At 35.7% G+C, this 144,179-nt stretch overlaps 9 protein-coding genes, 1 long non-coding RNA gene and 1 other non-coding gene across 20 annotated transcripts; 6 read left to right on the top strand and 5 right to left on the bottom strand.

Moving 5' to 3' along the window:
* Window positions 1–4,106: 4,106 nt before the first annotated feature.
* Window positions 4,107–13,177, top strand: LOC104886764 (uncharacterized). Its single transcript, XM_010671265.4, has 5 exons — window positions 4,107–4,621; window positions 8,700–8,951; window positions 11,182–11,250; window positions 12,012–12,204; window positions 12,540–13,177. The coding sequence occupies exons 1-5, from the start codon at window positions 4,211–4,213 to the stop codon at window positions 12,962–12,964; spliced, it is 1,350 nt and encodes a 449-aa protein (XP_010669567.2). The 5' UTR covers window positions 4,107–4,210; the 3' UTR covers window positions 12,965–13,177.
* A 3,417-nt stretch (window positions 13,178–16,594) lies between these two features.
* LOC125494976 (uncharacterized) lies at window positions 16,595–17,668 on the top strand. Its single transcript, XR_007271287.2, has 2 exons — window positions 16,595–16,945; window positions 17,061–17,668. It is a non-coding gene; the product is annotated as an uncharacterized LOC125494976 (long non-coding RNA).
* A 5,330-nt stretch (window positions 17,669–22,998) lies between these two features.
* LOC104886765 (guanine nucleotide-binding protein subunit gamma 1) lies at window positions 22,999–26,027 on the top strand. 2 transcript variants are annotated; one of them, XM_010671266.4, is made up of 4 exons: window positions 23,021–23,549; window positions 23,661–23,713; window positions 25,485–25,529; window positions 25,626–26,027. In XM_010671266.4, the coding sequence occupies exons 1-4, from the start codon at window positions 23,358–23,360 to the stop codon at window positions 25,705–25,707; spliced, it is 372 nt and encodes a 123-aa protein (XP_010669568.1). In that variant the 5' UTR covers window positions 23,021–23,357; the 3' UTR covers window positions 25,708–26,027. The 2 variants fall into 2 exon arrangements, with proteins under 2 accessions (XP_010669569.1, XP_010669568.1); XM_010671267.4 differs by lacking the exon at window positions 25,485–25,529 and having other exon boundaries at window positions 22,999–23,549.
* A 6,387-nt stretch (window positions 26,028–32,414) lies between these two features.
* Window positions 32,415–50,529, bottom strand: LOC104886766 (ubiquitin carboxyl-terminal hydrolase 26). 3 transcript variants are annotated; one of them, XM_010671268.3, is made up of 15 exons: window positions 50,361–50,529; window positions 49,305–49,444; window positions 48,615–49,211; window positions 45,460–45,715; window positions 43,752–44,482; window positions 41,644–41,752; window positions 40,620–40,801; window positions 40,057–40,341; window positions 39,771–39,978; window positions 39,332–39,403; window positions 38,963–39,175; window positions 37,408–37,671; window positions 35,262–35,403; window positions 33,757–33,926; window positions 32,415–32,803 (listed from the first exon to the last, which is right to left on the bottom strand). In XM_010671268.3, exons 2-14 carry the CDS (start codon window positions 49,382–49,384, stop codon window positions 33,835–33,837), a joined length of 3,231 nt encoding a protein of 1,076 aa, XP_010669570.1. In that variant the 5' UTR covers window positions 49,385–49,444; window positions 50,361–50,529; the 3' UTR covers window positions 32,415–32,803; window positions 33,757–33,834. The 3 variants fall into 3 exon arrangements, with proteins under 3 accessions (XP_010669570.1, XP_010669571.1, XP_010669572.1); XM_010671269.3 differs by having other exon boundaries at window positions 32,415–32,719; XM_010671270.3 differs by having other exon boundaries at window positions 49,305–49,418.
* A 20,976-nt stretch (window positions 50,530–71,505) lies between these two features.
* LOC130590505 (uncharacterized) lies at window positions 71,506–77,408 on the top strand. Its single transcript, XM_057392976.1, has 3 exons — window positions 71,506–71,637; window positions 72,496–72,708; window positions 77,139–77,408. The coding sequence occupies exons 1-3, from the start codon at window positions 71,506–71,508 to the stop codon at window positions 77,406–77,408; spliced, it is 615 nt and encodes a 204-aa protein (XP_057248959.1).
* Window positions 77,409–81,419: 4,011 nt separating this feature from the next.
* On the top strand, window positions 81,420–90,852 carry LOC104886767 (pentatricopeptide repeat-containing protein At5g14770, mitochondrial). 6 transcript variants are annotated; one of them, XM_048639000.2, is made up of 6 exons: window positions 81,421–81,770; window positions 81,929–82,158; window positions 83,006–83,418; window positions 84,540–87,642; window positions 87,969–88,081; window positions 90,343–90,852. In XM_048639000.2, exons 3-4 carry the CDS (start codon window positions 83,089–83,091, stop codon window positions 87,330–87,332), a joined length of 3,123 nt encoding a protein of 1,040 aa, XP_048494957.1. In that variant the 5' UTR covers window positions 81,421–81,770; window positions 81,929–82,158; window positions 83,006–83,088; the 3' UTR covers window positions 87,333–87,642; window positions 87,969–88,081; window positions 90,343–90,852. The 6 variants fall into 6 exon arrangements, with proteins under 6 accessions (XP_048494960.1, XP_048494959.1, XP_048494957.1 ...); XM_010671273.4 differs by having other exon boundaries at window positions 81,421–81,874; window positions 81,955–82,158; XM_010671271.4 differs by having other exon boundaries at window positions 81,421–81,874; window positions 81,955–82,158; window positions 87,917–88,081.
* Window positions 90,853–91,692: 840 nt separating this feature from the next.
* On the bottom strand, window positions 91,693–95,605 carry LOC104886769 (ribosomal protein S2, mitochondrial). The gene is made up of 3 exons (XM_010671275.4): window positions 94,675–95,605; window positions 92,225–92,307; window positions 91,693–92,041 (listed from the first exon to the last, which is right to left on the bottom strand). Exons 1-2 carry the CDS (start codon window positions 95,355–95,357, stop codon window positions 92,238–92,240), a joined length of 753 nt encoding a protein of 250 aa, XP_010669577.2. The 5' UTR covers window positions 95,358–95,605; the 3' UTR covers window positions 91,693–92,041; window positions 92,225–92,237.
* A 703-nt stretch (window positions 95,606–96,308) lies between these two features.
* LOC104886770 (apyrase 2) lies at window positions 96,309–103,478 on the bottom strand. Its single transcript, XM_010671276.4, has 9 exons — window positions 102,757–103,478; window positions 101,444–101,572; window positions 101,283–101,339; window positions 101,067–101,159; window positions 99,186–99,391; window positions 98,966–99,057; window positions 97,584–97,798; window positions 96,859–97,048; window positions 96,309–96,759 (listed from the first exon to the last, which is right to left on the bottom strand). The coding sequence occupies exons 1-9, from the start codon at window positions 103,042–103,044 to the stop codon at window positions 96,644–96,646; spliced, it is 1,386 nt and encodes a 461-aa protein (XP_010669578.2). The 5' UTR covers window positions 103,045–103,478; the 3' UTR covers window positions 96,309–96,643.
* Window positions 103,479–105,916: 2,438 nt separating this feature from the next.
* Window positions 105,917–123,137, bottom strand: LOC104886771 (aquaporin SIP1-2). Of its 2 annotated transcripts, none has more exons than XM_010671277.4 (3): window positions 122,613–123,137; window positions 107,540–107,812; window positions 105,917–106,257 (listed from the first exon to the last, which is right to left on the bottom strand). In XM_010671277.4, the coding sequence occupies exons 1-3, from the start codon at window positions 122,922–122,924 to the stop codon at window positions 106,090–106,092; spliced, it is 753 nt and encodes a 250-aa protein (XP_010669579.1). In that variant the 5' UTR covers window positions 122,925–123,137; the 3' UTR covers window positions 105,917–106,089. The 2 variants fall into 2 exon arrangements, with proteins under 2 accessions (XP_010669579.1, XP_010669580.1); XM_010671278.4 differs by lacking the exon at window positions 122,613–123,137 and adding an exon at window positions 110,315–110,785.
* Window positions 123,138–136,716: 13,579 nt separating this feature from the next.
* LOC125494853 (uncharacterized) lies at window positions 136,717–138,279 on the bottom strand. Its single transcript, XM_048638692.2, has one exon. The coding sequence runs from the start codon at window positions 138,277–138,279 to the stop codon at window positions 136,717–136,719; it is 1,563 nt and encodes a 520-aa protein (XP_048494649.2).
* On the top strand, window positions 138,116–138,222 carry LOC125495296 (small nucleolar RNA R71). Its single transcript, XR_007271936.1, has one exon. It is a non-coding gene; the product is annotated as a small nucleolar RNA R71 (small nucleolar RNA).
* Window positions 138,280–144,179: the final 5,900 nt, after the last annotated feature.

Below are 144,179 nucleotides of genomic sequence, written 5' to 3'. Positions count from 1 at the left end.
TTCAGGTCAGCCAGTCCAATTATACAGGTCAACGCATGAGAGTAGGAGGAGATATAAGGGAATCCCTACTTCCAAGCACAATTAGGTAGTGGGGTTCGAATTTGTGACCTCCAAGTCACAAGGTGAGTTCCCCACCACCTCCACCAAGCAAGCTTGGTTATCGCTCTAGAATTTCTTACTATTGTCCTAAATACATATTTTTAGTTATACTTTATTTATATACCCATACACCTTATATTTCTTTTCCTACTTTCTATCCTTTCCCTCTCTTTCCCTTCCCCTTCTTCTTCCACCACCATTATAAAGTTGCACCAACTGGAGCCACCATCATAACCTCACCCCGCCTTTTCCACCATCGATTCTGGGTTTGCACACATCACTATCGAAGCCCCACAATTTGCTGAAACGGGTGACTAAAAGAAACAGATGGAATTCAAAATACTTCTTCAACCCACATCTCAAACACCTAAACTTGTGGTTGGGAGTCTATGGCAGACGCTTGAATATGTGGAGAGGCGTCTACCATAGGTGCCCAACCACAGGATCAAGCTCCAACATAGACATCCCACCACAAGTGGAGGTGTTTATGGAAGGCGCCTGAGCTGTGGTTTGGGCGTCTACCATAGACGTTTGATGCTATTTACACACTTAGCTTGCAATTCTAGGCGTCTACCATAGACGTTTGTTGCTATTTACACACTTGCAATTCTACACACATAATTTATAATATATGCAAATTTTCTAATTTTCCAATTTACAGATTTAAGATGTGTTAGTGAGAACTTGATGTCTTCAGGGTCACATTAGCCGAATTATGTCAAGGTCCATTCAATGACAGCCAGTAGGAAAAGTAATGAGAGAATGAGAGTGTGTAACACCCTCGCCGACCTGAACTCTTCTTCATTTAGTAAAAACTCGAGATGGGTGGGGGGGGGGGGGAATCCACGAGGATTCGACTCGACGGGAGGTGCAGGCTACGTTAAAGAATACTAAACTGAAATTGATTAATCCTTACAACCAAGTAAATCATTCATTAAACATTACTAATTACTTAAGTATTTCAGAGTTCCAGCGGAAGATAAATCATAATCTAATTGGATGACAACTCTAAATGATCTCCCTTTTGTTCCCCCGTCGATCACCCACGTGCACAAATACATAGAAAAGTAACAAGAGAGACAAGCTCCCAAAAATCAGAAAAAACTGAGTAATTCCAACTCCATCCCGTAAAATACTTAAGTTGAAAATACTTTGTGAAATAGCAGGTTAGTAGGTTTAGAAGTCATAGCACATATACACATAGATATACACAAAAATCAGAAATTAAGGAAGAAGAGAAAGGAATTGAAGAAAACCTTTTGAAGATTGTTTGCTTGAGCAATGAAGTTCGCATTTATAGAGGGTTTTTGTCAGAATTTTGAGCCTTGGTCAAGCTCCATTAATGGTGGAGGCGATGTGTGAGAGCTATGGTGTTTAAGGGTTAGTTTTTGAAATTTTTACCCCTAGAATATGAAATTGTGGACTAAAATTCAACTTGCACTAACAAAGGCACATATACACACATACAATCAGAATTTTGAGCCTTGGTCAAGCTCTATTAATGGTGGAGGTGAGGTGTGAGGGCTATGGTGTTTAGGGGTTATCTTTTGAAAATTTTACTCCTAGAATATGAAATTGTGGACTGAAATTCAACTTGCACTGACAAAGACACACACACGCACGCACGCACGCACGCACGCACGCACGCACGCACGCACGCACGCACGCACGCACGCACGCACGCACGCACGCACACACACACACACACACACACACACACACGCACACACACACACACACACAAACAACTTTGTTATATAAGGTAGATTTTTGAAAGAAAATTTTAAAAAGCAAGTTTTTTGAATTTTTTTATTATAAAAATGTAGTTTTATGATATTTTCCTTTATTTTTATTGTATTTCAAATAAGAAATGATTTGTGCTAGCTTTCTTTGTTGCAAGGATATGGATTGATAGGTTGTCATACACCTGTCAAAAATAATTCCTGCAAAACCTTCTAACAACGTAGTAGGGTAAGTAAGGTCGAATCCACAAAGAGATGGTCGTTTTAATCTAGTTTCTAAGGTATAGAGAAACTAAACAAGATCACAAATATTTGAATTAAAGTTCTAAACTAATTAAACTACTAAAATCAAACTAAAAAGGACCGAATGTAATGGTTCACCATATTTATAACTATAATCTATCAAAATATCATTAATAGTTCAATTAATCAGAAATCTAGAGCACAGGTTAAACCTATGGTCGGGTCTTAATGCTCTCAAATCAACATATGTTAGTACGGTCGCTCAACATAATCGGATTTGTTAATTGTAGATAGGCCTCTAAAGAGTATTTTGTCTCGATATATGACTTGATATTAGTTATATTTAATCAGACAATTGATTAAATTGTAAGATTAACAATAAAAACACTAATCAATTATATATATAAGTAACTAATCAAACCATCAATAAATCTCAATCGATAATCATATCATATAAACATGGATTCTCAAACTCTAGAAAGTAAGACTAATCAATCATGAAACAAAGAATAAAAACTATATCTATCAAGGAAAACATAATTAAAGAAATCAATGAAAGAAATAAATAGAAATCATGAATTAATGAAGAACATGAAAAGCTAGGGTTTGCAACTAAAAGAACTTGAGAGAAAAAGAAGAGAAAACTAAAACTAAAACCTAGAATACAAAAATAACGTGTAAAAAGGAAGGAGAGAGAAAGAATGAAAACCTAATATAATCAAAGTTTGTCTTGTAATAGACCGCCTACTTTTTAAATTAAAATTACGCAATAGTAAACCCAATATTAAAAAGAGAATTAGCCCAATAGTGACTAAGTTAATTTCTTTAGTTTAATCCAGGCCATTTAGTGACTATGTCTACTTTTATATTAAAATTAGACCCTTTTTTAATAATTTTTGATATAATTAATACTTCATCCATTACTAAATAAGTGCAACACTTCTTGTTTTCACGTTTGCCAATGCATTATTCTAACCATTAATATCTTCAGTTATCAATAAGTAAAAATTATAAAAAGTTGATATTAAAAATTTTCACATTCAGACAAATCTAACAAGATCCCACATGACTATATTTTTCCTCAAATGTAAATCTCCAAAGCTAATTAAAGTTTAACTGTGAATAGTAAACACTATGCAAATGTTGCACTTATTTAGAAGATACTAAGTAACCTAATATGACTAGGAAAGTAATTTACAAGATAAAGAAAGTTAAAAAAAAATATAGTCATGTGGGATCTTGTTACATTCGTCACCATGTATATTTTCATAATATCAACTTTTTATAATTTTTGTTTATTGAAAATTAGAGATATAAAAGTTTAAAATAGTGCATTGAAATGTGTGCCTAAGGAAAACATGTCAACTAAAAAATGAGGTAGTATTTTGGTACTCCATCCGTTTCATTTTGATTGTTACACTTTGATATTTTACACTATTCACAAATTTCACTTTTATCATTTATAATTTATATGCGGTTGAAAATATAATTATATGGGAACTTGTTAGATTCATCATAACATGTATTTTTTATAATTTTTACAAATACAAAACTAAAGATATATATCACTAAAGTTTTATATTGACATGCATAAAAGGTGTAAGTGTATAGATTAAAATGAAACGAGTATATTTTTACTAGGTCGTCTTTTCGTCATTAAGGCTCCGTTTGGTAGGGCGTAAAATATTTACAGTGTAAAATGATTTTCATGGAAAATAATTTACAATGAGAACATAATTTCAAAATTAGTTTTCCGTTGTTTGGTTACATGTAAGAAAAATGATGAAATGAAAGGAAAATGAAAAGGAAAATAAGGAGGTAGTGAGAGGAGTGTACAAGAGATATAAGGAAAATAGTTTTCCATTCATTTTAAAAGGAAAATGGTTTTCAATCATTGGGAGAGTAATTTTATCGGAAAATGATTTTACACTCTTTTGCCAATCAAACAATGTAAAACTAAAAATAACATTTTACGCCCTATTAAACAGAGGCTAAGAATTTATTTGGAAAATTAGAACTAAACCACTAAAAAATGGCAGAAAGTGGTAGTAGTTTGAACTCTATCATGTCCAATTAACCGAGAGTGGAGAAGAGAGAAAAAAAACAATAACAATAACAAATTAACAATGGCGCGAGCAGCAGTATCAGCTTCCCTGAAGCTTTTCTCCCTCAAATCATCTTCTCAATCTCTCTCCTCCATTTCCGCAACAGTTGCCTTCAGCACCTTTCGCACTCCTTCTCAGAAGAGGAGAGAGAAAGAGAAGAAGCGAACTCCAAGTTCCGCCATAACATTAGCTTCAACTTCATCTTCATCTTCATCTTCAAATTCGAAGCTGAAATCGGCAGCCTTAGAAGTGGTCAAGAGGAGGACGAGGTCAGAAAAGGAATTCGATGAAGATTACATCAAGAAATATGGAGATGAAGAGAGTCATATTCCAGTAATGCTCGGTGAAATTCTCGATGTTTTTCCTTCTTCTTCGTTTCGCCTTCGCTCTTTCGTCGATTGTACCCTAGGCGCCGGTGGTCACTCTTGCGCTGTCAGTTTTCTCTCTCTATTTTACTTTTGAATTGCAATGGTGGTATTACTTTTGAATTTGGTAATAATAAAAGTTCGTAATTGAAACGTCACTTAATATACAGTCGTAGTAGTCAGATATACATGTAAATATGCAGTCGTAAGTTATTGAAATGCAGTCGAAGATTTTAGATATTCTTAAGTTCTTGAATATGCAATCGAAGATTTGAGATATGTTTTCAATGTTCTGGAAGGGTCTGGAGCATGGTTGAAGTCTCGAGTATGAGTGCACATATTGTGATCCCTGAGAAACATGATTTCGCTTGATGGTATATAATAATACTTCTATATGTCAACTAATAAAGCTGATTTGAAGAAATTCCAATTAGAGTTGCAAAAAAGTGGTTGGCTCGATTAGGAGTGAGGACTACTGATTGGGGAAGGGGGGGTGTGAGGTAGTATGTGAGTTTGCTGTATTATTAACAGCTTAATCTTTTCCTGCTTCACTTTAAGGATCTGAGTTTGGATTTAGGTAGTTTTAGCTATAACTAGGGTTCACTTGAGGGTTAAGGTTCAGTCATGCATTATATCGGGTCCATTTTGGAGTCAAGTATATTCGAGCTTGTGTCCAATACTTCTATAATTAAATGAATTGGGCGCTATTTTGGTTTTTTGGACAGGATGTACCACTTAACCTTTCCCGGCTTCACTTTAAGGACCTTTGTTGGCATTTAGGTAATTAGAGGATCAAGGTCGAGTTAGGAATTCTGTTTGGCTCCTTTCGGGAGTCAGGTATGATTCAGCACTTGAGCTTGTGTCTAATATAATGCTATTATTAAATTTGGGCTCATAATAGGGCTAGGTTTTGGTTTTAGGACGTAATCATATCATACTGTTCCAGCTCTGCGGCATGATGTAAAAACTAAAAGTTGTATCTGATGCTATCCAAATTCTTATCTATCTGTCCATATGACATGTGAGGCTATCTCTAGTGATGAATGCAACTAGACCTGGTTATTGGGCGGGTCAGGTCAGGGTCAGTGCGGGTCGGAAGCGGGTCGAGTCATGAGAGGGTCGCCTCATAAAGGGTCATAGCGGGTCGCCTCATAAAGGGTCGGTAGCGGGTCGGGCCAAATGGGTAGTGGGTCGATAGCGGGTCAAAAAATGGACGGGCCGGCAAACGAGCAAGAAAAACAAGGAACAAAGATAGCAAAAGCGAGTTTAAATGAATGTGAATCCGAATATGTAATAGTTTTTACAAAACCTATTGTATTTTTCAAAATTATTAGGTTTCTTTATTGGCCCTATAATGGCCGTGTCCAATGATGACCGTATCCAATAAAGTCCTGTCCAATAAAAACCATTTAAATTTGACCCTAACCTTATCCATTGGGCTACCCTATCCGAAGGTCTAAATGCAACTATGTGAAATTTCGAATATTCACTTCCTAGTAAAGCTTCATGTAGTGTCAACTTGTTGACATTTTTAATGATATGATCAAGTTATGCAACCTGGTGGAGTGTTGAATTCCATGTCTAATGATGCTTTTACTTAGTAGAAGTATCAGTCTCTTACCAAATATCATCTATACCGGGAGATTATGGTTATGTTCACCTCTCTCTGTTTCCTTCTATTTCCTTACTCTCCATGAAGTTTATTGGGCAAACTTTAGGTATTTATGAGAAGTTTCAGAGTAGCTCCTTCACCTCAAGCAACAGTAATCTAAGGTCCATTGGATGAGTATATACTAGGTGAAGCTAGGCAATAGGTAGAAGAAAAGAATTTACCTGATCAAATGATTATTGAAACACAAGTTTCTCTTGATCACCTAGTTGGTATTTTACTTCAATTTTTTCTGATTGCTTATCTAGTAAGATACCCGATCAAGTATTAGGAAAATTAAGTAGGTTGTTTGAGGACTATCAAATATCAACAATGTAATTTCAAGAGTTATGCATAGATTAATTGTATCATCAATCTATGGTGCATGGGCTTCCTATTTCACTTCTAGTGCCTGAGCGATTTAGTTCATTTTTTGGGTTTGATTAGGACCTGATGCGTGGGGTTTAATCAGGTATGCAGGTTGGGATTTCTTCGAGAATATTGGAATTTTATGTATATAATTTAGGATTTTTTGTCCACAACTACCTTACTTACACTCTTTTTTGCGAGAAACTACCTTATTTACAAAATTTTGTACAAAACTACCTTAATTACATTATTGTTTGTTGACCACTACCTAAAAAATTTTTCCAACGTATGAATGTAGTTTTCCGGTGAATAAAACTCATGTGCAGGTCACGTGACTTGTTATTTTCCTTATTTTATTCAACCCTTATATTTTGGAATAATTGGCGCGAACAACACCAACTATTGGTTTGGTGAAGAAAACAGCAAGAACTAAACGAGGTGTGATGCACAACACAAACTTCATAAGGTGGGTGCACGAAACAACATAATTTAGGGGTTTTCCTCCCTTTTTACTCCCAACATAATGTGACCCCTCCAGATGTCCCCTAAATTATACCCTTTTTCCAATCTAAGAAAACCACCAAATGTATTTTCTCTTTAAAACCTTAGAAGTTGAAGATGAGTGTCAAATCTTCAACAAATTCAAAGAAGAAGGCAAAAGTTATGGAGGATGCTCAAGTCAAATATGTTGCAGCCATATATTCCGGGTCTACTTTATCCCAACAATGAACATTGCCCCCATTTTCATCCAATATGCCTCCATGTACCAATTTAATTGCGAATCTACCTCTCATAGCCTAATAAACAACAATTACAGCAAACAATTGAAAAAAAGATCAACAAACAAAAAATATATACCAAAATTATGACAATGAAATGTTCAATTTCCTTAATTAACGCATTAAAAAAAACCCTAATTACAAACCCTAATTACTCATTCAAAAACATACACTACACACATGATTTTGAGCATAATTAGAGGATGCGAAAACTTACAAAATTGTTGTGGTGACATTCAATCGTGCAACAATGGAGCTTGGTGACCTTGGTATTCTGACCATGGAAGATGAAAGGGTATTTTTTTGGGGGTTCAATACCATTTTTTTTTTTTTTTGAAAGGAGGGGTTTAATACTTTGAAAAGGGGTCACATGTGGGAGCAAAAAGGGAGGGAAACAAAAAAAGGGGCAAACTAATTAAGTGTGAGATATTCCCTAAATATATTAAAATATTAAAGATTATTCAGCTTAAATGGAATCTCAAGCCTAAATCTTCATTTATGTTGTTTCGTGCACCCACCTTATGAAGTTTGTGTTGTGCACCGTACCTTGTTTACTTTGTGCTGTTCTCTACACCAAACCAATAGTTGGTCCTATTCGCGCTAATTTACCTTTCTATTTTTCCCTCTCTTTTCTAAACTAACACTCTCTCTCCTAGCCTAACGAAGGATGCACATGGATTTTGTACAAAATAGAAGGGAGGAAAAATATAGAAGGGGGGAATGAAAGAAAGGAAAATAACAAGTCATATGACCTGCATATGGGTTTTACTCACCGAAAAACTACGGTCAAACGTTTGAAAAACTTTTTAGGTAGTGGTCAACAAACAATAACGTAACAAAGGTAATTTTGTACAAAATTTTGTAAATAAGGTAGTTTCTCGCAAAAAAAAAGTGTGTAACAAAGGTAATTTTGTACAAAATCTTGTAAATAAGGTAGTTTCTCGCAAAAAAGAGTGTAAGTAAGGTAGTTACGGACAAAAAATAACTTTCGGTTTAGAGTCGATCTTTTGGTGTGGAACAGATCATTATATTCCAGCTATAGCGCTATGGAGATGGGGTAGGACTGTAGGAGTTTTTGGATAATGCTATTCTTACATCTTGAACTCTATGTTTTCGCCTTGTGAAGTAAGATATAGTTGTAATGCAACTTATGCAAGTATGTAATCATTTGTTGTTTAGTGAAGACGTTGCTTCCAAGTAGAGTAGTATGTTCCTTGTATTGTTCACATATTTCAAGTTAATGTCATATACTCATATAGTTTGCCTTCTCATGAGCCTCAGTTAACTTCGAAGTTACTTAGAAAATGTCTCCTTTCTCTGATACTAATTTTTGGTAATGCAACCTACAGATAATTCAAGGTCATCCTGAACTGCAAACATATATTGGATTAGATGTTGATCCTGTAGCCCATGAGAAGGCTCAATTTCGAATCAGCAGTGTACTGAGCAGCAAGCCTTCTTGTTCAAATATCGATTTGAAAGCTCATATGCTATTGAGGAATTTTAAAGAAATTAAACAAGTCATTGGTCAGGTTGATGAGAAGCTCTTATTGTCTGGAGTTGATGGGATTTTGATGGACTTGGGAATGTCTTCCATGCAGGTAAGTGGACACTCTGCAATAGTAAATTGCAACTAATAGTTGTGTATGCACGTCCTATTTTACTGAGTCTAGACTTATACGGTAATATGAATCTAGTATTAATGATTAGCTTAAATGTCTAAGCTATCATGGCTTCTGACTTTCCTTGTAAAGTAGAATACTGTTCTCAACAGTATACTCCGAGTGTACATAGACCCTATGAAATTCGATAATACTTGAGTTTGCCCATTCTAGAAATGATTGAATTGCATGGGTGAAAGTGAAACTAAGGCCTTTCTTTTACTGTTTTTACATTTTAATCTACTTTCTCTCAAGGCCTTTTCTTTTGTCGATTTAGGAATCCAATCTTATGCCTGTCTTAGTCAATATGAACCCTAAAGGTTATTAAAAGGTGATTCCGGACATGAATTCTTTTTGAATCACTTTCTAGGAATTGAGTGAAAGGAATCATTTAGGATTGGTCATTCCTCTTGAAAGTTGATTGATCTTCTAAATCTGGTAGCCTTTTAATCATAAGATTTTGGCTCGCAATAGACCTTCCGTTTTCTTTTGATTGCTCCACTTTTTTGTTTAAGGTCAAACTTAGTAAACTATAATTGCATTTTTCTACTAATCTATGTAAATATTAGTTGCTTCTGGGATAACCTTCCAGTAAATGCAATTACACCTACCCTAGTTTGTACTCCCATGATAAGAGGAAGTTTGTGTTGCATACTTGCATTTACTCCACTTTGAAAGGTCACCAAGTATGTATTCCACTTTTAAACTACTTGTTAGCCAAGATGAAGTCATGACTGCAAAATTTAAAATGATTACTTTTCCTCCAATCATATTTTAATATCCCAAATCCCCGTGAATACTTTCAAACCATTTTGACTTGCCCTTACATTTCATTTAGATCTCCACCAATAATATATTTTGTGTGAGGGATACCTTGAACCACCTCATCTAAAGCCTTCAAAAGTTATTGTGAAAAATCTTCTTCTACATTGACTTAGGGCCAAAACTAACTGTATGTATAATCTCTCTATTGCATAGGATCTTTAGTCTCATAATCCTATCGCCTTTCCTATATAGTATATACCTTAACTACATCGTTTATATGCTTATAGTCTATAACAATACCAATTACATTCCCACTCTTATCTTATCGAAAACATCACAACTTATAAGCCCAAGGCCTAATAATTCTAAGTCATTCTTCTTCCCACTGGGTCTCTTGAAGAGATACTTTTCTGTTTTATTTAGATGCAACATTTACCTTTATGGTGAGTGGATTAAAATAATCAAATGTTGCATCTAAAAAAAACAAAGGTAGTATTATGTTTACGTTTCTTCTCTTCATCATTTTTTACGATCTCTACTCACTTTCATGTAAGATATCCAGAAATCCTATATGCATCTTACTCCAAATGTACTTCCCTAGTCTCCCTTGCCTATGACCTAGACCTAGAAGTCCTTGCTCATCTTTCACCACACTCGGGAAAGGATGTGGTGTGTTGCTTCAAGGAGACGACCGAGCAACCCTGGCATACTTATCATCATACCTGGGCCTAGGAAATGCAGTGTGTCGCTGTGAGGCAACGCCCTCACGAACATATCCTAGTGGCTCAAGCTCATGGATGTGACTGTTTATAACTGGTGCCGGCTATCGCAGCCCTCCTCCTTTATCCAGGCTTAGGACTGGTACTCACAGACTGTTTAATTTAACATATCCAATAGATTTTTATCATATAAATTATTTGTCTTCGGCTACTATGTGTAATAAAATATACTTAAGCTCTTATGTGTCATATTATATATCAATGAAACATACTGCTATTGAGAAATTCTACTGATTCCCAACATCTTTAATCTACTATCTGTTGGTCGAATCTGCTAATACAATTTGCTATGTGTGATAACCAAAGAGGGACTTAATTGATATGCATTTATGAGTATCTGTGATCGATAAAATGCATCAACCTATTTATCTTAGCAGAAAGCGTTTCCCAACTGAAAACGTAATTGAAATCCTATATTGATTCATTAACTGTAAATCACATGATGGAAGTCCTAACATTGAATCAGAACTGTTGCATGCTTACTCTGCATCGGGCTTTGGATCCCATGTGTGCTTGGCCAAAAATTTAAAATGATGATATGTTTGTTTATTTTCATTTGTCTTTATTGAGATTTCCTTCTTTGGAGAAATTTTATGGAGCACGAGGCTCACAAGTGCACTTTTCAGGTTGATGATGCTGGAAGAGGATTCAGCATGCTTAACAATGGGCCATTAGATATGCGAATGGATCCTAAGGTATGGTTGTATGAGCATGATTATGACCTTTTTACTCTTTTGGTTGTAACTTGTAATTGCTGTACCACTGTGTCTAGAATAATAATGAGCTTATGACTCTGTTAATAGAATCAAGTTTTCAGTTTCTCAATTTTGGCGCTATCATATCTAGTATATTAAGCCTTGGTATTTTTCTCTTTTCATGTTTTTAGCACCACTACCACCATACATAAACTTGCTACTTACATGATTTGAGGTGGTTTGGACAGTTGAAGATGTATGCCATTATTTGGTGAAATCTAGCAGATTGCCATTTTCTTCAACAATTCTTTGGTACATTTTTGCTTACGTAATAATCATAGACCTCATGCAACACCGGAACGGCTTAAGCATAAGTTATAAGAAGCTTTGCGTTGACGGAGTAATATTATGCATTAAATGCAATTATCATTGATTGAAAAGGTATTAGGAAGATAATCTGAGCAAATTGTTGTGACTGAGCAGAAAAGGGTTGTATTAGTCTGATACAGGACTTGCAATTTCGCATGACATGTGAATCAAGTCAATCGACACAGCTTTTGACTCTGCTTGGTAGTGTTCAAGATTTTTTCTTTTACACGAAGGTGGACAAAGAGGCTGGAAGTGATAAAAGATAATGGAAGCATGTAGCGTCTATGTGTGTTGGAATGCTTTGTTGCTTGCTGCTTTTGTAAAGCCCTTTAAATTATGGATTCAGGATGTACTTATTATGTGATTAACTGAATGAAACAGGTCTTTGACAGGGTACTTTGAAAGCAGAGGATATACTCAATTCTTGGCCACCAACTGAAGTTGGGAGAATCCTTCTGGAGTATGGAGAAGAAAGTAACTGGTATTCCCTTCAGAACAAGATTGCCAAGGCTCGTCTAGGCGGTGGGTTTCATTCAACTGGGGATTTGGTGAATCTTATTCGCAGTACAAATTCCAGAATAAAAGGTACAGTATTTTTATAGTGCTAGATGTCCATCGCAACAGATGAAAGCTTTTTTGGATACCAATCCTGAATAAGATATATTTGGACTTCAAGAAATCATTGGTCATAATTTTCCAGGACAACCGGTTCATAGCACTGTTCATAGATTTTATTCTTATATCTGCATTTGAGGATCATTACTATATCTACTTTTTCGTGGATGCCTCTGTGATGTATTGCCTTGGTTTTACTGGCTAGTGAATTCAAGTTTAAGGATTTAGATTGCAAGCTTAAACTATTGTGAGAAATTATGAGCATTTGCTTGAAGAACTGATACTCGACATGTGATCTTAAACAGGAGGCAGGCAGGGTTGGATAAAGACCGCTGCACGAGTTTTCCAAGCACTAAGGATAGCAGTTAATGATGAACTCAAAACTTTGGAAAATTCTCTTTATTCTTGCTTTGACTGCCTCAGCCCTGGTGGCAGGCTCGCAGTCATTTCCTTCCACAGTCTGGAAGACAGGATTGTAAAACAGACTTTCCTCAACATCATCAACAACATTCACAGGAAAGGAGACACAATCGAAAAAGAGGGAGGATATGGAACTGAGCCAAGAGAGTATACATTTTACCCCTCGGAAAAGGAAGCTTGGATTAAACAAGTTGTAAAAGGTTCTGCTGGGGTAATTCTCACTAAGAGACCTATAACAGCATCTACTGAGGAAGAGAAATTAAATTCCAGGTGTAGGAGTGCTAAACTCAGAGTAATCCAGAAATTTTAAGGTATTAGTCAATTTAAGTCAATTGGGAGGCGAGTTCAGTAGAGTTATCAGCTATTGTGATTAGTATTCAGGAAACTAGGACAGCTTTTCCTTTAATATTATGAATTTGACTTCTATAAAGTCGCACCAATTCCTCGTTTCTTAGTTTTTATTTGTTGTGGTATGACTAGTGAATCTGTCATATATTAAACTCCAATGGAGAAATTACCTGTCTTTGATATTGTGGATAAGAGTATACCAACTAGCAAGACAATATGAGGACTGCATATTTGCTCCAAAGATATTCAACATTTTGCAGACTTTGGGAGTTTAGGCTTTTTTCTTTATGACTCTTCTGGTAAGGTCTTGTGGCAACTCGTAATCAGCAAGCAGCACCTCTAGGCTCTACTGTACACTTGTGCATACATACGCCCAGGTGGCTCGTACAGGTATGTTTTGTGCACACGCTACCTGAAAGCTGCTGGAGGGTCTACCTTGGTCCCATATACAAGAAAGCCGCCTAGGGGTCTGCCTTCCATCAGGTATACTTGGGTGTACGTAGTGGTGTCAATTCAGTTAACCAGTTCAGTTCTGGTTTAAACCAAACAGTTCAGTTGACTTCAGTTCAGTTAATTCAGTTTACTTTTCCAAACTTAATTGATTCAGTTTAAACTTTTTCGGTTTCAGTTTCAATCCATACAGTTAATCCAATTTTCAGTTAAGTTCAGTTCAGTTTACAGTTATCTTTTGGTTTGACCCGTACAGTTTTGGTTTAAACAGTTGGCTTTTTACGGATTACTATCAGTTAAACAGTTATTTTCGGTTTGGATTCAGTTATTTTCAGTTTCTTAAGAAACTCGCATTGACTCGGGTGAAAGTTGATATCGGTTATGACGTGTGTTTCGGGTCTCGCTTCGGGTCATTCCGTTATCCATTGCAGGAAATTCCAATTTAGTTGGACTTTTATCACATAAGTTAAAGTACCGTTAAACTTGTCGAACACAACAATGGCACCAAGAGACATATATATATTTGTCTACGAAAGGGCATTTTGAAGTTGCCATATTTTCTGTAAAATTATTTTATTAAAGGTTCAACATTTGGCTGATATTGAAAAATTCAATTTCAAATTCTTCATTATTCTATAGTTTTTCAATGTGTAAATATCAATGATGAATTTGTGATTGGTTGTGGTCAAAGATCAAGATGATGATTGATAATGATGAATTACTTTATAAAACAGTTAATGTAGGTGGTTAAGCATTATAAATCAGTATAATGGAATTTGAAACAAAAACATCTACTTAAATAATCCAAGTATTTATTAGTGTACATAATGAATGTGCCAATGGTAGCCTCTAAGTTGATTTAAGATAACAATGTGATATTTAAGTTAATCGTCTTTATGTGAAATGCATTTTGAAACATAAAACATATGATTGAACTAATACGTAGTTATTGGGTTAGATGGACGATGTATATCAATATAAGTCGCTAAGTTGATTCAACATAGCTATATTCTATTTAACCAAGTCATATTTAATTTCAACTAATTTTGAAACTAAAAATATCTAATTGAAGTAGAATAAGTTGTTGTCAGACATATGAATAATCAATGTATCATTAATAAGTAACATAAAGCGATGATGAAAATAGTAATAATACAAATAATAGTAACAATAACTATGATGACACTTAGTCAGTTACTCTTAGTCAACTCGTGTGTGCGATAAATAGTTATGATGACAATGAAAACAATAACAATAATGAACATAAATTATAAGAAGTTACTATCAACTCAATGAAATTCATATAAGTTATATCGTTACACAATAAGTTCACTTAAATAAATATAATCTAACTACTAGATAATTAGGTGATAGACTAATAGTTGTATACGTACTATAACTCTATAAGAATTATAGCTTGATAAGCAAAAGTATATGTATCCTATAACACGTCAATATAATTATATTGTTATACTATAATTCATGTAAATGACTATAATCAAAACATTAATGACCTTAGAGCTAGAGTAACAACTCAACAAGTAATGAAGTAATAATGATCAACGTTAATCACTTATCACTTAATCGAATATGTCAATATGTCATATGAAAATGATACATAATCAAACACTATGTTAGTAGAGGACGATGAACATGATCGAATTTCGTTAAGTTAAGGTTCATAATATTGGCATGAATTAATTAATAAAATGATCATAAGATTGATTGTCTTCGACATTAATCAAAAGTCAAAACCATCAAATGAATATGATCATACGATTGATCATCGATGTTATTACACGGTTTGAACAATAATCAAATCATACTAGAAATCCGTCTATTTCATTACTTAAATAATCACACATTCATGTATTTCATACTTAACACTTAACAATTTATATTTTCACAGTTTCACATCAAGACATCATTATTCATTGAACATCATGATTGGTGATGATCAAGGTGATGATGATTTATAATGGTGAATGCTTATAATTTAGTGATGAGGATGATGATTAAAGTCGATAAACACAAGCTAATATAATACGAGTATAATGTGACAAAAATCAGTATAGTTGGACAATCATTAGGCTAAACTCAATTCACAACTTTAATAAACATAACTCTACAAGGAGTATAACTATACTCTATTTAAGTTAAACATCCAATGTAAGTCGAGCTATGAGCTATCGAGACTCCGGTAGAGTATCATTATGCATAGTAATAAACATAATTCTACAAGGAGTATAACTAAAATTAAGAAACTCAATTCACAACTTTAATAATAATAATAATAATAATAATAATAATAATAATAATAATAATAATAATAATAATAATAATAATAATAATAATAATAATAATAAGGGGCAATGACTAGGCTAAACTAGATTAGTATATAGATTAATGTATTGCATTTCGACTATATGTCAATGTATAGATAGTGTATATATCAATGTGTTGCATTTCTAGCCAGTATACATTAGTATAAACACAAAGTAATACAATGAATTAGTATATATATTAGTCAATGATAATCATCCTCGAGTGTAATGCGTCTCATAAACAAAAAAATATACTTGAACGATTCGAATTACATATTATACTAAATGAATGTGTCAATGGTAGTTGATAGGCTAATTAAGATAAAAAATACATCAGTACAATATTTGAGTTAAAACATCTACTTGAGCTATATGTCTTAACTTTGTATATAGTGACTATAAACAAACTATTTTATTAGTAGACTTAAATATTTTAGTATGATATAATAATATTGGAATCATTCTAACTAATACGTGATTGATTATTAATGAGTGAGTATAGACTTTTAATATGCTCTAATAGTATAACTGACGATAATAATAATGAGTATTATATATTAACTACGAATATACGATTAATTAGTGGATATGAGATTACTATTATAAATAATAATATTATTATTTGAAAATGGGGTTATAAAGTATGAGTTTGGGGTTTAGGGATGTGGGACGTGGAGATTAGTTGTTATGAATAATAATTTGGTAGGATTATTTGTTTTCTTAATGCAAAATCCAAAACCATCTAATGGACAAAATCTAAACCGTTAGATTATCATAATCAAGGGCACACAAAAAAACAACACAAAGCACACGGATCATAAATATTAACCGTTGGATACATGTCTAAAACAAAATAAACCGTTAGATCGTCTCCTACCCTATTACCTTCTCCCATCTCTCCTCCAAACTGGCAAACCTAAAAATTCTATTCATGCGCTGCTCCTTCCATTTCTCTGTGCTGCTCCTTTCCTATCTCTTCTACTTCCATTCATTCAAAACCCTTTTCATCCAGATTCTCAATTCTCCTTCAACTCAATCTTCCTTTTTTTTTCCCCTTCCAAAATTACATTTTTCTTAGTATACAAATCAACCCTTCTTCCTACATGTAACATGGCGTTGAAAACTTGAAATATACAAAGTAATACTCTACCACCCTCCTCTAGATGTAGGTACATATATAACGGATCTTTTGCACACTTTTTTAAATTTCCAATAATTTATTCTCCAATTTCAAGCAATAATATAATTGGGTTTTGATTTTTAATTGGGTTTTGATTAATTCAGCGAAAAACGAAGAACTGGGATTAATTAATTGTTGTAATTTTGTCGTGCGCAAAAACAACACCACGAAGAAAGAGAGCATTTCGTTCGTCCGTTCATCAGCGGTGGTTCCTCGGTTCCTCGGTTCGTTCGTTTTATGGTGGTGGTGGTTCCTTGTGTCGGTCGTTTGAAGGTTTAGATTAATTTTATTTTTTTTAGTTTTTCGTTTTAGATATTTACTTCATGAATGTTCATGGTTAATTTTCTTTTTTTCTTCCTCTTTACTCTTCTTTTCTTCTTTTAGTATAATTAAGTTTTCCAGATCTGAATAATATTGATGAAGAAGGAATAAATGGAATTAGTTGAGTGATTGTAACTTTTGTCTTCAGTATCCAGAAGTTTGGGAAGTTTGAATTTTTGGGAAGTTTGAAGTTTGGTGACGCTGAAATAACCAAATCAATGTACATATTTAAGAGTTAAAGTGTTATTATTTTTATTGTAATTATTTTTTTGTAACTTTTAAATCTAATTTATCATTTTCTGTAATGAGCGAATGTAATTACTAAGGATTTTGATTTTAGATCTACCCATGTTTAACTGAAAATTTTGAATTTGAGATTTTATGTTTTGTATATTTGTTGATTTATGCTTGGTTTGTGTATATATTTTCCTTAAAATTACTTCAGATTTTAAGTAAAATTTTAAATCATTTGCATCTCTTAGATTAAAGGGATGTAGCTGATTTTTTTAAAAAATTATGACTTTCATAATTAAGAACACTAGCTAGCATTCTGTATTTGGGAGAATATTATTTGAAAATGGAGAGATTGGATAATTAAATGAAAATATAAACAAGTACATGATATTCAAAGTTTATATTAAATGTTTAATTTAGTTCAGTTAAAAACAGTTTGATTTAGTTCAGTTAAAAACAGTTTGATTTAGTTCAGTTAAAAACAGTTTGATTCAGTTCAGTTAAAAACAGTTCGAAACAGTTTTCTGTTAAATTCAGTTCATTTCCAGTTCAGTTTAGTTCAGTTTAAATCGGTTTTTCGTACAGTTAATTTCAGTTTGGTATGTTTTCGGTTGATTTTCAGTTCAGTTTCAGTTCAGTTAATTGCAGTTTACTTTAATCTGATTGACTTATCAGTTTTTAACTTTTCAGTTATGGGTCAATTTAGTTCAGTTTATTCAGTTCAGTTGATCAACCATTTGCAGTTTAACCATCGGTTTTCAACCAAACTGACAGCACTAGGTGTACGATAGAATTTGTTAAGCAACAGATTCAACACACTTAGGACAGGCAACAATTATGAGTCAATGACTACTTGCAAAACCATTGAAGGGTCAAATAAACCCATATGCAAAAATGAACAAATGCACAGCCACCCTCCAGACTGCTGCTTATGGTAGTGTATTTTGGTTTTACTCCTGTTTTGTATGCAAATGCGCGTGATTTTTTTGACTAATCAGCAGGGAATAATAGTGGGTAGGTGCTTTGCGATTGGGATTGAATGTAAAGTCATCCTCTCTATGCTCATAGTAAGGGATTATGTTTCTTATCTCTCATCTTTTGTCACAGATTATGCCTTATTATTAAAAAAATAAAAAATAAGTATCATGCAAAGGTCGTAACTTATGAAAGATGAAAGTCAAACTTGTTTCAGCTGTAAATTTAAGTTAGTAGACTGTCCTGAAGTCTAACTCTGGAATCAAAACAAAAGTGATAAATCCCTGTTTTTTGGACTTGTTTTTCAATTTAGTTCAATTTTTCTACGCAATTTCAGTTTTTCTTAGTTTGGTTCAGTTCAGTCTACTTCGGTCCAAAAGAAGGGGTATAATTCATATTTGTTTGGTTGGTCAAAATCTATGAAACTTTGGGTTTCTTGTAAAAGCTTTAGACCTAGGAAGTTGCTTATTTAGAGGGGTTGGTATGTGCTATTGGGAATATGGTTCTCTTTCACTTCAACTCCTGATGAAGTTAATTATATAAGTTGAATACTATTTCCTTGGGATCCATAGTTTACTAATTTTTTCAAAACTGAGTAACGTTTTTAGGAAATTTTTATATTTTGGATCTGCACTAAAAATTGTATAAATATATATATAAGAAGTTGTGAATTTGTGATACAAACAGCCTAAGGTTTTATGAAATTTGGTCAACCATGTAGATTTTTGGTAAATACTTTCTCCTTTCAAACTTCAGATTATTCCACACTTATGCATGTGTCATTTCAACTATATGCCCAGACTAATGAGGATTTGAGAAGGTGTAAATCACGTCTATGTATAGGATTAACTAATACATAATATATCATGTATTGCTCATATGGATCAATATATATATATATATATATATATATATATATCATGTATTTCATGAACTTTACTTCACAATATAGACTTTGGCCAAATAATCTCATATAGTCTATATAGACCTAAATTGTCATCGGATAATTCATTTATTTTGATTTATTATCCAACTCATATATTAATACTTTATGAGTAAACTTATTACTTCTTTTTTGTAAAAACTGTTTGAGGCAAATTTCACACAAGGGTCAATTTGCTTGGAGAGCGGGTTGACAATCAACTCGCAATATTTGACAAAATAAATGGGCGAAATATAGTGCAGAAATAAAGAAATAACACAAGACAATTTTACGTGAAAACCCTCTAAATGGGGAGAAAACCACGGGGGAGTCGATGTTCCGCCAATCCACTATAAGAATATCAATTTGCAGTACAAGTATACTGGTTTTGCCTGATTGGCAAGGTGGACGAGCAACTCAGGTTAGAGAGAAAGAGATATGGCGAATTAAGAATATGAAAGAAAAATGATGGAGAGAGAGAGTCATTGAGCTAAAGTGTTGGTGTGATGAGATGATGTTTAAATGCTACATTAGTGAGCTATTTATAATATAATGCTATGTTGTCGTTGGAGGATTTAGCCACTTCCCCACGAGTAAGCTTCAGATCCTCTTTTCTAGGATTCCCCCATAACTTTGCTAGGTTGTTGTAACCTCCTTGCTGGTCTTCCGCATGATGTCAGTGACTTCCTTCTTCTTAGGAAGGTCAAAACTAACCTCCTGCCACATCAGCAATCCGTGTCTCCATCTTCAAACTAATAGCTCGCTGCCACATGTACACATATGTTGCCGCCATATTGTTGCCACGTGGACTGAAATTTTACCCCATAACAATAGCCCCCAATTTCCTAAATTTGGATGAAGCAAATGACGACGAACTAGGCAACTCTGCTCCGGAATGTTGCTAAGTTGCGTACGAGATTGTTGCAAGATGCATATTGAGATGACGTTTTGCAAATTCCTTATGTGACAATTTGAAAGTGAATATGCCTCAACATTTTGACAGTTCTATGTATTTGCTAGAAGCACTTTGTATATGCTCTTTGTTTGCTAGAAGCATTTTGTATATGCTTCTCGTATGTTGCTTGCTGGAAGCAATTTGTATATGTTCGTTTGAAATTTGCTTTCGTTTTGCTTGTCATTTCATTTGAAATGACGCGTTTCATTTGTGTCATGCATGCATGTTGTAGAAAACTAAAACGTCGACCCGTTTTGAAGTTGCTTTTCGTATTCTTTAGTTTTGTAATTTGCATAGGCAAGTATCCTTTCTTTTGAAAAGGCATACCAATCGTTGTTTGCACATGTTTTGTGACCAGGAGAAATTGTCATTAGATATTGATTTGTAATGGGGCGAAATTGCCATTGAATAAGAATCTCACCAAAACAAATTTAGTTAAAGGATGACTATTCGCTTGCGTAAAAATAGAAATGAAATTAAAGACAAAAATAACATGTTACTCTTTTTGTCTATGAATACTTGATTTGCTACTGGAAGATGCCTCATTTGATTTGCCATGTGAAGATGCATGTTGAGTTGCCATCTTGCTGGAATTTGACTATGAAGTTGTTTGGAAAGTTGCCAAGGAAGTTGCTTAGATAGTTGCCTAGGAAGTTGCGCGAAAGTTGCCTAGGAAGTTGTTCCCTTTCTGGTGTCAAAATCTTCCTCAAACCGAATTTGCGCAAGAGCTTTTGGCTTGGCCATCTTCAAACGTCGGACAAGGGTATGTTATCAGTTCCTTGTACAAATCTGATTAACCTATTCGGAAGGCCTCTATGATTGTTGGGGCGTCACATCTTGGGACAGAGGTTGAGGTTATCTCTTAATGGCTCACCATACCTTTGGACAACTCGGTACAAGTTACTGATTTGCTTCTCAAGGCGTCTGCTACTGGCAAATTGGAGGTTGAACATGTCCACCAAACCTGCAAAACTAGAAATAGCACCATTAGGTAGATTAATGAACCATTGAAGGGTGAGACCCGATAAAGTCGACCCAAATCCCTTGCACATGCAAGCTTCACGCATCTCACGGGGTATTGGAATGATAATCATCCTTTGTTTATATTAGGCAACATGCTCGTTTCATGACAGGGACAACAAAACGATTCGGAATTTCAACTAGAGCAATGGCATCTACAAATGGCAAATCTGCATAACTAGTCAGGGTAACTTTCTCGACGGGCCTTGGGACTCCCGAGATCTTCAATATTATCCCCGCAACGTATTTGAGTTGCTTGTACAACGGATCTGCATGGGTGGATGTACCTGCAAAAGCAGAATCAGATGCAGTTTGCCTAGGTAGAAATCCGGGACATTTGCATGACATTGCTGGTGTCATCCCTCTGATCTTGGCTTGGCTCCAACACGGGGAACTTGACTTGGCGGATTGTCAGATCTGTCATCTTCATTGACTGGAAAGAGCCCTTCCGTGTTAAGTTGCTTGGCTACGCTGCCAATATCGCTTTGGTGTTGCTTGCGAGAATTGGACGCGCTGGACATCATTTGGGATCGAAGTTCCTCGGTCACTTTCTTGAATTGGGCACCTTGCGCAGCATTCTCGTCTCTAAGAGATTGTTTCATCTTGTCAATGGCTCCCATGATTTGGTCCATGGCTTCTTGCCCTGTCATTTCAACGGGTGACTTGGGAGTTGCTGGAGTCCCGGCTTCGTTGTTGATTTCGGTCATAATGCTTGACAAGTTTATGAAATTAGCGATTTTGGCAAGATTGTTTTTTTAATTATCAGCCCCACGGTAGGCGCCAAATTGTTTAAGGCAAATTTCACCCAAGGGTCAATTTGCTTGGAGAGGGGGTTGACAATCAACTCGCAATATGAGCGAAATATAGTGCAGAAACAAAGAAATAACACAAGGCAATATTACGTGGAAACCCTCTAAATGGGAAGAAACCACGGGGGAATCGATTTTCAGCCAATCCACTATAAGAATATCAATTTACAGTACAAGTACACTGGTTTTGCCTGATTGGCAAGTTGGACGAGCAACTCCGGTCAGAGCAAATGAGATATAGCAAATTAAGAATATGAAAGAAAAATGATGGAGAGAAAGAGTCATTGGGCTAAAGTGTTGGTGTGATCAGATGATGTTTAAATGCTACATAAATGAGCTATTTATAATGTAGTGATATGTTGCCGTTGGAGGATGTAACCACTTCCCACTAGTAAGCTTCAGATCCTCTTTTCTAGGAATTCCCCCATATCTTTGCTAGGTTGTTGTAACCTCCTTGTTGGTCTTCCCCATGATGTCAATGACTTCCTTCTTCTTAGAACGATCAAAACTAACTTCTTGCCACATCAGCAATCTGTGTCTTCATCTTCAGACTAATAGCTCGTTGTCACCTGTACACATATGCTACCACTACATTGTTGTTACGTGGACTGAAATTTTACCCCATAACAACTATCAAATGATTGACTCATATATGACCGGATTCGAGATGACTCATCCCCCAACTACAATCCAATCTGAATTGATATTTCACCAAATGGGGGCCAAACAATCCCTTTGTGATCTCTAAACTCTAGCTAGGATGATATAATATTACCATATACTAAAATGTTTATCCCATAATGTGGACCCAAAAGCAAAAGTTGATACATACTCTAGAATCTAGATCAAGGAGGATGTGTTTTGATCCAGTTCCCAATTCCTTGAATAATGGCAAGTATAAGTACTTTTCCGACACAGTCGCTGTCCCATAATGTATCACCGTGTTACATCTTACTTTTCCTCCTCACTTATAAATCATAATCAACATTCTTAAAATTAAAAACTACCTCTTACTATACTAGTCTACCACTTTTTGAGTATTTGACCAAAAGAGTACAGCAAAAGAGAAAGAGAAAAACACCCATTTAATATAATCATACATCTTATTAGTATATGCTTGAAGTTGCTTACTTTTTCATAAATTCCTTAATTTTCTCTCTCAAAAATGAAGCCAGAAAATGAAGAAGAAGCAGCAACATCAAGGGAAGTTGTTGCTGTTGTTGTTGCTGCAACCGCAACAACAACAACTGTTGTTGCAAGCAGAAGTGGAAGATCAAAAACCCCATCTAATTTTATAGGCAGACATCGTTTACAAGCTGCAATTTCTCATCTTGACCAACAAATCCGGATGATTCAGGTTTATTTCTCCGTTTTCTCTTTAATGGGTTTTCTGTTATCTATTATTTCTGCTTAATTCAATCAATAATCATGTTTTTTGTATCTTCTGTCTTTTTTTGTGGGTTATTAGGATGAATTAGATGAGCTTGATTCCATTGGTGGACCTTCTACAGTGTGCGATGAGTAAGTAATTCCTCAGTATTTTAATACTAGTAGTAATTTACCTATCTTATTAATTTAATACTTCATCTTGGCAACGGTATGGGCATTGGCCTACTGGGTAGGTTACCATGCTTTATCTTGCCTTCGTCTTACCATGTTGTGTTTTGTGTAGTAAAATAGGGTTAACTTTTTACCTTGACAGAGTTAATTTTATCCCTTTTTAACTTAAAAAGTCACTCTTATAATGTACAAAGCCACAAAAGGTAAAAAAAAAATGAGGTGGTGTGACATTAATATTATACTTACACAAGAATTACTAGTGTTAGGTATCTTTAAAGGGGATATTATTATTTATGATTTTTTCTATTGACTTTGCTCTAGTTCTATTTGGATTAAATAATTAGAATATTAATTTTATGTTTTGATGAAAAATTCATTAATTTAATGTATAAGTTTATTTGGAGCGAATTACTTTTCTAATATAGTTCCCATTTTTTTTAACTTTAATTTATGCAAGTAGAATCTAAGAGAGATAATAATTTATTTTTTTATTTAAATAAATATTGTATGGGAAAAGATGATTTTAGGAGAGAGACTAGAGAATAATTGGTCAAAGAGCATTAATTGTAATTTGTAACATTTTGGTTGAATAAACAAAGGAAAAAACAAAATTCAAGAAGCAAATAAATGATGGAACACGGTTTTTCTAGACAAATTACGGAAAAATGTGGAACTAAATATGGAAATGAAAACTATATTTTGAGACACCCAAAATGAAAATGGAAACTATATTATGAAACGGGAGTACTATTAATATACTCTTTATACGATTTTTTTTCCTTAAATAATGCAAAAGTGAGTTTTAATTCCAGAAATATGCCAAAAAAAATCCCTGCGTACCATCCACGTAGGACGACACGCGAGAAACTGTTTTTTTTTTATTTTTGTTTTTGCCCACGTGAACCGCTACTCAATAAACCGCTACTGTGAGTAGTGGTTTATATATATAAACCGCTACCCTGAGTAGCGGTTTACCTGGGCAAAATGTTGCAAGCACATATCAAACTCTGCATATGTAAACCGTTATTACGAATAGCGATTTAGGTAAAAAAAAAACCCGATCAGTGCTGCTTCCCCATAACTGGCCAAAATACCAGAAACATTAATGAACCGCTACTTGAAGTAGCGGTTCATATCACTCAGCGCCAAGCTATGGACTGGGGGGGTTCAGGGACCATTAAACCACGACTTAAAGTCGCGGTCAATTAATATTAACCGGTCTTTCAAATAGCGGTTTATTTTTACAATAACCGCTACTTTGAGTAGCGGCTTATAAGGGTAAACCGCTATTCATAGTAGCGGTTTTACTTAAGTAGAAAAAAAAAATTCTCGTGTGCTGTCTACGTGGACGGTACGCAGGGAATTATTTTTTTTGGGCATATTTCTGGAATTAGAACCCACTTTTGCATTATTGAAGGAAAAAATTCCTCTCTATACCCTTTGTTTGTTGTTATGTTCTGAGTTTTTTTATAGTACTAAATGCATTAATTATTAGGTGAGGATCAATAAATGAATTGTAAGGACTCAAAAGTTATCTTTGAGAATCATACTGAATTAGCCTCTAGAATAAAAATAGTTACCCTAGTTTATAGTAACTAATCATTGTAAGTTCACCTTATGTAAAAGCTAGTTTACCCTCTATTATATTAGTTGTTTTATCTCATGTGCGCTTCATGTAGAATAAGGTTTGAAGAAAATCAATTTTAGTCTTCTAATTAATATGTTAAAACAGGTTGATTTCAGGAATTGAATCAGTTCCGGACCCTCTTCTTCAAATGTAAGAAGCCATGTAATGTAATTATTGTTTAGTATTATAGCATAATTATGATTAATTAATTGTTGGATTAGTAATGATGATGTAATTGTGATACAGGACAAAAGGGCCAATAGATGTAAACTGGGAAAGGTGGTTTGGGGGAGGCAGCAGCTCAAGGAGTCACAGGCGTTGGATCTGATTTTATTCAACAAACACAAACTGTTTCCTACTCACAAGTCACAAATTCATTCAATGTAGTAAATTTATTTATTTTTGGTTAGCTAAAGTTTATAATTTGCCATGTCGTCAGTCTTTTTCGTTTGTGGAACCCAAAAAAAAAAAAAAAATTCAGTGTACACATCAACTCATTGTTAACCTCGTTTAGCTATACAAGCTAACTTAGTAAAGCACACAAGTTTGCGATTTTTAACCGAGATTAACCTTGAATCAAAAGGTCCAAAATTTTGTAGAACTTGTGCTGCAAATGAATGACAAGAAAAGTGATAGTGTTCGTGGAAATATTTCATGAAGTTCATAGGTGCATGCTTGTAACTTTATAAGTGAATATGGAGTCCTAAATCATTACGGTACCGTTTGGTAGGGTGTTAAACATTTTCAGTGTAAAATGATTTTCATGGAAAACAATTTACAATGTAAAACACAATATCAAAATTAGTTTTTCGTTGTTTGGCTCCATGTAAGAAAAATGACGAAATGAAAGGAAAATGAAGGGGAAAGTAAGAATGTAGTGAAAGGAATGTACAAGAGAGATAAGGAAAACAGTTTTCCCTTCATTTTAAAGGGAAAATGATTTTCCATCATTGTGATTTGTGAGAGTAATTTTACCCAAAAGGGAAACTGGTTTTACATTCTTTTGCCAACCAAACAATATAAAACTGAAAATATAGGAAAACAGTTTTCCAGAAAAATGTTTTACGCCCTGCCAAACGGAGCCTAATTGATGTAAAGGCATAAAAGTATTAACTTTGCTTACGAAAAAAATATATGAATAACCTCATTAGTAGTATCCAATACAACCAAGCTTGCTTGGTGGAGGTGGTGGAGAACTCATCTTGTGACCTCCCACTACCTAATTATGTTTGGGAGTAGGGATTCCCTTATATCCTTCATACTATCAAGCGTGACCTGAGCGAAGTGCTGGTCCAGTAGGGTCTTTCTTACTCAGGGCTGGCTGACCTGAGCGAGGTGCTGGTCTAGTAGGGTCCGTCTTCTTGCCCGGAGGGCCCCAAAGTATCCAATACGTGATTTGGTGGGAAAAGATTAAGTGTTGATAATATATGTTGACCCTTGAGTTTTGAAGATGACCTAACCACAAAAGACATAGTATATTTTATTTATGTTGATTGCAAGGTAATTCATGCTCGAGCTAAGAGAATACTTGATTGAAGATTAAAGCGGAGAATTAATCAAGATCGAAGTAAAGATGTTCGAGAAATGAAGAATCAAGCATGGAATGAAGATTAGAATACATTAGGGTATTTATTAATCTTCTTGTTAAGGTTGAGTAATAGCTTTATTAAGTTCGTGGTGAATTCTCAAAGGAACTTGGTTCTGTTCCCATGAAAGGAACAGACCTGGCACTATAGGAACAAGGCTTAGGAACAAGACTTAATAATTAGGGAACAAGACTTTAAAACTAATTTAGGAACTTCTAAGTGACTAATATTGTGCGCCTAAGATAATTGTGTGCCCAATATAGTTGTTAGAGTTTTTAGGGATATTTTGACTAAGATCCATAATTTTAGGAAGTTAGTTTAAGTTTGTTAGGAAAAGATTTTAAATAGATTTTCTGATTTTAAAATAACTGATTTTCAAATCTTATCTTTTTAAAAATATATTTTTATCTTTTATATTTTATTTAAAAGATTTAGTTTTGAAAATATATTATTTCCGGTTTTCAAAATGTTTCGGATTTTTTGAAATACAAAAATGTTTTCCGGTTTTTATAAAAGATTTTGAAAAAGATATTTTTTCCTAAAAACTAGCTAAAGGATTTTTATTTATTTATTTCCTAAATTCTAGCTTACACGCCTAAAGATTTACTGCTACATGTTTATGGAGTTAGTGGATTTAGTGGCTTAAGTTAATTATCCTCCAAGTATTTAATTAAATTAAATAAGATTAATTATTCTCCAAGTTTGCAAAACCACGTAATTTGTTACTGCTTCTATGAGAGTGAAGTAGTGGATTAGTGGATGATGTACATGACATGGAATAATTAATTTAATTTAATTAATTAATTAGAAATCATGGAGAACATGTGATAATGGTCTAAGTTAGTGGAAATCATGTCTTGTCTTAATAGTCTATAAATAGGCGCCTAATTCATTTGAGTAAAAAGGTGTCTGACTTAGTTAATTTGTCTTAAGTTATCTAAAGTGTCAGTGCCTTTCCTTAAGAGAATTCATACTTACATTAATCGAGTTTTTATTACTCTTCCATTGTTTTACAAAGTGTATTTTTGAGAAAAAGGGTTTGAGTGAACTCTTGTAAGTGTGAGAAAGCTTTGAGTGAAGCAAGAGAAAGAGAAAGAGAAAGAGAAAGGAACTTCGAGTGAAGTTTAGAGAAAACGTCAGTTGTTGGGAACTGTCGTTGGGAACTTGAGTTGAGTGACTTAAGTTGAGAATCGAGAGAAAGTAATAGGTTGTAATCAGAGTTGTTTTGGCCTATTATAGTGGAAAGTTGTTTAAAATCCCTTGTGGTCGAGGTTGTTTCTTCCTACTAGGCCTAGGAAGTTTTTCCTCGTAAAATCTCTCGTGTTCCCATTGTTTGTTCCCAAGTTTACTTTTAATTCCGCAAAAAGTAGTGCTTATTCTCTCACTATAATTCACCCCCCCCCTCTTATAGTGCTCATATTATACAACAATATAGAATATTTTTTTATAGAGGCAAGGTTTTTAAAATCTTTTATCTCATACTTACTCCGTTTAGAAATAATTGCACCGTTTGCATAGTATTTACTATTTACATTTTTTTTTTTTTTTTTTTTTTTTTTTAGCCAGAAAGAAAACTAGGGAGGGGTCCAGAGAACAGGCCACCCTAAAGCATCCTTACGGATGATTGTGGAAAAAGTAGCATTTTGTGACTCAAACCAATAACAAAGATTTGCCCAAGAGTGACCTTGATTAGCCATCCAGTCAGCTGCCATATTTGCTTCACGAAACACATGCTGAATTTCATAAGAGTCAAAATTATTCAATTCTTTTTCAGCATCACCAATTAAATTATCAATTGACCACGGAATTTTCCAAATATGCTTAATAGCCTGAATAACCGACATATTATCTCCTTCAATAATAACATTTTTGCAACCTAAAAACAAAGCACCCCGAATACCTTCTCGAAGACCCCAAGCTTCTGCCACTAGCACAGAATGAACAGGAGCAATTCGACTAGCACCACTCAGCAGAAGATTACCTAAAGAATCCCGAATTACAAACCCATACGCAGTACTACCGTCATTAACCTTTGAACCATCAAAATTAATTTTAACATAATCAGTTGGTGGTAAAACCCAACTAACATTTTTCCTATGAGCTTTCCCCCCTGAAGCCAAGTTAGCTAAAGGCATAGAATTACAGACTAGATTTACCCCCTGAGTAGCCTGGTCCCAATTTTCAATAAAAGTTCCAATCATATGAGCTAAAGCACTAGGCGAAATAGAGTGTTGCCTAAAAATAATATTATTCCTAGCATACCAAATAAACCACCAAACAATAGAAATAAAGCTGATTGCCTTCATAGAAAGCACTCGTTTTAAATTACAAACATAATCGATAAAGCAAGAGGAACTCACCATAATGGGCATCTCTGAATGAGAAGGGATCCCCGAAGTCAGAGCAAAAACATCTTGACTATAAGGGCAGGAAAAGAAAAGATGACACGCATCCTCCGCATGATAATTACAAAACACACATTCTAGAGGAAGAAAAACATGACTAATCTCCAATCTTTTTTTTGTCGGAAGACCATTCTGACAGATTTTCCAAAGAAAAAACTTAATTTTAGGGGGGATATCCACTGACCAAATCCAGTCATAAGTAACCCGTCTAGATCTATCATCTTTCAAACCTTGAAGAAGAAGCGCACCAGACTTAACTGAATATTCACCATGAGCTGTTAAGCCCCAGATTACCTTATCCTCAACGATATTAGTAGGGAGAAAAATACTACTTATGTCATTAACCACATTTGTGGGGACAAAATGTGATAAAAGATCATGATTCCAACTTCCATTTTCAGAAATAAAGAAGCTAACTTTGATAGACTCAAAACCTTGCCGTATCAGAACATTCGCACTAATGGGCGTATCATAAACCCAATTGTCATTCCAGAAAGAAATAGCCTTACCATTACCAACAATCCAGCGAAGACCTCTCCTAAACGGAGCCCTAAGAGCCATAAGCTTACGCCATTGCCAAGAGACATTTGCCTTTGGTTATAAGAAAACAGAGTGTCTTGCTTTAAATATTTCTGTGTAACCAATCTTACCCATAAATTAGAAGGCATACTAATCAATTTCCAAAGTAGTTTCAGTTGTAAAGCTTGGTTGTTAACTTTAGCTTTCCTTAACCCTAGACCACCCATTTGCTTAGGCAGACAAACCTTATCCCATCCTATCAAGTTAGGGGCTTTAGACTCAGGGCTCTTATTCCATAAAAAATTTCTATATGATCTATCCAAGGAAGAAAGAATATGGGGAGGTAACGAGAAGCTCTGCATCTGAAAGCTTGCCTTTGCCGCAAGATTAGATTGAATCAAAACTGTTCTACCAGCCTGAGAAAGAGAGTTAGCACGCCACGGTTAACTGGCAGAAACCCGTTCTTGAATCAAAGAAAATGAAGCATAGTAATCTTACCACTAACTAGCGGACAACCTAAATAATTCCCTAAGGAATTTGAATTGGACATATGAAGCACTCCACTAAAGACCGAAATTAATTCCTCCGGAGTATTAGAAGTGCATTGAAAAGCTGATTTATGAAAATTTACTAACTGTCCCGACATGAGACAATATTTATCAAGAATAGATTTAATAGCACTAAACTCTCAAGTTTAGCTTTTGCAAAAATCATTGTATCATCTGCAAAAGTAAGAAACGGAATATTACACCTAGAATGACCCAGAGTGACTCCAATTAATTTAGGAGGTTGAATGCTAGCTTGAAACAAAAGTCTTGCCAGCATTTCCGCACATAAAATGAATAAATACGGAGATAAAGGATCTCCTTGGCGAATACCCCTGGAAGGGTAAAAAACTTCTCCCGGAATGCCATTAACTAACACAGAAAATGAAACAGTCGAAATACATTGATCTACCCAACTTACCCATTTTTCACTAAACCCCAGCTTCCTCAAACAAGCCAACACATAATTCCATTCTAACCTATCGTATGCTTTTTCCATATCTAATTTTATGGCCACCCATCCTACCCTTCCTTTTTTCCTAGTAAAAGAGTGGAAAACTTCATGTGCTAGAAGAATATTATCCTGAATCTATCTTTCTGGGACAAAAGCACCCTGCAGTGGGATTATTTTTCCTAGAACTGCTTTCAATCTATTAGCCATGATTTTCGAAATGATTTTATACATAGTGGAACAAAGGCTAATAGGCCTAAAGTGATTAGGATTTTCGGGGTTATCAACCTTGGAATAAGCGTGATAAAAGTATGATTTACCTCTTTAAGAAGTCGACTCGAGTGGAAGAAGGCCGAAACTGCCCTAAAAACTGAGTTACCTACTAGCGTCCAGTACTTTTGATAGAAAAAAGGGGTGAACCCATCAGGGCCAGGCGCTTTATCAGGAGCAAGATCAAAAACAGCATTCTTAACTTCTTCCAACGTAACAGACGCACATAAAAGCTCATTATCCTCCTCAGATATAATTGGGGATAACAACTCTAGATCGATCTCTGGAACAAGCCTACAACTTGCATTAGATTCGAATCTAGACTTAAAAGCAGAGGTGAAACACTCTTCAATATCTTTAGGATGAGCGAGAGAAGTATTTGAAGCATTCTTAATAGACGAAATGATATTACGGTTTCGCCTAATCGAAGCACAGGAATGATAGTATTTGGTGTTAGCGTCACCTAGCTTTAGCTGATTCGATTTGGCACGAATTTTCCAGTACATATCTTGAAATTCAAGAAGCTTACTATGTTTAGCTAGCAGTAAAAATTGATGATTACTCAAGTCGGGATTAACACCTTGTTCTTCTATACAGGATTGTAACTGACCAAGCTTTAGTTCGACTGACCGCAATTGTCGATTTATATTTCCAAATCTTGTAGTGACCCATTTCTTAGAAAGAGATTTTAATAGCTTACATTTTTGAACTACACAAAACATATTAGAGCCTTGAAATTTGTGGCACCAAGCTTTTTTAATAACACTTTAATTGTCTTTAGTGATTTATATTATAGAAAAAATATGATCATGTGAAATCTTGTTAGATACGTCTCAACAAATATATATTAATATAAACTTTTTATAACTTTTACTTATATTAAAAACATACATTGGCAAGCGTGAGAACATGAAATGGTGTAACTATTTCTAAATGAATGAAGTATATTGGTAAGCATTTATTATCACAATTTTCTAAATTTAACTTCAAGAGTCTGTTGCAATAAACATAGAAGATAGAACAGATGGAATATTAGTAAGCTTAGCCCCATACGGCCATACGGCCATACGCAGTGTATAGAGGGAGGATTAGAAAAGTGACTATAAGAGAGGTTATTGATAATGATGTTAGCATATGTTCGAAAATATTAAAGATTTGAACTATCTAATCATGAACATAGAAAGATTATGCATGCCAGAAATCCAAGTAAAACATTATCTCAATGTCAAAAAAAAAAAAAAAAAAAAGAGAGCTCTACATACCAAAACTAATAATTAGAAAAATAAATCTCCCAAAAAGGGATGTAATGGAAATTTTGATTTGAGAAGATCACAAAGCCTTTTCATTGAATAACGAGTGTGGCAAAAGTACAAGTTCATAAGTCCATAAAGCTACTATTATACAGCTCCATTCAACCATGATTAGAGAACACAACATAATACAATGAAATTCACACTGGTAACTAGATTCCGGATCGAAAGGGATTCTATGACGTCAAAATTGATCCCCTCAGCCTCTCTTCTCATATATATCACAATCCAGAAGGCATGATCACCTTGTTCCCCTGCCAAAAGTTTTGGGGAAGAGGGAAATCCCCCGCAAATTAAATCAAAGCAAAGCCGCGACATTAACCAAAATGCTAGACGATCTGAACCACCAAAAAAACAAGGGCAAAAGGTCTTGCCATCAGCAACAAAGTCCAAAAAGAGGTAGGAGAAGATATATATCAAGAAGCATAAAACTATGTAAATGAAAACTAAATAGCTAAACTCTCATTCATCAGAACCTAAGGAAATATTGAATTGAGTTTCACCCATCATATTTTTGGTCCGTCAGCTTTTAATAAGGTTAGAGATGAAATATTCCCTCAAACTTCACGGATCGCATACTAATATTTCGTGAAATATAGAACCATTGACAATTAGCAATTGTTTTAGTAAATAAAAGATTCAGTAAAAATATTTTGATAACTAGAAATTTTAGATCTATATATTGTATAAAAAGAGATAAACAAGGACATTACTTTTTTTATAACACAGTCACATAAGATAAGCACTTAATAGTCCAAAGAGGTACCAGGCAAGTATGGCTAACTGGGTAAAATCTACACAAATTTTCTAGAGGAAGGGTTTGAATCTTGTCAAGTGAGGGTTCTTGGGGATCGACACCCAGATTTAAACTGGGGAATAAGGATCTGGATTTGAGGTATGGTCAGTGTCCTCCTTACTAATTTATTTGAAAAAGGTCTAGGGAGGTACGTTAGTAGATTCACCTTTAACACCATGAACAGTGTGAGTCTAATCTACCCTTTTAACAAGCACCACCGAAGTTCTTTTTTTTTTTTTGTCACATAACGCAAGTACTTAATAGTCTAAAGAATATGTAAGCATATTGGAAAGAAGTACACGATGCTTCTCCACTAATTTTTTTCATTAGAAGTGACTCCTCTTCAAATAGAACAATAAAACTACAACAAAGAAAATCAGTTAAATAGAACTCCAGCATATAGAGCAACAACTCAATAACCAAAGGACTGAATGATATCATGGAACACCTGAATTTACAGCATTGACAAGCATGGTAAACCGGTAGATTCCTCACCTAGAAAAAGTCAAGGTAGGATATGCTCCTGGTAGGCTGGAACTATCAATAAACAAAATGTGGACTAGAAGCTGGCCCTCAGACCACTTGCGAGGTGTTCGAAGTCAACAGTGTTCCACGAAACCCTTCTTCAGCTTGTCGAACTTCAAACTTCTGCTCCGAAAGTTCATCTGAGACTCAGAAAGATCAGACACTATAGTTTCATTCCCGAAAGTGTTCTATGCAACAGTATAATAAACACAAAAACTACGCACATAAACAGTCACCAACAACCACAACAAGATCATACTGAAATCGTGATCATCAACCAGATTTCACTTGTGACTTGACAGAGCTATTGCAATACATAATTTCCAGTACTTGTATATAGAAAAGCTAGGACCTTCCTAATGCTATATATCACACACACACAATGGATAGATATCATTGCCAAAAATGCTGACCAGGAAAAGGAAAAGTAAATAACAAAGTATTGATTAAAAGGAAATGGAAAATTATATATGCGCCTGCAACATAAGCAGCCCAGATATGGCATATAAAAATCCAGCTAATTAAGTCGTACCTGACATTTAAGATTCTAATTCAACCCAAAGCTCAAGTAATTGCATGGAGTTGCTTCAATTTCCACTCTAAATCAAAAGCGGAATATGGTAAAACACTAATTTGTGAATAAGTGAAAGTTAGAAATCACCTGTCACAAGAGCTGTGACAGTGATCACCAAGTGGGCGCCACAGGTCATCAAAGGCAATCCTTGCCTCTAGGTTTGGTAAAGTGGATTGCATCCCAGCCTAACCCAGATCGCAAACGCCCTACAGTATGGACATGCAAGTATGCAAGCCACTTTCTATAATTCCTGACCAATAGGGTAACACCCATCTCATCAAGAATTTCCACTAGTTAGGCACCTATGCAGCATGGGTACTTCTTCTAGGTCACGTACTCGTACCCGCACCCGTACCCGATACGTATCTTGTATGGGTATGCGTACCCTTTCCTAAAATTTCAAAATCTTGCTGTTTTCTGTCCCCGTACCCGAATCCGCACCCGTATCCGTCTATGTGCAACCTAAGTTAGCACTAAACCTAAAATAGTTTCACCCTCCTTCCTCTGGTCCGAATCTATTGATGAACATTTTACTCCCTAGGTGGACTGTCAAGAACTATGTTTACCAGCTTAGAGTGTTTTATATAATCTATAACTAACCTAAGAAAATTCCTTTCAACAGGAAAATATATAACACACACAGAAGCAGTCAAACTAACATAACTGACGGATGAAGATGAAGTAAAAGATTACTTCAGCCAGAAAACGAGTTGGTGCATTAAAGTCACATATAAAAAGGACAAAGTGTTGACATTGACTCCCTCCCTCTAAGACTACAGATCATCAAAGAACACAATAACATTGACAATCCGTAAATCTCCATATTTAAGGGCAATGAATAAAGATTATTTTCAGTATAACGTCTAAATTCATGGTATACTGATCAGGAAGATGTCATTACCAGCTATGTCACGATATTCATGAATTTCTGAATCAGTCACCCATAGCAAGTCCCCTGGGAAAATATTGAAATCAGCCAGGGTATCAGACTCTCCGTCGATCACCTTGGATCCTTTGTGGAGTGTCTGATTTTCTTTAACCACCTGCAGGTAATAGCCATTCTTATCAAGACGTATAGATAATTTTCATCAAACAGCAAGTAAAAAAAATACAAAGGGATAAAAAAAGTCAAGGAGAAAGAACTGGCCACTACTAAATTTACATTGTGGCCCTTTTTTAAGTGCATTTGAAAGCACTCTTTCACACGTCACACTAAGGACACCTTTTTTCAATGCATTTGAAAGCTCTTTCACACATCACACTAAGGCCACAACTGATAATTCATTGACAACACAATAACATCAAGAGCACCAATAAAGGAGCTGCTTAATTAATTCACATTTTCTCTTCCTCCAAGCTGATAAGTCTTATCTTACTCCTATATTAGAGCACTTGGAAAACCAAACCTCCCCCCCCCCCCAAAAAAAAATATAAATATATGCATAGATAAAAGCCATTGCAAAAAGATGAAGGATCCACAACAGACACCAAAGATATGAATATATTTCTTGCTGTATCCCTAAGTCACAGCTTTAGCAGATAGAGCTCATCAGGAACTTTCAGCACCCTTCATTAGGTCAACTGCAGCAAAGAGCACTGTGCATCCTCCAAAGCAAAAAAACTTACTGGAGCATGGACTTTCGTCATTCTTCATTACCTATAAAAGATTATCATAGTACAGTACACCTGCCCAGCAGGTGGATCGAGCGGGTTTTAGGTTCGGTAAATACATGTAAGGTGTATTAGCAGGTCCTGTCAGATATGGGTCGGGTTATGCGGGTTAGAGTAGGAAAAGAGGTTTTTGCGGGTTAGAGTAGAAATACGGGTCAATGATGCCTCTTCATCAACTTTCTTATCAATCTAAATTTCATAAAATGAGCATTTTTTGTTAGTAAAAGTGTAAAACTATCATATCATGATTAGTAAATTAGTAGTATAACAGTCATATTAGTAACATATATAAAATTTAATCAATAACAAAAAAAAATGGTACTACAGATGATATTCTATCATAAAAAAATCAAAGCTATTGAAGTTGATGTGAAAGTAAATATTTATTTCATGTAAATACTTCCCCGCTCCCGTTTAATTGCAACACACTTCCGGTTTCAAGATTACCAATGCACAATTTACACTAAAAATATTCAGTTATGTTTTGGTAAAAATTATAAATATATTAATAAAGTACACATTGAGACGAATCCAACAAGATCTCACATGCCTATATATTTTTCATACATATGAAACACAAAAGCTAGTTATACGAGTGATTATGAATAGTAACAAAACGGAAAAACGGGCAATGTTGCAATTAAATGGGAACGCAGGAAGTATATAATTACGTTTGATTATTTATTAGTCATATTATTAAAAACATTACATTTTACATTAATAAATATATTTTAATTTTTGTTAGAATTTCAGGTCAATCGGCTCTTGGCCGCATTCAAACGTAACCCAAAATTTTCGGGCTCATCTGGTTCGTGTCATTGCGGGTTTTGGTTCAAAAAGCTTGTTCGGCCACCAAAGAAAAACAGCTCGTCTCGGGTTTTCTGATGGGTCATTTTTTGGACAGGCATATAGTTTATTATGTCCCAAAACTGTTATTTCAATCGGATAGTGACAAAGGACTCTCACCAAACACCTTCAATATCAAACATCAAGACTTGAATATACTCCTGTCGTCCACAAATAAACAATTTGTATACTTTTTTGGTCAATCCACCACTAAACGTTGTGAAAAACTACCCTAATCAATCCATGTGATTTGGATCCCTCCAAGGCTCCAACTTCCTCTCTCACCTCTCTCTCTCTCTCTCTCTCTCTCTCTCTCTCTTCATATCTTATGTCATGTGGGGTCCTCTATTTCAACAACCTTTTTTATTTACATTTAAACTAACAGAGAAAGTCTGCATTCCCCTACTCTTTACTCTTAAGATGTGTATGCAAACCTAACAGGATGTTTATTTGTGGATGGAATAAATATATAAAATAAAAGATCTTGCTACTGAAGCTGACAAAGGACAGTCAGAAGAGATGCAACCTACCCCGAAAGATTCCCAGATCATCATCTTTAATTGATATATCGTCGTAGAACCTGAAACTTTCAAATTTTTGGAATTGCCAAAAGATGTCTTTCTGGAGCGCTTGGAGGTCCGACGATCAGCCTCAGAATTGTTCCCAGAAGCTTCTAAAATTGATTTCGGAACTTCCTTGCCACGTACAAAACAAACACAAATGTCCTCGTTACTATAATTGAGTCTCCGCATCAACTCGCAGCTTTCTCTCTCTCCAATGCATTCTTCACATATCTTGAAATAGGATAGTAACCAAAAATTAGAAGCAAAAAAGGTACAAGCTAGCAATTGCTTATAATACTATTCCAGTCACCACCAGATTCAGTCCAGAAATTTTTCTCACATGTAGAAATACACAGAAAATTTTGACTTCTTAAAAGATCAGCAAGAATTACTGTCCTACAATAATTTGCATAACTTCCGATTTTGAATGTTCCAACTTCCGAGCAGTTAGCACTTCCCTTTCATGGTTCTCTTTCTCCACATTCTTTATATCCCTCTCTATAGTTACTCTTTCCCACCCTCTACCCACTTTCACACTTTCTACATATTTAACAATTATACTTAATCTCCATGCCAAAAGTACCCTTGCAACTAGTTTTGGGGCAAAGGAATTATTTATAACAAGCTAAGAGGACCAACAGCCCTCATCCCAGGGAAGTAAAGGTAAATATGCATACATGCACAGGTAACAAAAAGAGATTAGGCCAACATTTGCATAGAAACACTGCAACCACCCTTATAACACATTGTGAGCACCAATAGTGCACAAACGGAAGTCATCTATCTTTTCTTCTATAGCCCACTTGTTCATACAACCAAATTTCCATTGCCCTTCAAAGTTGACCCTCTCTAAGCAAATTTTTTATTCTTTGCAGATCTCCAGCAGAAAGCCACATCGAACAAAAAATGCATCACCCGTCATTTGTTGGATCTCACGATAGATGTATATATGCCTCACATAGACTAACCAACAAATCCTATCTCCCCACTCTACAAATTATAATTAGTTCAAAAGGGATAACCGGGATCAAACTCTTTTGAGTAATTACTTCCTCCCTTTTTATTAGTTACAAACTTACGTGTTGACTTTCACACTTGCCAAAGCACGACTTTCACCATTAATCATTAACTTTCTATTATTGAAAATTAAAGAAAGTTGAAATGTTGTAAATTATACTGAGATCAATCCAACATCTTACATGTTGAAAACTGTTATCCACCTTTATACTATTTATCAATGTCCGGTTAAATATAGTATATGAATAGTCCGAAAGTCAAAACATGGCAACTAACAAAAGACAGGTACTCCAGCATGTCTTTTGCTTGACCAAATCACAACCTTCTGCATTTCTTAGATAATAATTAGGGAAAGAAAGATGGTCATCAAAGGAAAGAGACCCCCCCCCCCGGTCACTGATTATCCGCAACAGACTCCCAGCGTGATAGTGCTTACAGCATAGAAGGCACTTAACAGAATTTTCAGCATTCATTAAAAGCATATACGATGAAGTTCAGGAGATACCTCAGGAGAAGTTTTTATCACAGGCTCCCTAGACTCCAGCTCATTATTTTGATTATCATTCATAATATCCTCTGTAATTGGAATCTCCTGGCAAGATCCATCATTCACATTCTTAAATTCAATCTCAGCCAGTATGCCTCTCTCTTCTTTTCCAGCCCATTCTTCACAGAAGTGTTTCCAGTCATTTTCAGTTACCATCATCAGGCCATCTGTCTATAATTGGGAAAAAAGTGAGCAAGCATGCTTAGGCAAAAGACTCATTGAGAGTAAATATAAACATGGTACAGTATGAACCTGATTCTATATCCATGTAACTCATCAACATGGTTATGGATGGTATGCAAGAGAAAAGATCTTCTTAACACTCACCGCAGAGATCTTCTGCGATATTACCCCACGTTTGCATGTCAAGCCCAAAGGCCTCTCCAGCAGTCGAGAATGCTGGACACAAAGTGGAAGAAAATTAGTCAAAATATTAAAGTAATTTATTGCATTGAAGAAATTTCACTACAGGTATTCCAAATCCCTCTAAACATAATTACAGCAAAATTTTGCCACAGTACATGTTGAAAGATTTTTTAATTTGGAGTTCTGCTGGTCCCGTGAGCTCTCCTATATCCAACATAAGTAGCATCACTTTTCCTAATAACCTCCCCACCAAAACACCCCCTCCCCAAAACGTTTTAACTTTTAATACTTTAATAGGCAAAATGTCTCTGAAAATTCTTCAGCTATTTTACAGAAACAAATCTTCATGGCCATACTACTAAATGAAATGCTCCAAGGCACAAATGAAGGTGGAACTCACTGTTGGACATATAAGTGAATCAATGACACCATCTAGGCGCTCAGGCTCCATAGTTGAAGTTGAATTTTTTCCACTTATATTTACGTAGCTTCTCCATGTTGACAGCCAAGAAGATGGCAGCAAGTAGTACTTGCAATTAGCAGAAAGTGGGACACCCTTTCCAAGAGCCAATTTCTCATGGTTCTGCCGCTGTTTCAACTTGACTTCTCTGCAGCACGAAAGAAAATCAGTAATATGTGAATATGCATCATTTCAATAATAATAGTATTAAGGCCGAACCAATCACCTCAGAGTATCCTCCAAAGAAGCCACTTCAGTGAGCTCCAGACGACACTCTGTACATGTCTCTGCATCTGATGGAAAAGTTGAACATCCCAACTGATCATCTGGCTTCACCAAGTTAGAATTTTCATAGAGAAGAATCCAGAGACTCTCAGGAACTAATAATCGCTTAGCACCAGTAGCTTGCTCAGGCATGAGTTGCCCATGCGGACACCTTATTGAAGCTGTAGGTCCTGTATCAGCTTCAGAGGGGTTATCACTAGCCTTTCTCCGCAACCACAGATGTAACCTATCAGAAAACTCTAATTACAATGCTAGTTATCCAGAGTAAGTAACATAGATCTAGAAGCCTCAAAAGAAACAAACATAAGATAAATAACTTTCACAATCACAAAAGCTGTCTTCCGATTTCAGTACGCAAGCTAAGCATGAATTGGTCATGAGGACAGTAGAAACTAGAAATGGATTTGCAGATCATACACATAATTGTTTACACAGCAAATAAAAATGAAACACTTCGTGTCTTCGTCATAGAAGACAGATGAAAGAAAACCTCTTCCAACTTACCATGTTTTAGAGATGTAGTACAGTTTACCCTCCAGATGTTTGCCTGCAAGTGCAGATTCTGCAAGGTCTTTCATGTGTGCCCTTCTATCTCTATAGCTATCAGCAGTAACAATTGCACGTGCTGAATCCATTAAGCAGTGAATGCAATAGTCCTCCTTGCCCAGACAAGGACCTCCATTGTACTGACATATACAAAATTTGTCAGAATGAGGAACAAAAAGAAGTCACTGCAAACAGCAATTCAAATACATTTGGATAAGAGTTAGGACAAATTTAAGTTAGGCCACAATGTAACAAGCATGGGAAAGATCTTATCTTCCATGATTTGTCATAACCTGAAGTTTATGTTCTTATTGCTAACCATGAGTCCATTAGACCCATGCCTACCAGAACCAAAATTATCTACCAGATCACAACCACATTCACAATTTACCCACCCAAAAAATTAGAAAGGTAGAAAATGAAAAAGGCTCACTAAATCACGAGGATTTCACCAAAAAATCATTTATCTCTCAAGCAACGATCCCAGTTCACCTGAATACAGAGACACTACAGCCACTACCCAGCTTCCTTAAACATTAATAAAATTGCCCACATCGACTAAATATTGCAGTCCACAACCTCCTAAAGACCTAACCCCTAAAAAGAAAAGTGTGACTTTTTCGTCATTTCTGAAAGGTAAAATAATTAGGTCCGCAGTATTTGTGATCCTGACTGCCGAATACTAGTAACATACTGTGAATTGCATATTATATCCCAAGTTACAAACTTTTTGGGAACATGTTATTTGTCCATTCAAAATAGCAGTGCAATATTTCATTATTTGTTACACTATTTCGGAAACCAAAGGACTCAATCATCAAGGTATGGAAATTACAGGATGTCCATCAGTCCATTTTCACAGGAAATGAAGGAAAACAACACATGTCCAATTTAAAGTGAGTAGATAGAATTCCACAAAAACAGAAATGGTGTGACATAGTGTTCCACCTTCTGGGTAGGCAAGCACTTTAACAAAACATACCTTGGAAAATAATAAAGTCCAAGCTTTAGCTGACAACCGTTTCATGGCAACAATACTTGACACTGGTACTTTCCCATGCATGCACTGAATTATTTTGTTGTCTATGGCACTGCAAGCAATAAAAATATTTCATAAAGTGGCAACTGTGAACTATGTCACTATCCAAAGTGGAAAAAAAATGTGGAAGTACTGGAGCTATTCACAAACCAATTTGCCAAAACACCCTATATAGAAAGTATTAATGTTCTTGATTTTTCAAACAAAACGAAAATCTTACAAGTATCCTATAATTGCCATTAGATCTTTGCATTCAACTACGGGATTTTGATCATGGTTAAGATGAAAAAAATTTATAGAAGAAACCCTCAAAACAAAAGGCAACTCATCATTCATCATTGTCATGAATTCATGGGAGAGTCTGCTTCCATCTATATGACAATTTGAGATCAAGAAGCAACTCTTTCTTCATATAAAAATTCATAGATCATCAACTTAGACATGCATAATCTTCGGGAAAAACTAGCTTCACTAGTAAGAAACCTGCTCTTTCTGAGATCATGGATATTCGAACTAAATTAACAACCCCCCTTGACCTGCTTTTCTCCAAAAGTAATTAAATCACCATTTTTTCCAGCCGCAATAATTCTATCCAGCCATAAATCACCATCATTCTTCCATCTATCCGCTTGCCGAGAATATGTAAAACAAGACACAAGTCTCCGGTTTGTTATCTCAATCCAGAGAACTATTGTTCCCAACACTTTGGAAGCTCATTTTTTTAAACATCTGGACAACCTAAAAATCCACGAATGTGACCCAGCTTCTTAACCTTGCCTCTCGATTTTGACCAACAACAACCCTTCTGTACCATCAACATTACCCAAAGTCTCTAGGGAAGTTGTTCCCTAATCAACCCTGATCTTATATGCAATGACCATCAACTACCCAAATACATGAAAAGTGCACATAGGGTAATGAGTGATCTACCTGAGTACATCAAAATCCAAGAGCCATAGAATAGCGAACCTTTTACTATTTCGCTATCAGATCTCGAATACTTTCTCAAGGATCATCAACCTTCTCCCGAGGGTAAAAAAATCCTTGAAAACCTTGGTATGAGTCAAAATCTTACTAAAGGGTCACATCAGCATTAATCTTTAAAGACAAAATGTTGGTAGACAGAGGCACTCTTCAACCTTGAGTAGAATCCCACACAGTCTACCCACTCGCCTCACACACTTTCTCAAAGTTCATTAAAAAACAAACCTTGGATTTCCCCTTGATACACTCATACAAACACTTCTAACTTCTTCTGTATACTGGACCAGTTCACAGATACATTCATACTTAGGAGAGGCTAAGCCTCCCCAAGACCCCAACCTCCTTCCCAATGACCACCATTTCCTATAAACTTTTTTGGTAACTTTAGTGAAGGAACGAAAGTAAAGGGAGAAAGAAAATAACTATATTGAGTATTTTGGTTTAAAAGAAAGAATTGAGAGCAATCCTAGGTTCTGTTAGCAATTAGTAAGGGGAAGACAGAAAAAAGATGGCAGCTTTCTGTTTACTCGTTCTACCTAAAGTCCTCCGATTTTGGAAGAAAGGAAAACGGAAAGTTAATGAGCTTTTATGCCCATCACTCTCTTTCCTTCCTATCAAAACTCGTAAATATTGGAGCCAAACGCAGTTTCCTTTCCTTTCTCTTCCAATCTTGTCTACATAATAAGCTGTAAAAGAGAGATCACATAGATTTGACTCATCTCACACATAAATTCCGTACATCATAGTATGTCCACATAGTCCACATTTCACACTTCCTTTTCTTAAAAGAGGAATGAGCTATCAACTTAGCCTGCATCTTGGACTTCATCTCAAATTGTATAGGTTCCAAACTACTCTTGTGAAGGACAGAGTCTCCTGCAGCATTTAGCTTGAAACTAAACTTTCTCCTCAAAAACTGTCTGAACTCTGAAGTATCATTAACAAAATATAGAAAATCTATTTCTGACGCATATCTCACATAAGAAGCATGAAAATTAAACACATGGGAAATCAAGAAACAGAAAACAGCAAGCTCGTTACATATGAACGATAAAATGTACACTTACGAAGGAGTCACGTTGTCAGCCCATTGCCGTAGCCATTCCATGGATATCCAGAAGTATGGTTCTTCAAGGGAAAGAACAGGTGCTTCTGAAAGAATAGAACGGACTTCTTGTCTTCGCTCTGTGATGGTGTTCACCTCCCGTTCCTTTCTGGAATTGTATTTTTCACATGAATCAAGGTACAAATCATTTAGTGCTTTTATTTCATCAGCAAGATGAGGTGGAAGGGGAAGACTACTGTTAACTGGAACTGAAGCACCAGCAATTTTCTCATTGCTAGCATTATACACCATCGACCCATTCTGAATTCTCTTTCTAGATCTAAGAGTATACATCAACATATATGCATCGCTTGATGAATAACTCTCCACATGACCATTTACATTAGATGACCCACGCTGGTCAACATCATTGTGATTCTCATCTGAAACAGCATTCTTAGCTACTGGGCTAGGTGTGCCGTCTGTCTCAGAGGCAGAACGCGATGAACCTTCTCCAAAAGGATGATATCCTAAGCTCGAAACATGTTCATCATCAAACTCCCACCACCGCCCGCTGCTTTCATCCTTGATGTGAGCCACATAATGGCCACTGTTGACAGCAGTTCCCTTATGAACCAGCACTGCAGATAAGCCATAGACTAAAGCTGATTCTAAGGGCTCGGCAAGTCTTTGTCCCATATCCAGCTTGTCAAGAAAAGAAAACGCAGAAGTGATTTTCTTCTTTGTTGTTGTCTAGACAGGTAAGACAGAACAATTAACAAACAAGATAAACTTATGACAGAAGAAAGCTGTTAAAAACTACTCCAGAGAACCTTCAATTCAAAGCTGTAAAACAATGAAGACATGGACCATGCAAAAATGATGATTTCTATATAGCAGGCTCTAAAATTGCATACTGTGGTAAGGATTGACTAAAAAAACTGTGTACGACACTGTCCAGACTTTATGAGCTAAAAAAGAACTAAGCTATGCTTCTAAAGAAGATGAATAACTTCAACAGATTGCTGAAAAGCAGGTAAGGACAAAACATACCCAAAAAAAAGAGACATGCAGAAACTTAATTAACTACAGAATACAGATTGCAATTTGCAGCATATCCTAATATGGCATAACTTCAAATAAGCTCCAGTAGAGTTTTCCAATGTCAACAAAGTGGCTCTCACCTCATGGAGTGCATTTTTTAGTAGTTCTACCAAATTACTGCCCTCTAAATAATATATACCACTCCTAAATAATCCCTTCCTAGGCAAACGAAGCCAAAAGAATTCTGGAGATTATCTCGTCATTTGTCCAATGGAATTTACAAGCAATAGCCAGAAAATTCTAAACCTGCAAGCTGAAACAGAAAATTCTTCCCCCCCTCTCATATCCAACCAAACAGTTTCGGTTATGAAGACGTAAATATCAGGTCGCAATGACGTATTGCCCACATTAACCTCTATTGGTAATAAGAAGCAAGTGCATAAATTGAGGCATAAAGTTCAAAACAAAAACCCAAGCCAAATTTACAATTTGCAGGTAGGATCAGGTCTACTGAAGTTTTCCAGGCTTTAGACATTAGAACTGCAAAACTTACCAGAAATGAAATCCAGAGCTAGTCACTAGCAAAAATGTTCATTACTCATTTATTATAAAGATTAAAAAAAAATTAAAACAAGAGATATATATTATTAAAGGAACAAGCAATATAATTAATTACATGTTATTACCTTTTGGAGGAAGACACATCGCTTCAGCTGGAAGTTCAATACAGGCGGCAGAGTGCGCAATTTAATAGAGCGAGTAGCATCAACTCTAGTCCCACATGAGTCACAGTGATATTGATTATCCCCTTCAAGTTTTTCCTCGCTAAGGTAATCACTTAAACTTTCATCTAAGCTCTTTAACCCCTTCACATTCAATTCCAGTTCATAAAAGTCCTCCACATTTGAAGACGCTTCAGAAGTTTGCCCACATTTCGAACATCTAAAAGAGATCAAGTAGTGTCAATAATATACTCTACATGACCATTACAATAGGATGTAGCAGTTTTCCTCCACAAGAAATTTTTATAAATAGGATTTAAGGAGGCATGAGAAGCTTAAGGTAGAAACTGCATTTCAAAGGAAATAATTTTACCAAGAAGTAAACACATTACAAGTTTACAACCCTATCAAGAGAATCCCTGGCTTATTTCTCTTTTGGGATGAATGGTATACTCTTTAACAGGAAGAAGTTACAAGAAAGTGTGGCAATTTCTCTGGATATCTGAAAGCAATAAGCCAGCAACAGACTATACAAAAGCAAGAAAACACAGCATGATCCCATAACACGCCCAATCTCACTAGCATTATAAGTCTACTAAAGGAACTTGTCACTGAGCTCCAACCTAAATACCCAAATAAATGCCAAAAACAGAGCACATGCCTCCAAATCCCAGGCCCCTTGTCTCATTCTCCTCCTATAGCCAACCCACCTCACGTCCAAGTGACTCGTATTAAAGAGATTGAACACAGTCAAAGTTACCCTTCAAATGCAAGAAGCCCTACTCTGTCTCCTTCTATATTTTGCACCTTCTGTCAACAACCGACTCACTTTCAAGTGCCTCATATTTAAAAGACGAAAAACAATCAAGGCTTCTAGTCCCCTTTAGAGTAAAAAGCCTACTTCATCTCTTTCTAGATATGCCCTAATCAAACCCATGCCATGCAAGGGCTGATTATGATGTCTAAAATTGTAATTCCTTTGGAGTTTGGACATATTAGCATCTACAGTGAATATAAAAAAGAATGGAAATAAAAGTATCAGCAAAACTTAAACATTGCTCCGAGGTGGCACTTAATATGATCCCACAAAACGAAAGAACAATAGTAGTTATGAGATGTCATTATGCTACCGAAATTCTCCACATTTATACTTTGTACAAGTTGACAAGTGTATCTAATTTAAAGCATATTTCTAGTTGGATTCAATGTTAAAAAGTTTCTAAATTGTGTAGCAAAAGCTATACTGAATTCACGTATTATAAATATCTTTATTCGTTTATTAAAGATCAACCTCAATTTTCTTATCCTCGGCTCTAAATATCACTTTATTATCATTCTAAAACTCCGTGTATTTCCAATATCGTATTTGTATTAGAACAAGCATGCTTAGGTGGAACTTTATATACTTTTCGAATAATTCCTCTATATATAGAGTAAGTAAGAGATAAGGTCATACAGAGCCGCTGCCCAAACAAATCACCAAGAATGTTTCTTTCATCTTATTTTTGACACAAAAGCCTTGACCTTCTAAATAAACTTGGAAACAGGGAAAACAGCACAATTTAGTGTTGCTTACAGGTATAAAAAGTACAAGAAGAGTGGCCTAAAGATTCAGCAAATCAGCCAATCAAAGAAATCGCAAAAACAATTAGGAAAACACAAAAAGAAGCAAGATGTAAAACCACCACACTTCCCAAATTCCAAGCTGCCCACCTCCTTAGGCTTACAACAAAATCCAGAGCAATAAGATGTTTCCTTCTCTTGCTATCAACCCCTGACTAGAGAAAATATCATATAAGCCTCTGTAACGTCCTAATTACATTAACTAGCGCCTTAAAATTGGAAATGTTACTGATAAGGAGATTATAAATTTATAACAAGCAAGACATACAAGTCATCCTCTGTACCCCACCCCCCAAAAAAAAAGAAGAGAGAGAGAGGGAGAAGGAAAAAGGCAAAGTAGGCTCCCTTCACCCAACCAACCTTATAAGAACCTTCTAGATCACTGTATCCAAGGATTAGCCCACTAAAAAAACTCTAAGGTACACAATATGACGGTTTTTGAGTCTAAACTGCAGAGTGGAAAGCAAGGCTATTAACAGTAGGAAGAACCCAATTAAGCTTAAAGGGACTCATCAAATTATACGAAGACCATGCTCAAGTTCAAAAACACAGGAAGAGTGAGCAAATCTTAAACTTAGCAATATAAACAAAGAGGAAGATGATAGACAGATAAATGACAGATGGTAAACATCCCAAACTGATATAGAAGGTGGAAATATATTCAGCCTAAGACAAGTATCATGACATACAAAATAACTTAAATATCAACTACAACATATAGCAACTGTAAAGTCCTAAAAGGCAAGATAATCTATACTGTCAGAGATGATGGTGTGGTTGTCCTAGTTGACAAACTATACACTAGTATGTGTACATTAACGCATTCAGAACTTTAGAAGGTGCCTTGTTGAAATGTAATGAGAGCTAGTTTAATGTCAAACCAATTCTAACCTGGGATACGTTTCATAAGTAGGCATCCATCCCATGCCAGCACATAGAAGAAAATCCCTTCACAGAATAATTCTAATTTAGTTGTAACCAAACTGCAGTCTTATAGCATATACAGTACCTTCAAAACCACGCCTTATCAAAACCAAGATCCCGTTCTTAGTCGATAGCCAGTTCAAAAAAACCACCACTCTCTCCACTTTCTTCCCCGTCAACAAGTTTTCATAAGTGCTCATAATATTTAGTCGACCCAATCAGAAAAAGGGAGCAAGAGTTTGTTGTCTTGTTGATGTAACTAATAGTCTTTCACTCTCCCATGACATAAAATTTCTTTATCTGGAAGAACATTCGTGGTCCAGCAAATAGACAAGCAAAAACAACAAAGACAAAAGAAAGAAGTAGAAAAGCTAGCAATATATCACATAGCGAACCAATTAAAATAAGCATTGGTTTAAGCCATGGAGGTACAGTTCTCTAGATATAATAAGTACACTGATGGTAATACCATGATATAAGTATATAATGTATTTAAAATAAAACAGTGTACATGAGTAACAGGACAGGACATTTAAAAGTTAAGAACAACCAAGTAATTTATCCAGCAATACCTGGTAACATGTGACATGCTTCCCCTAAAAAGGTCTTGAACAATTGTTTTTGCCTCCGGGACTCCAGAATGGCTCAAGCATCTTTCCACCAAAGACAAAAGTAAAGTGAGGAACTCATGGCTGTCCTGCTGAACACCATTATCCAACTCGAGCTCTTTTATGAAAGGTGCAGAGTCAATAAAAGCCATCTTACTGCCATGCAACTGTGCAAAAAGGCGTGCCAATTGATCCAACACAGGTTGCTGCTTAAGAACATGCGGTTCAACAGAAAAAATACCCTCGCGAAAAGCCCTGTTCATGTAAAGGAACTGAAGTATGCTGTTGGCATAGCATGTGGCCCCCAAATTTGTCAAACCAGCAGGAGAATCAACCGAAGATCTAAGATCCGTACTTGGATCAGGACCAAATGAACTAATTACGTCTGAAATCTTTTGCCACAATCCAGTTTTACGGCTTCCATTTGAGAGTGGGATTAGCCCACAGAAACAATTGGGATTGTCCTTTGTATTGACACGGCACCCTTGGCAACTAGTCTTTCTAATATTGTAAAGTTGTGATAAATCATCATCTGTAACTTGCCCGGTTGAGTGAATCCTCCTAAACAGTGTACATTAGGTAAGATAAAATTCACTGGAAGGAGTAAAATTGGAATAAAAGGGTACCCTCAAACAAAGAGGACAGGTTACATACCTCAAGATTTCAGATTTTGCATCAACTTCATCCTCCGGTCTATTGCGTTTATTCTTGTTACGAGTTGCTGGCCGGCTCATTGTCACAAGTAACAACTAATACAAAACCCCAGGACTGCAAGCAATGTAGACACTAAGACACTGGAAGAGGAACAAAAAAAAAATCAAATATCGTATAAGACGACTCAAAAAGATTCAATAGCTCACAGCTAACCAACTGATGAAAGTAATTGATCTTGGGAACCTGGGTACCACCGTACCATACATGATGGCAGTGTACTCCATCACTTAAGCAAACAGTTTCAAATCTAGGATAATCCCAACCAGTTCCAGTTTCATACACATTGAGTCCTTTTTATGGACAACTGGACAAGACTCCTCTCTCTCTCTAACATATACATATATATAGGTCAATCGCAAACATTTCCATTTTCGTACACAGAAAGGGAATATTTGCAAAGTCTAGTCCCCTTTGGCTAGCAACCCTAGTCTATCAATATTATATTTCTTTTTAAAATAAATTAGCATTAATATAATTTATAGAGTTTACTGTCAACCAATTCTACCATTTTGACTGTCAAAAGATAGTATGATGATCTAACTAATCCACCATGGATGTATCAGGCCCGTCCCTGAGCCAGGGCAGGAGGGGCGGCCGCCCTGGGCCCGGGGATGACAGGCCATTCATCCCTCATTTCCAGCCACAACACTTGAAAAATTGATATGATGAAATTAACAAGAACAAGTGAACACAAATATGCGTATCTACAAATTGTAACATAAATTTTCTTATCATTTAGTTCCAAGAAACAAAGATGAATTAACAAGTTATGCCAGAAATTCGAATGATAAGTTTATAACATGTAAATTATCCCTAAAAACATGAAATAACATATATGCGATAAAGAAAAAATAAGTTGAATTCAAGAAACAAACAATAACAACCGCATAAAACCAATCGCATGAATAATGACATGAAGTAGATCTTAAAAATCGCAATTCCACACCAAAATCCGCAACAAAACAAGTAGATTCATCTAAGGAACAAAACAAGAACCTGCAATTCGAGCTTTGGAATTAGCGTATGAGTGACGAATTTGCGTATGAGAATTTAGAGGTTCTAGAGGTTCTAAAGGAATTGAATTTGCCTCTTTTGGAGTGTTACTATACGCCTGTAGCTATGTAGTTTAAGATTTTTCTTTTGATGCAAAACACCCGAAAATGTAAGACTCCAAAAAGATTTAAATTGAAAAAACTTGAATTCACGAGTTTATAATAATTTATTTTTATTTTTTGATTTATTGGAGCCACCACGGCGATACAAAGGATAAGAAAGGGGAGATTATCGTACACATCACCTCAATTCTAACCACTAGGTCAAGACATCCTTGGTTTATAATAATTTATTATATACCAAAAATTTGTTATGACTTTAAATATTATTATATAAATACGCTTATTATTTCTAGTCGGTTCTCTCCATTTCATTTTCACATCAGTTACAATCAGTTGGATTCAAGCTCCATTTTGGTAGGGTGTAAAATATTTTTCATGAATTATTTTCCGTTGTTTGGTATGCTAAGGGGGTATAAAACAAGTTTTCAATCAAAGTAGCTGTAGGTGGAAATTATTTTCCTTTAGAAAAGAGGAGAAAATACATTTTTCTCCCTTCTCCTTAGCAACCTTTTACTTTTCTCTTATACATCTTCTCCCTTTCCCTTCTACTTTTCTCTTTTCCATAACTTTTTTAGATTGTACCAAAAAAAAAAATTAGCTTCACAATTGGATTTTCTGCTTTACATCCAACCAAACGGAGCCTCAATTCTAATCAGTTTTGTTCAATTCCTAATTTATCTCTCTGATAATAAAATAATGATTATTATTATTACAATTACGATTATTTTATCATTAATATTATTACTATTACTATTACTATTACTATTACTATTACTATTACTATTACTGTTACTGTTACTATTATTATTACTATTACTATTACTATTACTATTACTATTACTATTACTATTACTATTACTATTTGTAAACACAAATTTTAGATGTCTGCAAAATAGAATCAAAGATGTGAACAAATGATAATTTTATTAATATAAAAATTTGAGTACAATCTCTAATATATATATCCATTGATTCGATCTCCAAAGATGATTTGATTTTCTTGAATGAGGGTCTCCCGGGTTGATCTCCTTCAAGTATGGTTTCTAGAATAGAACGGCTTGGATGCTTGTTGTTCTTTTTCTAGGTTGAATGATTTGATTTGGATGTGTAGACTATAGAGTTTCTAAACTCTAGAGCAGCTTTCTCTCTCTCTTTTTTAGTCTTCTATTTTTCCTCCTTGACAAATGAGGAGAAGCTCTCTATTTATAGAGTTAGGAGAACACTAGGGTTTCTACTTATCCTGCCTCCCGGGGTCATGGACATAACCCCACTTAAGAGTCCAAATTTTCATTTAATGAGTCAATGACCCAACAATAAATAAATAAAAATAGGTCATGTTTAATAGTAAGCCCAAATTAATTAATTTAGATGATCACCCATTCATAAAAGTCAATATTTGACTTTAAAATTTAAATGGTTCAATTAACAATGTGACGCGGCATATAATAACACTTTTTATGCCTACAAATTGCCCAATCGAGACTGCATCACATACACGATTTTAAGTGTTTAAGCGTGATCGCGTCTCGATTATTTTTCATGACAATCATAGGACATTTGCGTCGACTTGGCTTGTGAGAGAAATAAGCCAAGGTTCATAAACACCTTGCTCCAAAAAAAAGATGAGAGAGAAAGAGAAAAGCCAAGAGAAAAAAGCCTCAATTTATCTCAAAATAGAAACCCTCGCCAACCAAAATTGTCTGAATTCAATTTCGTGAACCATCTCGCTTCCCAGCTTGCTGCATTCTTGCTGGTTAGATTCATCATCAGTATAATTATTGGATTCCAATTGCTAATCTTGTCCTCAATTCAACTCTTGAATTTCCCCCAATTTGGGTTCGAATTTTCGAGAAAATTCTTCTCAGTTTCTCGAAATTAATTACTATTTTCTCAGTTTATATTATCGATTACTTTGGTAAGAATCCCAATCCAGTATTTAAAGTGGATCAAAGGTTTCATTTTTCTCCCCTTCAAGTTCAAACTAGGTTTCGTGGATAGGTTTATAAGTTTTGTGATTTCGGTTTCGTTGGTGGTTTATTTTTGTTATCGATTTCAAGCGGTTGTTCGGATAAATTCTCGGCTTTACGTGCTCTTAATAATTTCACTAGTGGAAAAATAAGGAAGGGCATTGCGGTTAAAAAGGCCCTTAGGGCTACGTATTTTGACAGCAGCCCTTTCCATAGCAGCCCTTCACAACGAAGGGTTGCGGTTGAGGCCCAAAACCGCAGCCCTTTTGACCCAAAAAAATAAAAATAAAATAAAATAAATTTGCATTTTTTTACTCCTAAATATATCTACTCATGTTGATATTGTTTAAACAATCCAAAACAGAAAAGATTGATCAATGAACCCACGAATTTGAAATTGTTCTTACAGCAAAGCAAAAAGCACAATTTGATATTGTTCGTTGAAATTGCCTACACACCATAACCCACACTTACAGCGTTATAACCTTAAACCCTAAAAAACGAAAAAAATAAATGATATTATTGCATCTAAACTAAAAAACGAAATGAAATTAAATCATAAACTAAAAAACAAAAAAGTATAATGAAATCAGATCTGGAACTAAAAACCGAAACCCTAATTAGAAAAATGACGAACCCATTTTCGCTAATGAAGGTAAACTTAATCGAGATCGGGAGAGGAAAATAAAGAGAAGGAAAATAAAAAGACGAACGGAAATTGAAACAAAGGGACGAAAATGAACAAAAAAAAATGAACGAAAATGAAAAAAAAAGAATGAAAATGAACAGAAAGGAACGAAAATGAACAAAAATAAAAAACAAACGGAAATACAAAAGAGAAAAATTATAGACCTAAAATTACATTAATTAATCAAAACAAACATCAAGAAATTATAGATCTGAAAAACGAAAAATCATCACTTGTTGCTGTAATTGTTGTTGGGGTTGTGTCGAGGGTTGTGATGACGGTTGGTGTTGTTGTTGGTGCGGGTGTTGGCGGTGACTTCTTCATCGTGGCTTGTACTCGTCGTGGCGGTGTTGGCGGTGGGTAACAACGACGGAAGAAGGAATGAAGGACGGTGCAGATCTGATATTCATTGTTGTGGAGAAGAGAGAGAATGAGGAGAGAGAATTTAATGAGGGAGAAGGAAGGGTGTGAGAGATGAGAGAGAATAGAGGAGAGAGAATTTGATGAGGGAGAAGGAATGAAGGACGTGAGAGAGGAGAGAGAATGAGCCCGCGATTAATTCCTTTCAAAATTGTTTTTAAAAAAAGCCCATAAAGGGCAGCGTTTTTTAAAAAACGCAACCCTATAAGCCATAAAGGGCTGCGTTTTTTAAAAAACGTAGCCCTTTATTATTTATAGGGCTGCGATTTTCTTTAAAAATGCAGGCCTTCATAAAAAAAGGGTTGCGTTTTAAAGAAAATGCAGTCCTTCCAGCGCAGCCCTTCCTTTTTTTCCCCTAGTGCTTGTTGCACAGTTGTGCTTTGCTAGTGTCGTTCTTCTTCATCTTCTTATTTGAAGAGTGTGGGTTTTTTGACCTCTTCTTTCAAGATTTCAAACGTCCAGGTTATTTGGTGAAATTTCAGTTGGCTTCTTTCCAACTTTGGGTTATTAAAGTTGCTGCCTAGTGCATCAAATCAGCAAAGTCAAACCTTTTTTTGTAGTAGTGCTCATCCATTTCAGGACTCCGCATTTAATGCGATCATCCATATTATAAGTGAATTCTTCACTTTCTCTTGGTTAGACCATTTAACATCTGTTTTTTTCTTTGTGAGAATAGATGAGACAAATGTTATATTCCCTTGGATCAGGGTCTTGGTTATGAAAATTCTTAAGTCTAGTGTTATTTCCATAAGAATGACTGCTATGAAGGCAGTTGCACTCCCTTTAAAGAGTATTTTTATAGTTGTTTTGTGGATCTTTGAGAAAGTTATCATACTCTTACTTTTGAATTGGTTACAAATCTACTCCTCATATATAATTGCTATATATAATCGTTTGAAGATTTCACTCTCAGTTTATGGATTGGCTGCCAATGTAATGGTAATCTCAATGAAATGCAATCTAGACCACAGAAGTTATTGGATTGGAATTTGTTGGGTGTTTTTTTGAAGTTTTGCTCTTTTATAAAAACTCCTATTTAGGCCATAGAACCTATTGGATTGGAGAAGTTTTATGGTTATTATCCATTTCTTATTATTGTATCGCCGCTCTATTGTGCCTAAAGAAGGCTTCTCGGATAAACTTTGCAGCACTTTCAAGGATGATAAGTTTCCTTAGTCATACTTTTTCAAGAAAACATCTCTCCTGAAAATCTCTTTTAAGTATCTCTATTGTATCTTTGAGGTTGTCTCTTTCTCTAGTACATTAGCAATTGCTTGCAATAATTCTTTAGTTGGGTGTTGGCACCCAATAAGAGATCCCTCTCCCAATAAATCTTTACAAGAAGTTATTGAATTCCGGTTGCAGTCTAGGAGTTTGTCAAATTTGCCTGACCGCATTCTTGTGCAGATGATTATAAGCTCTACACCCCCTGCTAGTTAAATATGGCTTGTCTTTTATTATTTAAAAAATTGTGATTATTGGTTTTTGGAATATTCGAGGGGTTGCTAAGAAGAATGCAATTACCGATATTCGAGATTTTTGTACAAGTAATTTTATTAAGATTTTTATAATATGTGAAGTAAAAACTAAGACTCCTCCCTCACTATCAATAGCAAACCAATGTGGATTTCAACATGTTAATTTTGTTCCCACTTTAGGATTAGCAGGTGGCTTATGGCTATTTTGGAAGGATTGTAATGCTTGCCCCTTTAACTTGGTAGTACTTCATAAAGATGCTCGCTTTATTTCATGCTCTATTTCTCTTCTTAATGATCATATATCCTTTGTAGCGATTTTCATATATGCTCCTGCTATACAGTCGCAGAAAGCTAAATTTTGGGATGAACTGATTATGTATGTTAATAATCTATCTTCTCTCTTTGTTATTCTTGGTGACTTTAATGAAATTAGTTGTGATCAAGATAAATTTGGGGGGGGTGTAATCTTTCACTCTATTAGAACTCATACCATGCATAACCCTTTCAACAAAGTTTTTTGTGTGGAACTACCTTTCATGGGGTCTAGATTCACTTGGAGGAAAAAAAGAGGTGGCCCAAATAATATAGGAAAAATTGATGGGAATAATCCCACCTCTGGGTGGTCTTCTTTAAACAGTCCCTGTTACGGGTTAACTCAATAAAATCCCATCTTTTGTCTTATCTTATTAAAATGGTCCTTCACCTGTTGATTACCTATAACTATAGGTTAATAACACACGTGGCAACGACTGTTACCCACGTGATTTTTTCCCCGCTATAATTTTCTCTAAATCCTTCTTTTCCTCAACTCCCCTTCATCCCTTTCTTCATCCTTTCACACTACTCTGCAAAAGTGGAAAAAAATATAAGTCACAAATTCATTGTTTATACATGCAATAGAAAATCGCCAAATTTCAAGACAATTAGAAATCTGAATTCTTACTTTTGTTGTTGTGTCACTGTTTAGGCCTTCAAATCCTCTATTTTCTTCTTTCAATTCGTAGATTAATCATATAGCGCAATAAGAAAAATCCTTGCTCGTTGTTTTGGAATTTTTGTGTGTTGTTGTGCATAAAAATGTCGGCATAGGGATGAATGTGCTGCTCTATTGTCTGATTTGGATGGGTTTCGGATCATTTTCTGCTTTGTGGTCTAAATTCAGTGTTGCTCCAGTTCATCCGCTAGTGCAATTTGGGTTCATCATGTTTGTGGCGGTGATTCGGCTGCTGCCTGATGATTTTTTTTTGCGGCTATGATGTTCACTGGTCATGGTGCTGTTCACTAATGGTGGTTTGCCGCTGATGGGTGGTCATGGGTTTTGGTGTTATGATGATTTGGGGATGAGGGTGTGTTAGAGATGTTGGGATGAAGAGTTTTTTTTTGGGTTTAAATATTGAATGTCTAATTCTTTAGTTTTTCAAACATATTTTGTTTTTTTAAAATGTAACACAAAAATTATTACTTTCATTAAAGAATTATTTAAGAGGTACAATTTTCCTACCCTAACATGGAGACTAAAAACCCAGAACATGTTTTTGAAAAACTCACTGGAAAAAAATATAAGTTCCCCAAGAGAAAAGATAAAGAAAACGAACCTGATTTTAGGTTAACTCAAGCCTTTGAAATTCTGGGGTTTTCCAAGCTTTTTCCCAAACTTTAACAGAGATGGATAGAAGAAGATGAATAGGACCCGCTTTTTTTTTTTGTTTAAAGCTCACTAATGAGAGTTAGCTGAAAAGTAACCTCAATTAATGAGTTTACAGGTTACCAACAGGTAACTAGTAAATGAGGACCATTTTAAGAAGATGAGAGAAAAGGTGGGATTTTATTGAGTTAACCCATAACTGGGACTGTTTAAAGAAGACCACCTAAAGGTGGGATTATTCCCATCAATTTTTCCAATAATATATTGGAATGTATTGATAAAGGTATATCTAGCACTTCGCACTCAAGCTAAATTAAAACATCACCCCTTTACCTCTTTTGATCTTTGTCAGGTGTCTCTAGATTTATCAATTACCAAAGTTTTGAAAGCTCCTCAATTTCGTTTTGAAAAAATGTGGTGTCAACGCAGGATTATGATACATTGGTTAAAAAGTCTTGGTGTACTCGATTTGATGGTTCGCATATGTTTAATTTAGTTAAACGATGCAAACTTCTCAAAGACGACTCTAAGAAATGGAATCTTTCTCAATTTGGAAATATTTTTAGGCAACTTCGGCTAGTAGATTCTAAATTGGCAAACATTCGGGAGAGGCTCATTTCTAACCCGCTATGCCTTTCTCTTAATCTGCAATAAGATCTCTATCTTCAAAAACGTGAACGACTTCTAACTTTTAGTCGTGAGTACTGGAAGCAAAAGAGTAAGACTAATCATTTCCCTCTTGTGGATGCAAATACAAAATACTATCATACTCATGCCTCTATTAGAAGGAGTAAAAATCAAATTAAGAATTTTACTACAGACACAAATCAAATTATTTCCTCCCCAGCTCGTATATCAATTGAGATCACGAGAGAATTTAATAAAAGATTTGTCTCGAATCCTCATTGTTATTTTGATGAGCAAGTGGATTTCTCCCTCCTTTCTTCTATTACTTCTCACAAGTATAATATCAGATGAGGAGATCAAAGTTACAACCTTTGACCTTGCTCCTGACAAATACCCCGGCCCATACGGCTTTCCCCCGTTCTTTTTTCAGAAATATTGACCCTTGTTGGCAATTGGGTAGTAAGAGCAGTCATAGCTCTCTTCCACTCTGGAGATATTTTGAAAGAGATCAACCACACTTTCCTTGCTCTAATTCCAAAGATTGATAATCCCTCAATTACTAATCATTTTCGTCCAATTAGTTTATGTTCTACCATTTATAAGATAATTTCGAAAGTTATTTGTAATCGCCTTAAATCAGTAATAAGGAAGCGTATCCATCCCCTCCAAGGTGCCTTTATTCCTGAGTGTCTCATTCAGGATAATATTTTAATAGCTCATGAAGTTTCCCATTCTTTTAGTAAAAAAATCAGGTGCAGAAGGCTAGATTGAAATTAAGTTATGGAAAAAACATATAATAGGCTAAAATGGAACTATATTTTAGTCTCTCTTAGAAAGTTGGGGTTTTGTTCTTAATGGATTGAGTGGATTAAAACCTGTATTTCTACTCCGTCTTTTTTTATTCTAGTCAATGGCGTTCCAGGGGATAAATTCTTTCCTTCAAGAGGCATCCGCTAAGGGGACCCTCTATCTCGGTATCTTTTTATTCTTTGTGCTGAGTTGCTTGCTAGACAACTCTCCTTTGCAAATTTGCAAGACCCTTCAAATTATGATAAACATTTCTAGCATCAACCATAGTTTTCTCTTGACATAAAACTCTCAATAATGCATTAAAACAATTAGTATCAAATTCTGGAACAATTCTCTTAAATTTCTTAAACCCTTCTACAGTTTGTCTAACAGAACAAACCTTTGCAATTCTACAACAACCTGAACAGTTTTGGGAGAAATTAACATACGATCTTTCCTCTTAATCTCAATCAAAACCTCCCAAATTAGGTCAAATTTTCTGTTTCTACCTAGAATGTAAAGCATTGTATCAAGTGAAAATGAGGTGTGATAAAAATCTTGTCTTCTCCCAGTAAAATTGAAGAAATCGAGAGCTTGAAGTGGGTTAGAATGACTAAAACGAACCCTTTTAAGAACTTTATCAATGAGTTCATTTGACAGGGAAATCCCAGTTGAATTTAGGGATTGTCTTAAGTTGTGGGTTGAAAAAGAATCGTTGATAATGCGGTAAATTTTGTCAACCTCGTGATCTAAAGAAGAGGAAATTTCAGAGGAGAAAAATCGAGGTAGAGAAGAAGAGAGAGAAAGATGGAAGTGAAGATACCTTAATGGAGATTGATAGTTGAAGATTTTCAAACGCATGCTTCAGTTGCAGAACAAGGCAGAATGACTAATTATGAGGGGGGAAGTTGATTAGTTGAAGATTTTCTAAAGAAGAGTTGCATTTTTAAACAGTGGCCCACTATTACAAGTCAATGTATGTACAATAACTTCAGTATAGGTTTTGGGAAAATCTTATCAAACATTAAATGCATGACGTTCACTTTTTTACTTATAAAATTTTTCATTGAATGTCCATATCTAATAGGATATTACTTGTCTAGTTAAAAACATCGTTAGGTAAAATCTATTAAGATTCAAACCTTATCGAATGAAAAAAAAAATACAACTTTGTTTCTTATTATCCATACCTATTAAAAAGTGGGAAGTCAAGTTACTGTAGCTTAGTAACAGTGTGCAGACTATTTTGCCCCTACAACTTTCTTGAAATTACATCCTTGCCCTTCCATCTATTTTTCCATGTTTTGCTCCTTTCCAGCTTTCCTCTTTCTTTGTCTTTTGCTCTTCTCTCTCCCACAAAATCTGACTTCTCCCATAGACTAAACTTGCATTGGATTACCAGCATCAGTTTCCTTATCTTGGGGTTTTTCTAGGGTTTTCTCGGCATCAATTTATCACCATTGCTTGTGTTTTCTCTGTCGTCTGTAGCTTTGTTCGAATTTTCCACTTTCGAGGTCACATTATCAGCATCGATTTCTAGGGTTTCGCCATTGATTTCTTCAAAATCGAATGTATTTTCTCTCTCATCTGCAACTTTCTCCAGATTGTCAACACGCATTTAGTAAGAATCGTTGGTTCCTTCAGATTCATCCAAATTTTCTTCAACGATTACTGTAATCGTATGATTCAACGCTTTGAACTCCTCACTGCTCATCCTGCTCACGTCTTCCTTCATCGTCGAGTCTTCTTTGCTCATCGGTCCCTCAAAATTAGATTAAAGGGTTTGGGGTTTTTAAAGGAGTTTTTTAATCCTTCTAATACTGTTGCTCACTCAATTGCCCAAAATCAAAAGGTTGCGACAACGAAGAAAGTTGGGAGAAAGCCTGAAAGACAGCGTCGTAATGATCCAGGTATAGCTTTTGTTTTTGTTTGTGAGATTATTGATGGTTTAATTAATTGCCGATAGTACTAAATTATCGAAGGAAAAGGATGTTACTAATCGAAATTCTGCGGTTTTTTATGAAGGAAGTGATGATATTAACCCTAATTTTTCTGGATTTGCACATGTTGAGTTCCCTCTTTCATGTACGTTTGTATTTCTAAATTTTAGTAAAAATTTGAATTTCGTATGGCTGTTTTCTTTCGAGTGAAATTGAATAGAAGTTCACTAACCAAACCCACCTTCGCTCCAATTTCTCTCTCTTTCTTCAGGTATTCTTGTTACATTTTTAGGTTGAGTAATTTTCAGCAAAAATTCGTGATCATATTAACTATGAAATGATCTGAGATTTGGATTTTGTTTGAATAGAGAAAAATGATGAGAGCTTAAGCTCAAAACAAGCACCGACATTCTATCATGTGTTTAGTTTGCATCGTCGTTTGTTTCTGTCTTTTTGTCTTCTTCATTTAATCTTCCATCTTCACTGGTTAGAATTTCTTTGTTTATATGTCTAATTCTTTTTAAGCTGTCCTTTTTTTATTAAGTGGGTTTTTGTTTTGATGAATCATAGTTTTTATTTGATTGATTTTGGTGCAGGTAGTGGAAAGCTAGATCTTTCAACTAAATTGGAAGATAAAGCAAGCAGTTGCTATTCTAGGACTTTCGATCTCACTCTAAACTCTAAACTCTAAACTGATCCTCTATTCAAACTTCTACTCCCATAAATCACTCACACTCTTCTGAGTTCTTTCTCTCATTTTTTGCAAGAATGGGGTTCAATATACAATCGTATGGATGAAGCCGATGCTAAAAGAAGGGTACAACCATCTTTCTGACCTCGAAGAAGCTGTCATTAAAAATATCGATGCTTGCAAAGAGCTTGCTGACATGACCCGAACTTCTCTTGGTCCGGATGGTATCTTTTTCTCTCTAAAATCTGGGTTTTGTTCTTTGGCATCTCTTTTCAACTGGGTTGTTCATTTTTGGACCCTCATCTTGTATTCATTGATGCTGTTTTTGTTGATTTAGTTTAAACAAGGTATTTTCTGCTTTTGTTAGTGCGTTTTTTCATGTTTTTTTTTTTTAGTTTTTTGTTTATGATTTTCCATCATCGAGTTGTGTTAGTGTGATGTTTTCTAGGTTTCAAGGTTTTAGGATGGGGTTTAGTTTTAATGGATTAAAATGAACTTGCTACTTTGAATGAATGAAATTGAAAAGCAAAAATAGGAAAAAGGGGTAATGAGAACTTGGTTATAGAGTTAGTTAATTATATGCTCTCTTTTATTGCAATAATTAGATTGCATATCATCATATCGAATAAGAGACGGGAATGCTTTAGAGGCATGGGGTTATTGCAAAACTGAGGTTGTATATCTGGTAGGACGGAGCTTCATTAGAGGCATCGGGGTTATGTTGCTATTGTTACAATGTGGGAAAGTTTTGATTGTTAATTTGCTCTGACTATATTCCTGACTATATCAGAATTGAATTTTAATAGATAGATATATCCATAGAGCTAACATTAAAAAAGACATATTAAAAGCACTAATATATACCAACCCGACCATATACATGAACAAAGTCAAGGAGAAATGCATTGATATAATATGAGCCCAGACTCATATTAGACTTCCCATATGACTAACATCATTAAGCTTACCAATATTGTATTCTAGGGTACTAATAAGTTTAGAGGAATGTGCAAAATATTTAAGGAAACAAGCCAACGTTCCAAAAATACTAGAATTGACTCTATAAATCTCTTAATTGAAAATTATGAGTATTATATTAAAGATACTGATGTGAGACAAATAATTCCATATGTGAGAAGGCAAAAATCAGCACAATAAAGGACAACATTTAAGTGATTAGTGAATAGAAACTTGGAAATTTGAGTTGTTTCATTTGGTTATTCGTTTAGGTGCAACATATGGCTTGCATCTTTTTTGCCTTCTTTATTAGTGAATAGAAACTTGCAAATTGTACTTTCATTTATGTTTTAAAAAGTCAAAGGTTGATGTATTTGGTGTTATAGGGGAATGATTCTTGAGATTTTGAAGAACTAGGCTGAAAGGAATATTCAAGTTATAGTGGTTACCGATGGTGAGCGTATCCTTGGACCAGGAGACCTGCCAGGTATTTGAGCATGTTTTTTTAAAAAAAAAAATTATTCTAAGTGTGAGAGATTCAAAGAACAAGGAAGTGGAAAACAAAGGAACTTTTTCGTCTTACTTGACCTTTCTTTCTTTGGTTGGATTCAATATTAATATGATGGATTTAATTGAGATGTTTAGGGAATGGGTATACCTGTTGGAAAACTGTCTTTGTACATAGCACTTGGTGGAGTTCGGCCTTCAGTAGTAAGCATTTGAATTCTATTAAGCTCTTGTTTCGTAATGTTTTTATGTACAAAGAACAAGAAAGTGGAAAACAAAGGAACTTTTTCGTCTTACTTGACCTTTCTTTCTTTGGTTAGATTCAATATTAATATGATGGATTTGATTGAGATGTTTAGGGAATGGGTATACCTGTTGGAAAATTGTCTTTGTACATAGCACTTGGTGGAGTTCGGCCTTCAGTAGTAAGCATTTGAATTCTATTAAGCTCTTTTTTAGTAATGTTTTTATGGGTTTTAAATTTTCAAATATTTAGTCTGCCTCAACCATATGTTCAATTTTAAATGAGTGCTTTTGAGAGAGTAGAGAGAAAAAGTAGTAAGAGATGATCTTAAATTTAGGAAATTGTATACGAGACTAAGAGGGGAACAAAGAACGGGCATGGGAGAGAAGGTGATGGTGAGAGAGGTGGGGAAAGGGAATTAGTCGGGTTATTAGTTATTTCAGGCCTATAACACTAATTTAAATTTTGGGTAAGATTATTTTAAGTTGTAACATATAATTTAGTTGATAGTTGATTATGGTTGATGATATGATAAATATAAAAAAAAGAAGCGTACAACTTACTACATTTGGATTTGAATTAGAAAATAGTATGAGATCTATGCTATTGCTAATTAGTTACGACATATATGTTCCTTTTCGATCACCACAAATCATAACAATAATATTATCATTGATGTTTGATTGATGATGTTTGGGCTGTGCATGTCGTCATACTTGGACTGTGGAGTTCCTATGGTACTTAGCCATATAAGGTGATCACTCTCATTATCGTCGGAAAGGTCATTTTGTTGAGGTGCATGTGAGGCACATTTTTAGGTGTCTAATTTAAGTGTTGTAGATTTTAGGTCTTCTTCTCCACCCAAAGTTACTATTCTTGCATACTGAGGTCCTAATTTTATCTATTCTCTTCTCACTATGGGATCCAGTGATCCACATGCCTTCAAACTCATCTAAAACGGCAGAGTACATCAAAGTTGATCTTCAACAACACTCCTGAATTCAATTCCCGAAAACCCCTATAACCGAATTTCTCTCTCCTTCCAGTCAAAGCCTCATCATCTTCAAAATCTCTCACAAATAGCACCAACACCCGCAACCCATACCCAAAACGGTCCTTAGAAGGTTGGAAATCAAAGAAAGCACTTCAACAACCCGAATGAGTTGGATTCGGTTCTTAAAACACTTGAATCTTTCCCACCCATTGTATGTGCAGGTGAAGCTAGAAGCCTTGAAGAAAGAATTGGTCAAGCTGCCATGGGAAAAAAAATTACTTCAAGGTGGAGATTGTGCTGAGAGTTTTAAGGAGTTTAGTGCTAATAATATTAAAGATACTTTCAGGCTTCTTCTACAGATGAGTGTTCTTATGTTTGGTGGTCAAATGCTTGTTGTCAAGGTATAATTTTTATCCCTTTTAATGCAAATTTTGTTGTATTTGATTAATCTATTTGAGTGATTGATATTTTGAATTCAGTGGTGGAAATTTCGGGTAGGAATTTTAAATTCTTGCGTTTATAATAAAAATGAAAATTTTACTTTTTTTTTGGTGTAGTGTGTGATGATTTCTGGTAGTGTGATTGATTTTTAGAAGTGAGTTCATGGGGGTTGGTAGAACTTTTTTCAAGGGGGTAGGTGGATATTTTGTATGGAAAAAGAAAGCTTTTTTTTATATTGGTTTTTGTCCTGTTTTTATGTAAATTCAGGCCTTTAGTCATTGTGGGATGTGGTAATTGGGTACTTGTATTTGGGTGATTGATCTTTGGAAGCCGAGTTTGGCCGTTTAGGCTAGGAAAAGGTTTCATGGAAATTTGATGAGAATTCAGAGGATCACTTTTTTGGGAAGGGTTGTGTGGGAGATTAATAATATCTATCCACCGGGTATGTTGAAACACTCGAGTTGGAATCCACTAATTATTCATGTGTATCTCAGGATCTAGGGGTATAATTCCTACTAGGTAGGCAAAGTTTTTCTGCGCGTGTGGGGTTGATTGAGGATTAGTTTGTCATTGCCATAGATGCTCATGTGAAAATAAAAGTCACTCGAACCCTTTGTATGAACATTAAATGTGATTTAAATTTCTAAAGCAATGGTTAATTGCTTGAATGCCTTAGATTTTGATCTGTGTTGCTACTAACATGAGATTAACATATGTTCTTGATTCCATAAGCCATACTCGTTGGTCATTACATGATCTATATTGGAGATTGTTATTTTTTGTGCTTAGGATATGGAATCTTACTTTGTATGCTAGCATGTTGTTTATTGTGCAGCAACAATGGTGAAGATGTTGCATAGTTAGTTTATGTCAACTGTTGGATTAGAGTCAATGTGGAAGGACCATTTGATCATGTTGCAGCATATGGGGAATCTCATAAGAGATGTTTGTAGCACTCATAAGAGATCTTGGTAGGTTTATGGGATCCAGCATCGAGTTTCTTTGAACAAACTTAAGAGTATCCCATAGGGATGTTGTCTATGACAATTGACATTTCCTCTCACAGTTTTCGGATTGAAACATGGAGTAGAAGAAATTTTTGTTGTTATTCTTGTTGTGGTTGTGGCAATTCTCTTGTTATTGCTACACTTGTTTTCTTCACCAGTAAGAAGAAATCCAGAGGTGGGTTTGATTTGATTCTTTGTGTTTCTCTATGTTTTTGTGTATCCTACATGAAAAAATAAAGAACATCTTGTGCTTATGATTGTACATTTTGTAGTTTGTTTGTTCTTCATCTTGTCTTCCCGATTTTCGTATTTTTACTTCTTCAATTCAAAGTCTTTGCTCTAATTTGAATTGAAGGAGTAGAACACGGTTTTGATATATTTTAGTTTTTGATACTCTTTTTTTTGTTCTATGTTAGGTTCTTCTACAATAAGATGCACAAGATTAGCGCACGCAGGTTTATATTTCTTTCCATTTTGTGTGTGTTCATTTCCTTTTTTTTTTTGTGTGCTTGCTCATGAAGTGGAGTATTTGTGAAGCAAGTTGAGATCTAAAGTTTTGGGATTTAATGTACTTTCTTTTGCAGAAAATTGTTAGCAATTGGAGGAGATGGCTTTTTCAGAAAGTTGGTAGCAATTAGAAAGTTAGTAAATTTCCTTTCCTTTTCTCTAATGTTTTTCTAGGGTTTTACTTCACAAGTTTTCGTTTGATTTTTTTTTTAAATCGTGGGGTCTTTTTTTATCTTCTGTTTTAGGGGTTATTTTTTGGAGATTGAAAAGCAAAGGTGGATGAACTTGAATTTAACTTGAATCATATCAGGTCCTAATCTTATATTGTCATTTGATGTGTCTCTGATTTGATGTCTAAAATAAACCAAAGCAACAACTTTGAGAAGAATAAGGTTAATACAATTGACCCCTCAAAAAAGTTGATTCAATACTATCTAATTAAGTTAATTATGAAGCCTAATAATACATAAACTATAAGTGTCCTTAGTGAGGCTACTTGGATGGAATATCTATGTGACTAATGTAATCTTTTGGGTAGGAATTGATCCCTAATTGATGCAGATTCTTGCCTTTATTTGGATGAGATCTTTAGTATTATGTGATGGAATTTGCTTACTTGTAATACTTGCTGCGTAAGGAATACATATATGTCATATTCTTGTTTCGATTGGCATTGAGAGGTAGGTAGTGCTGGTTTGGGGCCAACTTATTACTCATTAATATAGCACTAGAATACACGGAATTACAAAAAAATTCTCAGAGAATACTTCCTTGATAGTGTTCTTGTTGTTGTCTTCATACTTTTAGAATCATACTACACAATAAGTTGGGGCTTAGTCTTTCCATTATGTCATTTTTTGTTTTCCTTTCACACCAACGAAGCATGTCTTTTTCTGCTTTTTCAAGCTCTTCTTTCTTCTCTTGATCATCCTTATCATCTTCAAATTCGTCGAGTGCCTTTTGATATTTGTCTATGGTTATACCTCTTTTCTTCCAAGACTTTATGACAGTTTTAAGATAGACATCTAGCAACACATTAAACGAGTAAAGTTCGGGGTCCATGAGAGGTTTAATGTGTCCAAAGACAAGAGGCGACCTTGCTGCCTCTGAGAAGTGTATACAGATAGTTCCAAAATCCTCAAAATCAGTCTTGTCTCTTGAACATCTAAACAAGCTTTCTAGAAGGGGGGCACTGCCGACCTTGATTTTGGCGTTTTGTAAACCCCCTTTGAATTTGTTATAATTCCCATCATGAAGCAAACTTGTTGCTCCTTGTATAGGAAATTTGCTTTCTCTCACTTCTTTCCACTCCCCTGTTATTTTTTGGGCTATATGATAGGCATTTTGTTTGACAAATAGCAACTCTATATTGCACTCAACATCGTCAAAAACTGTCTCGACTATAACTATAAAGACTTTGTGGGGGTGTCCTAAAACTGTGGTTGGAATTCTTGTTTTGGTTTTGAGTTGTTCTTGAGTTAAGTCACAACACAACCTCAAGAATGACGTGATTAGGGGTGCTTATCGAGCGAGCCGAGGCCGAATAGCACTGGGCTCGGCTCAAGCTCGTTTAAAATTTCCCAGGCTCAGCTCGGCTCGTGAGCTCGCCGAGCTTGGGAGATCCGAGCTCGAGCTCAGCTCGTGATGGAAATTTGGGGATCGAGCTCGGCTCGCGAGCTCGTTTAGGCTCGGCTCGCGAGCTCGTTTAGGATCGACTAATGAGCTCGTTTAGGCTCGGGTCGCGAGCTCGTTTAGGCTCGACTAATGAGCTCGGCTCGACTCGAAGTAGGTGAGCTTGTTCACTCACCCATCATATGTTTTTATAACTTGATTTCCCTCTTAGCATTGCTAAGATTTCAATGTGGGACTCCATGGTTTGTTAAAGAAAAACAAACTCATTATCCCCATTTCAATGTGGAACTCCATGCTTATATAACTTGGAATCCCTCTTAGCATTGCTAAAATTTCAATGTGGGACTCCATGTTTTGCTAAGAAAAAAAACTCATTATACCCTTGTTTTGTTTACATATGCTTTTATAACTTGGAATCCCTCCTAGCATTGTTAAAATTTCAATGTGGGACTCCATGTTTTGTCAAAGAAAAAATTATCAAATATTTTAAATATTAAATAATCAAATATTTAAAAATATACTTCATTCCCTCTATGAAGAAAATAATGTATAGTTTTTGTTTTCCAACCAAGGAGATACAAAATTAAACTTTAAGTTGAAGTAAGGAATAGTAGCTATGTATAAAGAAAATAAGGTTGATCCTTGTTTTCTTAACCAATGTGGGACTTTAGTGCCTAGTGGAGTAGAGGTGAAGTTGGATCACAAATTAAAATATATAATTTGTACTTCCTCCGTTTCTTTTTACTCGCTACATTTTCCATTATGGGAAGTTTCACATTACTTGCTACACTTCTTTTTTGGGCAATAAACTCTCTCTATCTCTCTCCTCCCACATGGGTCCCTTTTCTTTTTACTCTATACCTCTCTCTTCTCCAAAAATTGCCTAGGAGTCAGTGAAATGAGAAGTGTAGTGAGTAAAAAGAAACGGAGGAAGTATTAAATTCTTTTAATGTAAAATATTTTTTTAACATAAATTTTTTTAGTGTAAAATAATAATCGAGCTGTTCACGAGCTTTACGAGCCGAGCTTTGCCTAGCTCGGCTCGGCTCGTTTAAGTCTCGAGTCGAGCCCGAGTTCGAGCCGAGCTTCAACGAGCCGAGCTTTGACTGCTGCTCGCGAGCTTGTTAGGCTCATTATCACCCCTAGACGTGATGACTTCGTCGTAGGCCACAATACCCAAAGATGGGTCATAAGAGATCTTATGATCTGGAGGCAAATTTTGCAAGTAATGAGGATCCATATGTACCTGTTGCACAAAAAGTATGTCAATTATGCATTATAAGTAGTCAACATACATCATTTTCCAAAAACAGATTGGTACAATTGAGTTAAATCATATGTAAACTTGCCAAATTGTGATTGGAGTTCTGTGCAAAACCAATAATTTGTAATCATGAATGTTAGTTAAATCCACAAAAAAATCAAGAAAGATAATTATTTCATATATATGATATATGAAGGCCTGAAATGTAGCTTAAACCAAATTTTGCAAATTCTCTAAGTGGCTGACTGCATAAAAGAATTCCCAAAAATCTTTTCATCTTTTACTCCTCTAAAAACAGAGGTATAATTCAGTTGCATATCTAAGGGGAATAAATCTGAAATATAATTTCAAGAAAATGGAATCCTAATACATACTCAAAATTAGGGATGTCAATTTACTTGTTTATTGGTACAATTTGAATTGAATTATGCATTTATATTTATTCGGTTGTATGTTGAGCTGAATTATATCCATACCTATTAGAAAGTGGGGAGTGAAGTTATTGTAGCTTAGTAACAGTGGACTTACTATTTTACCCTTTCTACTTCGTGCAATTGCTGATGTGCCCTTACTTTGCCTCGTGTCTGTTTTGGTTGCATCCCATAACTTTCTCTTTCCTCCTGGTTTTCCTCTGAACCCTCCATCTTCATCTTCCTCAGTCCTCCCTAACCTAACCTAAATAATTCATCCTCCTCATTTTCGACAAATGCCTCCTACTCTCCCCTCCATTCTCACTTTAATTTCTCAATCTTCTTTGTTTCTCTCCTCTTTTTTCTGTTTCTTACCATTTTCTCTCTCTCTTCTTTTTGGTTTTAGGCTTTGGTTCAAGAAGCAATTCAAGCGATGGGAGCCATGAAACCAGTGAGCAAACGCCAAAGTACCAGTTCGGACCACTGGAATTTAGGTGAGCTCGGAGTATTCTTTTTTCTTTTTTTTTTTTGCAATTGATCAAGAAATTCCCTTTTGTCTGCTATAATATTCAAAATCAAGCATTTTTTATCTTCTTTTTTTTTAAAACGAAACCGTGAGGGCAAATATCACACCCGGGACAGTGGTGATTCTATTTGCTGGGAGGTTTAAGGAAAACGAGTTGTGTTTTTGAAGCCACTCTCATCTGGGTTACTTCTAAGTACTGGTTAGTTTTGTTTTCCCTTTCATTTGTTATTGAAATTTCGATCTTTTAGCGAACCCATTATAGTTTGTATTTTTCTTGTTTAAAGTTTTGTTTGATCTCATAAGTTATTACTCTGTAATTGCTATCTATAGTGACTGGAAGTTACAAAATTGCTCTTTTGAATTTGATTGTAGATAAATTTAGTTGAAGATATTGTATTTTTCAGAAGAAAAAAAAGCATGTTACTTTTGGGTTTTGTGTGAATTTGACTTGTAAGCATTTTTTGAAATTACTTCTGGTCACAGTATTAGATTGTAGAAGTATATGGTGAGTGGAAACAGAAAACAATTGAATTAGTTGATAATGGGTGTATAAGAAAACAATCAGTTTATTCGGATGGCCTCAACTTCTCACTATAGGCTATATTCATTTAAGATTTTAATGCCTAAATCTTGTTGACATTTACCATTATTAAATTGCTATAATATGTATAATTATGTGAAAGTATTACTTATTGATGGATTTATCTTAACAATGTGCTGTCGCTTTTGCCCCTCTTCAATTTTTGAAATTGCAAGCTGCCCTTCCTTTGTAAAGTGACCTTGTTGGCCTTTGCTCCAGCAGTCCAGCAGTCATGGAGAGAGCTGCTCCTACTCCTCTTAATTCTGTTCAATGCTCAATGTTGTTCTCCCTGTTCCCTGAGAATCGCCCTCGAGACGTCGTTGTGGAGTTTCTCCGCTCAATTTCATCGTCATTTTGTCTTGAGAGATAAGAACCTCCGCCTATTATTATTTGCCCTAAATATTTATCAGGTTCGCTTCTTTTAATGAATCTACTTTTGCTTATTATTGGATTCTTTTTCCCGGATCATTTATGTAATTTCATGATTGTTTTGAGAGAGAAATGGTTTGGAGCAATTTTATGCTGATATGGACTCTATCCGTATCATTCTTTAACAAGTGAAATATCGTAGAATTGAGGGTGAGAATTGATTTTGTGCTATTAATGATTTACAATTTTGATTCTAAACTTTTCCGACAGTTAAGAGATTAGTAGAGGAGAAGTTTTCCGTGGAACAAAATATTCTAAGGCTTCAAAGGAATCATGCGGAGGAGGTAACATATCACTTCTGATCTTGCTTCTTCGTTTCAACTCATCTGTTAGATATAGGTGCCAAGCATGAAGTTTATGTGAGCAGGTTCTGTAATTCTCTCTTTTACTTTACTTGCTTATCTGTTTTTTTGGTACGGTTTATAGGTGTGTTAGATTATGTGGGTGAGAGCCTGAGAGGGAGAGATGAGCCCTTTTTAAGAGACCAATTTTAGGGTGTAGTTTATGAAGCGATAAAATTCCACTTTTATGAGAGCACTTTTAGAGTTTTATTTGTTTTCTGGAAGAACAAAAGAAATGTAGGAAAACTTTGTTAGATCAACTAAACCATAATAAACGAGTGAGAGGGAAAAAGAGGAAGAGAGAGGAAGAGGGGGGGGGGAGCTTGGGATTGCTGCAAACAATTTCTTTTATGTGGTCGAAAGGCTCGGATCCTGGGGAGTAATTTCTAGGCAGTCAACAATAGTGAGGACAAAAGAAGCAGCCAGTGAAAAGGAGCCAAAGAATAGTCAACCATTGCATACCAATTTGATCCGCTTACATCGTTATGCATTTCCCTTGAGCTCTTAGCAAAGACTTGAGAGTTGAGATTACCAAAGAGAACAAGAATTCGTAGGAAAAATTTGGAGAGAATGCTAATGGAGCAGATCTCCTTGAAGAATGTGGCCAAGGTGATGTGCTTGTCAAGGATTTCTTGTCTACAATCAAAGCTGTTTGTGATAGACTTGATCAAGCTGAAGGCAAAGTCTGCTACATTTGAATTTTTTAATAATATGAATAGTTTTCTTGACGACATGTTTAAATTAAGTGGATATGCTCTAGTATCTCGCTGACTGCAGTTTTGCTCTTTTGTTTTTTTGACGACCTGTATAGATTAAGTAGGAACTTGGCTATCGAGAAATGCAGGGACATAGAACTTGGAGAAATGTAAATTATTGTTATCATCTCATATTCGTCAATTATGCTTTATGAAAGGTACCACACTCTGAAAATGGTTTGTCGTTATGCTGTTGATTTTCCAGATTTGCAACAGGTTGAAGCAGGCTGGTCTTGCTGAAGTATTTGAGGCAAAAGTAGATGGAAAAGTGGGAACCCCTACAAAATTAAAAAAGAGCAGATCTAGAGGGCAAGATAAGGTATTAATGCTTCATAATGGCCTCAGTGGGAGTTGTGAAATATGTTTTTCTTTAGAATGCAGGTCATGAAGTCAAATATATCTACGCTCCTAAATTTCCTATTCTATGAATGTGATTTGATAAAATCTTCAAGTCTATGGCTAAAAGAATCCTGAAATCGAGGACGTTTTACCCACAAACTGTTCAAAATTTTCTGCAAGATTAATTTGTAAGGGTTTGTGGACTTTATAATAGTCATTTGAAATAAGTCAATGTTATTCCAGATTCTACCAGTCACGACATCGACAATGTTCCACCCATTCTAAAATGAACATATATCACTTCTATAAATTGCTTAGGGTAAGTTTTTAAAGAGAATGACATTCTCTTTTTTCCAAAGTGACTACTCCCTCTGAACCTTATAGTTTCCACTATAGGCTTGATACAAATATTAGTGGTAGCATATGGGTGGGGCATAGTTAAATAAGTTTTAGAAATGGCTTGTTGCCTTATTGGGCACATAGCATTCTCAGGGGAGAGAGAGGGAGAGATTGTATAAGCCAATTTTAAGCATCCATATTAAGGGTGTGAAAGGAATGGAGAGAGCACCTGTTAGATGCTACTAGCCAACTAAGTAAAAAAATGCACTTTCAGGTTAATGGAGTTTGGACGGCATCCTTAATGCTCTTCGCCTTATTTTCATTCCATCTATCTATATGTCATGTAATGTATTCCTGATTTCTCCATCCCAAGTCTTCAAAGATATACCACATCCACAAAACAAGGCTGTTAGTTTCTACATTTGTTTTTCCTATGGTTATCACAATCCGTGTATCATTTATGGTGATTAATTAATGTATTTTCTTCTGCATTTGGCAGCCTGTCAGTTGTTTGCGACTACTGAAAAAGTTCTCTCCAAAGCTTTTTCAACAAAAAGTTCCAGATTGCGAGTATGACAATCTTGTCTCAGAGCAGACTATCACATCTGGAAACTTAGTTCTAAACACGGAGCAGTTAGTGGAGCTTTCTCTCAAGCAACAAATTGTTGACATGATTGATGGCGAAGCATCAAAAGGACTTCTTGGAGTTGAGGTATTTTCATATCTTGCTTGATATTTTTTTCATATTACCTTTTGTGACCCATCTGTCTTTCCTGCCTTTTTATTTATCAGTCTATGCATCAATCTGAGTTCTGTTAATTTCAAGTTCCAACCAACTTACCCATCTCCCCTTTTCTTCCGGGTAGGATGGTGGTGGGATAGCAGCAGCCAGCAAGTAAGATGCCCTTATACAACTGTTAATCAGATTTATGCATTATGAAGTAGCTTTAGTTGTGATCTCTGTTAACATCACTGTTAGCTAATGAAAAGCAGTTGGGATATTCTCTAATATATTATATTGGCCCAAGTGATAGCTAGAAAGTGTACAAACAGCACTCCGTGGTTTATCAAGCGGAAGTGGCAGTGATGTTTGACAATGATTAGAGCGACAAGAGGGTACTTTTGTTTGTATCAACTAAAAGATAGAGGGTACACATAGTTGATGTTGGCTTAGACAAGCTTGGTTTAATATATTAAGTAAAAGATGGCTTGAATTGTGATGTGACCTTGATAATAGTGACGATGGTTCTGACTTCTGGTGGTCGGACTCCTAACCTTTATTGTATTGTCTTTGGAGCCTTCATCTATTTCGCAGCCTCATCCTCATATGGTGACCTTAACAATCTATATTCATTCATCTCTTCTCATCTGTATCTCCAATACGCTTTAATCAGAAGAGCAATTTTAGAACCCGTGAAAATTTAACTCAACTCGTTCAATAGCCATGTTTAAATCTTTTTGAGTTTACAAGTAGCTGGAAAGTTTTTTGGTGGGATTGCCCATGACATTTCTATTTCACGTTGTAAACTAACAAATAGTCTATTCCTCGGAGATGACACCATGAGCTCAATTTTTGGATCTACGATTCTGAGATAGTTGTGAAATTTCGAATTTTTAGTACACCCAATACTGTTAGTTGTGAGTAGCTTTGCTTGCAATATCTGAAGGGTAAAAATAGGATACAAAAATTGACCCAATACCATTTAAAGGAGGCATAGGTGTCATAACTGAGGAGAATTGTGATTTTACTTCAATGTACAAAGATAGAAATTCACAAGAAGGTATAGTGCCTTGTAAAATGGAACTATAGGATATTTTCTGCTAGGACTTAGGGTTCAAATCTAACCTATTCTTTAACGTACAAGCTGAAATGCAAAATTAGATAGAATTTTAGACCCATTTTATGGTGCTCTTAATATTAGCTTTATATGTTTCTGCCTTTTGTTGTATGGATCGTTGTGCAATTGCCTTTGTGTATGAATTGATGTGTTTAAGTGGTTTAGTTTCCTCACATCCAATTTCCTATATGAACAGGTATGCATATTGCTTGGAATCAACACTAAAATACTGGACAAGTTGACCAATACTATGGTCTATCGGTTTGGTTTGCATCAACTTTCTGAAAACCCGTTTCAAGAGCAACTGAGATGATATCAAACCATCTATTGTTTAAAAGTTAGCAACTTTTCCCTCTCAGTGCACCTGTCTCGCCAAAGCTTTGTAGATTCTTAAATATGTGCATGGTCGGGTAATCCAAAAGTCAATTACTGCTTCATACAACAATGATTTTGTTAATGACTATGAACTCTTATTGATTAGTATTATGAACATGACGTGTTATTCGTATACAAAATATGGCCTTGAAATCTCTGTTACTCCAGTATTTACACTTTGTTTGATGTGGTACTGGAGGTGATTCTTAAAAGTTCGGGATAGTTGGACAGGTTTTAGTGAAAAATTAGTCGAGTTTTTCAAGATTTCAGCTTAATATATTCATCATATATCGTAGAAAGTTGTTGCATGATGTTTGCTAAGAAGTAAAGAGTGACGGGGACTATTTTCACTTTCTGAATATGAAGCATATGTTCGATACTTATTTTCCACTTTCTTGCGTTTGAATATTTTCATTCCGTTGAAATTTCTTGCAATTTTTAATTTATGTATCTCAATTCCAAGCCTTGTCTTTGCTTGCTAGGGCCTCAAGCTTAAGATTGACCAAGCACAAGAAGCAAAGAAGATGCAGAAGCCTAACATTATATATCTACATTGTATTACTTTTGGTAGACTATTTGAATTTTTTAATTGGTAACTTGTAATTGACATCTACTTTATGCAATATGATACTAGCAATGTTTATAGTGGTTGTGTGGAGGAATTTACTAATAAGCAAGGAAAACATTTATGTGACTTAGTAACGGTGGTCGTAGTACATTTGTATAATAGGGAATATTAAAAAGTGACCGGAAATAAGCCTAAAATTTGGTCGTACATGAAGTCATTGCTATCGTAGTAGTGCAACAACAATATGGTCGTAGAAGAGATGAGGAACAACAAAGAGAATTGAACTTGGTCGCAAACGTATATAAATTTGCAAAAACAAGAATTGTGGCCAGAGATATCGTCATACATAAAACTAATTTACAACAAGCACTAGTAGAATAAATGCTTATTGCTGCTGTCAAAAAGTGGCATATTGCTGCGGTTTTGGTTGCGCAGCAATTAAGGAGACAGCAATAGGTAAATAATATATTGCTGCGGCTTCTAACCGCAGCAATATTTCAACATATTGTTGCGGTTTCTAGCACAAAACCGCAGCAATATGTGTATTTTTTTATATTAAAAATTAAGTCTATTGCTGCGGTTTTGGTACCAAAACCGCAGCAATAAGTGCACATTTTTTCAAAAAAAAAAAATCAAAAAATTTAAGTATCCATACAATTTTCAACCTTAAAATACAATTAAACCAAAAGTAACTAAGATGAACTACTACAACATATTGAGTTCATGTATTGACTTGAAAAAACAAAAATAATGAAAGTAAATAATTACATTATCTCACAGATAAAATAAAACAATTACATGAGAAGATCAAACTTTTAACATAATTACATATAAAAAAATTGATAAGAATAAACTAAATAGAAAACGAAAAAATAGAAAAAAGAAGTGACTGAAGGGCGCGAAATGAAAACTAAAGCTTGTGGTGTTACATTTTTCTGTGGAATAATTTTTTAAAAAAAAGAAAAAAATGAAGCGTTGGGAGATTCAACAAAACTGGAGGCTGAGGCTTCGACTGCGAAGCGTAAGTTACATCGGACGGCGAAGGGCGCCTGAAGTGAAGAGATGAGGGCTTAGTTACAACACCGAAGGACGCCAACTGAAGTGAGGTTGAGGCTGACGCGAGGCTGAAGGTGAAGACCACGAGTGGCGGCGGGACGAGGTTGGGCTTCGCGTAGTCGAACGATGACCGACGAGGAGGAGAAAAGTCGCGAGTTACATTTCGCGACGGCCGAAAAAGAGTCGGAAATGGCTGAGATCTGTAGGAAATGGTTGGGCTTCGTGTGGTCGAACGACGAGCCGTAATGGGGGATGGTCGAAAATGGCGGATGAAGAGGAGGAGAGAGAAAAGTCAAATGTAGTGCTGAGAGAGAGGGGGAGAAGAAGTAATGTTGAGACTTAGAAAGAAAGAGAGCGGTAGAGCGGCGCCCAACTATGTTAAATAAGAGAAGGAAAATGAACTCTAGTTGGGCCCTTTTATATTAAATTTTAAAAGTCTATTGCTGCGGTTTAAAGTAAGAACCGCAGCAATAGGTTTAAAAATTATTTTTTTAAAATTATTTTAATATATTGCTGCGGTTATTGCCAGAAACCGCAGCAATATATTTGGTGAAATAGTCAATTTATTTCTAAAAATTTCACGCTAAAACCATATTGCTGCGATTTTCGGCCAAAACCGCAGCAATATCTTATTTTGTATTTTACCTTTTCTTTTTACGTGATATATTGCTGCGTATGGGTAAAACCGCAGCAATACTACCGCAGCAATAAGCAATTATTCTACTAGTGAAGATTTAGTTCTCGTTTTTACATCATATCAACTTATTGAAACTTATAGACTTGTTGGAACTTTTCTCATCTTATTTTTCTTAGATAAGTTAAAACTATTTGAATAGAAAATTACCTCATCGTATGATTGAACAAATTACTATTTATGCTCAGTTTAATAACAACTATTCATTACCATTTGGAAGCTTAATTAACATGTTGTTTCTTATACCATGAGCAACATTATATGTTAGAATGAATGCTGCTTGTATTGTGTTTTTGCGGGGGCACATGTCACTTGCAATATGTTATCAGGGATAAGATACAATAGCTCATATAATCCTTTTCTAACAAGGGTGGCATAGATAATACACATTTACATTTGCTCTAAACTTACATCGCATATATGATATATCTAACATCACAATAGTGTTACATTACATATATCTAACTCTTTGCATCATAGTATATACATTATCATTACCATAAAACCTGGAAAATTTATTATTGGTAATCCTCTGAACTAGCTATTATTCAATTGATCCAAAAGATGAGGTAACCTTTTCAATCCTTAGCACCTCTTATTTCTTGATTAAGGTAGGTACAAAGACAAGTCTTTCTTTGAACAATGTGTTGGAATGGATCCTCAACAGAGTTATATTTGAAGACGAACCTAATAAAGCTAACATAAAACTCAAACCTGTTGCTAAGCCCATGAAATATCACACTGATCAAAGTATTCAAGCTAATCCAAAGATGAAAATTGTCGCTAAGCCTATAGATTATCACCCTAATACAAATGAGCTTGATGTGCGTCAGGCTGCCCATGTCCTCCCCAGTGGTGCTGCTGATGAGCCCAGCAATTAAGACACTGATCACCCATCCAAGGGGCCCTTCTGCTTGTTATTTTGCTCTACAATCTAATACTCCATGTTAACAATGTGTGCCCTAAAGTTAAACACTGCCTAATATAAACTAATCTCTTTTGTTGTTAGGCGTGATCAAATGCTTGTAATAGATATAGCAATGGGACAACATTTTAGAGAAGGTTGAAGGCACAATACCTTAGGCATGTTATGTAATCCACAAACAGTTCGCACTAACATATCATGTGTAATATAATCTAATAGCCTAATTATCTTACCTACAACTTCATATACTTTGGAATGTCTTAATTTCATTTAACTGATATTTGCATTGAGCTATTTATCAGAATTTTCGCTTTCTTGGGGGGTCGTGCGTGATAGCGCGCGGTCCAACAACTAGTATGCTTAAATATACTGCATAGCGCACCACTATTTCGCCCTTATTAGCGTGATTTTCGGACTTGTTTCTCCTATATAAATAGTTTTGTGCGGCGAACGTTTTACAAATTTAATACAAACTTTTTCACAAACATTACCCAATTGTATTCCATAGTAATTCCAACTACAAAACTATCTCAAACACTTCAAATACACATTCAAATCTGTTCAATCACATTTAAACTCCATTAACACATTCAAATTTCATATTTCAAGCTTCAAAATTGCTCCTCTCGCAGATCGTTATACAAGACCCTGGTGACAAAAGTATAATTCTTGGGGGGTTGCTAAATGCAACTTTCATTTACCATGTACAACCCATCTAAATTTCAAAATTACCCTTATTCACTCACAACTCATTTCTCCCTCTTCCTCTTCGAAAATTTTCGGTTCATTTCCTCATTTATGGTTCACGAAATTTCGCAAATTCGTCCACCATTATACCTCAAATTCGTTTCCAAGCTCTTTAATCTTTTCGAAAATGTTGGAAAATTGATAAATTACTAGATCTTATACACATTTCGGGTTCAATATCAAGCGAATAAGTTTTTTGAATTTCGTCCAACTTTCTTGCAGAATTTTGCAGAAAGCATATGATAATAAGGGTTTTTTGGGTTTTTTTTAAGGCTGCGTTAATAAAGTGAGGCTGCGTTTAGCAACCATGAATTCTTGAGGGTTAATTCCAACTAATTTCATATTTTACTATCAATCTGCTTTAATAACACGTAGTCTATTGCACGTTTAATAAACCAACATAGACTAGCGCTTAGATTGCATAAACTATTGTGTGGTTGTTTATTTGCATAGACTCGAATATGAATCGTATTAAGTAGACGTCAACAATGAGCGAATGTGATTTTTGATCTTGTTCGTACCCTTAACCCCAAACTCAATATTTGGTTCATCGATTAACGATGGAGCCGTGATGGAAAAATCTACATTGAATAAGTCCCTAAGTAGTTTATAAGATTTTTCAATATCTAATTAGATTTATGAGTCTTGCTTTAAAAACGTGTGGCGACTTCTTCATTTCAAAATGAATTTGGAAACAAAAACTTTTGCAATGAGCTAATCAAATACGCGCTCATCCCGCACTGGCAATAAAATCACGTCAACAATATCCGACACTAATAGACAATCTAATCAAGCGCAATCAAAGATGCGGTGTTTAACACTCAAAGGTCTACCTTATCTATCCTTTTTTTTATTTTTAGGGAAATTATTTAATTTCTTTTGGAAGACTCTAATTGTTGCTTGTCTACTTTTGTGAAGAAATTTGCACATATGTTGCAGATTTTGTAGATATAATTTTTCTAAACTAGATTCCCTTGATTTTACTTACAAAGTTTTCTGTAAATGGAGTTCAAATGTATATGTGTCCCTCACTTGACTAGATTTTTTGATTTTGTTGTATGCGTGAGTGAAGGGTTCAAAAAATTTATATGAACTTGGTCCATTATAAATTATGTCAAAAACAATATACTTCCTCCGTTTTTTTTAGATGTTACACTTTCCTTAAATTGCATGTTTTTAAATAGATGCTACACTTTTTTTATTTCCTAAATTGGAAAGTTTTATGCTGTAAAATTACTCACTTACCCTTACTTATAAGGATTAATCAAAATTAAACTAACCTTAATCAAAATTAAACTAACTTAATTTAACCTTATTATATACTAATCCAAAATTAATTAAACCTCCTCCCTTCTCTTCCACCACCCTTCCCACACCACCTCAGCTGCCCCATCCCTTCCCCACCTCGCAGCCTCCTTACCCACCACCACAGAAGCCCGACGAATTCCTACCACCACCCCACCACCCACCCGAAATCGCTACCCACCCACCCGAAACCCCACCCCACCCACCTGAAAACAAGACCCCCACCCACGAAAACCTTCCCCACCTACCGAAATCACCACCCAGCCACCCAAAACCCCACCCACCCACCTGAAAACAAGACCCCACCCAGAAACCTTCCCCACTACCGAAATCACCACCAGCCACCGAAATCCCCACCCCCACCTACCGAAAACCACGCAATTTTCTTCGCGCAAAACCACGGCCTCCATTTTCGGCGGTAGAGGTGGGGTTTTCGAGGATGGGGTGGAATTTTGCGGTGGTAGAGGTGGGATTTCGCGAGGCTGGGGTGGGTTTTCGGCGCGTGGTTGGGGTTTTCGGGTGGGTGGGTGGGGATTTCGGCGTTGGGGTGGGGTTTTCGGGTGGTGGGTAGGGATTTCGGCGGGTGGGGTGGGCTTTTCGGTGGCTGGGTGAGGTTTTCGGGTGGGTGGGGTGGGGTTTTCGGTGGCTGGGTGGGTGGTTCGAATTTCAGGTGGGGGTGGTGGTGGTGGTGGTGGGAGTTCTCTGGGCTGTTGGGGGTGGTGGTGGGGAATCCAAGGGGTCCTCTTTTCTCTCTCCTCCCTTCCCTTAAACCCTATGTTAATTCTCTCCTAATTACTCCTCCAATTTTTGCCTAGGGAACCACAATTTTTGAAAGTGTAACATCTAAAAAACGGATGAAGTACATAAAAAGAGGATTATATATTGTATGATTATATGAGAAAAATGTTGTAAATTTCATTATCTCTATTATATAATGGAAGAGGAGGAGGACATCGAAAATGGTAACCCTTTTATACCCTTAAGTAATAAAATACAAATCACCATCTTTTACCATTATACCCTCAATTAACAAAATATTCACATCATCCTTGATTTATTGGTTTTCAAAAAACTGAAGAAAAATATACAATGAACTTTATGAACAATTTTTCGTATATTTTATTACGCAATTGACCTTTTGTTTGTTTTTGCACGCATCGCGTGCATACAAGACTAATAATAAACTAATGTAAGAAAGGGTAACTGTATGTAAAAAAACTGTAACTAATGTTATATAGGTAGATCAATGTAAGTTTAGATTGCAAAAAAGTTACTATTAAAAAATAGGTCACTGTATCACATGGGTGACTTTGGTCCACGCAAAAACTAAGTCAATTTTATTAGATCTGTAGAATCTGTTTTTTTGAGTGGAAATGAATACAAATCATCCTAAAAACACCCAAAAATCTGAATCACAGTACCCAATTTATATAAAAGCACAATTGGTGACTCGATCCAGATCATGTCTAATTTTTCGAGTCGAGTACCAGACATGTTAAAGATGAAAATTTTGATTTTATTAATTGATTTTTAGTTGTGAGTGAACGGTTTGCAACTTGTATACTGTAGGTCGGGTTTTCTTGATCATCCTACTATAATGGGCAATAAAAAAACATGCAATATAATGATATACTCTTGGCGTCCTACTGTTATGGACTCCAAGTGTATTTTAATAATTCTATAGGTTAGAGGTAGCAAAGTAAAATGTGAACGGGTATCAAAACGCAGTCAAGTTGGTACCAAATTATAACTTTGACACCAAGTAAGAATCACTTTGATATCAATATCACAGTCGATATTCACGATAACTATTCAGGTATCAACTTCATAGTGATTTGGTAAAAATATACATTTACTCTAATACTCGGACCTATAAACTTACTTTGATAAACTTATCGAGTCCAAAATGGAACTCTAAATATGAGATGCCAACCCAAATAGAAGTAGTAGTTCTTGAGTTTTTCAGTGACTCTAGTTGTACTTTGTTTCTTTTTTGTCAAAAAGAAAAAGAAAAAGAAAGAGAAAAGAAAAAGAAAAAGAAAGAGAAAAGCAAAATATCAACCAAAAGATAGTTGAACACCAATCTCCATTAACGAGATACAGCACCAGAGCACAGCCGCCATTTTTGAGCGGAAACTTCTTGAACACCAATCTCCATTAATGAATCCAAAAACATCATCACAAAAGTTGCAGACTGACAAATAACAACAATAACGCCGCCATTTTTTGTGCTTAGTGCCAATATTGCTCCCAATCACTCCAACTCGTAACTCACTGCTCTCAGTTCTAGTTTGTCGATTATGGAATTCGGATTTGTTAATTGTTGCTGTGGTTGCCTTCTATTAAAGATTCAACAAGCTCTCTATTGAGGTAAACATTTTATGCTTTTCAGTAATCGAGGCTTACTTTTTTTGTATTTGTTAGGGTTTCTTACCATCGAAATGAACTAGTGCGCTGCTCTCAGACTCCTCTCTCTTCTCTCTCCTCTCTCACTGTGCAAAGTGCGAACGACGACTACCGAGATTCGACTTCCGGCGAAACCAGTGAGGGGTGCCGACCGCCGTCGCTGCGACGCTGCCTGAGCCAGACGCATGTTCGCCTTCGCGAATCGCGACCCAGACTGCCAGACATCAATTCGAACTCGTTCGAATCTTGTAAGTTTAGTTTATACTTTTGTGTTTTAATTTCATATTTTTCAACTTTTCTAAGTTTATACATGTTAGATTCTTAAATTAATTGAATATTTAGATGTAAATTGTTGAATTTGGACATTGTTGATTAATTAGTTAGGGTTTGCTTATTGAAATTCGAAATTGAATTTGACAATTAATTTTATGAATACAGTTAGGAAATGACAAATGATACACCCAAGTCAAGTAAATCCAAGGAAAACAAATTAAGCAACCCAATCTTCGACAATTGGTTGTATGACTTATGTATTAAACAATTTTTATGAAATTTTTTCTACTAGTTTTGTGTTTGTTGTATGACTTATGTATTAAACAAATCAAGCCTCTCGAAAGTGTGAAATCGTTTTCGGTTTATCAATTGCCTCTAAGCTATGTTAATTATAGCAAAAAAAAATTAAATTGTAAATTTACAATGTTGATTGATTCACTTATGGGGGATGAAAATTCAGACTAGAACTTAACCGGAATGGAAAAAACAGGCGCCGTTCGGTTCCAATCGAATTGATTCTGAACTAGTCTTCAGTCCACACAAGCTAACCGTTTGCGGAGAAATGCTTAAATCCTCCATAGCATTTTTGTAAATAAATGAAGTAGGTTTTTATTTAAGACAAAAGATAAAAAGAAACAATTTTTTTGTAGTTTTCCGGAAATAGTAGTGTTGTATGACAAATTTCTAATGTTGTATATTAGACTATAAATATTGCATAACAAATGATAAATTTTGTATAGAAAATGGAATATGGTATCAAAGATAAATTCTTTTATCAGTGCGAAGTGTAAAGGATTGATTCTTCTATCTCTTGACTCTCAGGACAATGGTGCAACTATTACCATGACAGCAATGATATGTAAATTTATGAAGACACAAGATACAATCTGAAGAAATGATCAATAATGTTGTTTCTGAAATTTGTAAAGCAAAGAAGAAGGGTGTTTTTTGCACCATTCTCTTCGCTTACAAATTTTTTCTCAATCCCAATCAAATCTCGTTCTTCTCACCAATTTTTTTTACAACCGTCATCTGGAATTTCTATACCGCATTCAAAGACCAATGTGTATGCCTCCCTTTTTTGCTCCCTCATTCATTTATTTTTATCGTGTGGACATCCCTCTCGAGCTTCCCAAGCATTTACCTTCATGCGATCAAATGGAGTAGCTCCATCAAGTTTGCGCTCATGGAATCACCTCCTACGGGACTTTCATAACTTTGGCATGGTTTATCAGGTATTGGTTGCTTATCTGAAATGGTTCCCCTACCCCCTCCACAATCTTTGGTTGCCTGCTGGGGTCAGTAGGTCCTATGTCACTAGTTAGAATACAGTATCGGGCACGTGATATCACATTGTGCGCCCAGATTAAGTTTGTGACAAGTTTCAGATCTTTTGCTCTTAACATCTAACAACCTTTATCACTCTATGCGACTCACTGCAGGCAATGACTCGTGACTTAAGATTGGTCAGTTGTAGAGTATAAGAGCACCAATAATCATCTGATAATGATCTATTGGTTCTAGGTCACCTCTGGCGAATGTGACAATTTAAGTGCGATTCTTGCATATATTTTTAATATTTCACTATTGAAATATAGATATAGTAGAATTCATTTGGGAAGTAAGAAGCTCGTTTGACATATGTTCATCTGCTAAGAATTCTCCATGTGGAACATTGAGGCAAAGACCTGGTCTTTCAATAGGTTGGTTAATGAGAGGATTCGTGGGGTCCCAGATGACTTGGCTTATTTGAAAGAAAAGCTTTTGGAAGACCTATCTTACGTTTCTGATTCTAACATGGTCCCACACTGCAAGAATGCCAATCATCCTTCATTTGTCTTGATTTCTATTTGGGTATGTTATGGAACTGTACATATGTGTGTGGCTGTGTGCATTGGCCTGTTTGTTGGCACAATAGAATAAATCAAAATTTAGTTTGAAAATGAAAAAAGCAAGGCTATCCATATTTGAATTTTTGGCCAGAGTAGAGTGAATATGACTTGAAATACTTTGTTGATCACTTTTAGTGTTTTTTTTTTTATGAAAAATATTGTACCGGTGAAAATTTTGGATACTTAATATTGCCCTCAAAATTTGAGAGTTAGGAGAGATGATGGAAGCGAGGGGTTATCAAATAAAGAGTGGGCATACACTTCCTTTACTTAAGTATTATGTGGACTTGATATCACTAAATTAGTTTTAACATAGCTATGGTTTTATCTCTTAGGTATGGCTTGTGTACCGGGAGATGAATTTCCTTATCTCATTATTGACTACTGAGGCATTTTAGTTAAACTTCATGCTAATTGTATACACTATATCCTCCTCTTAACATTAGCTATGTTTGGATCATCAGGTGTGGCTCGTCTATTCGGAGATGCTGGCTTGCGGGGTAATGCCTAATGTCTTCACTCGTAACATATTAATCCACACTCTATGCAATTTGGGCATGTTGGATTCTGCTCTTCACTTTTTCGGGACTCTTGATGAAGCTGATACTGTCACCTATAACACTCTCATGAGGGGGTTCTGCTTGCAACACCTGCCACTGCAAGCCTTGGGATGCTTGACTCATATGGTTAAGAAGGGTATTCCTATTGATAGTTGTACTGGAAATATTTTGATCAAGGGTTTATGTGATGTTGGATTGCTGGGATATGCGGAAGAGGTCCTGAATACTTTACTTAACTACAATGGTTGTGATGTTGATAGTCATCTTGATGTTATGAGCTTTAACACCTTGATTCATGGCTACTGCAAGGCTGGCATGATGCGTAATGCTTTTCAAGTTATGGAAGATATGAAGAAGGTGGGTTTACCACCTGACATAATTACTTATAATAGTCTAGTTTATGGGTTCTGCAAGATTGGGGATTTTTCTGAAGCCAAGAATCTATTGAATGAGATATGGGATTCACAGTTTGGTGAACAGTCTCTGTCAGGCATGGAGAACATCCAGGGCGATGCAAAGAAAGCAAGTGTGGCAGTACTGCAACCCAATGTGACTACATACACAATATTAATCACTGCATACTGCAAACAAGAAGCAATACAGGAAGCACTGGCTTTATATCAGGACATGGTTAATGGTGGAATCTTTCCTGATGTAGTTACATATACTTCCATTATAAGTGGCCTTTGCAGGAGTGGAAGGTTAGCCGAGGCACAGGTTCTTTTTAAGGAGATGAAGCAAATGGGAATAGAACCCAATCACGTGTCATCATCTACCATAATTGATGCATTCTTCAAAGATGGAAACCTATTTGGCGCACTTGCCTTCCTAAGTCAGATGGTAGCTCGTGGTTTATGTCTTGACCTTGTCTTATATACAAGTATAATGGATGGACTTTTCAAAGCTGGAAAACCGAAAGAGGCTGAAGACATGTTAAAGATGCTTTTAACTTGTCACATGAGACCCAATCAGATTACCTATTCTGCACTAATTGATGGTCGTTGCAAGCTAGGAGACATGAAGAATGCTGAATCCATGCTGCAAGAGATGGAGGGTACAGGTGTTCCTCCAAATGTCATCACCTACACATCTATGATGAATGGTTATGTTAAGGAAGGAATGCTCGAGAAAGCTTTTGGACTCATGAGGAAGATGGTGCAGAAAAATGTGCTTCCTAATTCCATAACTTATGGTACTCTAATACATGGATGTGTTATGGCAGGGAAGCAGGAACTTGGCTTGGATCTGTGCAAAGAAATGAAACTGCAAGGTCTAGACGAGAATACTTTTATACTGGATACGTTTGTGAATACTTACAAAAGAAGCCAAAAGATGGATGAGGCAATGGAGCTGATTAAGGAGGTCGTGTCAAGAGGCCTGTCGCTTGATCGTATCAACTACACAAATTTGATGGATGGCTACTTTAAGCTGGGCAATGTTTCTGCTGCTCTTAATCTGGCCCAAGAATTTACTGAAAAAGGTTTAGGTTTTGATATTGTTGCATTTAACGTTTTGATGAGTGGTCTTTTGAAACATGGAACATATGAACCGGAATCTGTGTATGGCGGACTGAAACAGTTTAATTTGGTTGCGGATTCTGCTACTTACAACACGATGATCCATGCCTACTGTAAGGATGGAAGAGTAGCAGAGGCTCTTAAGCTGTGGTCTGAAATGAAGAACCATGGGCTAATGCCCAATCAAATTACATGTAATATTCTTGTTACAGGGTTGTGTAAATTTGAGAAATTGGATCAAGCAATAGATTTGCTGAATCAAATGTCAGCTATTGGTTTTTGCCCAACATCCAATGTGCACAGAGTTGTCCTTGCTGCAGCTTCAAAGATCAGAAGAGCAGGCGTGATCTTGCAGATTCATGAGCAGCTCCTAGCCATGGGACTTGAGGAAAATTGTGCAAGCTATAACACTCTCATCAATGTCTTATGCAGGCTGGGAATGACAAAGAAGGCTTCTACCGTTTTGATAAACATGAAGAAGAGGGGCATACTGGCTGATATTGTCACTCATAACAGCTTTATACTTGGATATTGCAAAAGTAGCCATATAAAGAAAGCATTTGCAACATATTCTCAAATGCTAAGCGAGGGGCTGTCCCCAAATATAGTCACTTACAACACTCTGCTTGATGGTGTTTTTTCTGCAGGTTTAATGAGAGAGGCAGCGAGATTAATCGGTGAAATGAAAGAAAGAGGACTTTCACCTAATGCTGTGACTTACAATACTTTGGTCTCTGGGTATGCAAAGATGAGCAACACAAAGGAGTCTATCAGACTTTACTGTGAAATGGTTTGCAAAGGTTTCATCCCCACTACTGCTGCCTACAATAGACTCATCCACCAGTTTACCCTGTTGGGAAAGATGAGCCAGGCTAGAGAACTTATGAACGAGATGCAAGTTAGAGGCAGATCACCTAATGCATCAACTTACGACATACTCATAAGCGGCTGGTGCAATTTGTCCAATCAAGCAGAGCTTGAAAAAATGTTAAAACGGTCATACACAAACGAGGCTATGAAATTTGTGAAAGAAATGACTGATAAAGGGTTGGTTCCAGGTGAAAGCACCATCTCTTCTATCTGTCGCACTCTTGCGAGATCAGGTAAGAAAGCTGCTGCTCTGAGATTGAAGGAGCATTATGATAGAAGAAACAAAAATAGTCCAAGCGATGAGGAGTAGCTTAAAAATGTTATTGTAGGTCGGTCTCTCTGACATTTTTGGAGCCTTATCTAACTAGATACCTAACCTGACCATGATGGGGAGAGAACAGAAACAATTGCATAATAATAGTCCTCCAAAAGGTCAGGGATTTCTTTGGAAAGGCACCACCCTATACATGTGATTCAAAATCATTTGTCAGGTCAGATGCTGGTTGGGTGAAGCCATGAAGGTCTGCCTTCTTTTCATGAAAGGCTACTCTTCGTTCCTTAACGAGAATTAAGTTGAATGAGCTGCATGCTCTGATTTTCAAGGATCTTATATTGTCTCTGTAAGTTAAGCTTTTAACAAAGGTTATTTCATTGTTGATAAGATACTTTTATTTTTGCATGAACATTATACTAGTATCAGTATCTTCCATGTAACTGGGAAGAAACCATTGCAGGCGCTTTTTAAAAATAAAAGAAAAAAATCAAAGTTGTCTCCTGATTGTGATGTCATCCCTTGTTCCCTTTATCGTAGATGAGAAAGTTCAAAACTGGCAACTTAAGTTCCTTTTATTCCCCAGTGGTTTTGCTTTGAACTCATTTATGGCATATATGTAGGTGGGTGTAGTACTATCGGTTGGCTAATATAGAGTATATGCTTGTTGAGCAGTCGATCCTAATGCTGGAAGTACACCTGTCCCGTCTCAGAGAAAGATGCTACGCAATGTGACTGTTTCTGGAGAGATCTCCTCGTGTGAAGTAAATGTATTTCAAAGCTTAGCGGTAAGCATATCATATTATCATCTATGTGTTCATAGGTTCATTCTGCATTTGTTATTTTTATTGTAGGAAGCAAATAAGGACAATAATCACCACAAATTCCAATCACAAATTGCTTTTAGATATTGATATTTTGTTTTTTTTTGGGGTGGGGAGGAGTATTAATATATAGCTACTCCTCTCTGACAAAGGAATTTGCTACCATCCCAAGTTATTCTGATTTATTGCAAATTCTTTGATATTTTTTCAAACCTTATATTAGTTGAGAGCTCATACTAAAGACTTCACTTCCATGCGCATTGTACTTGCTTTTCCTGTAAATTATGTGTTGTTCTTCAATTTGGCATCATTATGTTCTTTTCCTGTGAATTAGCCGAGTTTGTTACATGCACTAATTTATGAGTAATGCTAAATAGCTAACATGTTAATTCTATAACACCAATTAAAGTGATTAAAAGGTGAGACTTTTATCCTCCTATTATGGCATATCAGTTGATAGAAGGTTCAAGGACAGTTTGTCAATAAACTAGGTGGTAGATTGTCAACTTTTTAGTTCAATTTGATTTTTATTAGGCTTCTATTTTCTCGCACTCTCCGAATCGCTTCGTGACCGTTTGAATCTTTTGTTGCGTGCAATTGCATGGTCATTATGCTTTGAGAACCCTTGAGATACTGAGAAGTCAGTAGGCTTTGTTTTATGATGCCCAAAGGCTGTGGTCCTGCTGGACTAGATCCACCTGCTTTGCTCAGAAAACCTTCCTTCTTAGTTTCTTCGGCCCCCCAACTTCCAAAGTCTGCACGCCCAAGGGAGAGACAAAGAGAGTCGCACTTGGGGTGTCAAAATTAAGTTTTAATCTCAATGCGACTAACTATATGATGTACTCCCTCCGTCCCATAATATAGTGCCTACTTCATTTTTGGTGAGTCAAACTTTGAAATCTTTGACCGAATAATTCTCATTTGTATATATAAATAAATATATTCATGTGAGATCTTGTTAGATTCGTCTCAATGTGTAGTTTCATAATATCAACTTTTTATATTTTTTATTAATACGAAATTGAAGATATTAAAGGTCAAAGTTACGTCTTGGAGACCGTGTAAAAAAGAAACAAGCACTATATTATGGGACGGAGGGAGTATCAAATAATAACGTTGCTATGGTTAAAGTCCCATGCCTCGTGAAGGTCTATACATCTCATAGCATTTGAAATTCACCACCCTTCAATCACACTGCTGTATGACCTTAATTTACTCTATATTTTGCTTTGATCCCTTGCTTCACTGCTAATTATTATTGCCTTTTGAAATGATTAAACTTGATCATTAATGTGGTTGGCTATATATGCATCTTAACATATTTCATGGTATATATATTATCTAATACTAGGGTTACTAACAATTACATGTGAAAGTGTATTTAAACGTGAGATGCATCAGCCTCGAAGTCACTCACTGTGATATGCTGGTGCATGGGGTGGTAGGGAGAAGATAGTTAGAATAAGTGCCTTTATAGTTTATCTTCCTTAGCCATCGATTGAGGTATCACTTGATCTATTTGTTCATGCAAAAAAAACTGCGTAGGTTCACTATTTGCTAGCTTTCATTTGCAAAGTTGGTAATAATTTTCCCATTTGCTAGGTCTATTAAAAGAAGTATGCATGGCAGTCTATCTTTTGAAGATTATGGCCTAGCCTGTACGACTCTATTTTAGTCGTCTCATATGTTGCAAAAAGTAGTTGGTTTATGTAATCCTTTATGAACTGTTATATTTTACATTGTAACTAATCTGCTTAATCCCCGTCAAAAATGAAAAAAAAAAAAAACTAATCAGTTTAATCAGTTCTACAACAGCATAGTATACTTTACACGGGTTCGTCTCTCTCTTCACATCTCACCAGTCCATACATCTTTACTGATCCATTTACTCAATCCTAGTGAATCTTGAAAATTTTGGCACTAAACTGCAGTCATATGCTTGATACGTGACATATCATTCAACTATGTAATGAGAGATGTCTTCATTAATGTCGTTACATTAATTTTGTATCTTTTGATCGATCTGTGCATCAAGAAGTGATGAAAACTGGGCTCTGATTCTTGTAAGTGGTTAAATCTGAAGGAGTAATGCTATCTGTGAGACTGTGAACCATATCAGTGTTATATTTAAGTAGTGAATGTATTTTTGTTTTCTATTGTTAGTAGTATGGTGGAGTTTTGCTGTCTGATTATCATCCTATTCTTTCCCTTTCTAAAAATTGTAGGAAGAATGTATCTGTAGAAGCACTAACAATTGAATCCAAACCTAAGCAAGAGGACAGTTGCACTCGTGAACTTTCGAAGCTTCGAATGGATGAAGCTAACGAAATGAGCAAGAAAAATAGCATTGCAAGTGTACCTAGGAAGGTTTCATACAACTTCTTAGTACTTTTTTCGTTTTCTTAAGCCGAATTTTTCATTTTCTACAACTCACCATTTACCCGCAGTTGTCACTCAATCCATTCAAATAGGGAATTGGGCATGTTTTGTTAACGTAGAAGACAACAAGAGATACTGCTAAGTGTTAGATGTTGATTTTTTCCTTACTTTGTACTTGGCATGAGTGGTGTTGTATTTGTATAGTAGTGCTCTATGCGAGGGGGAAAACAAATTTAGTTCTGTACTGTATTAGTAAACGCCACTGCAATCAGAGTATGTTACATGTAAAGCTGAAAGACATTTTTGTAGTATGACAACTACTTTTCAGAGATGTTATTCAATAACTTTTTTATGTACATTATTTCTTGCTTCTACTATTTATTTACTTTTTTCACTTTTTTCGGTTCATGTGCAAAAGCAAATAGTCGACTACAAAATTGGAGGGAGTATAATATAACTGCATAATTATTTGAAGTCTGTCAAAATGGTTAGGTGTTAGCATCTAAGGGAATACCAAAAAAATAAATTAAATTTGTAGATCGTTGCCAAACTAATAAAAAAAGGAAGAACTATAATAAGTTCTCAATTAAACAAAGAACAAAAAAATAGAAATTTTGCTCTATTTTAAAATCCAATTTCCTGTTCTCCCTCCTTTCCATCCACAATGCTACAAAAAGCATTAGAGTATGATACATAGATTTTCTTTTATCTACTTTTTTTTTTTTTAGATACAACATTTACCTTTATAGTGAGTATATTAAAATAATCAAATGTTGCAACTAAAAAAAACAGAAGTAGTATTAAATTAACTACATTTTGGATAAGACTATAGGAGCATATGTAAGAAATATATAACTTTGGATTTCATATGGAAAGACACCTCAAATTGAGATTTATGATGACATTTCTGTTATGATAATTAGAGTTTCAGCCCTAATTGTCTCTTCCAAATAGCTGTCTACAGAACATCCACAAAAGCTTCTATTAGTTAAATTTTTAATTTAACCCTAATCCTCTAGACCACATAGGGCCAATACCTTGATATCAAAACCAGACTCCACACAGGCAATTTATATTTTCACACTGCAATTGACAAACATAACTCATATTTCCACCACTGGTTGCAGAATTTGGACATCTCTACTACAAGAAAATCTAATACATAAGAAAACTAAAGCTTTATTGCACAATCTAACTGGATCAAGCTCTTAAGGCGTATGTCATTTTTGGCATAACCTGCGTTTCATTAATCAAAATGGTTTATTCTTGTTACAAAAAACTGCATGGGTATAGTTATCAGATTCAACTTCAGCAAGAACGGATTTTATCAAAAAAATGGACCATACAAGGAACAATTTTTACAAAATTGTTCTCTTAACGATTAATAAAAATAAGCGTGAGAAGAACCTCAGCATATAATCCAAAGAAGTATTGTAACAATCTACTTAAGAGTCATGTCTGCTGAATGGCAGCAACTACTTCACGATCAACATCGGCTGAGCCCGTTCATCCTAAATCTACTGTGTTCTATCCACCCGGTAAACTCTGTGGAGACAAACAAGGAAATTACATTAGCAAAATTCAAGAAAATTGCATTCGTACCTGTCCATATAGCAGTAAAGCAGAAACAATACACCATAAATACTCTTTCAGTACCCTAGGGGCTTCTCTTAGAACATAAAAAGAAGAAAAAAGGGAAGAAAATACTCTTTTAGATCAGATCAATACCATTAATACACCTTCAAGCTGAATAAGAAACAACCTTCATCTCTTCCGCAGATTGATTATCGTCTGTCAACTTTGCTTCTCCACTTCAAAATCAAATTAACACAATAAGAACAAGCCACAAAATGGGAGAAAACAAATCATCCAATGGATTCCTCCATGCATGAAGAGGAAAACATTCCGAAGAGACATTGCAAATAAACATGATTCGGTTCGCGCTCACAGTTAGCGAAAATTTAAACAAAAAGCACTCGAAGCTTCACACAATCAGAGATATAAAAGATATGTGATTTTAGAATTATACCTTCAAAACCTCACAACAATTTGAAACAACTGAAGCCCGTATTATATCCCGCAACTGTGCCTTCCCTTAAAAGTGCAAATTCACATCATGGAACTATATCGAGTTGGTTAGTTATTTTCTTGCATATATGTTCTCTGTATTCTCAGAAATGAGAAGTTTCAGCACATACTCATGCATCCAGCTCTTTCCAGTCTTTCTTAGACATGATTCACATAATATACAGATTTTTTTTTTTTGCTTTATATGACTCACAATATGGCAATCAGCTTTAAAATTCAGTTCTTTAGTCTCCTCGCTACCAATCTATGCTACTTTCTGGTATTAAAATCAACTCCAATGCGCTTCAAATTTACCCTAGACTCCTATCTGGCAATGAAGTAAATAAATAGAGCAAAAAAGAACTACAATGACTCTTTCTTTTTTTTTTAGACATAAAAGTTGCAATTTCCCATTATTGCAGGGGTGATTATTGCAGGGGTGGATCTACTAAGTAACAAGGGGTAATTTTAAAAAAAAATTCGCTGGGAGAAAAAAGAATAAGAAACTGTGTTATAGACAAAATCCAGCAGTGTATAACTGATGAAACCTGCTTGCTGCAGTGGTAGGTACACTTTACTGACAACATGGAGGTCTCAGGTTCGAGTACTTCTGTAACATTTCGTTGTTTTTATTAATCTACTTTTGTTCATTCTGTAACATTTTGTTGTTTTTATTAATCTACTTTTTGTGCATTCTCTTTGTTCTTCCTTCCTTTTTCTATAATTTCCCATGTGCCCTAATCTTTTCCATCTTTTGCAATTACACTTGTAAATTAAAACAATATAATACTTCATATTATAACAAAGTTTATTCTAATTATAGTTGCCTTTCATTATATTATAAATACATCGCACTCCCCTAATTTCGAATAAAAAGGTTCAACTTTTTATAAATCACATATATTATAAAGAGAATCTTCTTGGATTTTTAAAATAAAGTATCCATGTATTTTTTCATTTTCTACACTATATTTTGAATATTTTTATCTTTTGAAATTGTAGCTTTGATTTTTTTTTTTTATTCTATAATGTACGCCTTTGTTAAATCAACGTTAAGTTTTTCATCAGTTTCTTATTTTTTGTTCTACAGAATTACATTATAAGGGAGAGAAAATTCTTCGGCTATAAAAGGGTTGATTACGATAGAGTAGTAGGGTACGTAGAGTTTTATTGGAAGAACTCTCTCATAATGTAATTTTAAAGAATATAGTATTATGAACCATATAATAATATAGTGTCATCTTTTTAAAAGGGTTATAAGTGTTTTTTAATGTGACTTATGTTCTAGTATTACGAACCGTCATTTGGTTAACAATTTATGCTACCCCAGATTGAAAATCCTGGCTCTTGCATTATTGGCATACTAATTGTTTTCAGGAACTCGAACAAACTTAAGAGAAACCTTTTGTTGAGAAAAAGTACCATTTTACTTTAGTTCTTCTGTCCCTTGTTCATCCAAATCACTTTATTCTATACTGATCTCTTTTATAGTCGTACGTAACCCAAATAATCCAATCCAATTCAATCACAAAGCACAAGTCACAAAACCAATTAATACAGAGCTAAACAAGCACCACTATGTTTCTCCAAACCCTACAAGTAGTTCTTTCTAACCACACTATTACTCAAATTTCAAGAATCCAACTTCCCAAAGCATTCTAAGGCTGCATTCTCAATAGGTTCCAATAAGTTGAAATAAGTACTAATAAGTTGATTAAGTTCCAATAAGTCCTAACACCTTACAAAATGTTCCAATAGGTTCAAATAAGTATTAATAACTAATAAGTTCCAATAAATTTTCTAACACCTTTTAGAATGTTCCAATAAGTCCTAACACCATATAAAATGTTCCAATAAGTTCATAAAAAGTACTAACAAGTAACAAGTTCCAATTAACAAATACTAACAAGTTTCAATAATTTCAAACAAGTACTAATAATTTCCACTAAGTTGTAACACCTTACAAAAATGTTCCAATAAGTTAAAATAAATACTAACAAGTTCCAATAAGTTCTAACACCTTATAAAAAGTTCCAATAAGTACTAATAAGCTCCAATAAGTTCTAAAACCTTAAAAAAAAAAACTTTTCAATAAGTTCCGAAAACGCTACCTGGGATCAGTATCAACATCAGCATTATCAGCATTCTCAGCATTCTCAGCATCAGCAGTAGAAGCATCACCAAAACTCAAATTCTTTTGCTCAAGCAAAAACGTCTTGGTGATCAAATTACACACCATATAAACAAACTGAACAGAATCATTACACGGAATCGGATAAGTAATCTTCTGAAAAACCTCCCTCGGCACACTGGAATCGACTAAACCAATAATGGGAATACCAAGTCTAGCAGCCTCATTAATGACAGAAGATTTCTTATCAAAATCCAAAATAAAAACACAATCAGGAGGTTGAGCAGGCGCAAAACAAATCTTCTTATTCCTAGAACGAAACTTCTTAGGACTAGCAGAATTGGTCAAAAAACCACCAAGTCGCCAGTACTGAGCTTGAGGAGAGAGAAAGGAACCATGGCCGATCTTGCGAGTCATGTGGTCGAAGATGTCATCAAAAAGAGGGTTTGTGTTGACGAAGAGGAAGCGAGATTTAGCGCGAACAAGGTGAGAGATGAAATCGAGAGAGTTACGAAGAGAAATTAGGGTTTTATCGGAGTCGATGATGGATGCGCCGTTACGAGTGCCGTAGGTAAAGGGTTTGAAATGGTGGGCGGTGATTCGACGACCTAAGTGTGCGTTTGTGCTCAGGAGTTTCTGGATTATCACTGATTGGATTGTCATTGTTGTTTGTTTTTGGTTTAGAGAGAAGAAAGAAGGGAGTGTAGAGTGTATGTATGTCTGCAACTACTCTCTCTGTGACTATAGTGTGAGTGTAGATTGGAGGGGATGATAACTCATCAACTCATGAGAATGAGGAAGAAAAAGGAAATGGAGGGTTTGTGGTTTTTTTTTTTTGGAAGAAAAGTGACAATTTTTCTTTTTATCATTTGTGTTTTATATGTCATAAAGTTCGTCTTGTGCTTCACACCTCGTTTAATTCGTACTGTTTGATGCACCAAACTAATTGTTCGTGTTATTTGCGCCAATTTTACGTTTTTTTAATATGATGCAAGTATCAAGATTAATTAACATAATTCAAGGCTTTAGCCTTTAATGCATGATCAACCTATATCGAATTGAGGAAGATGCAAGTATTTACGAAAATGTGATAGATGACAAAAGAGTCATAATGACCATTGATATAATTAAGCGATCTAATTATAGGATAATGGTTCACCTGACAAGAAAAAGAGATCTATCATAACTCAGATAACTCATAAGCTACTTACCATAGACAAATTTATCAATGGCATTCCTTGAATCCAATTATGAATCTATAGTGACTAGGGTTTGGAAGAGAGAAAAGAGCGTTCCTAATTGATATATTACTTCCTAACTAACAACCTAAAATCTAGAGATAATCAAGAAAATCAATATGATTAGATAACCAAATCAAAATTACTATTTTATACTTGGTTAACAAACTAACATAATAACGAAATTCATCAACCCGCCTTTGACTCGAGTGATTAGTACTTTTTTCCTGCTTGAGGTTTAGAATCAAGGATTCATATATTTTATCAAGTGATTAGCGGCACAAGGATTAATCACGAATGAGAAATGGTACAATTGTACTAAAAAATAGGAGGCACGGACAAAAACATATGCTTAAGCTCAACCGAACACAGGATGTTCACAGCCATTCTTAATATATTCTTCTATTGGAAATAATCTAATTACTATCAATTGATCATTTATCAATCAGTTGATTGAATTTTAGTATAAAAATATAATTACAATAAAAAATAATGAAAGAAGATATCACTGGTATCCAAGTTATTTTCCAATGTCATCCAACCAACAACAATTTTCTAAACCAATTTGGTACAGATCTGTAGAACAAGAGGCCGTGTCAAAACTTCTGGTAGCCAGTGACCCAGCTGATACTAGCACAGCATGGTCGAGACTCGATTCCGACAAAAAGACTAGCCAGGGAGGAATTGCCTCGACGGCGATGAATTTCCTAATTAAGCCAAAGATGACATGACATCGATAGCACTTCCTAGTGGCCATGCCGCTTCCACCAGAGAATTTCCATATGGTACTTTCTTCACCAATGTCATCTTTTGCGAAGGAGCTAGGCCTGTATAGGGATGAAGTATAAGCACATGGAGAATTAGAAAATAAAAGGGCCCCAACGGATATCTCGTTTTCATAAAGAAAGATCTGAGAATCAACTTACCAAAACCATTTACGAGTAACGTATATTGATAGATGAGATCCATGCATAGGTAAGGCAGATTATCGCTTTCAACATGTGTGTATTTAGACTTCCCTTCTTCAATTGTGGTGCCACAAGCAAGCTTAGCAGCCTCCTCGAAATCTGAAGGTCTTACAGTGACAACCGGCTTTTCTGAATCAATAAAACCAGCCTGCAGAAACAACAGTCAACAATTGGGTTAAATATATTTGTTAAGGGGAGTGGGGGAAGGGGGGAGGGAGAGGAAAAAGAGCTTTTCCCAATGTATCTCCGATATATGCAAATAGCCAACAATTGGTGGCTTTAATTATGGAGAATTCAGGAGTGTTGTAGGTATTTTCCAAAAAAAAAATACAGGTGTTGAGGGACTTAATTTTCACAAAGATCACCTTTAGATGCTACGGAGATATGCACCACTTACATGTATCTGATATAAATTTGTGGTTTATCAAGGAAAGAGGAAATTTTTGGTAACCCATGTAATTCTAATTTTAACACAAAGCACACAATTCTCAACATTGCACTTTGAGCACTATCTTCTCTTTAAATATGTTCGTAAATCAAACCACTACATTATTACATTTATAGTAGTAGCTTATAATTTTTTCAATATGTAGTAAGAGTAAACAAGGGTCAAAGTTCAACCACGAAAACGTGTGACTTAGACAAAAAAAGCAGAATAGTAGCAATTGCATTATAGATAATACCTCAGCTGCTCTATCAAAGAAAAATGAAGCAACAAACAGATTCTTCTGTCCATCACCCCTACCACCATTCCATACACCACCAAAAGAGCACTGCATGTGTGTACATGTTTCATTGACTTTCAGAGCCTTTGAAGTGAATGCTCTGCAAGAATCCACATCCGCACCAGTTGGAGAAGCTGATACTTCATACGAAGCACCTCCATACTTGTAAGTCCCTAAAATAGCAAGAATTTCAATGTCAATTACATGCAATGGTAGTAAGCAGTTAACCTCCAAGATAATCTACGAGATCCAAGTCAATCAACATTAAGAATTATAATCTGCAAAACATGAGAACTAAGAATGAATCAGGTTCGATTACAGACAAGTTTGTGTCACCTAGGTGGCTAGGTAGATGTAAGCATAGATGAGCAAAATGCCAAATATCAAAATTCTGACAGAAATTGAATTAATTATGCCTTGTGAGTTGTGATGAATATGAGAACTACAATATGTGATATGATTAAGTTAAAAGATATTGGTGAACCAAATAATTTGAAGCGGAACGAAATTTGAGGAGATGGCAATAAATAATCAAAGAGCTGAACTAACTAAGCCACAGAATGCCCACAATATAGCTAAACAAGCATAAGTTATAACACTGTCCAATGAACCTCAAGTGATTTGTGCAAATCATATTTGCAGGAAAAGAGTGCCGATCAAAGATCCAATAAGGAGTTTTAAAGAAAAGAAACAAATTCCTTCATATATCACCTATCTTTTGGTTAACAAAATGTGAAGATCTGATAGGTATTAACCATTACTTGTTTACCCAATATCACCAAGAAAAAGGACCCGTCAAGTTTTAGGAGATTACATTATAAAATTTGAACAAGGCATGTACAGAACATAAAGAAAATAAATCCAACTTATTTTCATTTGCGATTAGATTACATACCACCAAGGAATGTGAACCAATCAATGAATCAAGTGAATAATTACCATCAACAACAAACAACTCATGCCTCTCAAGAGGCTGTCGATATGGCAGACATTCGCAGAAAGAAGGCTTTAAGAGATTACAATTGTCAAGAAAGTTACTTCAGCATTGTAGGAGGGCCAAAATGTGTAATGTTCCACAAAGAAGTATATCATAACAAATCAATCACCCAGTGCCTTAAACTGAAGCAAGATGGGTCTGAGAATCAATTAACTATCTTAGATATGCCTATGTAGTGAAACTAAAATGGGAAATAATCAACCACTTGCTACTTTGCAATAATAAAAAGCAACGAAGCACTGCAAAGAAATTTCAAAAACATCCATTAAGTGAAGAGTCCAATGGTCAGTAGCTGAAACACTATGGATATAAAAAGCAGAAAGTAAAGGAGTTTTCACAATACCATGAAAGCCTGCCAAAATGCAGGGATTTGATGAATCTCCAACTGCCTTCAAAATCTCAGCACGAGCTGCTAGTAATCCATAGTGCAAGTAACTGCAAAATAGCTGCTTCAATGAGCTTGAAAAAATTGCAGTAGGATTTTCATTTAGTACTATATGTAAAACGAGGAAATTAGAAAATAAAAGCACAAAGCTTTTTTTGAAAAAAAAAGAATTGCTGACCTGTGCACATATAGGTAGTATTTTCTACCCTTGAGATACATCTCCCTCACATATGCCTCCTCACCATTTGATACCTTTGGAGCCTTTGCAGCGTCAGTCTCAGAAACAGCATATGCCATTTGAACAGATCCACCTCCAAGATCAACTACCCCCACTGTACGTGGGTATTTCTTCCCCAAGTTTCCTAAAAGATAGTTTATAGTCACCTACACACATATTAAGAAAACCTCATCAATTTCCAAATTGACATACATTCAGGTCCTCTATGCTCGTCATGCCGGAGCGTCAAAAAACAAGCATAAAAGATTTCCCAAGGGAGTGGGAAGGAAAGGCAGGAAGGAGAAAAAAAGCATATGCGCACGCAGCACACACACACAAATAAACCAACAAACCGAAAAAAAGAAAAAAAAATATTATGACAAAGTATGCTATTCATCATGAGACATTCTACAGCGGCAGTCAAAAAAAAAACAGATCTCACACAAAAGGAAAAGGCCAGAGTGCACTACCAGGTATGTGCCTTGATTGCCATGGGAGAAAAGCAGTAATAAAGACTGTTGACAAGGTATATAAGAAGAAAAACATTTTTAAGAATGGACCGAGTAGGCAACAAAAAAAAAGCTAAACACAATAAAGCCAACAATTCAAAACAAGCACAATAAACAATTGAAGGCTAAAATACCCTGAGAGAAATAAAAAGGATGATCCCAACTCTCTTAGGAACTAAAGGTTTCTTGTCAATGAGAGAGTCAACAAAATAAACACAAATCGCAATAATTACTTTTTGGCTTTGAGAAAACCTAAAGACAGCACAAAACTCATCATTTTTCATAAATCCAATGTACATCTAAAACATTACTAAAAGAAATAAATCTCTAAAAATCTATTAACATGAAATTAATATATACATATTAGATTTTTAGTTTTATTAAATTTCTTATTTTTAGTAAATGACACGCAGCCCCAGTGCATACTGAAAAGCCTCACCGGTCCAACTGGCAACATGGACCATTATTAGTATAAACCAATAAAATACACAATGTAAAGTCTTTACTTGTAAAATTACCCAAACGCATATATTATAAGGCCCAACCAGATAATTTAATTTTGATTTCTCCTTTCCTCCCGCAACAGAAGAAACCAGAAGAAAAAAAAAAATTGTAAGCAGGCCACTCATCATCACTATTTCTGCTAAAAGTTACCCACATATCATTTACTTCCTCCTTTCCATTTTAGTTGCAACATGGAGGGGAGGCACAAGTTTTGAGAAGTGGAGAAAAATAGAGAGAAATAAAAAGAGGGACCCATGTGATAGAGATAGAGATAACACATTACCAAATAAAGCAATGTTGCAACTAATTTGAAACTTCCTAAAAAGGGAAGGCGCAATTAACAAAGAAACAGCAGAAGTGTATATTACCCTTTACTTAACAAACTCATCAATTGCTTTTCTATATTACCCTTTACTTAACGATTTCTTAACTAAATCATCAAAAAAAAAAAACAATCCACTAATAGTTATTAGTTAGAAAAAATAACATGAGCTCCAACAAGTTTTACGTACAACCTAGATGGATCCTACAACAATTGAGGCTATGAAACAAAAGCTGGGACAACAAATAAAAGATACCCTCAAATTAATTAAACCAAGTAACTTCGTGCCGAAGTAGCATAAAAATAAGAAATAGAGATATAAACACACACATCTGAAGCACATAGCAGGATAGAGAACCGAAACTGTTTTCTGCAAACAGAATTCTCCATTGTAGGCAACTTGACTGGCAAGTTTGGATGGAAAGAATTAAGAAATGTTTATACACTGGTCCAGCAAGATATTGCAACAAAAGAAATATAAGAAAAGACAGAATGTGCATCACATACCCACTGAAAAGCCCCTTCCTGGGTACCATCCAAGACCGTGACCCCATTTGGGTCTGATTTCAGATCACTCTTATCCTTCAGCAGATCCCTGACCTATGTAAATTAAACAAAACCAATGTCATCAAGAAGAAAATTGGGAAGCGGAAACATCTGCTGTTAAAAATTCTTTGACAATAAAGAAAAGATGCACCAAAAAACAGGGCCTAAAGAACATACTGATTGCAAAATTCTTTCAGGAGCATCACCAGCCAATTGCCTCAAACCTGCAGTCGCCTATAAATGACAATGATTCAGAATTTTCAGGTAAATTTGTCAATAAAATTTCGTTGGGGAATAAAACGTTCTAGAAAGAAAGAACCACCAATAAAATAACCCACCCCCACTCTAACTGGAGTTTTCCCAAGCAAGTCCCTTGGAACAACATCTTCGGCCTGCTTTAGGAGAGAAACTAGTGAATTGGCAGCTTCCTGAGGGTCATTCGCATAAGCACTTAGACCTGGTTTTTTCTACAAGACCAAAATGGGAAAGGAATATTAGATAGAATGTATCACAAATGTAATTCTTTTACTCTATGCAGAGCAGGAAAAGTAGAAGTATGAAACTAAATTCAATTATACACTTTGAGACACAACATCGACCAAAACCACAATAAAAAAAATCCAAAGATCCAACCATTCTAGATTTCTACATCATGAAAATAATTTGCAACTTGCAAGCCTGGTGGATATTGGTTCATCCTTGCCTTTGATAGAACCACTGCTACATTTCAACAAAAGAATAAATACTAGCCTGACAAAAAGTCCAGAACACAAGCGAAACTGAGGAAAAACATCCAGCTCGGTTGTTTCCAGATAATTGCAAATGCTAAAGAATAAGAAATAGGGAAAAGGATACAACTAAAGGTAACATGAATGCAGGGTGTTACACTACATCTCCCCCCCCCCCCCCCAAAAAAAAAAAAAAAAAAAAAACAAAACCTCAATCTTTAATAGATCCTAGAAGAAAAATCTACCTTTCCCCCTAACATCAGTTCGGCTATACAGATCCCTCATCACCAACCTGCTGCTGTACTATATCATATACTTTGTATATCGTTTGCATGTCTAAGATAACAAGTAAAGAAAGATCATGTCCTATAATTTCATTTCCCAAACCATAAATCAAAATCTTAGGTCAAAGAGCCATAGTCCATTAGATCAGTAACTTAACTAACACAACAATTCTCATGCATTTCAATTTTATACCAATTCTCTTCCAATGTACAATGTGCAATGTACAATGCACCACATCTATCCCCAAAATTCCACTCCATGAAGAATCAGTAACAACATAAAACCTACAAACCAAACCAAAATCGCCAACCCCATCAATGTAAAAGCTTACTCAAACTAAGCTCAATTATAAAGCAAATGTTATGAATTTCCCTCAGTAATCAACAGATCCATTCTGTAAACAAATCATAAAATCCCACAAACTCCACAACAACCAGTAAAAAAACAGAATCATCAACAAACAAAAAACACCCTTTTCACAAACAACCCCCTCAATCATTAGCAATTACCCAAAACATCAAATTACACCACCATCAACAACAAGAAAAACAAACAAAACCTTAGTCCCAAAACAATTCGAGGTCGGCTAACATGAATCGTCATAAGAAATCATTTCCATAACAATATCAAAACTATACCTGAGCAAAGAGTTCTAGATCATTTCCAATAGGAACAAGATCTAAATTCTTATCAAAACAAAAAACATGCACCCTACTCCCAGAACTGCCAGCATCAAAGATCACAGCATATCGATTATACTCAGTCTTCATCTTCCTAGGAGAGTACCCTTCATCAGTGGGTCTTGGCATCATGATCAAAACAAACGAGATCAACAAAAGTGGGAGTGTAATCACAAGAACAACTCCACGAAATCTGTAAAGTTTATCCAAACAAGACTCTTGTTGGTACTTATTTCTCTTAAGCATTTTGTCGAACGAGTGGTGTGCGTCCTGTAAATGGGGTTGATCAGATAATGAAGGTGATGAAGATGATGAAACTCCAACTGGGTTTGATGACAACAATGGCGGATTTTGACCTTCTGCAAATAGTTCCGCCGATGATGGCGATCGATACCTGATCTGACCGTTACCTCCACCTGAATCCAGTTCGTTAGATTTGGGGGGAGCAATTTTGAAAAAATTGGGGGAAAATAAATTTAGGGATTTGAGTAGGATAGATGAATGATAAATGGGATTTTTGGGTTTTGAGGTTTTTTATGTTTTTTTTGTTTTTGTAATGTGTCTCTTCACTCTTTCTGTCGAGAAGAAAGGGAAGAGAATTGAGAGTTTTCTGAAGAGAAAAAACGATAAAAGCTGGAAATGTTGATTTCAATTTGGTCGATGATTTCAGGGAGTGTAATTTTACTACTATGCCCTTGCTTGGTTTCTACTTTCTACTTTCTACTTTCTATGGACGTAAAGGTGGGAGGGACAATTTGTTTTTTTAAGGTGCAAGTCAAATATGGAGAAGTAAAAACTATATAAAGTGAAAAAGTGTAAGAAAGATTATTAACTTATAGTGTTATATAATGTGCTTTCTTAAAAAAAAAACTTATAGCATAGTTTAAATTTACGTATTATTTACCGTTTGTGTTTATTAAATACAAATACTGTCTGTATTTTTATATATTTTACATTTTTTATATTAAAGATGTTAAATTTTAAATATTTTTAGCATGAACTGAACCAACTTTAATTAGCCTCTTTAATTTTTGTATTCAATACATCAACCATTAGCACCTCATTATGTGATTTGGAAATAATAGGGGTGATCAATGAAAAATCATTCATCTTGTCATAATTACAATTTGAATTTGAAGTGAACCTCAAACTAAATCCAGAAGATAGAAGATAGGAAATAGCATCTGGATTTGTAATGCTATCTCCATTATGATTGACTAATTTTTTTTATTTGATTTTTGTTTTTGCGAATGGCCGCAAATGCATGATAATATTTAGTATTATAATTTCCAAGAGAGAGATGATTCGCTCGGTATTTTTGTTTCCAAAAAGAATTTTGATAAGAAAAAAGTTTATAAATTTTTTTAAATAATCTATGTTGCTTCTGTTGATAGTAGATATTTGAAGGATCTTGTAATAACTTAGTTTGGAGCAATTCCAAACCTTCATCTAGTTCCCTATGTTGTCGGAAGATGTTACCAAATTTTGCTTTATTTCAGTTTTTAGCATTTCTTTTTAAAAGTTTACATTTTTGAATACGACAATATATATTAGATCCTTGAAAATTTTGTTTACCAAGTTTTCTTTAGAAGAGTATCAAAATCTTTCCTTTGACACCACATTTTTTCGAAACGAAAAAGGAGGGATTTTGATTCAATTTGGATTCAGAAATGATAAAGAGATAGGGCAATGAACCGAAGAGGAGAATATATGATTAGCTATATGGGTTGTAGGAAAAAGATCCTACCAGTCAATGCTAGCAAATCCATGATCAAGCCATTCCAAAATATTATTACTACCATGAACCTTTGTTGGCCAAGTAAATTGAGGCCCTTGGAAGGGTATTTCAGAACACGAAATTTTCGTTTATAGATCAAAAAGGCGGGCAAAACGATTTGAGGAAGGAAGAACACCTCCCAATTTATCATCATTACATGCTATTTCATTAAAATCTCCCATTATAATGAAGGGAAGGGAAAGCTCATTAGTATAATTGATAAATTCATCCCAAAACGTATCTTTCTGGGCAGCATTTGCAGGTGCATAGAGGAATAAAACAATGATTCTAAAGCATTGCTACTGAAAGTTATATGACAAGAAAAAAACCTTGAACCTTTATGTAAAACAACAAACTGAAATGGATTAATTCTACATTTCCACATATCCCATAAACCCCCAGATAAGCCAAGAGTGAGAACAAAATTTACATTGCTAAACCCACACTGTTGGGCGTAAAAAAATATTTATATAAAACTAATAAGACGTGTGTTTAAACTGATAAAAAAAATTTAACTAATTTATTAAAATATCTATGAACTGATAAAACGTCTCCATAAACTGATAATGTAAAATACATAAAATCGATAATTTTGTTACGTAAACTAATAAATTTGTGCAAAAAATCAATAAATATAGCTTGAACTAATAGAAAGTTGTTTTAAACTAGTACAAAAATGTCATATAAGTGAAAACTTGTCTCAATCATGAATCAGACTAAGCCACATCTCAACCGAGGCACTTTCTTTAATTTTATTTTTCTCTTAATGTGTTTATTGATTTATTAGGTGAAGTGCTCTATGATTCCCATCTCAAGAAAAAAAATTGCTTATTTAGGATTGGTCATATCATATCACTCTATGTTATTCACGTTTATTTGCAATCTATGTTGTTTACGTCTGGCTCTTGCTCATACTTTGAACACTTAATTTGAGATGTCTTCTATATGTACACAACAACACAACCAACTTAATATTTACTGTACACTTTCTATATTTTCCTTTGCTTGCTTTGCATCTCTTCTTAAATTTAGACGAAAAAAGGACGGAATTAAAAGCAAGTATTAGTTGCATGATTAAAGGAGTCGTTTGGTACTTTACATGATGCATGTGTCATTCGCTTCAAAGTTGCGCATTTGATGATCCTGTTACACAACTTTCTGTCTTTTGAGTGTATGCAGTAAGATCATATTCTTATGTCTGGTAGAACTTCCATGAACCTGCTTTGCTAGAAGATGAGAAAGTACTGACTCCATCTTTTCAATGCCCAATTGCACATATATAATCAGCCAAACAGCAAAACTGATAAGCAAAGGCGAACTCGAGACCAAAACCTGAAACACTTGGAATCTAATGAAACACTTCCATTTCTAGCATTTTACCAGACCCCCCCTATGAACATTCATAATTTCGGAAGTTCAAATTACTTTTGAAGAAAATGAAACATAAGAAATTGGTAAAAGAACCACATTAATCTATAAACAGCCAATTTCCTTGGTACAAATCTGAAACCAAACTAGTCTGCTTTCCTGTTCTTTGGAGCTTTCTTCTGCTTTTTAGGCTGAGGGTAGATGACTCGGAACAACCAAGCAGCCGCAATTGCACCAATAAAAGGGCATATCCAGTAAACATAAAACTGGTCCCATGTATTATGCTGATTTCTCATGTATGCCCATCCAAAGGCCTGCAACGACAGAAGACAATTTCTCTGTCAAGAAGTTAAATAATCGGAGAAACATGTCCATTCTAGGGTGATTTCTATATAAAATATGGTCTAAGAAACCATGCAGCGCTCATAAATCACAACATACAAATCAAACTGAGGCATTCAGTATGTAAATAACAAAATATTGAATTTCTTATCGTGTTTGCATTCTGGTGGGCGGTGGCACAACTTAACACATTGTAACTTCAAAGCTTGCAGACATTAGAATCTGCTATCAACCTGACTTCACCAAAATTCAGACTCGGTTTGGAATCAAACAGTAGACACTAAAAGCCAAACCCTTTATATTTTGACGGTCACATATTGTTCACAGTCAAGGCTTGAAACTTGCCCAAATTTGGTCCATCAATGACATAAATAAAGATACACATGGTCAGTCGCATGTGCAGTGGAATTAGAGTACTGCATCAAATTGTGTAAAAGTTCCAACGGCTTTACATACATCAATTTATCATGTAGGATAGAAGTCCAACAACAAAATAAGTAGAATCAAGACAAAATTTATGTTCTTTTTGGAGTATTATAAAGCCATATCACATACTTTTTATATCAGGAAGCGTCTACCCATTAAATATTGCTGATATATACACTTTTCTGCATTTGAACCAAATCGTTATTTCTCCTTTTAACTGTTGGGATAGTTGGCCCAATATGAATCATAGAGGTGCTTATAATCTGATCTTCGTTCCCTTTCCCTGGTCTATATTAAAAGGTGCTTATAATCTATCACCACCAATATCTGTAGTTATGTACTTCTCCACTGTGTAAGACGAGACTCAGGAATAATTCTACCAACAGCACAAAAGAGGAATGAGGCTATCACTTGGTTGTGAAGTTCCACGGGGATCAGTTGCCAACTTCAGTTAGATATTTGGCTCTAAAAGGGTTTTTTTTTTTTTTTTTTGACGGGAGGTTCTAAAACCTATATAATTATGTGATGTATGATGTATTTCATTCTACAACACCAATTCATATAAAACAGATGTATGACAGTGCACAGTACAAAACCCTTCAGGTTTCTACTTCAATGGGCTCTAACTTCGAACCCAATAAGAAAAAACACGTAATCAAGCCAATCACTAATCTAAATTAATTGAAAAGATATTATAGACCTTGTAAGGTGGCAAAACTAGATAGGTAACCATAATAAAATTGTTGGAGTAGCTGGCTACTACAGACATGAATAAAGACATTGAAAAGATGACATGCTACAGAGTATTTCAGCGAAAAATATACTCACATTGGCGGGATTCATTGAAGGCCCAGTATAACTGGAACCGGTAACAACCATAGTGACAGTAGCCATAGCAAGCAGCCATGTCTTTACCAACATGCCACCTGGAACCTTGAGGATGATGATGAGGACAATGAAGGTTATAAGAAACGTCAACACCCCTTCTGCCACGGCTGCAGTATGCAAGTCCACTTTAATAGAAGGTCCCCCCAACATGTGTTTGTACTGACTTGGCATCACTTCGGAGATTGCCAAAGCACCGGCTACAGCTCCAGCAGCCTGCCAAAAGACAAAGTCACTCCTTCAAAAATTACTTAGAAGAATATGACGGATTTATCCCCAACTTCTGATTTCCTTTTGACTTCAGTTTTGTTCCAAGCCAACAATCTTCCACGACAGATGTGACTGCATGCATAATCAAAATGTACAGCAAAATAGTAAAAGCAGAAAATACATATAAGCTTATAAACCATGAAAGATCTCATCAAAGAAAAGCCAACAGGTATGCTTGATTGATATTGGAAGTTCCGCACAATTTTGGAATCATATCTTAGGAAGATTATATAAAACTTCTTACAAGTTCTTTGCTTATAAGTTACATGTCAGAAGTTGGGCAACAAACATATCACTTCAGGCTCATCCAATTTAACGTGAATTACACAGTCCAATTAAAGAAAAAGAAGTGAGAACTCACTTATAGCAACTACTACTCATAAGTGAGACAAGAAGACGACTGAAAACTAGTCAGACGTAATGCAGGCCAACTTAACCAGTAATGCTTTAGTAAAATTCTGGCAGAAAAAACATCAAATGAACCAATTCACGTAGCTAAACCACATGCTTCAATAAGAAGTTGATAAACAATATCCTCCTTTCCAATTAGTTGCAATATAAGGGGGAGACACATGCTTTAGGAGGAAAAATATAGAGAGGTCAAAAGAGGGATCGATATGATCGGTTGAGACTCAAAGAGATAGAGATACCACATCACCGAATAAAGTAATGATCCAACTAATTTGAAACTTCTAAAAAGGGTGGTGTTACAACTAATTTGGAATGGAGGAAGTACTAACTGACCACTCTTAATGCTAAAACATTTGTCTCAGTCTCAAACCCCATGTGTTCACCTAGATATCTAATCCTTCATATAAACAAAGCTTCTCCACATCATCAAGAAGACACCTCTACTTCGAAGTCCTCCCACCATATGTCAATTACATTAAACAAGACTTCCCATCTAGCTAAAACTAAACTCCGCCTCCACAGGTAAAATGTTGAACGAAAAGTAAGATTTTAATAGCATTTCTACCAGAAAACAAGTCAAACTTTCAAGCCAACTGACAACATTGTTGATACTCCCTCCGTCCCTATAAGCCAGCTACTTTTTTAGTGTCTACAAAAAATATGTTTGACTATTAATATCTTTTATTATGTATCTGGAATAGTTATGAAAAGTTGAAATTATACTTTATGAGTTATGACGTATCTAACAAAACCCCCTCCCCCCGACATGATAACAATTCTTTCTACATATCAATGAGATTTTACGACACCAAAATAGGAAACCGAGCAATAAATTAGGGACCGAGGCTGTAATTCTTATCATAACTGTAACTAAATTTCTTCTACCTGATTATGACTCTTAACAGTTATCATCCTTAGCATAAAAGTCATTTTATGCCTACCAAGATTGCATGAAAAAATGTTTCTTTCTACATATCATATCAATGAGACTTCACGACGCCAAAAAGGAAACGGAGCAATAAATTAGGGACCTAGGCTCTAATTCTTATCATAATTGTAACAAAATTTCTTCTACCTGATTATGACTCTACTCTATTGAGTGCTTATTTGGACTTTGGTTGCAATTGGAATTATATTCCCATAGGAATTTACAATTTGGGAGAATTTAATTTCCTTGTGAAATTCTTATGAATTAGTCTAAATTATTTGCTAGTCATAAAGGAAGTTGTAATTTATAGGAATTTATATAGGAATTGTGATTTGTGAGTGACCAAAGAGAGGGTAGGTAAATCAATTCTTATATTTTACGAAAATTGTAATTGCTTTGTGTGAACCAAACAACCACTTAGAGCTTGTCTGGTTAACCTTCAAATACACGGCAAATTAAAATTCCTAGGAAGTAGGTATATGTGTTGTTGTTTGGTTGGCAAAAACATGGGAAGTAAAACTTTCTAGGAAGTTCTATTTCCTACAAAATGGAGGAAATAACTTTTATAAGCCCCTCGGTAAGTGGAAATTTTCATAGAAAATAAAATTTCTCATGTTCAACCAAACAAAAAAATGTACTTCCTAGAAAATGGAAATTTCATGGGCAATGCAAATTCAACAGAAGCTATACTTCCCAACTTCAACCAAACCACCCCTTAGGCCTTGTTTGGCTGACAAAACAAATTATGAGAAGTGCAAATTTCTAAGAAGTAGAAGTATATGAAGTTATTTGGTTGGCAAAATCATAGGAATTTGTACTTCATAGGAAGTTCTACTTCCTCCATTGTTACTTATCTAGGTCCCCTAGGTAAGTAGAGCTTCCCATAGAAAGTTCTACTTCTCATTATCAACCAAACACAATTTTACACTTCCTAGCAATTTCAAATACATGGAAAAAATAACTTCCTACGAAGTATGAGTTCCTATATATAACCAAACAAGGTAGTTAATATCCAATTCACTTATATTCCACATACTTCCATATTCAAAAAAAAAAAAAAAATCAGCCAAAATCCGAGGTCAAAAGACGATGAGAGATTAAAAAAGGACCTGAGCAGGAAAGCGAAGAGCCAAAGAGAGGAGAGAATCGCGGCCAATTCCGACGGCGTAAAATGCAGCAGTACCAGTAGGATTAAAGCTAGCACCGCCGAGAAGTCCGCCGATGAAGGTATAGAAGAAGACGAGAATAGCGACGATTGAGGTGGTAATAACTAGGGTTATCGGACCTTGAATTCCTAGTGTAGTCGAAATTAGGTAGGTGAAAAGACCAATTGTTGAAGCTGAAAACACCCATAATGATGTTAGAATGGCGTCTCCGATTGCTAATTTGATCGCCGCCATTAAAGAAGCCATTGTTTCGAAGCTTTCCTGTGATATTTATTTTCTCTCTCCTCTTTTTTTTTTTTTTTTTCTCGCTCTTTCTGCTACTGGTTGATTTTGGTCTGGTTTAAAATTTGGATAGTTGTCAACGTGCGTGACAGACCTACTAATTATACCTTTTTTTAATGGAGAAGGCGTCATTGTTTGTTTGAAAGTTTGTGTGGTTTTGTATTTGTTGGTATTTTGGTGCTACTCGTGGTTTTCATGTCTAAATTCAGTATTGAGACTTGAGTGAATATATGACTCATCTTCTTCTTTTATGTTCTTTTTTAAAGATCACTTTAAAATCATTACCAATTATTCAACAAATGGCGCGAAAAAGGAAAGAAATAATTTGGGGGGTGATTCACATGTCGAAAAACAAAAAAGTAAGTTGAAAATAGGGATATTTTATCATTATATATATATTTTTTTTAATAAGGTTTGATTTCATCACCTTAAAGTCCTATAAAAATTCCGTGAATATATCACTTTGTTAATTTCTAAATCTTGTCAACTATATTTATTATAAATTTTATCATATATTCGGGTGTATCATGAAAGCTATTTTTTTTTCACTCATTGCTCATTTACAAAAAAATTTAGAAAGTTAGAAAGATAAAAACCTATGTATTTAGGATTATAGTCTTAGAATGATTAAATTTTAATGTATCGAATTTTCAAATATTAAATCTAAGCAATTTTTTTTTCTAAATACAGATTTGGATATTCCAGTCGATCCTGATTCACAAATTTCCAGATTCCAGTCTTCCAGTCCAACTTGTATTTGACCAATGCACACCCCTAACATTAACAAGGGGGCCAACCGAATGCGATCCCAAAAGTTTGAGATTTGGCACTGGAACTGCACTTACCCCACTTTTACGCTTTTTAAAGGCAACCAACCTATAACTAGTACGAGAAAGTATTCTCCCCCCCCCCCCCTTCCCCTCCCCAACAATATTGATATTTGCTTCCACCAATATTCGAACCTTGATCGTGGGAGATAGGAAGCGATATCCTTGGACCCAAGGGTCCTTGGTTAGAAAGTATTCTCCTATATGGCTATATTTGATATTGGACAATTTGTCCCATACCATGGCATTTTGTAATTTAGTAGCAAGTTGATACAATACAATTTAATATAACATTTACTCGATATTATAAGATGCCATCAAAATATAATATAATAGTTGATATGATAAGATGGTATCAAGATATAATATACTAGTCATTTAATATATCAACTAGATTTCAAATAACAAACTCCTAATAAAGAAATATATATTAAAAAAGTTAATGTTTTATAATTTATAATTTGTTAATATTAATTTTATATAAAAATTTCAACAATGCCATGATATAGACAATTTGTCCAATATCTAATATGAGAATATTAGTGCTCCACTAGTGTTCATACAAACATACCCTGAGAAAGTCTACTTTATCCGTTACAAAATAGATGTTACACTTTTTAAATATGGTTGTAACAAAATAGATGTTACACTTTCTTTTTAGGCAATAATCTCTCTCTATCCCTCTCCTATCACATGGATCTTGTTAAGAGTAAAGCCCACATGTGAGTTAGAAATAATTGTCCCATATTGAAGAATTAGAGAGAGAATGACTAACATATAGATTGGTGGGTTACTCCACCTATCACCAATTGATTTTAGGATGGAACCCTGCCAACCTTGTATGTGGTCACTCTCTCCTCCAACATGGGCTTGTGTGTGGGCCCAATGAAGTTTATCAGATCTCCTCTTTTCTTTCTCTCTATCTCTCTCCTCTTCAAAAAAAATATTGCCTAAAAAAATGTAACATCTATTTTGTTACGGAGGAAGTATATAAGATCTTGCGAATAAAAATTCATGTTATAATTCTTTTGTAAAGGCAACTCAGTACCACGGGAAGATTCAGGCGAAGTTGCTATGGGATGATATCAAGCAATTGATGAACCATTTTGACACCGTGATTTACAGCTCCTTTGGTAGAAGGGAGTTAGAAGGAAAAGAAATAAAGTGGAAAAGAAAACATTTTGATTTCTAATGTCTGGTTCAGAATTAACATTATAAGTGATAGAAAATGAAAAGAAGTGAAAGAAAAGTCTCTTTACAAAATTTTCATTTTCCTTCACTCTCAAAATTAGAGGAATTTTGGAGGAAAGAGAAAACTTAAACCAAATATGAAAAATTAAGATAACTTTACCAAAAAAGCAATCATATTGTAAATTATGTTGCAACTCTAGGTCACTTCATTAAGATGTATTAGGATATAAAACCCTTCATGGATAGTAAATTTTTTTATATTCTTTCTTTTAAGGTCCATTTGATTCAACTTATTTTGTCTTATGTTACCTAAACTTATTTCAGATGAACTTATCTTAGAGTGAAGATAAGTTAATAGATTTCTTATTTTATCTTATCTTATAAGATCTTAAATAAGTTAAAATAAGTTGAACAGAACAAGGTGTTATTAAGTTAAGTTATAATGTTTAGAAAACACTTTTTTAATTTTGTATTTTTTTTCAACTAAAAATAAGTCGTAGCACTTCGTAATTTAATAATAATTTATTCAATTTTAGTTATTTTATATTGACTTCTACGATTTTTTATTTTTTGTTATTTTTTTAAAAAAGTAACATGAAGTTGTTGCAAGTGGAGAATTTGAGGGTCCCACTTTACAAGGAGCAAGAGGCGAAATCCTTTGACAGGGGTGGAATGAGGGTATCCAACAAATTAGGTCATCTTTAAATTATTTTTTTTTACTTTTGCAATATACCCTTTTTCTTACTAAAGTTCACAAACAAATATTATAATCTAAACATTACCTATTAGATTTATTGAAATGTATATTGATAAATATCAAGTATCTATGATTTTAACTATTAACTAATTAGATATAATAATGATGAAAACTATTAACAAATATCTATATAAAAGTTAAAGTGGACCAACTAGGAAATAGAATATGCATGACTCCAAAGGAGAGGTAGTGTTATTGCGTCATTGGTATATGCTGTATCCTGTATGCATCATGCACGTATAGATGTCGTAGTTCTATGTATTGTTGTTTGTCACTTGATTGTGAAAATAGAGTTTTAGCCGAAACGGCAACACTTGTTAGTTGTTGTTCACTTGTTCTGTTTTGGTTAAAAGATGGAAAAACCAAAATTTTAAATTCTTGTTTTTTTTTTTTCAGCGACAAGAACAAACAAACCAACTAGGAAACAAATTTACCTTGCCTAGCTGCTATGGCCAACCTGTGGGCCGGGGTAACATCCAATCTACCTACTTTCTTTATCTCACAGTAATTAAATTCCCTACGGATGGCTTTAATATCGAGTATTAGGGTGGTTATCTCAAAAGCTTGATACGGACCATCGCAAGCACGAACGACTTCCGTGGAATCTGAATGGATTTGAAGGTGTCGGATTCCTCTCGAATGAGCTTCATAGAGGCCTCTATGGATAGCATAGGCTTCTGCTTGAAGAGCTGACGAAGCCATGATCATTGAATTTCCCTTAAAGATTTTCACTTCATTGACATAGGCTGTCCAACCAATACCTGCTCGTGGATGCTTATTCCTGTGTCTTTTCCAAGCTCCGTCCACTAGCATAACACAGATTCCTTGCTGGCCAGTGTTATTTAGGGAATTGGGGATTCTCTGTTGGGCTTCGGTGGAAGAAGGGATGTTGTTACGATATGAATCCTTTATTCTATTGCTCTCGATACACTCTCTTAGCAGGTAGTCCTTTCGTTTTAAAATATTTGTAGGGTCTTCATATAGGTCTCTAAAAACTATATTGTTCATGTGGATCCAGATAGACCAGAGCGTGGCTACGAATTCCTTGGCTCTCTCTGATTTCACTCCTTCTTCCTTCCAGAACAGCTGAAGAAATTTTTTTGCCCATTCTCCGAAGGGGATGATCTGGCTTGAGCACGTTTGGATGCCTAGATTAGAGCTCGACCAGATTCGAGAAGCAATATCACAATCTCGAAACAAGTGACTTTCATCCTCCCTATGACGGTGGCAAAAATAACATCCCTTATGTACCGGAATATTCCTTTTAATCAGATTGGAGTTGGTGGCTAGGGCCTTGTGTAATAGTCTCCACATGAAGAATTTTCATTTGGGAATGAGGTCAGAGGCCCAGAGTTTACTCCAAAAACTTCTATTTCCTTGATCCGCTCCTAAGTTACCTTTATGAATCAGGAGATGGGCGTAAATGTCTTTCACTCTCGAGGACCCCGATTTGGATTCAATCCATTTGAACTGATCTTGGAAAGTCTCCTTAGGAATATATGTGGATAGAATCCTGGTAGAGGTTTCTGGCGAGAAGACTTTCCATATGAGTGAAGTGTTCCATGATTTTTGAGTTGTATTCATCAGGTCCTTTACTTTTCGAAGTTCGAGGGCTTCCAAATTGATGGCCGGTTTTGTTTCAATATTATCGCCCTTCAACCACTTGTCATGAAGGATGCTTGTGTTCGAGCCGTCTCCTATTAACTTAACGAATCCTTCAGAACAGTCTTGAATTGATCTGCAAAGTCCTCGGAAACCCCAAGAAACTTTGCCTAACTTGTTTTTCTGCAAGACCATGTTAACTGTAGAGTTTCTGTATCTGGCGCAGTAGATCTGGGAAATCAAGGAATGGCTTGAATTATGGATCATGACCGCTTGTTTTGCAAGGAGAGCTTGTTGAAAAGGTTGACGTTCCTGATTCCTAACCCTCCTCCCCCTTTGGGAAGTTCCAAAGTTGACTTACTTTTCCAGTAAATTGGTTTTGAGTCGCGGGAGCCCGCCCACAAGAACCGTGCGAAAATTGAATTTAACTTATCTGCCGTCGCCTTTGGAATGAGGAAAACACTGAGGATATGTAAGCTGAGCATGGAAAGGACGCTGTTTATGAGCATGACTCGTCCTGCTATTGAGAGAGAAAGATGATGCTAGCTCGAGAGTCGCTGATCCACCTTCTCTATTAGTGGAAGGAACCGTCTGGAGTTTCTTCCATTTACCTCGATGTTACAGCCTAAATACTTCCCAATTGACTCTGCAGAAGGAGTGTTAACTATGTTTTTCATTTGTTGACGACATCCCACTGGTGTGTTTGGGCTGAACATAATGAGAGATTTATGGAAGTTGATAACTTCTCCAGATAACCTGCTGAATTTCGCCAAAATATTTTTTACCCCTTCACAAGCTTTAGGAGTGGCCTTGAAAAAAAATCAAGGAGTCATCTGCAAAGAACAAGTGAGATACAGATGGGCCTGTTCTATTGAGTTTAATACCTTGAAAAATATGATCATCAGCTCCTTTCATTAGCAGTCTAGACAGAATATCCATAACAAGTATAAAGAGGTATGAAGATAGATGATCTCCCTGTCTGAGGCCGCATGTGGGTTTGAATCTTTTTGTTGGCTCTCCATTTATGAGAATGGAGTAAGAAACAGTTGTGACACACTGGATGATCCAATGGCGACATATGACTGGAATCCTCATTTGGGTTAGTAACCATTCTAGGAAATCCCAATCAACCTTGTCGTAAGCTTTGAACATATCAATTTTCAGTGCGCCAAAGTAAAGCTTTCCTTTTGTGCGTTGCTTGATTCCTCCGACCAGCTCATGTGCTATGAGACAATTACCCGCCATGAGTCTCCCGGGAACAAACGCATTCTGAAAAGGGGAGACGATGCTCTGCAATATCGGTTTAAGCCTATTCGAGATGATTTTCGAAATGATTTCATAGATCACATTGCAGAGGCTTATGGGACGGTATTGGCTTGCTTCGTCAGGCCGATCCTTCTTGGGTATTAGACAGATATTCGTTTGATTCCACTCGAGCAGGATATATCCCGTAGAGAAGAAGTGAGAAACTGCTTGCCAGATATCTTTTCCCACCACTGGCCAATATTTTTGATAAAACAAAGCGGGTATTCCATCCGAGCCGGGGGCTTTGAGACCTCCCATTTGGAACACCACGAGCCTGACTTCTTCAAAAGTAACTGCTTGGCAAGACTGTGTTGCTGCTCATCAGATATGTGTGGTATCAAATTTTGAATCGTAGAAAGTTCCCCCAAATACCCATCATCAAGCTGAGCTCCTTGATAGATATGAGTAAAATGCTTAATCCATTCCTGCTGAATATCTTCCTTACTTGAGATCCAATTACCGTCTGCGGTCTTGAGCATTAGTATTTCATTTCGTCATCTCCGTCGTTTTGCTTTCCTGAAGAACCATTTGGTATTCGTATCCTCCCAGGCTTTCCATTTGCTCTTTGCTCTCTGCTGCCAATATTGTAGTTGAATTCCGACCTTTTCTTTAGCCTCTTTCCTGCTCTCTTCATCCAGTAACCCTCCATTATCAAAGGGAAGACAGGCTTGAATTTCGCCACACTTGTTAAGACATTCTTCCCAGCTAATGTTATGACTTTGTTTATAATCCTTACACCATTTGAACAGAAAATATCGTATTTGACGACATTTCTTCGCAAGTCTGAACATCGGGGATCCATTAATCGGGAGATGCCAATGATCTGAGATGATATTCACGATTTCCTTGAAATCTAAACACCATGCTTCCATTTTTATAGGCGTCCTTTTTTGTGATTTTGGCGGAGAAGTGAGTAATAAGATGGGACGACTATGGTCTGAGACTAGAATAGGAAGGTTTAAAACTGTTGCTTCCGATTTCTTGTGTAACCAATCCTCCGTAGCATACACTCTATCTAGTCTTTCATAGATCCTGTCTTTTCCCGATCTATTGTTGCACCATGTGAAGGATTGCCCATGATTTTAAATTCTTGTTGAACCCTTACTTCGGATGAAGTTTTTTTTTTATAAAGGTTATTTTTAATTAAATCTGCAATAAAACCTAGTTTTTCTCTCTAGCCGCCTCCCCTTTTCCCCTTTCCCTTCATCAGTTAGGGGCTGCCATGGATTATCTCATCCATGGTAAGCCCCTTTTCCTTTCTTGTTTTCACTTTCGAGTTTGTCCTTTTGTTTTGTTGAATAAGTTAGTCTCTCTTTATGAGAGTTTTTGGTGCCCTGATATGGGAAGACTAGTCTTCTCGGTTGTGGAGGTTTCCTTCTCCCCTATGGGAGTTGTGAGTCTAGTTTTTTTATTTGTAGGTATGAGAAATTGTTCTCATTGGTTGAAGTTCAAAACTATCAACATGAAGGTATTGGAAGCTCGGATGCGATCAATATGGATAGATCAAGAATGTTCTTCACCAAACTATGTCAAAATGATAGACGGTTCCATTAATAGTTGATTGGGACAACAAATACAAGGGACTTGCGCCACAATATTCGATCTGGTTCATTGTAGTTTCATCGAAGACGAAATTGATCTGATCTTGTTTAATTGTATCATGTTTTTCTTATTACTTATTGTAGATGCAGTTTGGCCTTCAATTAATGAAATTTCTCTTTAAAAAAAATTAAATCTGCGATGTATTTAGTTTTAAGGTATTATATATTTGTGTTGAAATTTTCGATTTTTCAGGAATTGATTATAAGTGCCGTTTGACTATCCCTTATTAATGAAATCATTTTTTTCCTGTAAAAAAAAAGCTTAATCTAATGATAAGAATTACAAAAATTATTAAAAGAGGTGGTCTAATTTTTAATATAAAAATAGATTTAGTCACTAAATGGATTAATTAGGTTATTTTTCTTTTTAATATCAGACTTATTATTGCCTAATTTTAATGTAAAAGTGAATAGTCTCTTCCAAGAGAAACTCCACGAATTATACCTTCCAACCTCAATGTTAGAATTAGTCCCCTTGAGAGGCATTTTGGGGAGAGGATCCCTACCCCTTTATCATATCAAACACCACCAACGATCCCTATCTTCTCCCCCCTAAGTGTCTAGTCCCTAACTTAAATTGTTAACCTATAAGAAGTTTCAACTCAATAGAATTCTTCATCTTAGTCATCTTAAAAAAAAATATCATACACCACCTACTTCGACATCTCACCAAGTAAACAAGTTGTCTAGTTGGCATTGAATGTTTGGATGCACTTGTAACTAGTTTTTCAATTGCCTTTTCTCCATTATTACTACAATAATTAAAGAAAAGTGGGTATCGGTTACTTTTTAGATACACCCTCATTCCCTCAACAAATGGTGTCCAAGAAAGTAGCTCGTCATATGCAGATGCAAAATACTACTCCATCCGTTTCATTTTAATCTACACACTTATACTTTTCACGTATGCCAATGTAAAACTTTGAAGACATATATCTTTAGTTTTGTATTTCTAAAAATTATAAAAAGTACATATTAATAAAATACATACTAAGACGAATCTAACAAATCCCACATTACTATGTTTTTATTCACGTATAAATCACAAGTCAAAGTGTAATTTGTGAATAGTATAAAATGTCAAAGTGTGTAGATTAATTTGAAACGGAGGGAGTGCGTCCTATATCTTATTTTTCTTTTAATGTGTAAATTCTGACGACCATGTGCACCTCAGGGGAAAAAACTTTCTTTTACGTCCACATGGATTAGGAACTGTAATTCAGTGGCTCACAAAGTCACAAGAGAATGACTCCATTAAGAATTTGAGATTGTGGAAAACATAAACTTCTAAGACACTGCTATAGTACTATTAGACCAATTTTCTAGTCACCTTCCAACAGAGTCTTTTTAACGGTATAATACCGATTATTACTTTGAAAAAAGGAACCGCCTTCTTTTGAATATATCTCTATTATATAAGGCAACACATGGGGGACACCAAAAAATAGAAAAAGGAAAAAAAAAAGTAAAAAAGAATTAAAGGATAACTAACTGTTTCATTTGAATGAAAAAAGGGGGTGAAGTAGGACATTTAAACTGAACATCAGTTTTTGAGAAAATAAAATGTAAAGACGGTTTTTCTTCCCAAATAATTTTATTTTCTACTTCATTTGTTATCACACGTTATCGCACGCATCGCGTGCATGTAAAACTAGTGCTTTATTACTCTAGGTCAAGACCGTCTTGAATATTTTTTGGGCCCTTATTCTAACATGAAAATTAAACCTTTAACTTATAAAAATAAGGATTTTTTAACAAAAATAATACAAACTTTTGGCCATTCTCTCACAATAATACAAACTTCTAATTATTTTTTAATAATACAAACTTTACCTAGAAATTCCTCTAGTAAGACAAGTTGACTTGTAACCTGTAAAATACGAAAATTTTCTTTTAAAAAACCCAAAAAAATTCTCTCTCCTCTCCCTCCCCTAATTAACTGCAACCAACTCCACCCCCAATCCTGGCCCCTCCCCCCACCCCTGCCCACCAGAGAACCCCCACCCTTGGCCACCGGAGAACTAATGGTCTGGCCCTTCTCTGTCTATCCTCCTCCACGACCTTTTCTCTCCTCCTCCACCACCTCTCCCTCCACTTTGGCCTCTACTTCTCCTCCTCCTCTTGACTTCGAAGGCTTTGGCGATGAACTCGATGACTCCCTCGACGAACCACCAATTCAACTGACTAATTTCCCACCTTCCCCCACTTTGACTCAGTTCGATGCGTAACCTCACCACCACGAAGAAAAACTCTGAAATCCAAGAACATAAAATATTTGAAACCCAAGAAGAGTTAAGCTTTGAAACCCGATCTCCATCGTTGGTGTCGTTATACTGGACCAATCTCCGTCGTTGGTGTCGTTACACTGGATTAAGATCATGTGTTTGAGTTTCTTGATTGTTTTCGGCATTAATTATTTGGGTGGCGAAACTTGGCTTTAACTTGAGCGGCGAAAGAATTTCTCTCTGCCTGGTGGTCGGCGAGGGTGGAGATTCACCGTTGTTGGCGGCGAAGATGTTTTGATAATCCGGCGACGGTTTCTAGAGGGGGTTCCTTTGGAAGGGGTTTCGTCGCCATTAGAGGAGGAGGTGAAAGAGTGGGAAGCCATGGCAGGAAGGAGGTGAGAGAAAATGGGAGGAAGAGGAGTGAGAATGGAAGCCATGAAAGAGAGGAAGGGTTGTACAGAAGCCATGGTGGGGTGAGTGGGGTTCGGGGAGAAAGAGAGTTGGAGGGGGAGCAATAGAAGAAAGGAATTTTTTTTTTCAGATTTAAAAAATCAACCAATAAAAATGCGACATGTGTCCTGGAAGTGCCACATCAGCTTTTTTACCTCCTACAATAAGTTACCAACCGGTATTGTCCTATTGGAGGAATTTTGGTGTAAAGTTTGTATTATTTAAAAATAATCAAAAGTTTGTATTATTGCTAGAGAACAGGCAAAAGTTTGTATTATTCTAGTTAAAAAATCCTAAAAATAAAGAGGAAAGGTTGAAATATTAAAGATGGAAAGTTGATTATTCAAATATTGATCACTAAGAAATTTATTAGAAATGAAATACAAAGGTAATTTTCTCAAATATGAAGTACATTTTTTTAGAATAATACATCTTAGAGACCTTATATTTTTGGGACCCTATATTGTTGGGCTCCTTACATACCCTCATCTTGCTTTAGGCCTAACCCAAACAATCCCCTGGGAACCCCCCTCATATACCTTTTGTCTAGCTTTTATGAATTGTGATTCTATAGCTCTTTAGAGTTACATCTACTATGAAGAAGCTCTTTCGCTTCTATGTTTGCCTAATCAAATTATTCATTCTCCATCGCAAACAAACCACTTTAAAAAAATGCGCATCTCATGCATTATTCTACTTATCTTTTTGCGGTCTAACAGCTAACAACCATTGTCATTTGATACTTTGTAACCACTTGACCGATATATGTCTAAATCTTTTAGCTAAATTAACTCTAGATAAACCATAATGCATCGATGCAAGGAGTAGGCTATTGGAAAGGATTAGTTCACTCTAATATCATCAATAGCACAAGTTATACCTATCATTTTTAACAACACTAATCTATTGATCCATATTATATATCTATATATTACAACATAAGGCATTAAAGTATACAATTTATCCTCCTAACGTTCTCTTCTAAAGTATAATAAGTAAGTATATAATTGACACGAAAAAATCACGGGAAGTAGAAATTTCTAGAAAATAAAAAATGATTACTATTATTTGGTTGCCAATGCAAAAACAAAGGAAGTATAACTTATCAAACTTTTCACAAATTAATGGATATAACACCCTAGTCCATTAGATTAACTAAAAAATCGTGTGAAAGTGCTATGTAATGCTTTCAACCAAACATTTTCTCATACATCAAATATTCATATAAGAACGCATTTCCATAATTATAATAACACGAAGGTAACTCGTGATTTAAGAGGTTACTTATAATAAAATTGACTCCGTACAAGATGATTCATTATCAAAGTGAAGTGATCTTATCATAATTTTTTGAGTTTTTTGCGGGGATATACCAGGGTAATAGGGCATGTTGTGGGTATATACCTCACTAAAAAAAATTTATGGGGATATACCAACCTAAATTTAAGTTTTGTTAAAAGGTACTAAAAACACTATTTTCAGCGAAAAATTCAAATTTTCGGTATTTGAATTGGTAGGAACTCGTGTGTGAGCCACAAAATGACAGTGAGGACGTTGGAGGAAAATGAATTTAATAGAAGAAATTGAATATCACACACTATACAAAGAGTAATTAAGCAAGTCAAAGGCTGGAAATTTGACTTTCTCGACGAAAATAATGTTTTTGATACCTTTCAACAAAACTTAAATTTAGGTTGGTATATTCCCACAAAAAAAAATTAGTAAGGTATATCCCTACAAGATGTCCTATTACCTTGGTATATCCTCACAAAAAACTCTAATTTTATTATAAGATACTCTAATTATACAAGACTTACTAGATATTTTTATTACGACAAGTGATCCTTCATTGTAAAACGATTTTATATGAAACTTTGTAAGCATAGAAAAGTATATAATACTCTATTCACAAATGATAGGTAACTAGGAATAAATAACCATTTATAAAAAAAAGTAGTAGCTAGTAGGAATAAAGAAAAAGTAGTAAAAAGAGAAAATTACCTGGGCAGGAAAGCGAAGTGCCATGGAAAAGATAGTATCGCCACCAATACCGGCGGCATACATGGCGGCGTTAGCGGTAGGATTAAAGCTAGCGCCACCAAGCATCACTGCTAAAGCATCGCAAATAAGTATGTGAACCATTATGATCGCAGTGAACACAACATGGATCATTTTGTTTTCAGTCTCCACGCCTAAAGCCGCCGCCACAACTGACGTTGCTGCGCCAAGTGCCGACGCTGTAAACATCCATCCGAATGACATAAGGGCGTCTCCTATAACTGCCTTTGTTATTCCCCCCACCCCTTTCGTCATGTCTAGTTTTTGCTTTAATCGAGGTTTAGATGAGAGATTTGGGAGAAATTGAAGTTGAGTGAGATTTATTTATGGTTCAGAATACTATGATTTTGGTTTTTGCTTCAAGTAGTATTTGATTTTGAACTTTACTAATTCAATTTCTATCTACTATAAATCTCCAATTATCATTCACCTGTATTTTATCTAAAGGATCAATCGTCTCGGGAGAAATGTCGGATCAAACATTTTGCTAATATAGGATATTAAAATTGGGTATTGGGCCTATTCAAAAAATTAAATTTTGGGTATTGGCTAATTCATTATTGGGCTTATCCACATTTCCACGCAAGTCCTCCTTCCGTTTTTTTTACACCTTTTTCCTATATTTAAAGTTAACAGGTTTTTTCCCCTAAAAAAAAAAGTTAACAGGTTTTTCACCATATACTCCTAACAAATATTTTATTCACCTGATACACTCACTTTTTTCAAAATTCACCATATATTTCACAATGCTGTTTTAGAACCCATAAGAAGTGTCGCTTTAGAATTTTCAAAATTGGCATGGGTGGGGGGAGGGGGCTACGGAATTAGACACGCATTTGTGAGACAGATTGGGGTTAATTTCACAATGCTGCCTGACTAATGTATAGAGGGGGAAGAAATACAATCCTCTTGGATGCTTGAGTTTGAGAGTTCCAATGGTTAATGACATCCCAACAATAATTTTTGGACGTGATGTCACTCACGCAGAAAATGGGAAAGACACAAGCCCAATTGAGGGGTGCATGTTTCATGACACCACTTCATCTGATACTTTTAGAGGTTTGGTTGCTGACTCGATCGGTAGGACAGTTGCAGGCCTCGGGGGTCCATTTTGGGAAAATGGTGCTATTGCTGCACAAGGGGTTGCGGAGATTCTGTCAGACGCAGAGCCACCTGCTCCATTGGAGAGACATCTGACGGGTATTATATGGTTGATTCTAGGGTGTTGTTTATTCACAGATAAGAGTGGATCGAGGTAGATACCATTTGACCTTGTTGAGGTCAGGTCTCTAGATATCGTTCACACGTTCTCCTGGGGGTCGGCTACACTTGCGTACTTGTATCGTCAGTTGGGTGAGGCTAGTCGGACCTCCACAGTTGGGATCAATGACTGTTTGACTTTACTCCAGGCATGGATTTATGAGTACTTTTCATGCTTGAAGCCACGCGCATAGCATATTAGTGGTGGGGGAGGTCCACGAGCGCAGAGTTGGACTGTGTACACGGAGAAGAGGTCTCATGACCGTCTTTGTTCTATTAGGAGACAACTGGACACTCTGACAGTAGAGGATGCAAGTTAATTTTTATGTACTATTATTATGAGTTTCTTCTATACTTGCATTTCATTAAATAAGGTTGCTGATATTTGTAAAAATTGCAGGTGGATTGGTTGCCTTATGGTTATGATTTTGATCCGACCACTATCCGGAGAACATTATACAGGGACACCATTCGGTATCGGGGAGTTATCGAGCCCTATATGCCTGATCGATGTTTGCGGCAGTTAGGTCGTATGCAGATTGTACATGTTCTTGTTATTGCTCCAGAGTCTGCATCTAGGCCTAGCTAGCAAGGGAAAGTATATTGTGCAATCTTCTCCTGTCCATTGTGAGTCGAGGTGGTTCTCGTTTCCGACAGGTAATTATACTAATATTATAATAGTATTATTATTATTATTGTTATTAAACAAATATTATTTTGTGTACAACATGTAATTGTATATTACTTGTCTTGGTATGAAAGACATTCACATCTATATCTATTGAATGGAGGTAGTGGTGCTCGATCCATACCAGATCGTATGGCGACCGAGTAGGTAAATATATTTAAATGGTTTAGGAATTTGGTTTAATGTACTAGTATTAAATATATTGACGACCCACTATTTTTTTTGTTTTTCAGTGGATGAATAGGTGGATACATGCAACTCGTCCAATGATAGAACACAGGGATCCCAATGAATGGCTAACAGAAACATGTCAGACTATTAAGGAACTCATTCAGGATTGGAACAAAGTGTTAAACAATACGAATGAAGAGAATGAGTAGCAGATTTTATTTATTTTTGAACACTTTAAACAACTTGTTACGTTGTGCTTGACTCGTAAATAATTACTATTATACCCAACAGTAGGTTCAACAATATGAGACTTGTGCAACAATGCCTGGACTCAAAAATCCGATCCTGAGCTCTGCCTTCAAACCTGCAAAAAGGGACCCACCCTGGAGGTTTGGGTGGTATTTCCCCCTCCGAAGCTTAATTCAGATATCAGGAGTAGAAAAAGAACTTTTAGAGAGAGAAAGTAGAGAGAGAGAATTTATGGCAGAATAACAGTACTATGCTCTGAAAAACGTATCTTTCCCCTGATTTCAAGGACTATTTATAGTGTTTGAAATGACTGTTGTACCTTGATGTCACCCTAATTTGAGGACATCTGATTGGCTAAGAAATAATGCTATGACACGTGGCAATCATGAATTGGAGAGTACACATCATCCATTCTCAAAAGATGTCCTTTGCTTTTACTAGGCCTAAGTACAGATTGGGCCAAAAGAAGGGCTAATACAACTCCCTTTATTCAGAAAGATGTACTTTAAGCCATACAGTCACCTGGACCATGTACTTTACTGCAGGAGCAAGGTGCCATATGTAGGGTTACGATGGAGCCACGTGTCCCATATTCAACCGTTAATATTTTAGGCTACAACATTTGCCCCTTAATTTTTACCTTTTAGGCACCAAGACGGTTAAAATTCTCTTTTAACCGACGGGAGCTGCCCTATATTTTTTAAGATGAAATGGGTGCCATTTAGCCGGTCTCAACTGGTCAATCTTCAAGAGTTTTTGGCATGCAACGATTACTTTACTGGAGGGGGAGGTCACTTTTACCTCCCTATAAATATGTCCCTTTATCCTTTCTGAGATCATTTTAACATCCTTGAGAGAGCTTTTTTAGAGAAAGAGACTCTGCCAAATTTTTACTGAACTTTAGAGAGAAGAAGAGCCTTCGTCCAAGCTCTCGTTAAATTTCTTCAATCTGTCCGAGATCTTGCTAAGTTTCCTCCATCCGTCCAAGTAATTCCAACAGGTATTCCTTCTGCTAAATCTTATTTTTGTGCTTTTCCTTGTTCATGCTTTTAAAGAAAAAAATGGATTCGTCCTCTTCATTGAATATTCCCGGCCGCTCAAGGGTTGGTCTTGACCAGAACAAAGAGCCTTTCTTCCTCGGCACATTCTAGAGTTGGGCCTATCTTGGCCGGCCATGCATTTTATTATTTTTGGACAATGGACGACAAAGTCAGATGACCCAGTGTAAATGAAGTTTTGTAACAATGGATAATGCATTGGCTAAGTGACATTAAATGACATGGTTTGCTATGATGGTATATTAGCATAGAACTGTATTGATGCCTAAATTCACTAAAGCACCCAGTAAGACCTTTGAGTTTAACCTTGTATATCAACAGACGATGCACCTATGATTATTTCATTTGTTGACTTAAGCTATTGCATCTTGAGCTAATGCATGCATATGTTCAAACACACTAAGCGTCAATACGTACGATGACATGCATACATGCTTTTTAATGACGTATAACCTATGACATAACATCTGCATCATCACACAACAAGGTTACACATTTAAGGCTACCTGAAAAGAAACTTAATGATTACAAAAGAATGACTATTGTTATACTAAGATGTTGGGTAGGATTTGACGCCAAAATATCATGCTTTGAGATCTTGAGCGGCCTCATCGCCAGACTTCGTCCGATAACAATTTAGATGGCCATGTCGCCATAATCCTTTCTACGACATCGTCTTAAGTGGCCATGTCGCCGGAATTCATTCTTTGACATCGTTATGTCGCCCGAATTCTTTCTACGACATCGTCTTAAGTGGCCATGTCGCAGGAATTCTTTCTTTGACATCGTCTTCAGTGGCCATGTCGCCCGAATTCTTTCTACGACATCGTCTTAAGTGGCCATGTTGCCAGAATTATTTCTACGACATCGGAAGTGGCCATGCCGCCAAAATTCTTTCTACAACATCATAAGTGGCCAATGCCGCCAGAATTCTTTCTACGACATCGTAAGTGGCCATGTCGCCAGAATTATTTCTACGACATCTTAAGTGGCCATGTCGCCAAAATTTCCCCCTATGATATGTTATATGAAATATAATTTAACTTCACTCTATGTATTCATTCTAAGAGTCTTTTATTGGCCATGTCGCCACCAAACGTACGATGACAAAAGTCACCAACTGACAATCATGCCTCGCTAGTCAATGATGCGAAAGAACAATAGACATGACGTTCAAAGGCAAAGGCTATTTTCCTAATCTTCGGCATGCTTCAATTAGGAAAATGGGGGCTAACTGTTATAGTCAAAAATCTGCATGACATGATGTCAGACGAACAACATCTAGACAATAGATTAGTAACGTAATAACACTTGGAAAGACAGTTGAGTCAGTCTGCACAACAAATGAATGACGTCTAGATGACAGTTAATTATTCCGTCTGGACGACAGTTGAGTCTGTCTGGACGACGGATGAGTGACGTCTGGACGACAGATGAGTGATGCTTGGACGACGGACGAATGCCGCTTGGAACAGAGACGAGCGACGTCTGAACGACATATCATAAACGTCGTGACGACAAGAAAGTGACGTCGCGACGCAAGGTGAGTATTGTCGCGACGCCCGAAAGCCAGCAGTCGACGCCCATCAACATAACCAACTCAGAAGAAATCCCTAAATACTAGGAGGCGGTTACCAACATCAAATAGAGTCAAAAGTTGTTCCTATGTTTGTGGGATCCTTGTTTCCACTCACTTGACTATTCAAATAATACATGGCATAGAGGATTACTTGGCAACCAAGGTCAAAACAGTTAGAGAGAATCAAGGAGCCAATCAAGGACAGTTATAACTGATTTATACTCTATGTGACGCCAGCAATACTGACCGATGCGACGGATGCAGTCAACCAACGTGAAGGAGCAATAGACCAAACGAAGTTGTTGCAACCGTTCCTATAATCAAGGAAGCACTTACTACTGCCCTATAACGTGTCAAAGCAATATACATTACGTGGAGGAGTCTACAAACAACAAGAAGACTAAGTCATAAGTACAACCACTATGTCCTACATTGTAGGAGACACATGTCTCTTTAGTCAACCACTTGCAACCGCCTAAAGAGCTATAAAAGGAGAACACATCAGCGTTATTCAAGGGAGAGGAAGAGGAGACAACCTATAGAAAATACATCATCAAAGGCCATCCTTACTCAAATATTTTTCACTCCACGATCATCAAAAGTAATTGTGTTTTCTCAAAGATATACTTGTATAACTCTTCCCTTACAGTTTGTTTGGTAGAAGGAATTTGGAAGGAAAGGAAAGGAAGTGGAAGGAAATTTATTACTTTCCAATGTTTGGTTCATTAAAAAAAAATTAAGTGAAAGGAAATGGGAGAAATTGGAAGGAAAGATTCTTTAATAAAATTTCACTTTCCTTTCCTCCCAAAAGCGGGGGAATTTGGAAGGAAAGAGAAAATTTATACCAAACATGGGAAATTAAAGTTTTTTTCCTTTCTCTTCCATTCTTTTCCTTTCTCTTCCCTTCCTTTCTCTTCCCTTTCTTTCCTTTACTAAAAATGAACCAAACACACTGTTAGTCAAATACTTTAGATTATCAATGATTAACATCGTGTAAACATCCAATGTAGGTGTATTCAATGTGGCTTTAACGCCGGTATCATAGTGGATTGGTGGACATCCAAACCACCCGCGGTTTTTACCCAACTTCATTGGGGTTTTCCGCGTCACCATTTCTTGTCTTCCTTTTCTTTACTTTTCTCATTTGAATTTCGTCCTTTGTTTATCTTGTTTTAATCTAGTTATCGACGCCCCAACCGATGATCGTCCCTTGCGCGATTTTTGGCATAAACAATAAGCAACTTTGTGATTTTGAATTTCCTCACCAGATAATTCTACGTACTTAGCTACTCCAAGAATGCCTTTGCATTCATCTAAAGTGTTTATACCCAAAGCTTTCATGATGTCAACTGCGTCCCAACCTACCTTATGGTAGCATAAAGCAAGTGAAACACCAATTTGGTTCCATGCATTTATCATTTACAATATTTCTCATCCAAATTAGCAACACCATTGACCCAATCATGGTCATTTGGCTAAAATGTAAATGCTTGTTCCACATAATCTTGAATTCGAGTGTTCCGAGTGCTTTCGAGAAAGTGAAGACAGACAACGAATAAGGAGTTTACCCATGTTGACTGATCGTTACCACTTAAACATTTCATTGCATTAATGAGGGCTTTGGGTACTATTTCATTTGATGTATCTCCTCCCATATAACTAGACTTGACACCAAGTGATTCACTGTTAGCTATTTTATGTTTGGTCATATCCTTAAAATCAGTAAAACACCTCCACTTGTTTGCATTCTTGAATGCCAAACCATAAATATTACCCTTCCAAATGAGAATTGGCACTTGATATGTCAACCCCTTTTCTCCCTCATCAATGCTACCCTTCCATTTGGATTAAGTTTTAATATCATTTTTGAAATCAAAAACTCTATTTCTGTCTAATGGTTCATCATTAGAGAATTTTAAAATTAAAAGAGCAAAGTCTCTATCTTTAGGCCATTGATGTTCCTTCTTAGTACAAGGAGTATCAAAGACCAGCCCCATTTCTGAGAGTTTGGAGGCCCAAGGGCGAGCCTACATATTAGGGCCCTGATTAAGTCCAAGTTTTTTGAATGTTATATTTTTCGGTCTAGACCGAAAAATAAATAATTTTTTTGGTCCGAAATTTTTGAAAGAGACGTTAAAATAAGGATGTAAGTACTTGATCATTTAATATGTCAATCAGAAAACCAAAAAAGAAATTGAAAAGATGCACAATTAAATGATTAATAAAGAAATTACAAATAAAGTTGTTATTTTGCAAAACCCAAAAAAAGTTACAACCATCCATTAGAGAAAGACCAAAGGCGGAAAAATTTAACCTGGACCGAAATAAAGTGATAAAAAATAATTAAAATTTATATTCGATATTATCAAAATTTTATTAAAAAAAATTATGGATTAAGGGTATGTTCTTTTTAATTAATTTGCATTGCACCATTTTTAATAAAATATTATGAATTAATATAAACTTATTCAGAACAAAAAACAATATGGGTAAAATTAAACTTATCATTTTATTACTCCGATTCAATATGCAGTTCTACAATATACAAATATCAAAATTTTATATTAAATGAAAATACAAGTGGGAGTATAAGACTAAAAACTAAAGAAAAATTGAAATTTATATGCATTAACAACCTTTAAGGGTCTAAAACATGACATAAAAATAAAAACATATTTTCATGGACTAATCTATCTACTTCTATGGCCCAATCTATTTTCGAGTTCAGTCGTTCATTAAAATTAACCAGCAACAATCTGATTTCACAAAACTTATTCAAGTTTTCAGAAAAATTAAGTTGATTTAATGTATAATACTTAGTTACTATGAAAAAATACAGTGTGTCATTGAAATTCTCAAATAATTATAATCATTCTTAGTCGAAAAATGAAGTAATACAATTCAGAAATTGCAAAACTAAAAAAATCGAATAAAGAACAAAAATTGCAGAGAAAAGAGAGAAATTACCCAAAAACTTTGAGCGTTTGACATTGAATTGAAAAGCAAGTGGGAGAATTGAATAAGAAACTTAATTCGCAATAAGCTTAATTGTCGGCAGCATTTGCAGTTTTGCAGTGATCTTTTCTTTTCCATTTTTTTTCTATTTTTCCTTTTATTCACTTTTCCCTGTTATGAACCTCAAAAAAGAGTCTATCTTCAACTGGAATATCATTGGGTTTGAGTTGAGCCATTTTAACTGTAACAATGCAAACAAAAATAAATCTCAACTTTGAGTATAACTGAAAGGCTTATCGCGTACCTAACAAAAATAACCTAACTATTCCTCCTAACTAATGTAGTCGGGCAAGTAAGGATCGAATCCCAAGAGACTAACTGACTCAAAGTAGTTAAATTGACTCTAATTAATACTAAGCAAGTAATCAATATAAGTGGTGATGAACTAATCTAAATAACTAAAGCAAATGAGATTATCAAGAGTGAATCAAAGACTAAAGACATCTAGGTTTAAGTATCCCCACTAACACGAATTAATGCCACAAACAATCCCTTTTCCCTTAATTAACTAATAAATAACTCATAGGATAGACGCGCCCTAATAGTACTAAGGATTTCTTTCGATCAATCAATAGCTTCCCTAACACTGCAATTAGAGGTGATCATGGGCCGGGCCGGGCCGGGTTCGGGCCGGGCCGCGGCCAAAAAAATTTGCCCATTGGCCGGGTCGGGCCGGGCCGGGCCTAAATTCGGGCCGAATTTTTGTGTCCAAAGCCCGCTATTTCGGGCCGGGCTTAGCGGGCTTTTGCGGGCCAAAACGGGCCGGGCCAAAAAATAGACTAAAAAGTCGTTTTTAGCTTGCCCAAAGCCCGCCCAAAAACAAAAAAAAAATGACCGGGCCGGGCCCGGCCCGGCCCGCGGGCCGAAAAATTCTGCCCAAACCCGGCCCAAAAACGGGCCGGGCCGGGCCGGGCCAGCGGGCCGGGCCATGTTTGATCACCTCTAACTGCAATCATGCCTATTTTCATGGAGTCATGCAAATTAGGGACTTTAGACATAGCATCCTAACATCCTAATAAATTCCATCAACTACTTTCGTGATGATTTCCTTTATCTTAAATTAGGGTTCTAGATTCGATTAAGATTCAACTTTCGTTGCAAAAATAATCACATTCAATATATACTATTTCTAGTCATAAATTGATAATTAAAACCAACCCTAAAATAAATGAATCATAAATTAATTAAAGTTTGGGAATTGGGAATTAAACAAGCATCAATTCATATTAGGGTTCAACCTAACCCTAGAATAGAAAACTACTCACACATGATGATTGAATAAATAAAATAAATATTAAAAGAAAGCATGATTAACAATAATAATAAATAGAATAGAGAAGAGAAAATAATACTTGAATTAATTGATGAAATTGCAAACTTGAATGTCGAAAACAAGAACTTGAGGAAATAATGGAGGAGAGCGTGATGAAAACGTGGAAAACCAAAAGCAAAACAAAACTCCCGTGATATCTCCCTCAAAGGAATCCCTCAAAACCAAAAATCTATCTTTTTTCCCTAATACTCGTGGCCTTCTCTTTTCTTACAAGATAAGGAAGATCCAATTAAATCATTAAGGAAATCGTGCAGCCCGCGCGCGTAGGAATTTTCAGCAAAACTGGGCCAACTTGCAAGGCCCATATCTCTTAGAATATAACTCGCCTTGGGCCGTATAGCCTATCGTTGGAAAGCTCTTCAAGCCTACTTTCCAATGCCTTTGGAATCAGACAAATATCAGCATCAAGTCGGAAGTTATGGATAAAAGAGTGAGCATGACTCGATTTTCGCAATTATCTCAATGAATTCCAACTCCAATTGAGCTCCAATTTGCACTCAAATACATCCAAAGTGATCCTTATCAATGTAGCTTGCCTCCATTTGATCCTAAGTACTCAAGCTTGTCTAATAATGCTCCAATTATGTTCTTGATATCTGAAATTCATCAAGGAATATCAAAAACACACAAGAGGAGTAATATTTCGCAAATTAAGTAAAAGTGTGCAATTATGAACTAAAATACACCTAAATGTTCCTAGAATGCAACCTAAATGCAACTAAAACCTATATAAAAATATGACACATCAAACTCTCCCAAGCTAAACCATTGCTTGTCCTCAAGCAATTAGACGTAGACATTGGAAAAGCAAGACAACCTACAATATGAGACTATGATAGGGCCAAGCACACAACCGAAAACACAAGAGATACAATTACTACACGAACCAAGCATCGAAACATTCTCAAGCAAAGCCGCATAGCATGTCATGTAATGCAATCAACTCTCCTAGCATACCACATACCATCTCCCCCAAGCTAGACTTAACCAAACCTGAGAGACCTCGCTTTAGTCATGTGCACTCGTACTCTCATGTGTTTATGGCATAATCAATGTCACTCAACCTAAACCATGTCGACTCAAATGAAGCATTTACTCTTTAACTTTGACTATCGACTCACTTTCCACTCGAAATTATAATGCAAAATGATCATGAGGACTTTCAAGGGTTGTAACGGGGCTGAGGTTATGGGTAGGAGATATATTTGGAAATGTGGTGTTAAAAGCCAACTAATGGAGAAAACAACATTTAAACGTCTATGGTCATTAGATGCAAACGTCACAAAAACTTCTACTAGAAGTTCAACATCACATTCCATTAAATTAACATAGTACCCATCTTTATCAACTCCAACCAATTTCATTGACCTTTTATTCGATCCTTTCATCTTTTTTTCAATTCTTTTTTTTTTTTTTTAGAATCATTTTTCACAACTTCTTCATCATTCTTTTCATTTTGCACTTTCACAATATTTCAAGCAATTTTCTTTCAACATATTTCCTTCCAATAATTACCACAAAACCACAAACTCAACCTCAAAACATAAACTTTGATGCTACTCCACTTAGCAAGGCTTAGGTAGAGAAATCATAAAAGGCTTAAGGCTTGTAATGTAGGTATTAGTTCATAATAAGGTCAGGAAAGGCTCAGCGGGGCTAGAGAAAGGACAATATATGTGAAAAGAATTTTCTCTGGAAGTTCAGAACACTGAAAAGAACGCCTCAATCATATCCAAATGCTTATAGAGTCAAGTATCAAAGAGTGCCAAGTCAAAGTCAAAATCCATGCAACAAATGAGGAACTAATCACACATGAAAGAACATAACTGACATAGATATATCAGTTTATAGGCACAAAAGCTCACGTGGGTTAAGGTGTCTAAACAGTAAGGTTAAATCAAGCCAGAGAGAGATCAACCAATCTTACCACAAGCAATCAATCACGATACAATCATGCTATGAAGAATCATGAACGAGATGAATTACGCGTAAGAGTATAGTAAGGATATCAACAAGGTTCTCGAATGGTGCTAGCAATAGTCACATAGATGCAACTAAGATGAGATGAAACCTAATATGCTGATGCAGCTAAGAAAGCAGTACAATATTTTTCGTTACACGTAAACTCCCACTCCTAGTAAGTGGTACAAACCGTGCAACATCCTATGAAAGCAAGAAAACCTACACTAGAAAGCGATATAAGATAGAATATACCTCCCCCACGCTAAAATCTTGCAATGTCCACAGTGCAATAGTAAGGCACAAGAAGAAAGGGGAGAGGTACTCACAAGATCTCACCGAGGAGGGAGAGATGGGGGATTAGGGAACCTTCCCGATTGCATCCAAGTGCTTAAGCATGTCCTTCTGCTCGTTGACTCTTAGAAGTAAGATCATTTTTCATAGAAACAAATGTGACCTTAAAAGTGGAGCTTGTAGGCACGTTCTTTTGTCGAGCATTTAAAGTGCGTGTCATTAAAATAAAAATAAGACACTACCAAATCTCAGTGTCAAACAAGGGCAAGTGGAATAGTCAAAGTCATGAACACCGATGCTATCCGTGTCAATGTAAAACAGTACCCACACCCAATATCTTCGATCAAAATCAAAACACTCGAAACAAGTCAGTCACCAATACATATCGAAATAGTCGGAAATTACGCAAAATTTTCTTTCGCGCCAAATAGGCCAGCCATAAAACAAAACCCATAGTATTTGGTGTCGAATTGCTGCCAAGCAGTGCGAATTAAGGGTCGAACTACGGTCCATGCAGCAAGAGGATTTACGTCAGTCAATTCAAGCATAAGAACCCCAAACCATGAAATTCGCAGCAAATTATTCATGAAAATAGTCAAGTGTCGAGTCGAAGTGGATGAAATTTGCAGCAATTCATCATATTTCAAGAAAAACCAATGCAAGAGAGGATGGAAGAACAGCGAATTTAATGACAAATTACCGCCATAACAACCGAACATTGATGGAAAACGAACCCAGTAGTAAAATTGCGAACAAGAACAGGAGGGAATTTCACCACCGATTTCAATGGAGTTCGAAGTCCACCGTCGTTTCTTGTTTCAGTAGGTTTCTCTCTCTTCGAATTTTGTTGCGGTTTCGTTGTTTTGTGTCGCTGCGGTTGGGGTCGTCGAATTGCAGGGGTGGAGGTTTTTTTGTTTTTTTTTTTTTTTTGTTTTTAAACAAAAATTGAGCCGCAAGGTGGCTGTGGTGGCTGTTATATACCGCAGCGATGTCGCGGACTAGTCTGCTTGGGTAACGCCTCTTTCACACTCTTTCTATTGATGTTTCTCATCCTCAGGTGTGGGGCCTCAGGTTGGCCGTGGCAAATTTCGGGTCGCCGCGGGGTGGCTGCGGACTAGTCTGTGGCTTCTCTCTTTTTTTCTTCCTTTTTTTTTTTTTTGATGTACACAAGACCGCAAGTGGCTTGTGGTAGGCGGCTGAAATCCTCGTGATACTTGTGGAGCTCACTGTGAAACAAAAAAAATTCCAAAGATGTTGGTGAGTTAGCTGCTATTTTCATGATTCCACCTGCAATACGTTACATGTAAATGCATTAATAGACAAATAGGTGGAAAAGTCAATATACTTGACTCACTAGAAATCACCATGGAGCCACTAATTTATTTCACCTAACTAAAAGCCTACAAAACTAAAGCTACAACTAAGGATTAGAATAGCTAGTGGAATGGAACTAATTGTATTATTTATTTATTTTATTTTTATTTTTTTTTTGTTTTTTTTTTTTTTTTTTTTGTTTTTGTTTTTTTTTTGAAAAGAAAGAAATAGAAAAATAGTAATAAAAGAGATGAAGGAGAAAACTTGGGTTGCCTCCCAAGAAGCGCTAGTTTAAGGTCATCTAGCTTGACCACCTCTTTGTTCAGTTTGAATGAGGGTCGGAAAGGGTAAAAACCGCCTTCCCTTCAATAGGTTCATCTTCTCGGTAGTGCTTGAGACGTTGTCCATTTATCTTAAAAGAGCCAGTTGCTTCACTCCAAATTTCAACCGAGTCATACAGAAAGACCTTAAGGATTTTGAATGGACCAGACCTCCTTAAGCGAAGCTTACCAGGGAATAACTTCATTCGAGAGTTGAATAGTGAAACTAACTCTCCTTCATGAAATCCTCGCCGCATGATATGCTTGTCAAGCCACCTTTTCCTTCGTTTTTTGTACAACCTTGAGTTTTCATAAACCTTTAACTCTACCTCAGGAAACATAGTACTCTCCTTAGATTCTTCGTGTGTCAACACCTCCTTGATAGGCTCAATACTAGGTAATGAATGTGGTTCCTCTAAGAGCCTCTTGTACTCCCTAGTTTCCCGATCCTCTTCATCAGCACTTCCCATGAGGGCGGTTTGCAGTGAATCATTAAGCTGTAGACTAGCAGCTTTTACCTCTATCGCCTCATCTAGAGCATCCACTCTATAGATAGTCTCTCCCATATAAGGAGCTTCCACGGAGTTTGTGAGATTGTACTCCATCTTCTCAGTACCTACTTCAAAGGTAATCTTTCCATTCTTCATGTAATTGATGGCTCCAGCAGTGGCCAGGAAAGGTCTCCCCAGAATGATAGGGACCTGCGCATCTTCCTCCATTTCCATTACTACAAAGTCACATGGAATGAAAAACTTCCCAACACGGAGGGGAACATCTTCCAGGATACCAAGTGGATACTTGACAGTTCTATCTGCTAATTGTAGGGAATACGTGTGGGTTTTGGTCACCCATTTGAAGCTTCTTGCATATAGACAAAGGCATTAGACTAACACTTGCGCCGAGATCGCAAAGTGCCTTTTTTATTTCGATATCTCCTAGCTTCACAGGAATAGAGTAGCTACCCGGATCTCCTAACTTCTTGGGAAGTTTATTCTGCAAAATAGCACTACATTCTGCTGTAAGTGAAACAGTTGCATTTTTCTCGATCTTCCGCTTGTTTGAGAGCATGTCTTTCAGAAATTTTGCATAAGATGGCATCTCAGAGATAGCCTCCAAGAATGGTATGTTTATGTGCAACTTCTTCAGTATATCAAGGAACTTCCCATATTTCTTCTCTAATTTTGCACGGGCCAACCTTTGTGGGAATGGAACTGGTGGCGTGTAAGGCCGAATAGGGGTAGGAGTAGGTTCCTTCTTGTCTTCTTCGACAATCTCATTCTCTACCACTTTCTTAGTTTGAACTGTCTCTTCCACAGTTCTTTTTGATGCCTCCTTCAAAGGATGATCTTGTGGCTCTTTTCCGTTCCTCAAAATCACAGCATTGATTTGAGCCTTAGGTGGTTGTTCACTATTACCTGGAAAATGACCAGGAGCTTTTGATAATTGGCCCACCTGATGTGCAAGTTGGCTTATTTGACTTTCCAAGAGCTTGTTCTGAGCTTGAATTTGTTGAATTGCGTTATCAGTCTTCTCATTTTGCTTACCCTGTTGAGCCATGAAGTTGGTTTGTTGGGCTAAAAGGTTCTCCATCATAATCTCCAAGTTGCTTTTCTGTTGAATTGGAGGAGGTTGCTGATTAACACCTTGATTGACATGAGGATTGAATGGTGCTCTAGCTTGAAAACCTGGTGGTGCATTAAAGTTGTTGCGAGGTGGAGGAGGTGGATTGAGTTGTGCTTGAGTGTTCTTGTATGAGAACGCAGGATTATGCTTCCATCCTTCATTGTACGTGTTAGAATAAGGATCATATGGCTGCTTTGGATTGGAGTTATAAAGAGCATTGGCTTGCTCAATTGTCATCCTATCATTGTTGATTTGACATTCAGTAGCAGCATGTCCTTGTACTCCACACATCTGACATGAGACCATCATAGATGAACCAGCTTGGAGTCGATCAAACTTGTGAGAAAGTGCCTGCACAGTATTAGTCAAAGTGGTTAGCGCATCAACATCATATTTACCTCCCTTCTTAGCACGATTACGACCATTTGGATGGTAGTTGTCATTGGCCGCCATCTTCTCAATCAACTCCTTTGCTTCCGCGGGGTTCTTAGTCATAAGGGAACCGCCTGAAGCAGCATCAATGTAGATACGAAACTCATGTGTCAAACCATTGTAGAAAGTCTGTATCAACATCCATTCAGGAATCCCGTGATGAGGACATTGTCTTTGCAAACGTAGAAACCTTCTCCATGCTTCATACAATGATTCGTCGTCATGTTGCTCAAAGGTTGCTAACTCGTTCCTCAGCTTCGCAGTCTTTTCTTGCCCCAAAAATTTCACCAAGAATGCTTTGGCAAGTTTCCCCATGTATCAAACGTTCCGACACCTTCATCTCTCAACCACTCTTTGCCTATCTCGAAGAGAGAAAGGAAAAAGGCGTAGTCGAATAGCATCCTCACTGACGTTGTTGATTTTCACTGTGTCGCATTTCTCCAAGAAACTAGCAATGTGACTCACAGGGCATTCATTGGGTAACCCTGCAAATGAATCATTGGAGATGAACTGGATGAATTGAGGCTTAAGTTCAAAATTTGCAGCATTGACGGCAGGTCGAACAATGCTCGATAATGCACCAGTTGTAGTATCTGGTACACCATACTCCCAAAGAGTTTTAGTTGCTTCTTCACCCATTGCTTGATTCTTATTCTTAAGTCTTCTCTTTGTACTTCCTTGCTTGCGTGCAGTGGCTTCGATTTCAAGATCTAGAGGAATCAAATTCTGTGGACCTCTACGTCGAGTTTGCATGCAACAAAGAAAGAACTAAAAAACAAAAGATCAAATAAACAAGAAATGATAGCCGAAGCAGCAAACTAAAAGAAAAACTTAGCAAAAATAAAATCAAAAATAACTAATTTAAATACCGTTAGTCCCCGGCAACGGCGCCAAAATTTGAAAGGCTTATCGCGTACCTAACAAAAATAACCTAACTATTCCTCCTAACTAATGTAGTCGGGCAAGTAAGGATCGAATCCCAAGAGACTAACTGACTCAAAGTAGTTAAATTGACTCTAATTAATACTAAGAAAGTAATCAATATAAGTGTGATGAACTAATCTAAATAACTAAAGCAAATGAGATTATCAAGAGTGAATCAAAGACTAAAGACATCTAGGTTTAAGTATCCCCACTAACACGAATTAATGCCACAAACAATCCCTTTTCCCTTAATTAACTAATAAATAACTCATAGGATAGACGCGCCCTAATATACTAAGGATTTCTTTCGATCAATCAATAGCTTCCCTAACACTGCAATCATGCCTATTTTCATGGAGTCATGCAAATTAGGGACTTTAGACATAGCATCCTAACATCCTAATAAATTCCATCAACTACTTTCGTGATGATTTCCTTTATCTTAAATTAGGGTTCTAGATTCGATTAAGATTCAACTTTCGTTGCAAAAATAATCACATTCAATATTATATTTCTAGTCATAAATTGATAATTAAAACCAACCCTAAAATAAATGAATCATAAATTAATTAAAGTTTGGGAATTGGGAATTAAACAAGCATCAATTCATATTAGGGTTCAACCTAACCCTAGAATAGAAAACTACTCACACATGATGATTGAATAAATAAAATAAATATTAAAAGAAAGCATGATTAACAATAATAATAAATAGAATAGAGAAGAGAAAATAATACTTGAATTAATTGATGAAATTGCAAACTTGAATGTCGAAAACAAGAACTTGAGGAAATAATGGAGGAGAGCGTGATGAAAACGTGGAAAACCAAAAGCAAAACAAAACTCCCGTGATATCTCCCTCAAAGGAATCCCTCAAAACCAAAAATCTATCTTTTTTCCCTAATACTCGTGGCCTTCTCTTTTCTTACAAGATAAGGAAGATCCAATTAAATCATTAAGGAAATCGTGCAGCCCGCGCGCGTAGGAATTTTCAGCAAAACTGGGCCAACTTGCAAGGCCCATATCTCTTAGAATATAACTCGCCTTGGGCCGTATAGCCTATCGTTGGAAAGCTCTTCAAGCCTACTTTCCAATGCCTTTGGAATCAGACATATATCAGCATCAAGTCGGAAGTTATGGATAAAAGAGTGAGCATGACTCGATTTTCGCAATTATCTCAATGAATTCCAACTCCAATTGAGCTCCAATTTGCACTCAAATACATCCAAAGTGATCCTTATCAATGTAGCTTGCCTCCATTTGATCCTAAGTACTCAAGCTTGTCTAATAATGCTCCAATTATGTTCTTGATATCTGAAATTCATCAAGGAATACCAAAAACACACAAGAGGAGTAATATTTCGCAAATTAAGTAAAAGTGTGCAATTATGAACTAAAATACACCTAAATGTTCCTAGAATGCAACCTAAATGCAACTAAAACCTATATAAAAATATGACACATCAATAACAAAGAACTAATTTTCAAAATTTTGACATTTCTACTTTTAACTTATTAATGCTGTTTATTAGGAGTATTTAACTACTAAAAAAAGGAAAAAAAATAGAAAAGAATATGTAGAAGTAGCCGTGCTTCCACAAAATGAAGATTGGAGAAAATCAGTTGAACAAGTTGAATCTTCTCAAAGATGACTATCTTTTTTGTAGTGAGTAGTATAAATGTGGTAAACTAGTAGTGTGAGAAGAGGAAGACAAGAAAAGATGGCAGTAGGAGAAGAGGAAGGCAAGAAAAATGTCGGCAGGAGAAGAGGAAGCAAGAAAAGATGTCTGAAAGAACAAGTGCTTTAATTTGCTTTTGTTAAAATTAGGCCTGTCAATCAGGTCGGGTTGGGTCGGGTTCGTGTTCGGGTCAAGTAAAATCGGGTTGAAAATCCCTAACCTGAACCTGATCTGTTTTAATTTTCGGGTCAATATCATCAACCCTAACCTGATCTGAAAATTATCGGGTCAACCTGACCTGATCTGTTTGACCTGATTTTTTTTAAAACGGGTTGTAAATGGGTCAACCTGAACCTGTTTAACCCGGTTTTTTCAGGTTGACCCAACCCATATAACCTGATTTTTTTTTTTTCAAAACAATTGTATAGTTCATGATAGGCACTTGGCATTTGGGCCTTGAAATTTTATCAAAGTATTAGCTAACCAAGTTTATACTTCACATACTTCTACCAAATTCTAGCTAACCAAGTTCATACTTGGCAATATTACAAACCAATTTAGCAAAAATTTATGAAACTATACAACCACAAGCCCACAACTCAAACAAACATTGTTGAATCTCCTCCTCCGCTTCTGATGAGAGCTCAATTTGCTCCTTGAAGTCGTCATCAGCCCTATTAAACTAGAAACCAAAGTAGACAAATAAATAAAGAGCATGAAAAACAACAGAAATTGGTAATTTGGTAGGAAAAATAGAAAACAACATTAAACAAAAAAAACAACATAGAAAAATCAAACAGAAATAAATGACTAAACATTAAACAAAAAAATAGCATAAGAAAATAAAACAAAAAATTTATAACTGAACATTAAACAAAAAATTAAACAAAAAAACAGAAAATTAAAGAACAAAAAACAAAAAATTAAACAAAAAAACAGAACATTAATACTAATTGGTAGGAAAAATAGAAAATAACATAGAAAAAATAACATTAAACAGAAAAATAGCATAAAAAAATTAAACAGAAAATAAATGACATGCAGAACATTAAACAGGAAAAATAAAACAAAACATTAAACAGAAAATTAAACAAAAAAAATAGAAAATTAAACAAAAAAACAGAACATTAAACAGAAAATTAAACAAAAAAAATAGAAAATTAAAAAAAAACAGAACATTAAACAGAATATAACATAGAAAAATAAATGACAAAATACGAAAAAAACGAAAGACAAAATATGAAAATCACATAAATAACAGAAAATAAATGACAAAATACGAAAAAAAGGGTCAAAATACGAAAATCACATAAATAACAAAAAATAGCAGAAAAAACGAAAGAAAATAAAGGACAAAATAAGAAAAAAAATTGACAAAAGAAGAATACCTGATGTTGAAGAAGAAGAACAAATTGTGAGACTTTGCGAGACGAAGAACATCAAATGTTGAAGAAGAGAATCGAAGAAGACTGTGAGAGAGAGTGAAAGACTGAGAGATTTCAATGAGAGAGAGAGAGGCGTTAGAAATTAGGGTAGAGAGAGAGAGGCGTTAGAAATTAGGGTTAAGAGAGAGAGTTGAGAAAGAAAGAAAGGGGCTTTAAGAGAGAGAGTGAAGGAACGCCAATTAGTATTAGAAATTTAGATATTGGGCTGGGGAAATCTTTTGGGCTGGGTAAAGTGGCAAACACCAATTTTTTTTTTTTTTAGTTCAATCATTCGGGTCAGGCGGGTCATTGTCGGGTCAGAAAATTCGACCTGAACCTGACCCATTTAACTTTCAGGTCGGGTTCAGGTCGACCCATTTAACTAATCAGGTTGAAAACCTCAACCCAAACCCGCTATTTTCAGGTCGGGTTCGGGTTGGGTTGTCGGGTTGGGTCAGCTTTTGCCAGGCCTAGTTAAAATTCAATGGAGCTTATATTGGGGTAATTTTGACATTTTCTTGGTAACTATTTTTCTTAAGGTTGCAATTTACTTAAAGGTTATAGTGTCGCATGGTCGTAAGCAATTAAGCATAGGAATTTACACTTAAAATTTTACGGAGAGGCTTTATTTTAACTAGGGATGTCAAAACGAGTTATCGATATGGGTTAGGGTTGATCCAAACAGGTTCAGTTTATTTTCAGTTCAGGTTGAATCATGTTACCAACCTAACAATTCAGTTCAATTCAGGATAGATCATTTCGGTAACAGGTCAAAACAGATTGCCTTATCTGGGTAACAATTAAGTTCAGGTTCAGGTCATTAACGGTCGGGCCAATATCAATTCAATTCAAAACGGTTCAGGTTAATACAGGTTAACAATAAGGAACGGTATGTTTCAGGTTGGAATCATTTTGTATCGGGTTTTTTACTCGAAAGTCCAGTACAGTTGAAATTGACAATATTTTTCAAGTAATTTTTTTTAATGCTCTAATCCATTTTTAATTCATTTCAATTTCAGTTCAGTTTAGGTTTAGTTCAGTCCAGTTCAGTTTAGGTCAAATTAATATAACAGGTTAATTACAGTTCAGTTCAGTCTATTAAATCTTTGGGTTTGAGACAGTTCATTATCAGTTCAGGTCACTTTCAGTTCAGGTCAGTTCAGGTCATAAATTTACAGGTCATAAACGGGTCAGTTTGTTTCAGTTCAGGTCAATTTCAGATTACATGTTACTTCAATTCAGTTTGTTTCAGTTCAGGTCATGAACAGTTCAGTTAAGTTAACCCAGCGGGTCTCTGTTGGGGTTAGGAGCGCAAGCGGAAGCAAATTTAGGGATTGAGAAAATTGGATAAAAGATGGACAAGATAAGTAGAAATAACCACACACAATTTAACGTGGGAAAAAACCCTCAAAAGAGGTAAAAAAAAACCCGCGAGGACGAGCACTAATATTATCCAATATATGAAAAAGGTATGAGAGTACAACCCCGAAGGGTAACAAGAGTATTGTATGACTCTCTAACTAATATTGGATCTAATGTGAGCTAATATGTGTATGGGCATTGTGTATGTAGCTCTTATGTGTTGTGTGTATGTGTGTGTATGTCTCTTGGTACACTTGGTACCCTTGGTACACTTGGTACCCTTGTTACAAATGTAAGTCTATGCTAAGTGGGAAATTTATAGTACAAGCAAGCTTGGAGGCCAAGCATATTAGTACAAGCCTTGGAGCCCAAACATATTAGTACAAGCCTTGGAGCCCAAGGATATCATGATCCTTAGAGGCCAAGGATAATCTTTCAAAGACTTGGAGGCCAAGTCTATGGTATATGTGAACACAATTTGAGGCTTACAAAGCAAGCTTGAATTAATTAATGTGGGATTTGTGACACAAGACACCCAACATTCTCCACCTTGGCACAAATTCCGTAGATACACACAAATTTCACAATTAAGTATTCGTCGTACAAAACCCCGAAGGATTTCAAGCAGATATATATATACTCGCCAATTATTTTTTTTGTATATTTATCCGCTTCCGGTGAGAACAGTCTTCATTTGGATTTCCCAAATGCTAAAGCTAATCTTGCCATCAAATTTCTCAATATCAAATTTTGTCACCGAAGACATCTTAGATAGATAAAAAACGCTCTGACAAAACCTTTGGCTCTGATACCACTTGTGGGGTTA

Source organism: Beta vulgaris, chromosome 2, assembly GCF_026745355.1.
Source record: "Beta vulgaris subsp. vulgaris cultivar EL10 chromosome 2, EL10.2, whole genome shotgun sequence".
Taxonomy (NCBI): Eukaryota; Viridiplantae; Streptophyta; class Magnoliopsida; order Caryophyllales; family Amaranthaceae; genus Beta; species Beta vulgaris.
This window is presented reverse-complemented; position numbering and strand designations above follow the sequence as displayed.

Coding starts and splice junctions, on each gene's coding strand:
- LOC104886764 (XM_010671265.4), top strand. CDS start 4,211: ATGGCGCGAGCAGCAGTATCAGCTTCCCTGAAGCTTTTCTCCCTCAAA. Junction 4,622..8,699: donor CCGGTGGTCACTCTTGCGCT/GTCAGTTTTCTC, acceptor TGCAACCTACAG/ATAATTCAAGGTCATCCTGA. Junction 8,952..11,181: donor TGGGAATGTCTTCCATGCAG/GTAAGTGGACAC, acceptor TGCACTTTTCAG/GTTGATGATGCTGGAAGAGG.
- LOC104886765 (XM_010671266.4), top strand. CDS start 23,358: ATGAAGCCAGAAAATGAAGAAGAAGCAGCAACATCAAGGGAAGTTGTT. Junction 23,550..23,660: donor AACAAATCCGGATGATTCAG/GTTTATTTCTCC, acceptor GTGGGTTATTAG/GATGAATTAGATGAGCTTGA. Junction 25,530..25,625: donor CCGGACCCTCTTCTTCAAAT/GTAAGAAGCCAT, acceptor ATTGTGATACAG/GACAAAAGGGCCAATAGATG.
- LOC104886766 (XM_010671268.3), bottom strand. CDS start 49,384: ATGAGCCGGCCAGCAACTCGTAACAAGAATAAACGCAATAGACCGGAG. Junction 40,342..40,619: donor TACTACATCTCTAAAACATG/GTAAGTTGGAAG, acceptor GTTTTCTGATAG/GTTACATCTGTGGTTGCGGA. Junction 33,927..35,261: donor TGAATATCGTGACATAGCTG/GTAATGACATCT, acceptor TCTGAGTCTCAG/ATGAACTTTCGGAGCAGAAG.
- LOC130590505 (XM_057392976.1), top strand. CDS start 71,506: ATGCTGTTGATTTTCCAGATTTGCAACAGGTTGAAGCAGGCTGGTCTT. Junction 71,638..72,495: donor GATCTAGAGGGCAAGATAAG/GTATTAATGCTT, acceptor TGCATTTGGCAG/CCTGTCAGTTGTTTGCGACT. Junction 72,709..77,138: donor AAGGACTTCTTGGAGTTGAG/GTATTTTCATAT, acceptor TTCTTGATTAAG/GTAGGTACAAAGACAAGTCT.
- LOC104886767 (XM_048639000.2), top strand. CDS start 83,089: ATGTTGTTTCTGAAATTTGTAAAGCAAAGAAGAAGGGTGTTTTTTGCA. Junction 83,419..84,539: donor ACTTTGGCATGGTTTATCAG/GTATTGGTTGCT, acceptor TTGGATCATCAG/GTGTGGCTCGTCTATTCGGA.
- LOC104886769 (XM_010671275.4), bottom strand. CDS start 95,357: ATGACAATCCAATCAGTGATAATCCAGAAACTCCTGAGCACAAACGCA. Junction 92,308..94,674: donor GATGTTGATACTGATCCCAG/GTAGCGTTTTCG, acceptor TTGATTTTGAAG/TGGAGAAGCAAAGTTGACAG.
- LOC104886770 (XM_010671276.4), bottom strand. CDS start 103,044: ATGCTTAAGAGAAATAAGTACCAACAAGAGTCTTGTTTGGATAAACTT. Junction 101,573..102,756: donor ATCTAGAACTCTTTGCTCAG/GTATAGTTTTGA, acceptor TTGGTCTTGTAG/AAAAAACCAGGTCTAAGTGC. Junction 97,049..97,583: donor TCTTTGATAGAGCAGCTGAG/GTATTATCTATA, acceptor TTGTTTCTGCAG/GCTGGTTTTATTGATTCAGA.
- LOC104886771 (XM_010671277.4), bottom strand. CDS start 122,924: ATGACGAAAGGGGTGGGGGGAATAACAAAGGCAGTTATAGGAGACGCC. Junction 107,813..122,612: donor CACTTCGCTTTCCTGCCCAG/GTAATTTTCTCT, acceptor GTCTTTTGGCAG/GCTGCTGGAGCTGTAGCCGG. Junction 106,258..107,539: donor CTTCAATGAATCCCGCCAAT/GTGAGTATATTT, acceptor CTGTCGTTGCAG/GCCTTTGGATGGGCATACAT.
- LOC125494853 (XM_048638692.2), bottom strand. CDS start 138,279: ATGGGGAAACTTGCCAAAGCATTCTTGGTGAAATTTTTGGGGCAAGAA.